The 144,179-nt window shown below is 46.0% G+C and overlaps 1 protein-coding gene across 3 annotated transcripts; it reads left to right on the forward strand.

The window, feature by feature from the left end:
• Positions 1-411: 411 nt before the first annotated feature.
• Positions 412-43,530, forward strand: DSC3 (desmocollin 3). 3 transcript variants are annotated; one of them, XM_054723723.1, is made up of 17 exons: positions 412-484; positions 7,254-7,338; positions 9,756-9,952; positions 12,534-12,653; positions 17,869-18,024; positions 19,248-19,392; positions 19,862-20,028; positions 23,107-23,241; positions 23,630-23,815; positions 27,023-27,279; positions 27,389-27,531; positions 29,007-29,231; positions 31,515-31,739; positions 34,540-34,661; positions 38,632-38,880; positions 41,183-41,225; positions 41,303-41,366. In XM_054723723.1, the coding sequence occupies exons 1-16, from the start codon at positions 419-421 to the stop codon at positions 41,207-41,209; spliced, it is 2,505 nt and encodes an 834-aa protein (XP_054579698.1). In that variant the 5' UTR covers positions 412-418; the 3' UTR covers positions 41,210-41,225; positions 41,303-41,366. The 3 variants fall into 3 exon arrangements, with proteins under 3 accessions (XP_054579698.1, XP_054579696.1, XP_054579697.1); XM_054723721.1 differs by lacking the exon at positions 41,183-41,225 and having other exon boundaries at positions 41,303-43,530; XM_054723722.1 differs by lacking the exons at positions 12,534-12,653; positions 41,183-41,225 and having other exon boundaries at positions 41,303-43,530.
• Positions 43,531-144,179: the final 100,649 nt, after the last annotated feature.

Raw genomic sequence — 144,179 nt, forward strand, 5'->3', positions numbered from 1 at the left:
CGGGAGTCCAGGGAGGACCCGCGCTCCCCGCACCCGGGGGCGCCTGTGGGCAGGGACCCGCGCGGGCTGGGCTCCGCCGGGGAACGGGGAGGCCGGGAGGACCGCCCCGCGCGGGGAGGAGGCGCCCGGCTGCGCCGCGGGCAGAGGGCGTGGCGCGCGGGCCGGGACCCGCCGGTGGGACCGCTTTGCCGGGAGCCGGCGCGGGGGGCGGGGGGCGGGCTCAGGCTCCGCCCGGCGGAGGTAAAACTTGGGAAACGGCGGGGAGGGGCGGCTCGGCGGCTCCGGGCCAATCCCGTCCCGGCGGCGCCCTCGCTCCCAGGCAGACCGGCCCGAGAGGCGGGAGACCGCACACCTACCGCCGCCGCCGCCGCGCTCCGCTCCGCGCCCCGCGCCCCGCTCCGCGCCCGCCCGCCCGCCGATGGCCGCCGCCGGACCCCCGAGCCCCCTGCGCGGGGCGCCCTGCCGGCTGCTGCTGACCCTGGCGGTGAGTGGGGGCGCCCCGAGCCGGGTGGGGAGAGGGTGGGTGCGCGCTGGTCCCGGCCGAGGAGGCGTGGGGGGAGCGCACCCCAAAGACGAGGCGCTGCTGCGCGCCGTGTAGCTCCGTCCTCGGAGGCTGGGGGCGCGCCCAGAGCGGGGCCGGAGGGAGGAGACCCGGCTCTGGAAGGGGGGCCCGGGCGGAACTTGGTGTTGGGCCCGATGGACGGGTCGCGGCTCCGCTCGCTCCCTGCGCTCCGGCCGCCGGGCGGGGCTGGGGTTCGCGCTCCTCCCGGGCCCCGGGCCGGCCGGGTGGTGGGGCGTCTGGGAGGGGGGAGTGGGGAGACTTTGGCCCGGTAGTTCAGGATCCCCCCCGAGTGAGCAAAACGCAGAGCTGAGACGGGCCCAGGGGCTGCCCCTGCCCCGGGGTGCCCTGGAGCGGGCGGCAGTGCGGGGGCGCAGGAGCGATGCCTCTTGGTCCAGGCGTGGGGTTTCCTCTGCAAAACGGGGTGCGGGATTCGTCTCCCCAAAGGTTATTGGCTCATACTGTCCCCCCTACACCCCCTCCCCCCGAGAGAGCCACCCACGGCGGGGCGCGAGGCGGCGGGGCGCTGGGTTGGGCCCGGGGTCCGGTGGGCGGTGGGCGGGGGCGCCGGGATGGCGCCCAGGGGACAGGGTCTGGGTGGGGCGGGGGGCTGGGGAGGTTGGGTGTTACCTGGGCCTCCGCGAGGACTGCCCGAGCCCAGACCCAGCCTGGGGTCTCCTGTGTCCTGGGCCCCGGAACCCTGCGACCCAGGACGAGATCCGCCTGGAGAGGAAGTGGGGACGCTGGGAGGATTTGGGGGACATTCCGCAAAACGTGGGGAGCTCCAGGGAGGCCAGGGGTGCACTGGGACCTGCTGGGAAAGGGAGCTGGAGAGCCATCGAGGCTTCCGGGCCCCACGGATGGGATGGGGCCCCCCCTCCCCAGCCCGCCTGGCTCCCGAGTCCATTGACTTTGGCTGCGGGGACTGTGGCTGCTCCCCTGCCTCCCAGCGGGGAGACGGGGCCCCAGCTTTGCCCGCTCTTTGAAGGAACGAGTTATGAATATTGGGGTGATAGTTATGATTTAGGGCAGTGGTCGGCAAACTCATTAGTCAACGGAGCCAAATATCAACAGTACAGCGATTGAAATTTCTTTGGAGAGCCACATTTTTTAAACTTAAACTATGTAGGTAGGTACATTGTTATTAACGTAATTAGGGTCCTCCTCAGCTGGCCTTTGCTAAACACTCAAGGGGCCAAAGAGCCGCATGTGGCTCTCCAGCTGCAGTTTGCCCACTACTGATCTAAGGTATAGTTGTGGGCAAAGAATCATGCAAACGCGGGCATCGGTCTGCCAGGCCACTGTTCCCACACACGGCCGAGCGACCCACCCCTCTGGACCATGGAGCCTGCGCTCAGCCTGTTCCCTGGGGACACCTGTGCCTCGTGTCCAGCTTTTCTGTGTGAAGCAGCCATGGGGGTCGGTGTCTGCTCTGAGACGGGCCCGGATGAGAGGTTTCTGGTTCCCAAGATTCCTCCCGTTCGCTGGAGGGTAGGGCGCGGCGCAGGGCGCTGCCCCAGTGCAGGGTGGGGGGTATTGGGGTGCGGCCAGGCAAGAAGATGCCTGTACCCCTAGCGATAGCATCAGCTGCAGGATAGGACACCCAGCTGGGCTGGCGCTGAGAATAGTTTCCTAACGTTTAGATGAGACGGGGTAGCCGGAGCTGTTTACAGGGTCATCGTGGAGAGCGCCAAGCGAGTCCTCCCATTTGAAAGCCCCGGTTTACAAACACCTGCGCTCTGCCCAGTTGGGTCAATGAAGACCTCCCTGACCACACCATGTCTGGACTTCCTTTTGACTCCTCCCATCCCCAGCTTTTCAGCCTACTACGTTGGCATCACCCTTGAGAAGCACAGTTTTCATTTTTTAAAAAATATATCTTATTGATTTTTTACAGAGAGGAAGAGAGTTAGAAACATCGATGAGAGAGAAACACCGATCAGCTGCCTCCTGCACACCCTCCTACTGGGGATGTGCCCGCAATCAGGGTACATGCCCTTGACCAGAATCAAACCTGGGACCCTTCAGTCCGCAGGCCGATGCTCTATCCATTGAGCCAAACCGGTTAGGGCCACAGTTTTCATTTTATAGCTACCTTAATGGGGCGCTCACACAATCCCACGTTTGAAGTGAGCTCTTCAAAGCACAACACTGAGGCTTTGAACCTCAGCCTTCCCACTGAGCTGAGCTGTGTCCTGGGCGGAGGAGTCTTTCCATCTGCACTTTCCTCCCGTGTCTGCACCCCTTTACCTCTGTCACCTGCTGCAATTCCCCACGACCCCCTTGTCCTCCACACACAAAGAAAAGAAGAAAAAAGCAGAGGGGGAGATTCCTCACGCAGCAAAAACTGTTAGGGATGGTGAAAACTGATTTGCGTTAGTTCAGTTCCTGAGATGTCTCTACCCAGTTGCAAATACTAAGATTCTTTGAAATATGTGCTTAATATTGTCCACCATATAAAACCTACCTTGGGAATTGCATTGTTATCTATTATCTATTAGAAATAGTGTGTAATGGGACACAGTTAACCCACCTTTTTGCTAAAATGGCTCTTCTTCAAAAGGAAGGAAAAGTGTTGTTTTATAGCATACCATGCTTTTCCCCTGGGACTACATGAATTCTGCCCGAAACCCATGTTGACAAATTGGCATTCTACCTTTTCAGATTTTATAGCGTTAATGAAAGAGAACGTGTAATGTGGCCCCTGTCCCAGACAGACTTTTTTTGTTGTTCTTGACAACAATGGATATAGTCATCTTTTTAAAGTAAAAATGGGTATAATACTTCCTGCTATTTTTTGCCTTTGTGAAAAGAGCTTAAGGCAAGTAAAGGAAGTAAATGGGAACTAGTTTATAGTAAAGCCACGATCTTAAGGAAGTCAGAGTTTTAGTATACATTTAGATCTATATGTTTAGATCGGCGCATTATCCGCTACCTTTTCAAAAGGAGATGGTTGCTGTTCACACTGAGATACAGCTAGATCCTGAATCACCCGAATCACTAATGCCTCTAAGCCCAGGTGCATTTCTGGGCTCTGTTGTAATTCCCTTGGCACTTAGTATTCCATATATGGCACCTGACTTGTGGTTAATCATCCTTCTCATTTAACTGGAATCCCAGCTTAGAGTTTGCTGGAAGGAAATTTAGTAGAATCATCTCAGCCCTGAGAATACACAGGTAAATCTTACAAGTTACCTTTGAGACGATAAGAATCTGAAAGATGATATTTCTACTTTGCAGAAGGTGGTGTACACAGAAAAAAATATGAACTTAAAATTCCACAACTATTCTGCTCAATACGTCTTTATTTTTAAGACAGCCCATACATTTCAGTTACTTAAGCTTCTTTTTAAAAAATATTTTATTGATTTTTTTTTACACAGAGGAAGGGAGAGGGATAGAGAGTTAGAAACATGGATGAGAGAGAAACATCGACCAGCTGCCTCCTGCACACCCCCCACTGGGGATATGCCCACAACCAATGTACACGCCCTTGACCCCTTGACCGGAATTGAACCTGGACCCTTCAGTCCACAGGCCGACGCTCTTTCCACTGAGCCAAACCAGTCAGGGCTACGTAAGCTTCTTTTTCCTTCATTAAAAAGGGTGTTCCTTTAGAAGCCCAGCTTGTACATTCACTGTAAAACTGAAAAGCATGCAAAAGTGGAACAATCTCAAATAGCATCTGTAGTCTTCACTCTCCTTTTGGCATTAGCTTTTTCTACCAGTACTTAATGATTTGTATGATAAGCTTTTTATCATACAATTAATAAAATTGGGCAGTACTGTAATATGAACCAAGGCAATTTATTTTCCAAGACTACAGAAGATAAGACTGTATATTAATCATTTTAAAACATTTAAATTGTTGTATTTTGATTTAAAGTTGTTTGCAACTCTAGGGTATGTAAGTCAGATATTTAAAGTTGTCCTGAAGCGTTCTCCATTAAAAGAGAGATTTTGTAATTCAAAAAGCCAATCCATAATTCACCAATCTTTAAAAAAGTCTTTTTGAATGTTGCAGTTTTTATTGGGCACTCTTTTATATAAAAGTTATTTTAAAAAATATCTTCAAAGGTCATTACTTCATCATTGCTAATCTAATTATACCTTAACATTTTTTTACTTTATTTTCAATAACATATCCAGTCCCCATACATATAGTATCAAATCACTTTTACTTTCAAAAAGCAAGAAATAATTGAAATCTGTATATGAATTTCACCCCTTTACAAATGATATAAGTGAATAATTGCATATTTTGATGAGGTACTATACAACAATGAAAATGAACTACTGCTGTATACTCAGCATGCATAAATTTCACAAACATAGTTTGAGCAAAGAAATCCAGTTGTACACAATAAGCATGTGACTGCATATATTGAAAAGCCAAAAATTGGCAAAATACACCTGTATCTTCTTGAGGGAGGGAAGGAAATGCAGTTGGGGAGAGGCCTTGAAGATAACAGTAATGTTTTATTTCTTAACAATGAAATTGGATGTTCTAGTTTTCATTTTACTATTTAAAAAAGTACCTATTTATGCTATATATAGTCTTCTGTATTTATGTTTTAGAAAGAACATTAAAAAAAATAAACAAGCAATAGAGAGAATGAACAAAGCCAAAAGTTCTTTGAAAATATAAACCTTGCTATGATTGAGCAAGTAAAAAATAGGGAGGCACAAATCAAACAATATTAAGAATAAAAAGGAGGCATACTTATCAAGAGGACAAATGTTTTAAAAATTAGATAATAATATTAATAGATTATTCCAATTAATTTGAAAACAGAGGTGGGCAATTTCTTACAGAATTCAAATAGCCAAAATTGACTCAAGGGGGTATACAAAGTCTAAATAGAACCATTAAAGACCTTGAATTAGGAGCCAAGCACACACCTTCTCTCACATCCATCAGGCCCAGACCTGTGGTAGGTGAATTCTTCCATAATTACTTGGAACAGGTAATTTGTACCTTATATAAGCTATTTCAGAGAACAGAAAAAAGCTAACTCATTTTATGAGGATTGTATGAAGTTGAGAAGTAGTAGCTTGATCTTATTTATGGACATATACTTAAAATACTAAAATAGCAGGAAATGAAACCAATAATGTCTTAAAGATTCTCGTGTCCTATAAGGTTTATCACAGGAGTGGAAAGATGGTTTCGCATTAGGACATCTATTATTGTATTTTAACATAGTAATATATTCAGAGAGAGGAGAACATATATTCATTTCAAAATAAGTGGATAGCTATCTTTATTGTTATAAAAATTCTGAGCAAGCTAGGGATATAAGGGAATAACCCTTCTTAATATAATGAAACCTGATTAACATGAATGAATGTGTGAATGAACGGAAAAGAGAAGTACTCAAAATTAGTGGTGAAATGCTAAAACCATTCTCTTTGAAGTGAGAAACAAACCCATGTGGGTCACTATAACTGCTTTTATTCAGCAATCTACTGAGGTACTTACAAGCACAGTAAGATAAAACTGTAATTGCCATTTTGCCTGCTGTAGGATTAGCTTCACGGGAGATCCAGCGCTATCTGGACAAACTGCTAGAGCTAATAAAAGTAAGCACGTTTTCTGGATGACACAAATCGAAAAGGATTTTGATCAGCTGATCGTGAAAACATTGTGGAAGAGTAGAAGGCTGAATAAACCGAACCAGATGACAGGGATTGAGTCACCGGAACAAATGCCATGCTCATTTTGTTTTTTGGGTCCCTTGCATTTCCATAAGCATTAATGTTGAATTGCTGCAAAATACATAAGTAAATAGATAAAAATAAAATAAAGCTGTTTGGGATTTTGATGGAGATTATATTGCATCTATAGGTGTATTTCGGGACTGTGTCTTCTGATGTATGACGATGACATATCTGCTTTGAAGGCCATTGCTTGCGCTTTCAGGTATTTTTATTGCTAGTGTGCAGGCATGCCATTGACTCGTGTATTTTGGTCTTATGTTCTGCAAACTCGCTCAAGTCATTTATTATTCATATTATTGTGGGGTGGACTTCTTAGGGTTTCCTATGTGCAAGGTCATATCACCTGCAAACAGAGACGAGTTTGCTTCTTTTCCAGTCTGGGTGCCTTTAGTTGGTTTTCTCTGTGGTTCCCCGGCTGGCAGAGCTCCGTGCAGTGCTGAATGGAGCGGTGAGAGTGGGGGTCCGATCGTCCCCCAGGTCGGAGGGAAGCGGCCCTCCGCGGAGCGTGATGGTAGCTGTAGGTTTTCCGTAGACGCCGTTGCTCCGGTTGAGCAAGGTCCCCTCTATTCCTAGTTTGTTCATTATAAATGGGTGTCGAATTTTGTCAGTTGCTTGGTTTACATCTGTTGAGATGATCATGTAGTTTTATTCTGTTTTTTTAAAACATACTTTATTAAGGTAAGATTTACATACACAAAGCTGTACGTGTTTAATGGTACCGCCTGATGAGGTAGATGAGTATAAATCTGTGACATCACCACCACCGTCTGTGCCAACATACCCATTACGTTCACAAGTTTCCTCCCACCCTCATTATTATTATTTAACATTAAGTGTACAGTACAGCATTGTTAACTATAAGCACTGTGCTATATACATCTCTAGAACTTATTTACGTTGCGTAACGAAAACCTTGTTCTTTATTCTGTACCTTATTCATGCAACCTTTTTTTTTTTTTTTTTTCCATTCTAGGTCTTCAGTTTTGCTTGTGAAGCCTGCAAAAAGGTGGTATTTCATACGCCTTCGACACTAGAGGCAGACAAAATGGTGGGCAGAGGTGAGCAGTTTAGAAATGGTGTTTTTAGAACAGACATGTGGTTCGCCTACCCTGGAGAGAGCAGCTTGCCTAACCTGTGCCTAGCGGGATTAGCCTGCATATTTGTAACGAGAGACAGCGCGAGATAGTGTAAATACGTGTTTCTGCTCTGTGTGCCTGCACTGAATTTGAGTTGAGTGCTCAGGTCCCAAGCCCCGTGTCTGTGGTCATTCGGGCTTTGGGGGTCTAACAATTACATGCAGACTTACATGTAGAAAGAGCCCTGGGTCGCTGTGGGACTGCAGCCCCGGAGAAGGGCAGGCAAGGCGCTGGGCGATCGGGCAGGTTATCGATGCCGGGGCTGCCTCCGGGAGCATGGCAAGGGGAGCCACTCCGTTCAGCACCGAACCTAGCCCTTTGCATCCCGAGGAGTTAGGGAGCCTCAGACGTTCCCAGCAGCTGGGAAGCTCGGCCCAGGCCGACGTTCTCTGTGGTACAGGGAGTATTGGAGGAAAGGGTCATGATAGGTTTTTAAAAAAATATATTTTATTGATTTCAGAGAGGAAGGGAGAGCAAGAGAGAGATAGAAACATCAATGATGAGAGAAGCATTGATCAGCTGCCTCCTGTACACCCCACACTGGGGATTGAGCCTGTAACCCAGGCATGTGCCCTGACCAGGAATCGAACTGTGACCTCCTGGTTCATAGATCGATGCTCAACCACTGAGGCATGCCAACCAGGCATGTCATGGTGTCTTAAAAAAAGAGAGATATAGCTCTTTCTAGAGATACCAAGTAGTTTTTCAACAAAGTGTACCATTTCTGGTTATAGTGACTCATTTACTTTTATTAAACTAGAGACCCTGTGCATGAATTCGTGCACCAGTAGGGTCCCTTGGCCTGGCCTGCAGGATCAGGCCAAAACAGGCTCTCTGACATCCCCCAAGGGGTCGGAGAGAGATGTGGGAGGTTGGCCAGCCAGGGAGGGACCGTGGGAGGGCTCCAGGGCATGTCTGGCCCATCTCGCTCAGTCCTGATCGGCTAGACCCCAGCAGCAAGCTAACCTACCAGTCAGAGCAGCTACCGCCTGGTGGTCAGTGCACATCATAGCGAGCGGTTGGGTGACCTTAGCATATCATTAACATATTACGCTTTGATTGGTTGATCAGATGACCGGACACTTAGCATATTAGGCTTTTATTATATAGGATTATATAGGATGTCACTATTATTCCTAAGGGGAGAAAGAAAGGAGCTGCTGTAGAGAGCGGCCAGGGGTATTCCTCTTGGGAAAGAGACCGGAGCTTATTGTTGTGCTAAAAATGTGAAGAGGAGAGAAAGAGCTCACTGCTCCTAAAGACGGGCACGTCCTTCTGACCGTCCACGCCCCGGTTAGGATGAGAGAGAGCAGGATGCCTGGCAGCGTGGATTCTCCGCAGGGTTATCACTTCAGTGAGGAGCAGTGTCCCAGGCTGGTTCTGTGAAGGCAGACAGCTGAAGAATGGGCTGGATTTGATATCTACACTAATAAAAGAGAAAGATGCAAATTGACCATATCTTCGCAACACCCACCAGCCAATCAGGAGTGAGTATGCAAATTAACCCAACAAAGATGGTGGGCTAATTTGCATACGCAGGGGGTGGTGCGGGACACTCCGGGCCTCTGGGCAGTGTGGGAAGGTGGAAAGGTGGCTCTGGGCTGGAGCAAAGGCGGTGCCAGCAGCCAGGGGAAGGAAGGCCCATTCTTGCACGAATCTTTGTGCATCGGCCCTCTAGTTTTGATATAAGTATCCAAACACTTAAAGGGGTCCTTCTGTTTGCTCTCTCTTTATTAGAGGGCAGCGTTCCCAGAGAAAGAAGACCCCCTGTGGCCTTTTGGTGGGGAGTTTTGCAAAACTATGAACACAGAGAGGACTGGGAGCTCTGGGGTTGGGGAGGTGATGGTGGCGGCCAGGGAGAGCGTCACAGAGAAGTGCCCATGGGGAGAATTCGAAGGTATATTTGACTTTTCCTTACTTGGCTGTTTTCCTAACTCATCCCCTGCCTGGCTGTGTAGGTGAAGGCTGTCTAAAGACTCCTCGTCAAGGCAGCGTCTGTTTATTGATTCAGGTGTGTGTGGGCGTGTAGCTCAGCTCTGTCACGACCGCAGGACACACACCTGTTTCATAGGAAGATCCCTTTCATAGCCTTGGAGAAGCACGGGAAGTCATAAAGCCCCTTCCCTCACACACATACACAATCAGGAATGTTTTTAGCTGAAAGAAAATTATCCTGTTAAAAATATACAGGTAAAGGGGCTGCTTACGATGCTTGTTACACGCACGGCCATTGGTCTGTTTCTGCCGCGTGGTTTTGAAGATGACTTGGAAATCACGTGCCACATTTCTTTCTGTTTGCGTGCTTTTCTGCTTTACCACGTGGCCATGTCTACGCGCAGTGAACTTGGGAGAGTGCCTCCGGTCTGCTGACCTCATCCAGTCCAGCGACCCCGACTTCAGGGTTCTCCGTGACGGGTCCGTCTACACGGCCAGTGCCGCTGTGTTAGCAGATGGGAGATCATTCACCATATGGCTCTCCGACACGAAGAAACAGGCCCAGAAGGAGATCACCGTGCTCCTGGAGCCTCAGAAGAAGGTATGGGAATGCACTGATATTTTCAGGCATATCTTTCTTGTCATTTAAATATACATAGTTTTTAAATTGCCAAGAGGACCAAAGGGTACATAGGATATTTTCCTCTCCTTTGCTCTCCTTTCTTCTTCCTCTTCTTCCTCTTCTTCTTCTTCTTCTTCTTCTTCTTCTTCTTCTTCTTCTTCTTCTTTTTTATTAATCTTTTTTTAATTTCTTTATTGATTACGGTGTTACATATGTGTCCTTATTCCCCCATTACTCCCCCTATCCTCTTTCTCATGCCCTCATCCCCCACCCCCCATTGCCTGTGTCCATTGGTTAGGCTTATATGCATGCATACAAGTCCTTTGGTTGATCTCTTCCCCCTTCCCCCACCCTGCCCTACCTTCCCTCTGAGGTTTAATGGTTTGATCCATGTTTCTCTGTCTCTGGATCTATTTTTTTTCATCAGTTTTTTTTGTTCATTATATCCCATAAATGAGTGAGATCATGTGATATTTATCTTTATCTGCCTGGCTTATTTCACTTAGCATAATGCTCTCCAGTTCCATCCATGCTGTTGCAAATGGTAAGAACTCCTTCCTTTTTACCGCAGCGTAGTATTCCATTGTGTAGATCTTCTTTTTAAAAAATATTTTTATTGATTTCAGAGAGGAAACAAGAGGGAAAGAGAATTAGAAACATCAATGATGAGAGAGAATCATTGATTGGCTGCCTCCTGCACACCCCCTGCTGGGGATCAAACCCACAACCCTGGCATGTGCCCTTGACTGGAATCGAACCCGGGACCCTTCAGTCCACAGGCTGACGCTCTATCCACTGAGCCAAACCAGCTAGGGCTGCTCTCCTTTCTTCTTATCTTGTGTCTCCTTCCCCTCCCCCTCCCCCTCTCCCCTTTCCTAGCATTGCTAACACTGGGATTCTGCTTTGTTGAATCTGAATGACCCCTCCTCTGTGAAGACTTCTTCTATTGCTAAAGCCCAAGGAATTACTTTTGTGAGCCGATGGGAATTTGGGTGACCCTCTATTGCAACATTTTGAGTTATTTATTTATTTATTTATTTATGAAGAATATATTTATTAATTTCAGAGAGGAAGGGAGAGGAAGAGAGAGATAGAAACATCAGTGATGAGAGAGAATCATTGAACAACTGCCTCCTGCATACCCCCATTGGGGATCGAGCCTGCAACCCGGGCATGTGCCCTGACTGCCTGACTGAGAATTGAACCGAGACCTCCTGGTTCCTAGGTCGACGCTGAACCACTGAGCAATGCCGGCCGGGCAAAATTCGGTTTTTTATTTGTGCAAACAATTTATCCACGGTTGTTTGAGGGCTTGACTTGACCCACTGTTTGCTGAGAGCCTTGGTAGTGCCTGACCCATCCATCGTCAGTAGCGTGTGTGACGTTAATGCGAGAGGCAGTGGTTCTCAGGGACTGTGAGGCTGGCTCCCAGCACCCACAGTGGTGCTGGCGTTAGAGAGGGTGGGGAGCCTGGAGCATGAGTACGGAGGAAAAGAGGATGTGTGGCCTGGCATTGACCACCGCCAGGGCCTCCCCCACTGCCGTTCTAGAGCGCACGGCCTGAGGAATGGAGTAGTCACAGCCATGATGAAAGGTTTAGACTGGATTACGACGCATGGACGTGAAGTGCATTAGTGATAAAGTTAATTTATATATCTGCTTCGCACTTTAAGAAGTGTTTAATAAAATTACTTAATTAATTCTCAGGAAATAAAAGGTCTTCTTTGCTGCACATGAGATGAGAAGGAAATCACTGTGAAGTCCCGTAGAACTCTTTGCAATGATGGAACTCCCATGGAACTGTCTGCCAGGGCAGCCCCGCAGTAATGGCTACTGAGCAGTGGGCATGTGGCGTGCAACCGAAGGATGGAATACTTCTAATTTACATTTAAATAGTCACATATGGCTACAGCAGGGCAGACGGAGAGTTAAGGCAATGAAGTATATTCTTTTTCCTTGCTCTGGTTCACCTGAGAGTGTGAGGTTTTAGCAGAAACAACAAGTAAGAACAAGTAAGAACTAGGGGAGCCCTAGCTGGTTTGGCTCAGTGGATAGACTGTCGGCCTGTGGACTGAAGGGTCCCAGGTTTGATTCCAGCCAAGGGCACATACCTGGGTTGTGGGCTCGATCTCCAGTAGGGGGCGTGCAGGAGGCAGCCAATCAATGATTCTCTCTCATCATTGATGTTTCTATCCCTCTCCCCTCCTCTCTAAAATATATATTTATTTATTTATTTTTTAAAAGAAGAACTAAGGGGAAAGTGATGCTTCTCCTAACCTGAGTGGTGGATATTTTTTTTTAAAGAAGAACTAAGGGGACAGTGATGCTTCTCCTAACCTGAGCGGTGGTCAGTGTTCAGAAGGTATGCACAAGGAAACTCTCTAGTTTATGAAACCTTTACCATCTGGATACATTCTCTTACCCTCCTAAGGAAAAGGCCTTATTCTCTGGTCTGCATGGAAATTCTTGAGACTGACCCTCCAGGGAGGCGTCAGGTGTACGGGCTGTCCAAAGTGGGTTGGGATGCTTTTGTTTATGAATGTTCTTTCTCTAAATGCAGGTCCTGAGGAAAAGACACGCCAAAGAAAAGGTGCTCCGGCGAGCCAAGCGGCGGTGGGCGCCCATCCCCTGCTCCATGCAGGAGAACTCCCTGGGCCCTTTCCCGCTGTTTCTTCAACAAGTAGGTCTTGCATGCCTTCTCACTGGGCGTGTTTTAATTCCAAAAGTCTGTTTTATTCCAATTCAATAACTCTTTAAACGTTTTATAAAAAACAACAGGTTTGATTGAAGATATTCATAAAGCCATAAAGTGTAATAAAAGTGAGTAAAGTGAGAAAAATAACTAAAACCTACAATAATAAAAGCATAATATGCTAATTAGACTGGACAGCTGAAAGATCTTCTGGATGTCATTTTGGACGTCCTTCCGGATGAAGCTGTGGAGGCGGGGGCCGAGGCAGAAGTGGTTAGGGGCTATCAGGCTGGCAGGCAAGCAGTTAGGGGCGATCAGGCAGGCAGGAGTGTGTTAGGGGCAATCAGGCAGGCAGGCAGAGGCAGTTAGAGGTGATCAGGCAGGCAGGCGAGTGGTTAGGGGCAATCAGGCAGGCAGCAGAGTGGTTAGGGGCGATCAGGCAGGCAGGTGAGCGGTTAGGGGTGATCATGCAGGCAGGCCAGCAGAGTGATTAGGGGTGATCAGGCAGGCAGGCAAGTCGTTAGGGGTGATCAGGCAGGCAGGCAGAGGCAGTTAGGGGCAATCATCAGGCAGTCAGGTGAGTGGTTGGGGGTGATGAGGCAGGCAGGAAAGTGGTTAGGGATGATCAGGCAGGCAGGAAAGTGGTTAGGAGCCAGCTGTTCCAGATTGCTAGAGGGTGCAGGCTGGGCTGAGGGACCTCCCCTTCCCCCCTGCATGAATTTTGTGCCCTGGGCCTCTAGTACTACTAGTAATATGAGAAGGACTCCGTAGTCATTAAATTATCTTTATTAGTTCATTCATTCATTTAGTAATAAGTTAGGGAACACCTGTTATGTCCTATGAAAGACACTGCTCTAGGCACTGAAGCTAGAACTTGATTTTGCCATGGCCCTTGCTCTCACGGAGTTTCTTAGCCCAGTGAGGGAGACGGCAGTGGGCCAAGGATTATAGCACTGAGTGATGAGTGAGAGGTCAGAGATGGGCACGGTGGTCTGAGAATTCAGGGGATAAGCAGTAAGTCCTGAGGTGAAATGGAGTAGAAAACAAGAAAAGTCTTAGACGAGGAGCCATCTGAGCTAGGCCCTGAAGGATGGGAAACGTTGTGCAGGAAATTAAATGGGGAAGAAGAGGAGGCGCAGGGCAGAAGTGAGCATGGCTCCTGGGAAGTGTGATGGCAGTGGAGCAGCGGCCTGAGGCAGAAGAGGCAGGTGGGGGTCAAACCATAATGGAACATGTGTGTTCTGCTGGGAACCCTAACTTTTTCCTAAAAACAAGGGACGTTTTGAAGCGGGGTCAGGTTTCCTCTTCATAAAGATCTTAATGGAAAGAAAACAATGACTGACTAGGGCTAGGCTTGCCTTGTCTCTTTAGCTTTCTATCACTGGTTTTCACCAATGGTGCAACCTGTGTGTGATTTGTTTCCATTTTTAACTTCCCGTCCAGGGTCTCCCATGCTTATTTTTTATTCTTCCCAGTGCTAGACCCTGGTTTCTTCTCTTTGATTGTTGTACTTGAAGCACTGATGAGGCATATTAGGAAACGATTTCTGATTGTTCAAGTTATCCTGTCAGCATTAAATTTAGTCTTTGCATTGCTAAACCAGCCACCCGTTCTCAGTCCCCATTTCCTTGACATTCGTACGTACATTTGACATAGCTGGCCTCGCTCTCCTCCTGAAAAGATTTTCTTCAGTTGGCTTCTGGGACACTATGCAGCTGGTTTTCCATTTCGTCTGTTTTCCTGGTTCTTCCCTGCTCCCCTTCCCACTCTCCCCCGCCCCGACCAGCGCAGTCTCTAAACTGCAGAGAGAGCCAGGGCTCAGTCCAGGGCCCTTGTGTCCTGTTGATGTATACGCCTTCTCTTGGCGATCCCATCCCCTCTCAGAGCTCTCAGTTCTGTGTACACATCGGAGACTGAGACTCCATTTGTCCACCCAGACGGTCTCATGTGAGAAAGCACCGAGGACCAGGCTTCTTTCCTCTTTAGCTTGGTCATCCCTCAGGCTCCAGATGGCTCATGGCTGAGTCCAAATGGAAGAACAACTCTTCCCCCTTCTAGAGCTCAGTCTGGGTCTTGCACATATTATGTTTGTTCACTCGCCATTGACCTCACCTTTTCACGCACACGTGGCCATGCTTAAATGCCAGGGAGACGGAGGAATGGCTTTCTTTAGGGCAGCTTTGTGCTTGGCCATCACTTCTAATAGCGTCTAACAAAGATTTTCTTTTTGAGAATATTATTTTTTAATTAAACTTACTGGAGTGGCATTGTTTAATAAAATTATATAGGTTTCAAAATATACAATTCTATGATACATCACCTGCATATTGCATGGTCTTCCATTTTTTTTATTATTTTCTTTTTAAAAATTTTTAATTGAATTTAATGGGGTGACATTGGTTAATATAATTAAACTAGAGACCCAGTGCACGAAATTCGTGCACGGGGGTGAGGGTCCCTCAGCCCAGCCTGCACCCTCTTCAATCTGCGATCCCTGGAGGGATGTCCGACTTTCCGTTTAGGCCCACTGGGATCAGGCCTAAACAAGCAGTCGGACATCCCTCTCACAATCCAGGACTGCTGGCTCCCAACTGCTCGCCTGCCTGCCTTCCTGATTGCCCCTAACCGCTTCTGCCTGCCAGCCTGATCACCCCCTAACCACTCCCCTGCCAGCCTGATTGATGCCTAACTACTCCCCTGCCAGCCTGATTGATGCCTAACTGCCCTCCCTGCAGGCCTGGTCACCCCTAACTGCCCTCTCCTGCAGGCCTGGTCACCCCTAACTGCCCTCCCCTGTAGGCCTGGTCCCCCCCAACTGCCTTCCCTTGCTGGCCTGGTCACCCTCAACATCCCTCCTCTGCTGGCCTGGTCACCCCTAACTGCCCTCCTCTGCAGGCTTGATTGCCCCCAACTGCCCTCCCCTGCTGGCCTGATCACCCACAAATGCCCTCCCCTGCTGGCCATCTTGTGGTGGCCATCTTGTGTCCATCTGGGGGCAGCCATCTTTGACTACATGGGGGAAGCCATCTTGTGTGTTGGAGTGATGGTCAATCTGCATATTACTCTTTTATTAGATAGGATAGGTTTCAAACGTACAGCTCTATAATACATCATATGCATATTGTATTGTGTGTTCGCTGCCCAAAGTCAAATCTTCTTCCGTTATCATTTATCCCCTCTGTACCCTCCTCTCCCCATCCCCCTTTTCTCTGATAACCCACTATACTGTTGTCTGTGTCTATGAGGTATTTTTTTTCTTCTTTATCCCTTCATCTTTTCACCCAGCCCCCAAGCCCCTTTTTAGCTGTCAGCCTGTTCTCTGTATCCAGGAGTCCGTTTCTGTTGTGTTTGTTAGTTTATCAGATTCTACGTATGAGTGAACTTGTCTTTCTCTGACTGGCCTATTTCACTTAGCGTAATAATCTCCAGGTCCGTCCATGCCACTGCAGAAGGTGAGATTTCCTTCTGTGTTTATGGCTGAGTAGTATTTTATTGTGTACATGTGCCGCAGTGTTGTTTTTCCCCAAAGAGAGGAAGGGAGAGAGGGAGAGAAAGAGAAGCATTGGTTGTTTGCCTCCCATATGCACCCCACAGGGAATCAAACGCGTAACCTGGGTACGTGCCCTGACCGGGGATCAAACTTGACACGTTTGGTGTCCGGGACTATGCTCCAGCCAGCTGAGCCACCGCGGCCGCGGGGACAATGCAGCTTTTTTACCCACTCACCTGCTAAGCAGACATTACGGGACACTAGCCCCCTCCGAGATGCTGTCATCCGCAGCCTCCGTCTTTGCACTGCACATCCACCCCCCTGGCCGATCCTGTTGGCTGTATCTTCAGATTACACCCAGAGTCTAACCACTCGTCACCACCTCTGCTGCTGCTGTGCCAGCCTAGTCAACTGTCACTCTCCCCTGAATTACCGCAGCGACTTCCTAAATCAGTGGTTCTCAACCTTCCTAATGCCGCGACCCTTTAACACAGCTCCTCATGTTGTGGTGACCCCCAACCATAAAATTATTTTCGTTGCTACTTCATAACTGTAATTTTGCTACTGTTATGAATCATAATGTAAATATCTGTGTTTTCCGATGGTCTTAGGCGATCACTGCGACCACTGCTGTAGAGCCTAAGGCCATCGGGAAACACAGATATTTACATTACGATTCATAACAGTAGCAAAATTACAGTTATGAAGAAGCAACGAAAATAATTTGATGGTTGGGGGTCACCACAACATGAGGAATTGTATTAAAGGGTTGTGGCATTAGGAAGGTTGAGAACCGCTGTCCTAAATGGTCTTCCTGTTTCTTCCCCGTGCATCTATCCAAGTCTAGTTTTAACAATTATCAAGTATTATCTTTTATAAATATAAATCGGATTTCATCTCTTCATCTGACGCCAAGAAAAAGGCCCCTAGGACTGCATTCCCCTCTGTCTCCTCCTCCTTCCCCAGCTCCTGCAGCCACAGTGGCCTTGTTGCTGCTCCTCGAACACCCGAGGCACAACCCCACCCTGGCCCCGTTACACTTCCTGTCCCCTCCACCTGCTTATCCTCATAGCTCATTCTTTCCATTTTCGTCCATTCCCCTCCTCAGGGACGTTCCAATTGGCATTCCCTTCTCTATAGATGAGAGTCCCAGGTGGCCTCACTCTTGCCAGGAATCGGTATTACTGTTCTTTTTTCTGTCTTTGCCAGATCACACAATATAAAGTTATGCCCATTGCGTGTAGTTAGATTTCCTTTGGTTTCTGTTTGTGTTGAACATGGTTTTCATTAAATTTGAGCCGTTAAAAAAATCTTTTGCCAAATGCTTTTACTGCTTTGTGTGTTGATGAAGTGACAAGTGATGGTTTTATTAAAGTTGTCTCTTTAAAATAACAATATAGCCCTGACCGGTTTGACTCAGTGGATAGAGCGTCGGCCTGCGGACCGAAGGGTCCCAGGTTCGATTCCAGTCAAGGGCGTGTACCTTGGTTGCAGGCACATCCCCAGTAGGGGGGTGTGCAGGAGGCAGCTGATCGATGTTTCTCTCTCATCGATGTTTCTAACTCTCTATCCCTCTCCCTTCCTCTCTGTAAAGAAATCAATAAAAATATATTAAAAATAAAGCAAAATAACAATATAAACACATAAGCTGAAATTTTAAAACACTAGCATTTAACAGAATTTAACTTTTTACATCTATATTTTTCTTTTCAGGTTCAGTCCGATGCAGCCCAGAACTATACCGTCTTCTATTCAATAAGTGGACGTGGAGTTGACCAAGAACCTTTAAACTTATTTTTCATAGAAAAAGACACTGGAAATCTGTATTGTACTCGGCCGGTGGATCGTGAAGAATATGATGTTTTTGATGTAGGAGTTTGATTGACATACGTGACTTTAAATGTTTAAACTGTGTTTCTTCTGGTATTCTACTCTTTCCTGTCTTCTCGCATTCTCTTCTTAGCGGGCATCTGAAAGTAAAGGAGATAAATGATGCAATATTTTGGAATATTTCTACTTTTTATGTCAACTTCTGTTGTTGACTGAAATGAAGCAAACAGCTTTAATTGTATTTGAATGTCAATTCCAGTAAGTTCCCAGGAGTTGTTTTTGCTCGGGAGATACCGCCCTCTCTCTGGTCGTGGTACGGTTTTCTCTCTCCGGGACATGGCCACGGTCTTTCCTCTTCTGCTCTAAGCGCTTCTCTTGTCTTCCTTCCACTTGTATGCTCTCTGATCATGTCTGAGTACTAGCTACGAAAGCAAAAGTCAGAGACTAAACCCAAACGAGGTTAATAAGCCAGCATGCTGATGTGGATGAGCTTACAGTCACTGGGGAATAACTCAGACAATTTTCAGTGTAATATGGTCAGAGCTGTGGGGTCATATGGTCATCCATGCGGTGCAGGGACTATGATTCCCCATGAAAAAAGAGATGTTCTTCCTAGAAGAAGGAAGAGATCTGGGTGAACAAATGTGACTGATGTCCACCACATGGCATTTCTTAGTTTTGGGTTAGAAAATTATCAACTCAGTGTTGTAATCACATGCTGAATCGGAATACATTCTATTTGGCATTATAATGCCTTTAATTACATATCAACACAGAAACTGGTAAATGGATTTTGTTAGAAAAACTCTTAAAATATGTGATCCGTGAGGTAAAACAGTGAAAGGGCGTGGTAGTGTCAAGATTGGAAACCACTGCTTTATTTGGGAGAAGTAGGGATTTTTCCCATTCCCCTGAGTGTGTCTTCTCAGTACAGCTTTCTGATGATGGAGTGAATACAGACTATACTCCAAGCCTCTTATTCACATTGAACTTCTCAGTCTAATCTACAGGGTTGCCCATGACTTCACTGTACTCTGAAGCTTTATTTGAAGTGCAGACATTTCTACCAAATGCTGGATGGTCTTTACTCTATTTAATGCGTTTCTCCAGTTTGATACTTTGATGAGTAAAAAGCACCGAATAGCAATTAAGTGGTTTATTCTTGAAATTATTTGTAAGGCAGGCGGTGGATAGAGCATAGTGTCTCTCTTGCTAGAACCTTATGCCAGTGGGCCCTGACCTTGCTTCTCCCTGTCTCCCAGCTGATTGCCTATGCGTCCACTGCAGACGGGTACTCAGCCGACTTACCTCTCCCGCTGCCCATCCGAGTGGAGGATGAGAATGACAACCACCCCGTTTTCACGGAGCAAGTTTATAACTTTGAAGTTCCAGAAAGTAGTAGACTGGGTAAGACGATGTTTTGGGGGGAAACTTTTTTGTGAATGTTTTCTTTGGCCATTTGTATTATTGTATATAATAAAAGGGTAATGTGCAAATTGACCAAACAGCGAACAACCGGTCGCTATGACACACACTGGCCACCAGGGGGCAGACGCTCCATGCAGGAACTGTCCCCTGGTGGTCAGTGCGCTCCCACATGTGGAACATCGTGGGAGCCACTAAGCCGGCAGTCAGACATCCCCCAAGGGCTCCCGACTGCAAAAGGACAGAATGTCGTGCACCGGGCCTCTAGTTCTTTTATGAAATGTATGTTCATTTCCTTTGTTCTTTCTTTCCTTTGGTGTTTGCAAGTTTCCTAATTATTTATTAATCTATATAAAAGTGTTCTTTACATATTAAGGATATTAACTTGTCATCTTGCAAATATTTGTCAGGCTGCAAACGAAACACTTCTTTTTTTTTTTTTTTACATCAGGCACTACCGTGGGGGTGGTTTGTGCCACAGACAGAGATGAGCCGGACACGATGCACACGCGCCTCAAGTACAGCATCATGGAGCAGACGCCCCGGTCGCCCGGGCTCTTCGCCGTGCACCCCGCCACGGGCGCCCTCACCCTGGTGGCGCAGTATCTGGACCGAGAGGTAGCTTCCTCGCTCTGTGGGTGTCTTCCTCCCAGGGCTTGAGGCCCCTGTGCTCCCCCACTCACTGAACTTGGCTCTTCCTGGGATGGAGTTCTCATTTTATTATTTTATTTCGGCGTAAGATAATAAGAATTCCTGGCTGTGTTACCTGGTCTGTATATGACTTCTGTTTCTTGAAGCAAGAGAAGCCATAGGGAATAGAAATACAGATCAACTGGTATTTAGAAGGGGTGGGACCAAGTCTATTTCTTAAGAAAGCTATTATTATCAGTATTTTTTTCTTGTGTGTGTCTAGTAGAGTGGTCGGCAAACTCATTAGCCAACAGAGCCAAATATCCACAGTACAACGATTGAAATTTCTTTTGAGAGCCATATTTTTAAAACTTAAACTTCTTCTAATGCCACTTCTTCAAAATAGACTCGCCCAGGCCGTGGTATTTTGTGGAAGAGCCACACTCATAGGGGCCAAAGAGCCGCATGTGGCTTGCGAGCCACAGTTTGCCGACCACTGGTCTAGTGGGTTCTAGCTCCGTAAAGGATTCAGTTATTGGAAAGGACAATTTGCCCATACCCTGATCCCTATCCAGTTAGAGATAAGTGTTTTATTTTTTCTTTTTAAAATTTGATTGTTGAAAGTGTTATGTGCTTTTTATCTAGAAAGGATTAGTTGAGGTAGGGTTTATTAAAAATATGCAACACTATTTGGATAATAGTAATAGCGTATTGTGATATATATAGTACGCTGTATTCAAATGCTTTAAGCATAATTTTATTTGATTTTTATAATTTCCTTGTTTGACTAGACAGGTGTTACATTCAACCTTGTAAGGAGAAATGTGACAGTCGGAAAGATTGGTTGACTTGATTTTGTTAGCCTATATCTAACTAGGCTAACAAAATCATTGTTGACTGAGCTGATTAATCAATTTCATATGTAAAAATAGCTTTATTGGAACACTTAAAATGCTTCCCACTGCAACTAGAATAACATAAATATAAGTATCGATATGACGGAGAGAGAGATTAGAAAGAAGACATCAATGTGATATGACGCCAAAGAAAAAGGGAGGGGTGGTGAGAACTTTTAAAAAGGAATCAGAAGTAGAACAGAGGTTTCATTATTTTTTTTTAATGCATTTGTGGGGCTAGAGATTTTATGCGATAAAGCACATAATGATAATAATAAATGGGAAAGTGTGAAGGGAACAATATGAACATATTTTTGTGTCCGTGTAAAATGTAGAGATGAGGTGGTTATTAAGTGAACACAAGGATTTTTCCTCGTGTTTCAGATTGAAAAGTGAGACTCAGAAAAGATGACTTAAGGATACAAAGTTTATAAGATACAGCTTTGGGGGGTGGGGGAGAGGTAGAGGGGTCAAACCCAGGTCTGCTTGCCTGATTAAAAAAATGATCTAACCGGAGTTTATGGGGAACAACACAGGAAATAAAGAAATGAACAAGAGAGGAAGGAGAAACAGCCTCTCAGCGTCCCGGAGCCTCTGGGTGGAGCGCTTTGGGGTGGGGATGCTGAATAATGTAGAGGGAGATAAGTAAGAGGAACCTGGAGATGAGACGAGGGAAATAGAAAAAGAAGAAAACTTAACACAATCAGTGGCTAAAGAATGGTTAGATAGGAGAGAAAGGCAACCGAGATGGTTGTGTCACAAACTAATGACTCCATTTCACCTTCAACACACCAGCTGTGAAATCCATTCCCAGAAGTCACGGTGATTTCCTAATTGCCAAGTCCGACTTACCTTAAGTCTCTGTCAGTTGTCAATCACTGAAACTCTCATTCCTTGGACTTCTTGTTTTTCTCCTGCTTCTTTGGTCTTTTGTGTTTGGTGTCCTTTGCTTAGTCTTCTTTCCCCTTTGTATCCTCAGCTGTTGAAATGCTATTGCTCCTTATATCCTCAAATCTTCTCATATTCAGCCTCTTCTAGCCATCTGATTCCTGCCATAATTTCAACCACTGTCTACTACACACTGGTGATTCCCAGATTGATCTTTCCCATGAGTATGGGCCCCATTCCAAGATGGCTTCTGGACCTCTCCCCATACATCTCCCAGAGGCATGTAAAATTCAGTATATGCCAAAGAAAAAGCATTGTTTTTGCCCCTCCTTGCGAACTTGCTAGTATTCACTTCCTCAGAGACCTGCCTCTTCTTCTGAATTTTCTGTGTGGGTTGGTGATACCCATGCCTGCCTATCCATCCAAGTAGGACACCTGCGCATCATTGTCAATCCTTCTTTCCCTCTTCACTTGTATACAGAATCGGCTCTAATTCTGACTCCCACCTAACTTCCCTGTCACCTTTATTCTCCGTCCTCACTGCTACGGCCTCAGATTAGGACCACCTGTGTTAGACTGTTTTAGGAGTTCTTTAACTGGTTTCTTGGGCTTCCAGATCAGCTTACTCGAAATTCTGCTCAACCTTCTTCGAGAATAGTCTTTCAAAAACTCAAAATGCTCTTAAATTGTGCTACCTTTGTGACTTTGAGAAAACCTTTCTCTGTCGCCTGCTGTGTAAAGCATGAGTATGTGGTTACAGCGGTCGGCTCCTAGAGGGTCTTTAGGACACTGGGCTTTTTACTTTGAGGAAGATGGGAAGCTACTGGAGGGTTAAAAAAAAAAAAAAGCATAAGTCTAGCCTGGCTGGTGTGGCTCAGTGGTTGAGTGTTGACCTATGAACCAGGAGGTCATGGTTCGATTCCCAGTCAGGACACATGCCTGGATTGCTGGATCAATCCCCAGTAGGGAGCGTGCAGGTGCAGGAGGCAGCCAATCAGTGATTCTCTCTCATCATCTATGTTTCTCTCTCTCCCTCTTCCTTTCTCTCTGAAATCAATTACAATATATTTTAAGGCATAAGTCTAAATTCTTAGTATAACTCTATATTTTAACCTCTGCTTACCTTTTCAGCTTTATCCCTGTCTACCTAATTCTTAGAGTATATGCAAATATGGAAATAAAAGCATGAATACACACAAATAGAAGAGTATACAATTAAAATTTCATGTATTAATCTAAACAAAGTTGTAAAAAACTAATTATATATTTGCTTTGTTTTAAGGTTGTAGACAATTACAAATTGATAATGAAAGTACAAGACATGGATGGTCAGTTTTTTGGATTGGTGGGTACATCGACTTGCTATATAACAGTAGCAGATTCAAATGACAATTCACCTGTTTTCAAACAAAATGCTGTAAGTATATTTCCAAAATCTACCCCTGTCTATTGGCATCTGTTATTTGATCTGAATTAATAAATATTTATCATGCCTTGAAATATATATGCTTATTTTTTGAATAAAATTAAATAGTAGACATATAAATCTATCTTATTAGTTCATAGAATCATTTATATTACTGGCCTCTTGTTAAAGATCTGTAACATTAGTTTTCATTTGTGATGAAATTCTTTTCATTCAAAAGATGTCTTCATGAAACAATACTATTTGAGATTCATAGTTTTGAAATAGTCTAGGGAAAAATGATAAGAACAAGTACTTTCGGAGTAGAAGATATATTTTACTCTTTTTTTGTAAAGGTTTTCTTTATTACAATATTTTTAATGAGTCCTTTCCATTTCAGTATGAAGCATCAGTAGAGGAAAATACATACAACATGGAAATCTTACGACTATCTGTGGAAGATAAGGATTTAGAGAACAGTGCCAATTGGAGAGCCAATTTTACTATTTTAAAGGGCAATGAAAACGGGCATTTCAAAATCAGCACAGACAAAGAAACTAACGAAGGCGTTCTGTGTGTTGTCAAGGTACAGTAGTAATAGATAACGGACAACTTGGCAAGTTAACAAACTTTAATAAACTAATGGTTTAATCAGCTAAGTAGTTTCAGTTGAGGGAATGTAGTCCCTTTGGTCCTACTGTTCCCATCTATTGCCCGCCTTTCTTCTATAATTTATGTGCCAGCTACTAGTCTCCTAACTTATGCTTGAGCATGCTCATGTATAAGGATCTCCATACCTCGATGGGCAGCTTATTCCATATGTAGAGAGCTCCGATTCCCAGAAGTCTTTGCTGTGCCTACATTACTCTCCTCATATCCCACATCTGTGACTTGCGTTTTGTTGCTAACCCTACACCGAACAGGTATCATTCTCTTGCAAAGGCTGTTATGTCCACTGGAGACTTACCTCATCTTACGTCCCCATCCTCTAAGATAAACATCCCCAAGGCCTTTTAACTATTCCTCCCATGAAACAAGTTAGCCTTTTATTATCAGTAAAAAGTACATAATACCTTTGCCTCTGTAGTAGCTATTCAATATAATAATGAAAATGAAAACATTCAGTAAACTATAGGATATTATTAGTACATTTTAAAAATATTAACGTATCTATAATTTTTCATAAAAAGATGACTTTCGTCTTTAAAGGAAAGATAACTTTTCTGGAACCGTCGAGCGTGTGTCGATACAGGATTTAGCTGAGTCCTGGGGGAGCGTCCCATCTCGGTGTTGGCTTGCTTGTTGGTTTCTGTTTCAGCAACAGCAGCCGCGCCTGTGGGCTTGAGTGAGGAAGCTATTGTTCTGGGTCCTTCTCAACAGAGAGGGCCTTTCACTTCAGTACAACACTTTCTAGGGAGTTGTTAGCCTCTCAATGCAGAATTGAGCTATTTTTGAACAATTTATTTCAATTGATGAAACAAAAAGACACCCCATGGTGGAAAGAGAACTCATGCTTTTTTCATTAATCATTGATTTCATCCCAGTAGATTTCTGATCTCGCAGAGTTTTAAGCCACTAAGATAACAGCCGGCTGAAGCCTTGAAAAACGACATAAAAGATTCGGAGGCTTTAGTTAGCAGGTGGCTCTGGCTGGAATAACTGCACCTCCTCCTCCCAGGCAGCAGCTGCTGCCTCAGTTTCCATCTACTTCCCGTTGTCAGCAGGTGCTCTGCCTGTCTGCAGGCTCATCCCAACGCATGTAATTTGTGAGACGGTGTTCATTAGCAACAAATAAACAGATATTAGCTCATTGTCCCTCTTGACTCTCTAGTTTGGGATAGATAAAAATCAAAAGCATTTCACATGCATTTCACAGATGTTAAGATTCCGAAATTCTCTTGACTTCTTAGTGGACTCATGAGGTTAGTTTCTCAGTCTAATACCTAGGAGTGGGGAAAGGTTTAAAACAAAGATATTACTCATCAGTTTTGACTTTGTTCCATGTTCAGCCAGGATTTTTTTTTCTTTCTTATTGAATTTATTAGGGTGACGTTGGTTAATAAAATTATATAGGCTTCACGGGTACAATTCTATAATACATCATCTCTATATTATATTGTATGTTTGTCATCCAAGTCAAGTCTCCTTCCATCCCCCCTTACTCAGCTACCTCCCTCCACCTCCCTTCCCCTCTGGCAATCACTATGCTGTGGACCATGTCTATGAGTTTGTTTTTTTATTAATCTCTTCACCCAGCCCTGCAACCCCCATCCCCTCTGACAGCTGTCAGTCTGTTCTCCATATCTATGAGTCTGTTTCTATTTTGTTACTTTATTTTGTTCATTAGTTTCCACATATGAGTGAAATCATATGGTACTTTTCTTTCTCTGACTTGTCAGCCAGGATTATTTTGATAAATTGAAGAGAATCAAAGAAAAAGTGTTTCAACTTTTTGTGTAGAATAGTGTGTTATGGGTTTTGCTTGATTTGTTATCTGAAAATCAATTATAGTCAGAGGATTGATTTAAAAAATTTTAGAGGCTGGTGAACCAGTTAAGCAGCATAGAGTAGCAGAGCAAGTATAGTGTGGTGATTAAGGAAATGCAGGCCAGACCCCCTGGCTTCAAACTCCAGCTCAGACGAGAGTCTCTGAGCTGTGGGAAAATCAGTTCAACGCCTCTTCTCTACTTTCGTACTCTGAAAAACAGGATAATTATAACAATAGCACCATTAAGCATGTTTTGTTTCTCTTACTCAACTTCGTTTTCACAGTGAGAGTTTCTTGGGATAAACTACAGACAATGCCAAAGTACAATTCTCAAATTGTCAAAACATAATTTTCATAAAAATAGTGAGTGTGGGTGAAAGTTCTGCTTAGCTTTTAATGAAGGAACCAGCAAAAAGACAGCAGATTCCTAAGAGGAAGGGAGACCCAGGATGGGTTTTGAGAAAAGGAGAAGCTGAAAGAAGATTGCTCAGTTATATGCCTGATAGAAATGATATTCATGTTTTAAAACATGTATTTGAAATATCTTTTCTGTCAGAGAGAAAATACGAGTATTGAACCTTTTCAGTTTTGTTTAAGTCTTCACCTAATTTTATAAGGAACGTAAAGTGTCTGGGCCCCAGTCAATAGTAAGTAGTAAGTCAAACAAGGTTCTATTCTTTTTTTTTTAACATTTTAAATTTTATTTTATTGTTTAAAGTATTACAAATAGTAGTACAGGTGTCTCAAGGTTCTATTCTCTAGAGTCAGATGACCGGTACGTTGGTCTGTTAGTGCACTAAAGCAGGGCCATACAACACTGTCATTTATTTTATTTTATTTTATTTTATTTTATTTTATTTTATTTTATTTATTTTATTTTATTTTATTTATTTTATTTTATTTATTTTATTTATTTTATTTTATTTTATTTATTTTATTTTATTTATTTTATTTTATTTTATTTATTTTATTTTATTTTTTATTTTATTATTTTATTTTATTTTATTTTATTTTTTTTGCATTGTCTCCCGGTTCAGAATACTATTTTTAGTGAGAATGAAGCATACAGTTATTTGCAGAATTGCTTTTTCATAACCCTAAAGCACCTGCGGGAACTTTGGGACCACTCTGGCTAAAGGCCGAGTGAACAATTCCTCCCCCTTCAGCCAAGGGCACAAGTCAGTATTGACTGACCTGGCAGCGGGAGAATGTGGGCACTGCTCATGTCGACACAAGTCCCCATGCCGTCTGAGATGCCACAGGTGTTGTCCACTCAGACTGAGACACGTGTGTTCCTTCCTAAAGCCGCTGGATTATGAAGAAAACCAGCAGGTGGTCCTGGAAATTGGGGTGAGCAACGAAGCCCCTTTTACGAGAGACCTGGCGCTCAGGACACCCAGGAACAGAGCCGTGGTCACGGTCCACGTGCGGAACCAGGACGAGGGGCCCGAGTGCAAGCCTGCCGCCCAGTACGTGCGGATTAGAGAGAACTCGGCCGTGGGGTCCAGGATGAATGGCTACAAGGCCTTTGACCCCGAGACCAAGAGCAGCAGCGGGATAAGGTACGAGGACATCGGTAACCGCTGTACTGACATGTATTTGAAGCCACTGAGACAGTCACTCATTCTAATACATTTTAGACTGCTCTTTTAATACGTGTTCTACTAACAGGTACAAAAAACTGCATGATCCTAACGGGTGGATCGCCATTGATGAAATGTCGGGGTCCATCCAAACTTCCAAAATTCTGGACAGGGAGGCCGCCACCCCCAGGAATGGCTTGTACAACGTCACCGTCCTGGCCTTAGACCAAGGTATTTGCTGAAAGAGCCGGAGGGTAGTGCGCCTTTTCTTGTGCAGAATTGCTCCCGTGACAAGTAGACTGAATTCTTGGCAATCCCTTTGAAGACTCTGTTCCAGCTTCCCTTAACCACGGACCGAGGTGAAAGCACTTGGAAACGGGAGCCGTGTCTTGTTGTCGGCGTGTCCCCCGCATGGCGGGCCTTAAGGGCTGACGGACCATGTTAGGGGACAAAGGTGTGACTGAGGTCTAGGACTAATGAGGGGCCCCCCCCCCCCCCAGGCTCTCCTAGATCTCTTCACGTTACTTTAACTGTGCGTGTTTTAAATTTATCTTTCTTGTTGGAAGTATTACAGGTGTCCCGCTTTTTCCCCATTGACCCCTTGACCCCTTTCTCCCTATTCCCATCCTTCCCCAGGCCTCCCCGCACTGTTGTCTGTGCCCATGAACTATGCATGTATGCATGCATATAAGTTCTTTGGTTAATCTCCATTCCCCCACCCCCAACCGCCTTCTCTCTGAGAATCCTCAGTCTGTGGCATGCTTCCCTGTCTCTGGATCTATCTTGTTCCTCGGTTTATCTTGTTCCTTAGATTCCACATGTGCACGAGGTCACGTGATACTTATCCGACTGGCTTATCTCACTTAGCATGCTACTCTCCATGTCCCTCCATGCTGTCTCAAAGGTTAAGAGATCCTTCTTTTTTTTTTTTTTTACAGCTGCATAGTATTCCATTGTATAAATGTAACTTTATGTTGAGACTTTCAATAGCTCAGCTGACTTTTAGGTCAAAATGATTCTTTCTTTGAATTCTGTTTCCTAAAGTAACCCAGAACTTCTCAACCCTGGTTTTATCTTCAAATAATTTGTGACGCTTAAAAAAATATCTCGAGGTATCAACACACCTCAGACCAACTGAACCACAATCCCTGGTTTGGGAGCCTGGACATCATATATTTAAAACATTCTGCCTCGGTGGTTTTAATGTGCTCTGGGATTGGAATATCTTTTGTGTAGTTATGTCACTACTCAGTAACGCCTGCACCAGAAGGGACCCAAGGAAATGGAGTTCAAATTCAGACCTTTATTTTTTTTGTTTGGTAAAAGTTTATTGGCAGTTGTATCTGCTATTATCAACAGTAGTATTCATGATTTGCAGGTTTCATTTACCCATATACTAGAGGCCCGATGCACAAAATTTGTGCGAGAGTAGGCCTTCCTTCCCCCGGCTGCCGGCACCGGCTTCCCTCTGGCACCCGGCACCTGGGACCCGGGCTTCCCTCTGGCCCTGGCTTCATCTGGAAGGACGTCTGGTCTATTAGCATATTACCCTTTTATTATATAGGATGTTCTTATTTATTATTTCTTTTCATAACCAGGAGTTTATTTAAAAACCATCTATCCAATTTAGAATCTACTTGATTTTTTTTCTTAAGAAACTAGAAAAGACGTTAAAAATTACACTAAACCTTTCCCCTTCTTCCTAGATAACAGATCGTGCACTGGAACGCTTGTAGTGAGCATCGAAGATGTGAATGACAATGCGCCAGAAATACGTCAAGATTATGTGACAATTTGCAAGCCGAAGATGGGGTACACTGACATCTCAGCTTTCGACGCTGACGAACCTATCCACGGCGCTCCGTTTTACTTCAGCCTGGCAAACCCGTCTCCAGAAGTCAACAAAATATGGACCCTCTCCAGAGTTAATGGTATTCACTCAAAGACTCACTTAGATGCCCTGGAACAACGGAGAAGGGGTGTACTTGGTTACTCACATGAAACACGTACCATTGATTCTTATTAACATATTTTAAAAGCCTAACAGACTTTACAAATACTGTAGGGGGCCTATGTTATATATTGTACACAAGATGAAAGAAATCATAATTTTCATGGTGGCAAAATTACTTTTACAACGAAGACAAAAATGCTTTGTTAAAATGTCGGGCAGCTTATCACTAACGTGTTGTTGCTGTTTTTAAGCAACTCCAGTGAGGGGAAGGGAGGACGGAAGGGGGGCAGTGTGAATGGGGTTGGAAGCCAGCTCTGGAAGTGAGGAGTCGGCGGTATGGGCCAAGCACTCGGTGGTAGTTTGGAAGGGAACGTGTGGGGTATGGACAGAGGTCTGGTGCTGGAGCCTTAGGCCAGTGTCTGGGACCGGTTTCTGGGGAGCGTGGTCTGTGTTTCAGCCATGACTCATGCCTCTTTGTTGCTGTGTCATGTTCTCTCCTGTAATTGGACTCTCCTGTAGGCTGTTCCCTCATAGAGCACCTACTACCTCCCAGGCCCTGGGATGTGTATAGAGACTAGCAAGGAAGACATGATTCCGCACATCTAAGAAGTCTTTCTGGAAGTAGAAGCTGGGACACTGTGACCTTTCTGCTGCCTTTATTACAGTGCTTTTCATGTGGTACTGTCATCTGTTTACATTTCTCCTCCAATGTATACATGAGTTTCTCAAGGCATCTGCTATCTATTTTTGCATTTCCAGTACCTAGTCCAGGTGCTTAGTAGACTCTAATCGCTTAATAAATGTTTGTTGAATCACTAATTCATTGATATATATGCGTGAAAGCAGGAAAACACTAGGGTGGTAAGGAAATCAGTGCTGCTAGAGTTTAGAAAACTTTAGTTAGTGCTGTGAGAATGGGCGAAAGGAAGGATGGAATCTGGAGTGATGAGCCTATGGACCAGGCCAAGGAGAATGGCCTTTGTGTAGTAGTGACCACAGGTATGCATTGGAGTGTATAAAGGCAACACTGTATCCAGATTTATGTCGTAAACAGGTGACTTGGTGACACTTAGGAGGCAATTTGAAGAGCGCAGAGTTGAGTGGCAAGGAGAGTCCGAGGCTGGTGCACTTGGGGGTGAGTGAGCAGGACCAGGGCTCCGCTGTGGCCTTGAGGGGCAGCGGGATTGAAGGGTCTTACCTCAGGCACAGGATGCTTCTGAGGGGCAACCTGAACCAGCGTGGTGACTCACGTTCCTCTCAAAGCTGCAGTTATGAGGTGCAGCCAACATGCTGCAGTTCCCCCCGATTATCACCGTGCACTTAGGCCCAGCTTAGAAATCACAGACGACTCCCTCTGTGTATTAAGCTTTGTCCGTTCACTTAGTGCGCTGCAAAAACTCAGAAAGGCTGTAATTGCAGTTGAAAATGTGTAGAGCTTTTAGTCAGTTGGTGACCGGGTCATTAATAAGGTATCGAGACTGTTGGGGGAAAGATCACAGTTGATATACATGTGCCGTTGTGACATAGAGAGAGCTGTTTTGGTGATATTGATTAGCTCTGGTATTGAGATTACTTCAAGAGGCAAGGCATGAACCACAAAGGGTCCATCGTGTTTTGAAAAATTTCCTTATATTGGACAGGTAGGTATGAGAAGGTAAATGGATACGAGGATGTGAGCTTAAAACATCCCTTGTTTGTGTCTGTATGTGTTAATGCTTTATGAGTGTCATAAACTGGTACTACAGAAAAACGCTCGAAATGTATGTTAAAAGTCAAGAGGGAAGGGTGGGTGAGGGGGAGTGGGAAGAGATTAACCAAATAACTTGTATGCATATGCATAACGCATGGACACAGATAATAGTGAGGTGAAGGCCGGGGGGAGGGAGGGTGGGGAGAGTCCGGTACAAGGTGGAGGGGATCAATGGAGAAAAAGGGGACATCTGTAATACTGTCAACAGTAAAGATAATTTTAAAAAAGCCAATCTAGCATTATTAGTTTGTAAAAAAGAGAATAAGTAAGGGACTATGAAGTATTGTTGCAATGCTACTGGGTCACTCCAATGCCAAATTCTTTCCTTAAGCTTCTCTCTAAAAAGTTACCATGAGCAACACATACGCGGTAAGGTTAGTGCTTGGAAAAGTTGAAGATAGCCATCCATTTTTCTTTATATTTAAGTGGCAGATAGTTCTTACAAACACGCGTGGTGAAACATGTGCTCAGGGAGGACATGTTCGTTACATTGTAATTCTTTTATTGCAGATACAGCTGCCCGTCTTTCCTATCGGAAGAATGCCGAGGTGAAGGAGTATTACATTCCTGTGACCGTGAAGGACAGAGCAGGGCAGGCTGCCACCAAAACCCTGCGAGTGAACCTGTGTGACTGCACGCACCCCAGCCAGTGTCTGGCCGCGGCACGGAGTGCGGGGGTATCGCTCGGGAAGTGGGCCATCCTGGCCATCCTGCTGGGCGTGGCGTTGCTTTCTTGTAAGTCCTTTTCCTTCCTTAAAATTTAAATATATAGTAAATATCCGAGTGTGGGAGACGGTCCTTAAAAAGTGATCTTGTCCAACCATCCATCAGGTGTGAGTCCCCTTCACAATTCCTTTCGTGTTATTATCTGAGTCCTGATGGGCTGTTTTCTGGGAGAGGAGCAGGATCCATTTTGAGATGAAAGATTTCAATTTTGGATAGAACTCTTTTTTTTTTTTTTTAATATATTTTTTATTGCTTTCAGAGAGGAAGGGAAAGGGAGAGGAGAGATAGAAACATCTATAATGAGAGAGAATCAGTGATTGGCTGCCTCCTGCATGCCCCATACGAGGGATCAAGCCCGTAACTCAGGCATGTGCCCTGATCAGGAATTGAACCGTGGCCTCCTAGATCCTAGATCGATGCCCAACCACTGAGACACACTGGCCTGGAAGAACTCGTTGTTTTTTTTTTTTATGTTAATTTTCGCCTGAGGATATTTTTTCCACACATTTTTAGAGAGAGTGAAAGGGAGGGAGGGAAGGAGAGGAAAGACAAATGTGAGAGAGACACATCGATTTATTGCCTCCTGCACAAGCCCCCACTGGGCCAGGGATCGAACCTGCAACCCGGGTACCTGCCCTTGACCAGGAATCAAACTCAAGACCTTTTGGTGTGTGTGGCTGATGCTCTATCCACTGATCCACACCAGCCAGGGCTTGGACAGAACTCTTGAACCTGCCTCAGATGGTGCTAAGTCTGCCGATGTGTAGTTTTATTTCCTGGTCCCGGTCCTGCCCCTTTTCGGAGTAGGAAACAATCTAAATCTTCGCTGCGTGCAAGGTCACTAACAGCCATTTTCATTCCATGTGCTCTCGCCACTGAGCCACAGATTTGTGGGGGTGTCAGCGGTATCTCTCCGTTGGCACTCTCTTGCCCATTTTGAATTCTGCTACCCTCATCTTCACCAGCTGTGTTCCCCAGGACACCATCTCTCTTCCTCTTGTTCCGTTCCCACCCGAGCCTGCAGTTCAGATGAGCCGATCCTTTGTTCTGTGACAGGGGCTGGGATTCAGAGCAAGACTCTGGGATCGGACTGTCTGGGTTTGCACCCCAGCTCTCTCATTTGCAAGCCATGTCCCCTGGGGCAGGTTACATAACTGCACTTCAGGTTCCTCTCCTGTAAAAGGAGGTGATGATAGTAGCCCCCTTTATGGGGTCGCACTGAGGATTAATTAGTGCATGTGAAGAGCTTACAGCAGTGCACGGTGTACTTCTAATAAGTGTTCATTATTTTTCACCAACTCAACAAAATAAATGTATATCAAACACCAATGATATGCCCAAAACTGTGTCTACATGCGTGGGATTCATAAAAGAACAAAACACGAAAAACAAACAGTGTGGCTCAGTGGTGGAGCGTAGACCTGTGAACCAGAAGGTCTTGGTTTGATTCCTGGTCAGGGCACATTCCCCGGGTTGGGGTTGGGGGCTCGATCCCCTGTGGGAGGTGTGCAGGAGGCAGCCAATCAGTGGTTCTCTCTCATTATTGATGTTTCTCTCTCTCTCTCCCTCTCCCTTCCTCTCTGAAATCAATAAAAAAAAATAGTCTGTCTTGAGACAGCAAACTAATAAATAAATTAAATGCGATGGAGGGAAAAAGAGCAAGATAATGAGGATCTACAGGGCTGTAGAATGTGTGGGGTGAGTGTGAGAGATTGGGGGTAGAGACTGCAATTTCAGTAAATGCTTGGCCAGGCCTAGCTGAAGGTTATTGTTGATGATTTTTGGAAAAGGTAGGTCGGCCCAGTGGGATAGCTGGGAAAGAGCTTTCAGCCAGAGGGGAAAGCCAGTTCCAAGGCGCTGAGGGGAGAGATGCCTGGGGAAGTCAAGGGGTGGCAGGGAGACCAGCGTAGCCAGAGAGCAGTGGGAGAGGGGACGAGGGGAGACATGGAAGCAGGACCGTCACAAGGGGCCAGAGTAGGCAGGGTTAGCAGGCTTTTTCCAGGGCTGGACAGTGTACATTTTACACTTTGCAGGCCATGTGGTTTCAGTTATGACCAATCAAATCTGTAGCAAGAAAACAGCCATAGAAAATATTTAAATGATGGGCATGCTGTGTTCTTTATTTGTGAAACTAAATTTGAATTTTATATAATCTTTACGTCTAATAAACTATTTTGATTTTTTTCAACCATTTAATAATATAAAAACCGTATTCATGGGCCATTCAGAAACATGTGGGGGCTGGGCTGGGGCTGTGGTTTGGCCGTTTGTGGTACAGCGGTGTATAGAACATTGTAAAGAATTGTTATTACTCTTAGTTTTATCCCACATTTCAACCTCCCACAATTACTGTATAGAATGAAAAATTCTGAATAGGAAAATATACATTGGTTTAGTTCAGGTACTTGGAGATAAATCTATTCGGGATAAAAAGTTTTGTCCTTTCCTATAGGCAAACCATCCTTTTGGGAATCAGTAAATCTCTTTAGAGTCTTTGTCTTAAATAAATGTCAGTGACCTTTTAAAAAATGTACTATTGAACTCATGATCCTAAACACTTTAATATGATGGGTAGAATTCAGACTCTTTAAGAGGACTGTCATGAAAATATACATACAATCATGCCAAATTTTAAAACCTAAGCTAAGGCATGGTATGCTCATGTAGAAGGTCAAGGTGATTCAGGGGACACCATGTTTAGTGCCTGTATTTGTATCCTGCGCACCCCAGGTGAGAAGATAAACAAAAGATGGGTATTTTATTCTGTGTACGTTAAACTTTACATATTCCCTTTTGTTCCCACCCTCAGCTGTATTGCTGACTTTAGTATGTGGAGTCGTTGGTGCCAAAAAGAAGAAAGGTTTTCCAGAAGATTTGGCGCAGCAAAATTTAATTATATCAAACACAGAAGCTCCTGGCGATGATAAGGTGGTAAGTAATTTTCTTACGTGAATATTTATCTCCGAGCATCTCTCATAATTTCTTCACTTGTCCTCATGAAGTTAAAGTTATTTTGACATCAAGAAGTTTAGTTATATTTCTCCCTGGGTAAGATTTTGCAGGCATGAGATTTTGCATAATAAGTATATTAGGGCAGTGTTCGAACATTCACGCAGTGGCGTTTACGTCCCTGGTTAGACTGGATGCATAGTTTCCGTTATCTTTCTTCCACTCTCAGGTGTTGTCATTTAAAACTTGTTCTTTGAGGTTGTACATTTATTATAATAACCGTCTATTTGACTGCTCTCTGCAGTGTATATTTCCAGAGATTATTTTTTTTCTTTGACTGTTTTATAATAGGAAAAATCACTTGCTAAAAACTCTGAAGATAAATGAAGAAAATATCAAAGTGTGTGTGTGTGTGTGCATGCGTGCATGTGTGTGTGTGTGTATGTGTGTGTGTGCGCGTGCGCTGGAAGATGGGGTTGGGAGTTGGGTGACAAATCGGGACTGGGCAGGTAAGTCTGGAAGTCACTGACATATTGGAGGAAGTGTGGTCCCTGGGAGAGTAAACTCTGGGGAATCACCTGGCAGTGGGTGGGAGGAACAGAGCAGAGAGAATGTAGAACGGCACTGGACTCAGCGTCCATGTTAGTTTGTTTTCAGTTCTCCTCTCATTCGCTTAGAGAGATGATCGATGAGCATGTATTTATAGTGACAACATTATACTATCTACATTTGAAAATCAGGATTTTTTTTTTGTAATAGAAATGTACTGTAGCAGCAACCTTGGTAAAAAATATAGACTAGCAGTGCCACCAAATGGCTGCTTTTCAGTTCTCTTTTTCCGTCTTTTCCTAAGGCAGTGAGATAGTATGTGTGACTTTTATAGACATAGTTCAGGTTCAGTAAGTCATCTGAACTTGAAAATCTTCCATTTTAGTCAGAGGCTCTGCATATTACCTTTAAAAAGCTAAATGCCTAAGAAGATGGCACACAACAGCCTGATGGTTATGGGAGATCTTGTCATGATCATAACATGGTTTATAGTCAGAACTGACCCACTGAGGTGACTGCTACAACTAAACTTCTCACCTGTGTTGACCTTTTCTCGTTCCCTCGGTATCTCTTTTTTTTGAAACTGGACTTTTGGAAATAAGGGTTTATACTCGATTTCCCTATGATATTACTTCCTGTTCCCTCAGCACTCCGTGGAGGTAAAGATCACCAGTGGTCACGTTTTTACTCGAATTCCATGGTGCTAACTTGATTTGGGCAAGTTCTTACCCTACTTTGTGTTTTTTTCTACTTTGATCAATGGCCTCCTTACCGTACTCCTTTGCATGGCTTGAGTCATGCCTCTTTGGGTCCCTCTATTGGCTATTCCGGATCAATTGTCACAGCTCTAATGCCTTTATTCACCACTTGGAATGGGCTTTATTGTGGTTTTATTCTCAGCCCTCTTATCATTTAGTCTATAGTCTTCTCTGGGTGATGGCATTTATTCCTGGGGCTTCAATTACCACCTGTAGGGGGTAGGGACTCCCCGAATTCCACCTCCAGTTCAGATATCACACCTGAGCTCCAGATCCCCATATTCATGTACGCATCTTGGACGTCCCACAAGTTTACCACGTCCAAAATGGAATGGCTTACACCCATCTCACCCACAGCACTTCCTTCTTCCCTATTTACATGTGAATTGTACCATCAAGCTAGTTGCACAGCAGAGCACTTAGGACTTATTCCTGGCCCTTTGCCGCCTCCTCCATCTAACCACCAGTGAGCTCTCCATGGCATTCATCAACTTCTTTTATCATTAATTTAAAGTATATTTTTCACTGTTGATAGTATTACATATATCTCCCATCCCCTCTCTTTACCCCCTTCCTCCCAGCCCCTACACACACCCCCGGGTCTTCACTACCCTCTTTCCTGGACTTCTTTTAATCACTACTGCTTCTACTCTGGTGTAGTTCCTTATCATTTCCCACCTAGAATAATCCGTTAGCCTTCCTGATCTCCAGGACACTAAACTCGTCTTTCTTATTTGTCTTTCACATTATTGCCCAGAATGATTAAAAAAATATGCTTCTCCCAGTTATGAAAGCCCGTCTTTGAGTCTTCGTACTCTCAGCATCGTCTACATGCTTCAGCCTGGCATGCAGGTCTTCATGCCCGCTGGCCTTTCATAGCCTTCCAGCTTCCTCTCTCTGTCTGAACTCTGTGTGGTAGACATTCTCAACAGGCTGAAGGCGAGAACCCCCAAAGCATCTTTTGCCCTGGAGTCCAGGGCCCGGACCCTCCTGCAGGTGGGGCATTCTTGCTCCCCATTCCCAGTGAGAGTCCTTCAGCTCGGTTTTCCAGGTCTGCCACAGCGAACCTCTCTGGGTTTGCATTTTGATGTTCTTTCTCTGTGCTCCTGTGGCATTCTGTGTTCACCTATCTATCAGAAGAGTCACATTCCTCAAGTCATTATCTATGTTCCGTCTTACTGGAGTAAGAACTTCTCGGAGCCACTGAACGCCATGTTCACCTTTGCATCTCTAGACTGAACACATCATTGGAAAGTGATAGATGTCTGAATGAATGAATAAATGACGGAATGAATGAATAAGAGGTTGAGTAAATGTTCTTTCTCCCTTGCCTTCTTGTGACTTGACTGGGAACCCATGTTCTCCTGAGATGAATGGTCTTATTTTATTTTATTTTATTTTTTATTTTATTTATTTATTTTACGAGAGGCCTGGTGCACAAAATTCGTGCACAGAGGGGGGTTGTCCCTCAGCCCAGCCTGTACCCTCTCCAATATGGGACCCCTCAAGGCCCGGTGGGATCGGGCCTAAACAGGCAGTCGGACATCCCTCTCACAATTCAGGACTGCTGGCTCCCAATTGCTTGCCTGCCTGCCTTCCTGATTGCCCCTAACCGCTTCTGCCTGCCAGCCTGATCACCCCCTAACCACTCTGCTGCCAGCCTGTTTGCTCCCAACTTCCCTCCTCTGCCGGCCTGGTCACCCCTAACTGCCCTCTCCTGCAGGGTTGATCACCTCCAACTGCCCTCCCTTGCAGGCTTGGTCCCTCTCAACTGCCCTCCCTTGCAGGCAGGGTGCCTCCCAACTGCTCTCCCTTGCAGGCCGGGTGCCTCCCAACTGCCCTCTCCTGCTGGCCATCTTGTGGTGGCCATCTTGTGTCCACATGGGGGCAGGATCTTTGACCACATGGAGGCAGCTATATTGTGTGTTGCAGTGATGATCAATCTGCATATTACTCTTTTATTAGATAGGATAGAGGCCTGGTACAGGGGTGGGGGCCAGCTGGTTTGCCCTGAAGGGCGTCCCGGATCAGGTGGGGGTTCCCTTGGGGTGTGGGGCGGCCTGAGCGAGGGGTCTGTGGTGGTTTGCAGGCTGGCCACGCCCCCTGGCAACCCAAGCAGAGGCCCTTGTATCTGGAATTATTTACCTTCTACAATTGAAACTTTGTAGCCTGGAGCAAAGCCAAGCCTGGGGCTCCCTCCGAGGCCGGCAGCCATTTGTGTTGGCGTTATAATTGAAACTTTGTTGCCTTAAGCGGGTGGGCCCGGCCAGGGTGTGCAGAAAGCTTTGCTTCCCCTGTTGCTGGCGGCAACCCTGGCCTGCTCTCTCAAACTCCATTCTGCCGCCATTTGTTTGAATTTGTTTACCTTCTATAATTGAAACTTTGTAGCTTGAGTGGAGGCTTAGGCCTGGCCAGGGCAGGCAGAAAGCTTGGCTTCCTCTGTTACCTAGGCAACCTTGCTCTCTGTGGCTGTAGCCATCTTGGTTTGGGTTAATTTGCATACTCGCTTTGATTGGATGGTGGGCGTGGCTTGTGGGTATGGCTTGTGTGTGTCAGAGGTATGGTCAATTTGCATATTTGTCTATTATTAGATAGGATTATTATTTTTTTATTTAATTTAATTTTGTTTTATTATTTTATTTCAGTGTTCTGCCAATGGGTTTATGACCCAGACAGTCAACAACTCTAACCAAGGCTTCTGTGGCACGATGGGACCAGGGATGAAAAATGGGGGGCTGGAAACCATTGAAATGGTGAAAGGCGGACACCATACCCTGGACTCCTGCCGCGGCCATCACCACACGCTGGACTCCAGGGGAGGACACGTGGACATGGACAACTCCAGATACACGTACTCTGAGTGGCATAGCTTCACGCAGCCCCGCCTGCGCGAGGTGAGCTTCCCTCGGTGACTCCCGCTGCAGTTAAATGTCCAAGAGGAGAACAATAGGAACTTGAAATTAACATGTACACTGAGTGGCCAGATGATGATGATCTCTGAACGCATAATAATCGGGCCACTCAGTGTGTATGTGTATATATATATATATTATTAGAGGCCTGGTGCATGAATTCGTGCATGGGTGGGGTCCGGCCAGCCTGGCCAGGGGGAGGGGACATGGGCAGTTGGCCGGCCTGCCTGCTGGTCGAACTCCTGGTTGAGGGGACAATTTTCATATTAGCCTTTTATTATATAGGATATACACTGAGTGGCCAGATTATTATGCGTTCAGAGATCATCATAATCTGGCCACTCAGTGTAATTTTTAAGAAACCGCTTTCCCATATTCTTCATGGTTTCCTCTTTCCTTCTCACTCTCTGGTTATGTTTTCCTGCTCTTCAATTATGTTACATTATTTAATATAAAAGGGATTTTATTTCATCTCTCATATTCTCTTAATTTCTAAGATCTCATGATCACTGCAGGTTTTTCACATCCCTCCCTTATGTTTCAATTTAGTTTTAGGTGAGTGTTTACCTCATGAGCTCTTTTAATATGAAAGAATATGAAAAAAAAAATCTCATTTCTCACAATCACAAAACTCCCCAAATCAAACCTCCACTTCTCTGTGAAAACCAAGCATCTGTACACAATTCTAGGATCCACGTGGGACAATACGATCGGTCTGAACGATTTTTACTGTACAAAGCACCGTGCAGATGTAATGTGTGTCACTCAGAGGAAAGTAAGGCTGCGAAAGAAAGGAGAGATGACGGAAGGGATTTTCAATCCTGGTGGCACCTCCAAATTCCCGGGGAGCTTTTAAAAAATAACACTTGCCCTGGAAAGATTCTGACTTAATTGGTTTGGCCTTTTTGCCCCCACCCCCACCCCGTCAGAGCTCCTCAGGGGACTCCCATGTGCAGCCCAGGGGGAGAAGCACTGGCTGGGACTGCTTGCTGGTATTGAGCTCTCACATCTTTGAAGAGAGGGTACCACGGCCTTTGAAACACCAACACCGGGCCGGCAAGCCCTTCATCCTTTGACGGAAAGCACATGGGCCACATTCTGTGATGCAGCTGTAGCTTATCATATGTCCACAGCATGTTTTTTTCATGAAATCCAAGCGTTAATCCTATCCCCGTTTCTAGATGGTCAGTTTCATGTACCGTCAGGGTGGGGAGAGGCGAAGCTTAAGAAGCATTCGTGGTGTGACCTCAGGTAATGGATGGGAGGCTGCAGGGTCATGAAGGAAGACGCTTGATTACACAAGACAAGACAGCGAGCTTGGGTTCGAGAGGGAAGCACAGGTGAGGAGGGAGCAGGCGCAGGAGTGGCAGGCCGGCAGACAGGCCAGAGGAGACGGGGAGGGTGGTTGTGGCTGAAAGCTTGGCTCCATCCCCAAGGCCAGGTTTTTGCCAAGTGAGTTACGCTATTTTAAACTTCATTGAAATTTTTTTGTGCATTTCTATTTTGTCATGTTTGGACTATCTTGTAAACTTGATTCTGAAGCCAATGAGGTAATTCTTACCTGCTTTCTTTTTTCTTTTAATGTTGAAAGTATTACATATGTCTCCCCACCCCCCCCCCCCCCCCCCAGTGACCTCCTCTAACCCTACTTTCTAACTGCACATAATACATAGCGATTTTAATTAGCATCTATTGTCTGTTTACTATGTGCTGGGCAGAAGAAGAATATTTTTTATATTTTTGCTTTTTTTTTTTTAATCACCATTTATCCCTCCTATACCCTCTTCCACCTCCACCACCTCCCTTCCCCCCAGCAATCCCCACACTGTTGTCTGTGTCCCTCAGTTCCTTCTCTCTCTCTCTTTTTTTTTTCTTAATCCTTCCACCCTCCCTAACACTCCCTACCCGAGCTCTCTCTGTTTGCATATACTCCGCCTTCGGCATTTAAAATTGACCCCGTGAGATAGTTGCTGTCTATTTTAGCCTGGAGAAGGGAGACAACAATATTTCCTCGCTGGTTGGTGAGGCCAGAGGCAGGACTCCGATCAGGCCTGTCGGGCCACAAGCCCAAGTGCCCAACCACCTGTGTGTGGTCCCCTTCTGCGACTGGCCCGGCCTCAGATATGAACTGGGGGGGTGAGCATTTAATGGCAGTTTAAATGTACTTAAATATAGCATTTATGTACATCGTTTTTTATGCGTATGGGTTATTAGAAATGTGAAATATACTGGCTTTATGGTGTGGCTGTGACCTAGACCAATCATGTGCATTTTTTGTATGTAGGACTCCATTAGAGGACACACTGGTTAAAAATTAAACCTAAAAGGTAAATAAAAATACATTTCATGTTTCTGTGTTGGTGTGTGTAAAGCAGTAATGCAGCCGCTTCGTTTTGCTTTGCAGAAGCTGCACCTGTACAACCAGAACGAAGACCACCTCTCGTCGCCAGATTACGTGCTCAGCTATCACTACGAAGGGCGGGGGTCCCCGGGGGGCTCGGTGGGCTGCTGCAGTGAGAAGCAGGAGGAGGAGGGCCTGGACTTTCTAAATCACTTGGGGGCTAAATTCACCGCATTGGCCGAAACGTGCACGAAGAGATAAATGTGTCAGGGCTGCCATTACGTGGTTTTGTCAGACATTCTGGAGGTTTCCAAAAGGAATACTGTAAAGTTCAATTTCAGTGTCTAAATATTCACATATGACTATAGTATATGAATTTTTCTAAAATTTGAATTATGCTAATTGCCCATTTGTATTTTTCAACAAGTTATTGCGTATCCTTTCTCTCAAGTTCACATGTTAAAAACGATTTTCACTTTCTTGAGAGCTGAGTAAACAGAGACTTGGCAAATCTTACGCTGTAGCATTGGAATTGGAGTCTATAAAGGATCTTCTCTCCTTTACAGAAGTTATCCCAATAAGTATGTTGGGAAAATATTAGGCCGACAATAGCTGAGTGGCATTTGGTTGAATATGGCAGAGCGGCTATCTGTGCTGAAATTCTGTTGTTCCAAATTAGATTTGAGTGGAATAGGACTATTTCAAACACGATGGCAAATTTTGTTGGATTTTTTTTTTTTTTTTTTTTAGCTCTAAAAAGGCAGTAGTACCTAGTCAGTAGCCCCTACAATTTCTAGAATTCTGTTTCCTTCTGGTTAGCAACAGGACAATGAAGAGCAGTCTTATCTATCCGATTGCCCTAGTAAAGGTCTCAAAAATACATAGCCATAACTTTCAACTATTCTAGGGAAGTGTGCACCAAAAATTTGTTATTTTATGCTTTTGGACATGTGTTTTATGGTTTATAAAGGATTATTCTGAGGAATAAGTTTCCTCATTCTCAAGAAACAAGATTATACTCACCATTTAGAGTGTTATTGCCAGTATTGTAATGAATTTAAAATACTAAAAATCTTTCATTGAGATCATAATCCCAAATCTTAACTTTTCTTTCTCTCTGAGATTCAGGACTACTATTGAAAACTTGCCAGTAATGAAAATTATACTGAGAAAATGTTGCTTTTCTTCTCTTGAGCATTGTACTTTTATATTTTCATGTGCAACTTTAGCACATATGGCTCCTATATCCTCTCTATGGTAGTCATTTGAAATCATTATGCTTTGTGGTTAATGCCTTGTAATCTAGAAAAAAAAAAAGACTCCTATCATAGTTATAAGTGGCAATGAGAACTAAACATGCATTTCCATTCACTGCCATTTTCAAATAAAGCGTATTACTCCATTTTAAGGCAGTAGATATTACAAAATGTCAAGAATCAAAAGAATATAGGGCAACTTAACCCCTTGGTGCAATGTGATATCCTTTAAGATGTTTAATGTAACGCTTCCCAGCTTTGTTTATGGGCTGGAGCCCCTGAAGGCCTGCACAGTACTTCAAGACAATGACATTCCAAGCGTCAAGCAGTGAAGACGGAATTCGTGCTAAATCTAATCACACTGCTGTATACTTACTTCAAGTGACAGTTTGAAAGCTGAACTAGAAATATGGGGCAAAAGTAGGTTTATAGTTGCAATGCAAATAAGTACCATAGTAATTAATAAATAATAATACAAGAATAAGCTGTGCATTTCACATACAACTATAAACCTTTATTTACTATCACCAACAGAAGGACATGTTGGAAGAAAAATAATTAAACTTAACCTTAAAAATTTTGCAGCTATGAATTGGGACCTATTTCCTCCCACCCCCCAAAATTCTTCCTTAGACTGTGGGACAGGATTTGCTGAGCGAGCCCATGAAGTGGCAATGTGCTATAGGAATGTCATTTGAACTAACTATACATGTATGTGTGAGTGTATATGGGGACTATCATTTACATGTAGTATTCTTTCCTTATATGTGTAAGTTGGAAATTATGCTGTTTTAGTATAAAAGAAAATATCTTTTTAAAGCTTTCATTTTTCCAGCTCTTAAATTTTTAATGTAAATGTACAGATTGTTTTTTTCTTATTTTTACAAAGAAGCAGTTAACTGTCTGTATAAAACGCAGTGGTGTTTGCTATTAAAATAGTTACTTTTAAAGAAACATGGCAGGTTAAAATAGCAAAAATTGGATTGTGAAGTAATAGTTACAAATATAGGATGTAATAAAACAATGCTAACTTAATTTCTTGTCTGCTGTTTTCAGAGTTTAAGTTATTCATGGTAAATATGTTACAGAATTGTGCTTAAGACTGGCATGGAAAGAGAGATTCTCAGTAATGCCTTTATTGTATTACTGGAGAATATTTTAGAGAATGGGTAATTATCAAATTGTCAATGCTATTAATATACTGTATAGTATGCAATTTGGGGGAGACTATTTGGGGCAAATGATTATATTATCTATATCTATCTATCATCTATCTATCTATCTATCTATCTGTCTGTCTATCTGTCTATATCTAATCTATTTATCATCTATATATCTATCCTTTGATTTTGAGTAAAGAAGGTTCGAGGGCGGTTGTCATTTCAGAGCGCACCAGAAATAAGATGCTGATACAGGATTCTTCTTGGAGGAGCAGTGCAGTCAAGGGGAAGCATGAGGAGTTAAAAACAACAACAAGCGATATTCCAACTTGGTTCTGCCACTTACGGGACATGTGACTTCCGAGCTTAGTTACAACTGAATTATGGTGCCGTGCTCCTCACAGCGAATCTTTCCCCAGATGCGTGTGTGCCTGCGCGTGTGTGAGTGTTTGTGTGTGCGTGCAAGCACACTTCCTGGCAAATGTAGGGCTGACCATGTCAAAAATTTATGAGTTGTATCAATAGCTTTAAATTCTAGTATAATTTGAACTTCAATTTTAGGAACTTTTATTATGATCATTATTTTTTTGTGTAAAGATTTGGCTTCAAGAATGTTAAATTCGTGTGTGTGTGTATGTATGAGTGTGTGTGTGTGAGTTTGTGTGTGTATGTATGAGTGTGTGTGAGTTTGTTTGTGAGTGTGTGTGTGTGTATGTGTGAGCGTGTGTGTGTATGAGTGTGTGTGTGTGAGTTTGTGAGTGTATGTGTATGTGTGAGCGTGTGTGTGTGTGTGTGTGTGTGTGTGTGAGCGTGTGTGTGTGTGTGTGTGTGTGTGTGTGTGTGTGTGTGTGTGTGATAGGAAAACTGGACATCTCAGGTGTCAGCAGAGTGGATTTGGTTAAACTTTGGGTCATGGTGGCTGAGCAGCATGGACTCCAGAGTCAGAGGATTTGAATTTGCATCCAGGCTCTGCCGCTTCCTCGCTGTGGACCTGAGAAAGGCTACTTACCCTCTTTTTCAGTTTCTTCATCTTCAAAAACAAAGTAACAACCCCGACCTCATGGGGTTGTTGGGATGATTAAAGGAGTTAATATATTTAAAGCCTGTGGAATATTTTCTGTACTCAGTAAAAGATTCAGAAGTGGTCATTATGTAGGCAGCAAAATTATGTAGTTCAATATACTACAAGGCAATATCTAATCTCTGGTGATGGAAAAAATAAAATTAAAAATTTTTAAAATCTAATCTCATTTTAGGGAAAAGTTGATGCTTACCTAGGAAAAGGAAGATCCAAACAGATTATTTCCAGACAATGGAATTGTGGTTGATGTACATTTTGTGTTCATTTTCAACAATGAACATTGGCCACATTTAAGTGTTTTAAAGGATTAATCTGAGTCCCAGACAGCTTCTTTATGACTCTTGTTTTAGTTAAAATTGGGGCCCTAATTGTCTTGGCTCAGTGGATAGAGCGTCAGCCCATGGACTGAAGGGTCCCAGGTTTGATTTCGGTCAAGGGCACATACCTAGGTTGCAGGCTCAATCCCTAGTAGGGTGTATGCAGGAAGCAGCTGATTAATGCTTCTCTCTCATCCATGTTTTCAATTCTCTGTCCCACTCCCTTCCTCTCTGTAAAAATCAATAAAATACATTAAAAAAATTACGGTGGACTGCATGGACAGAAAACCCAAGATGGCTGTGACTTAAAAAAATGAGACCCAGATAAAGGCCTCTTTTTTCTGGCAATTTATTTTTGCTTCCATGGATTTGAGTCTCAAAATCTTTTATTTTCCATTTTCTTAAAAAGTGTTTAAAATCCACATACCTTAAAATTTGCTATTGTAATCATTTTAAAGAGTACGATTTAGTGGCAGTCAGTGCATGCAGGATGCTGGGCAGCCATGGCCACTATCTAGTTCCAGAACATTCTCATCCCCTCAAAACGAACCCTTTAAGCAGCCACTCCCCACGTCTCCATTCACTCAGCTCCCTGCAACCACTCATCTATTTTCTCTCCCTGAATTTGCCTATTCTGGACACTTCATAGACATGACATCACGCAGTATGCCCTTATGTGTCTGGTTTATTTCATTGAAATTAAAAACATTTGTGTATCCTTTTATTTTGGAAAGAAATCCTGCAATATCTGAGATCATGCTCAGAATTTCTGAGAAACAAATACGACTATTAGTCATTTACCAAATTCAAAATGAGTATTGTGTGTGTGTGTGTGTGTGTGTGTGTGTGAAAATCAAGTGCAAGAAAGCAAAAATAAATCTGATGATTGTGCCGCACCAGCACAGCCAGGTTTGGTGAGCCTGAGAGGGGGCGGTGAAGGATTAAGAAAAGACAGACAAGAGAAGAAAGTGGGGGCCAGGTGGAACACTGCTCTCTGATGGAGAGACAGCACCACAGCCTGTAAGCCCAGTCTTTATTTTATAGCCAGATTCCATGAGGCAAAGTAAGGACGTGGTTACAACATTCTCGTGGGTTTCCAATCTACTCAATTACATGCACCTGATCAAGCTTTGTTTACTTGCTGCACCACCCGCAGCCTATATCACTTAGCCACGTGGGATCACAGGTTCAGACCATAAGATCAGGCTTACAACCATAGCCTTTGGCTATAATTGTGCTGGGAGGGCTTTGCATGTGGCTTTGCTATGAGAGGACGGTGCCCTCTCATTAGTCCGAGGCTTGAACCTGTCCAAAAGCTGTAGCCGCTCTCCACAGATGATAAGTACAATCAAATATACTAATACATGTTATTCATAAAAGCATCAGATCTTTTTGTCAAAACTTAGAGCTCTAAAAATTGGCCAATTTAAATGGTCTCAAAGAACACTGACAATCTAGATGCTATAATTGGTAAAATTTCATGTAAATAGCCAATTGATCAAACGACTCAATTTTGAATTGCAGAATATAAATAAAAATAGTCTATTAAAATAATTAATAAAATAGAATAGAAAATTGGAAATAATTTAACTTTGCTGTACAAGAATTTGGAAGGTCAAAATGGCTTAATTTTATATGAACTGGAAAATAATTTCTGGACAGAAATTTATCCATCTGGGCATAATTCTAATATCTATACTCACAAATACAGAATAAAATGTCCTAAAGAGTTGAAATTTATGTTGAAAACTTGCTTTGTCCTCTCTGTTGAGTTCTGAACTACCCAACAAATCTCTCTTTTGGACTGTCTTTGTGTCTATCTGCCCTGCACAGCAGCCAGCCTGCTGACTACAGAGCCCATGCCAGTGCAGTCGCTGCTGAAAACACTCATCACATGTCATGTCGGTGCTGCGGCACTTCCTGGTAACACCCCGAACATCTCCAGATGTCCCTGTCTAGACTCTGCATTCACGACTGAGAGGGGCCTGTGCTAAAACACTACCCCCTGCAGGAAAACTAACCAAAGCGTGGTAGCATCGTATCTACTGAGAAACTATAATACATTATATAACATATAATATGCACTTCCCCCCATCTGTGCCTTAATGAGTTTTAAGAGATCCCTGGGCCCCTGAATCTGCTGACTGCCCAACTTGATGCCTGTGGGAAGAAGAAAAGCCACGTGATTCAAATACATGCTTATAATACATAAGAAATTCTGTAACATGTTGTTCTTTCTGACAGCTTAGACTTATTCTGAACCCCCCTCCCATTTAAGCAACTACGTCCTGTGTCCCAGACGCTCTGTAAGTGCGCCACGGAACCCACACCTAGGGCGCCAGTCTCAGGCACCCAGGGGACCCTGGTTAGAGGAGCAGCTGCCCGGGGCCCACCTGTGTGAGTGGGTGACTAGGCATCACGTGTTCCCTGCCCACTGCCCTGGGCTCTCTGTAGTAGGAAGGGAGTCTTACCCGCCACCCAGAAAATGGGAGTGAAGATCAAACCCCAAATAACAGGCTAATTTCCTGCCACCTGGGCTCAATTCGGACTTGAAACAGAAGCTGAGTGAAAGAGGAGGAGCGATGCTTCTGGAGCATACAGGAGTAAATGGGGACTCCCAGCTCCCACGCAAACAAGGAGCTGCAAGCTACCGAACGACAGGCAAGAAACTGCTTGCCTTGTCTGTAAACACCGCACGGATCACCCGTTCGTCCATCGAGGGGCATGCGGGCGTTCCCACCTCCTGGCTTTAGTGAGGAGCGCTGCAGTTAACACGGGAGAACAGACATCTCTTCGAGATTCCAGTTTCGACTCTTTACGATAAGTACTCAGGAGCGAGATTGCTGGGTCCTACAGTAGTTCTGTTTTTACTTTCCTGAGGAACTGCCATGCTATTTTTCAAAAGGGTTGCACCACTCAGCCACACGCAGGAAGAGAAGGAAACCATGTCATAAGCCACAGCATGGCTGAGCCCTGAGGACATTACGCTGAGTGAAACAAGCCAGTCACCCAAGGACAAACACTCTAGGAGGACTCAAAAGAAGCCGAACTCATAGAAACAGAGAGTAGAATGGGGTTGCCGGGGGCTGGGGAAGGAGAAATGGGGAGTCTCATTCACGCAAGATGAGAAATTCTAGAGATCTGCTTGACAGCACTGTGCTATAGGCAGCAACACTCTCCGCACACCCAGCCGTCGGGGGTAGCTCTCCTGCGATGTGTGTTCAGCACACTGGGAACAAGAAAACACGCCTCCTCCGTCCAGGATACACTGGTTGCTGGAATTCTTGGGGAGGGAGGCTGCGTGCGTCTCCAGGTGGGAGAGGCTGGTGCTGGGCCTGTGCCTCAGGCTCCCCGCGTCCCTGGCTGCCTGTCAGGCATCTCAGGACAGTGGGGGACACACCCTGCAGGCCCCCGGCCCCTCCCTGTGCTGGCAGTGCGAGCCGGGCCTGCACAGACACGTGGGCAGCCCGGGAAGCGTGCTGTTGTTACATGACTCCAGAGGCAGAGGCCCTTCTGAAGCCACGCGGAAAACGCTGAATCAACGCTGGCCAGGAGGCCTGCGCCCTCCCGCTCCAGGTGGTCTTTGTCTCCTGGGCACAGCGGCCACAGTGGGAGGAACAGGTGCCCGTGGATCTAACAGCCAGCGAGGTTCACTTACACCAGGGAAAGCTCAGAGAGTAATAGGGTTTTTCTGGATATTTGTTACTCAACTCTCACTTAATTTTTTTATTGATTTTATCGTTTCCTTTTCAAAATTTAGCAAGGTAAACACAGGCTGTGTGATGTCAGCGTGCATACATTTGTTCTGTTGAAAGATAGATTTCGTTTTTACCTTCGTGTTTTACTGCCCGTCTAGAAGCGAGTGGGAGTCTTGGGGTTACATTGCATCACTGGCTACGGCCTCGGGCTGAGACATCGCCATGCGGCTCACGGACAATGCGAGTTTCTACGACATGATGTGACCGGTCCCCAGGTGACGTGCCATTTCACAGATTCCTAAGACATTGACATGTACGGGTTGTTGTTGTTTTTTAATATGTTTGTATTGATTTCAGAGAGGAAGGGAAAGGTAGAGAGAGAGATAGAAGCATCAACGATGAGAGAGAATCAATGATCGGCTGCCTCCTGCACCCCCCTTACTGGGGATTGAGCCCACAACCCAGGCATGTGCCCTTGACCAGAATTGAACCTGGGACCCTTCAGTCCACAGGCCAATGCTCTATCCACTGAGCCAATTCGGCTAGGGCTGGGTTTTATTCTTAATGTGAATCATTGTAGACAAGCTAAAGCAGATCCGGTATAATGATAATAAGGTAATTTGGGGAAATGCAAGAAAATGGCTTTAGAATATCCACCCTAGAAGGAGAGAAAACAAAGTAGAAAAAAAGGTGATGAGAATTTTATTAGAACCAAATTGGCTTAGTCACATTTTCATTCTGTGATTCTAACTTAAGAAAGCTGGTGTATCTGATCCACAATGAGAATGGCGTCTCAGAACTCAATAAGAATAGTCAGTTTAATGTTCAGTTCACTGGATTCTTCAAAAGGAAACCTCACTCACCTCACCTTCCTGATTCATAAAGATTATACAGGGGTGGGCAAAGGGAGATCACAGTTGTAATACAAACAATTAATACAATAATCCTATATAATAAAAGTGTAGTATGCAAACATCCTGAGTTAAACCAGGGGGTGGGACCAGCCGGGGGAAGGGAGGGAGTACCCAGCCAGCATCAGGCAGCTACTAGGGACCCTACCAGTGCACGAATTTCATGCACTGGGCCTCTAGTTAATAAATAATACAAGATTAAACTCTGTGTTTCGTGTACTCACAACTATAAACCTGCTTTTGCCAACCCCATATGTCATTTGAAAGAATTTTTTTGTAATATATGTGTTAATCTAGGACACAAATAATATCCATGATGACAAGTTCAAATATAGAAAATATGTCAACATGCTTTCATAACTTAATTTGTCTTTTTCTTGCTACTCCCTTTCCCCCTTATTCAGTTGGGTCACAAAAATGAAGTAAAATGTAAATTTTATTAGTGAGATTAAAATTAGGTTTCTCTCTTATTCTTCTATGCATGAATTGTGTCCAAGTGTCAAAGAGTTTATGGGTCAGGCACTCAAATTCCTTGGTAAAGGTGGTCAGGTCGGTGGAAAAAGAACCAAGGTGCCTCTCAATCTGTGCGAGGTTGGACATGGAGAATGGGATGTGAACCCAGACAGTACCCTCGGCTCCTGCTCCCTCCCTCTGGGGTAGAATGGGCGCAGGAATAGGAGAGGCTGTTGAGGAAGGCTGTCTTTGGGTGGCCCGAGAGCGTGTGTTAGGTGGGAAAGCCTATATTGAAGCTCTTGTTCTCAGGATGTTGGCTCTCAGGGGCCAGGGGAGAAGGTGGTTGCTGGTTAGGAGGGTCTGGGTTTGGGGAATCTATTGCAAGTGAGGGAGAGGGCACATAAGGGGGTGAAAGTTGGTGGTTTGCTGGATCAAAAGTCGATTCAGAATCAGAAGTGTTAGGGGATGATGTTTTGTGTGAAGGAGAAGGAGCTGATGGGTAGAGCAGGACTGACAGAGGGAAGGTCGGGACCGGAGGGTGAAAAAGGCCTGGATGTAGGGAATCTCTGACCGTTTTCCACTGTGGTGACAGCAGTTACCGAAATCGTGCAATGTGTTCCAATTGAATGTGCCGTTTTCAGGCCAATGAGACTTACCTAGTTTATATTGTGGAGGTGCTTGGGCCTGGTCTCCCCCGTGAGTGTGCAGGGGGAGTGTAGTGTGACCCAGGAGAGGAAGGGTGAGTGACAGACCACAAATCCAAAGGTGACTGTTTAGGGCAGGCATCCCCACTGCTAAACAAATCACCACGAGAAAGTAGGACTTTGTAGAAGTGAGTGAAAGAGAGTGGGCAGAAGACTCGAGACGAGGGGCATTGTGGAATGTCACTCACCTGGAGAAGATTGGCCAGTGTGGGAGGGAAGGTCAGCAATGGAGGAGGAGAGGTTCCTGATCCGGCATCCTCCTTGGCTGGTTTGGGAGGGCCCATAAAGGAGGGAGGCCTAATCGAGGCAATCGAGTCACCTGAGTAGGATTCGAAGGTAAGCCCAGGACGAACTGCCGCTGCCTACTGCTCTCCGAGTAGCAAACTTGGGTGACTCAAGCCAGAGTGATGGCTCCCCTTCCCCGTGTAACCCTCCTGGGTTTCAGCACCAAATGTTAGGGTCACTGAAGGAGGAACGCGCGAGGCCAAAAGTGGTGACTGGTTATAAATTTATTAGGTCACCTGGATACCAGATGGGCTGAGCCCCCAAATGGCACCAGCAGCCATGACAGGGAGGCAGAGGCCTTAAAGGACTCTAGGTGGGCTTTTTGGGTGGGAACTTCTCTGGGCAGGTCTGGATCCTGGGAAAGTCTGGAGGGGAAAGATAATGTTCTTAGTGAGTGGAATGCGGTTTAAGTGAAAGGGAATGTCCATTATGAAGTGGTCTAAAGGTCAGTTCCCAGGGGAGGGGTATCGACTCAATTATTTGATCAGACCAAACAGAAATAGAGCAGAAAAGGGGCATAGAAACTATGGGAGTAAGTGAGCAAGCCGTGTGGATATGGGGGCAAGAGAGGGGAGAGAGTAAAGGAACCCTATAACAAATGCTCTGAGCTAAGATTTTGCTTGGTGTGTTCCATAAAGCCAGTGCAGCCGACCTTGAGTGAAAGAGGGAAGGTGGGAGGAGGTGGAGAGGAGGGTCACAGTGGGAAACCAGACCAAGGAGGTTTCTGTGGCTATAAGAATGGCTTGGGATCTTACTTTGAAAAAGGTAACAGCGTGTTGGAGGGTTTTGGGTAGGTGAGAGACATGAGTTAACACAGTACCTATATTACAGGTGAAATGAGTCATTGCATAGAAAGAGTCTCTTCCTCTTCCTTCTCTTTCTTCTTCATTTATTTTCCCTCTTCTTTCTTCAACTTCTCTTTTTAAAATTTTCTTCCCCTCCTCAGTTTCTTCCTTCCCCTCATTTCTCCTTATCCGTCTTCCATTTTGTCTTATTCTAGTGGATTCCTGATTTGGATCCGAGTTTGCCCCTCAGCTTTGCCACTTGCAGATGCCCTCCTTTGCATGTCAGCATAGACGCCCCCTGGGAGGGATTTTGGAATATCACAAAGGCACAATAAAAGGCACGAACCAGCACGTGTTTCCAGCTGCCAATATCAGCGCTCAGCATCTAGTTCCTCTTCCAACAATGCGAATCTCACGTGTGTTCTAACAAGTCTTCACAGCTGGGAGACGGAGCAGGTTTCAGATCGGTGTTTGCCCTCCAGCCAGCACCATTGCCTCTGAATGCTTGGTCTCCACCCTGAATCAATCCTTTGAAAAACAGAGTCGGCGTGTCCTTTCCAATTTTATCTCTTGACGTTGGCCCTCTATATCCCACAGTCTCGGTTTTCTATTCATCTCTGCACCCACAGCCTTATCCTTTTACATACTGATAAGAAAGGTGAAAGGCATCAATATTTATGCTCCAGGGTCTATTAGATAAATATATAGAATCATCTTCTTCACTGATTAAATTTGACAATTTATTTAGCTTTTATTATAAAACTAGAGGCCCAATGCACGAAATTCATGCAAAGGGCTGGGCCCCCCACTGCCACGGCAGCTGCCTCTGCGGCCGCTGGGGGCCTCTGCCTCCACCCCCGCTGTGGTGGCTTCATCCGGAAGGACGTCTGGAAGGATGTCTGGTCTAATTAGCATATTATGCTTTTATTATTATGGATAAAAATAATCTTCAACATGTTTACTGACGTTCACTATGGATGGACTTAGAGGGTATAGTGCTAAGTGGAATAAGTTAGTCAGAGAGAGAAATGCCACAGGATTTCACTTATATGTGGAATCTAAAGAACAAAATAAACGAACAAACAAAATTGAAACAGACTCATAGAAACAGAGAATGGACTGATGGTTGCCAAAGGGAAGGGGACTGGAAGGATGGGTGAAAAGGGAAAAGGATTAAAAAATACAAATTGGTAGTTACAAAATAGTCACAGGGATATAAAATACAGCATAGGGAATATAGTCAATGCTATTGCAAAAACTACGGTGCCAGATGGATATTGGAAATATTGATGGGAACACTTTGTAAAGTATATGATTATGTAACCACTATGCGGTACACTGGAAACTAATACAAAATAATATTAAACGTACATTGTAATTGAAAAATACAATTTAAAGGAAAAAGAGCGGAGGACACATCCAATTGTTTTACTCCAGAGCTAACTTTACTTTTGAGTTTATTTATGTGTTCAAATAACAAGTTTATTTAGATCATTTCAGGAAGGCATTAAACATTTCTAGTGTATGTACATTGATAATTAATCCATTTCATTTATTCTTAAAGTTTTATCTATTCTGATGTCAGCTGTACCTGAACTCAGAGTTAACGTCCCCTTACCGAATCTCCCTCCTTCTCTGTTTAAAATCAAACGCTTTATTCCGCACACTGTGGAGGCTCAGTGCATTCACGTGGCTGGAGAGCTATTTATAAGTGCTTTCCTCCTCCTGCTGCTGCTGCTACCAGACATGAATCAAATAAATGCACTTGAGATGGTTTCTATGAGAAAATTAATTTATTTCTCAGGCCTGGCCAAACTTATGTGAAAATCTCAGTTTGGGGTTATGGCCTATTTTTCTAAAATTCTATTCACGATTAATAAAGTTAAGATTTAAGGACAGAGATCAGTCTAAGTGGTGCTTTTTCCTGACCTTTTATTATCTATCTAAAATAATACTTGCTGAACATGCAGATATTGTCCACACTCATTTCACACGTCTGTTGATCATATGACTTAATTTTTTCCTTTGTAAAATCAGGGCAGTTCCAGAATCTCTGCATTTTGGGGAATCAATGGGAATTTTTTTTTTCCAAGCAGAATTGTGGATTTTAGTATTTTTGCTCTGGCCCTTGATGCAGAAATAATGGGCAATTATTAGTGGTGCCAAAGGTGTTATTTTATTGGAGGCAGTTTTAATGGGCGGGTCCCTTTCTATTCTTTAATAACAACATCACACAATTTGGCATAATTTCTGCAGTCAAGTGCTCTACCACTGAGCTATAACCTCAATGGCATGATTTTACCAAGCATTTTTTTTTTTTTTTTGGAAGTGGCATACCACACTTGTCAATTTCTTATCAGAGACTTCACTCTGAATGAAGTGGGAGTCCACGGGTGGTTGTCGATCAGAGGAGAGATGATTTACAGACCAGTACCTCCTCATGGGTCGCTCTGAAGATGAGCTGAGCTAGTACCGGTGACGTTCTCATCACGTTGCCTGGTCTGGAGTGAGCATTCAATCAGTGTCGGCATCTGTTTGGTTAGTTAATATTGCCGGTGCTAGAGTCAGAACAGGGTTTGCATTCCCAGTTCCATCGCTTACTAGAACCCCACATGGGATACTGTACGGGTCCTCACGGGGACCCTATGAAAACATACATTGAGGGGCCTACACCAGCGGGTGGTATTTAGAATCCTAACCTTTATCGCTATTTACCATCTTGTCCCTCGTGGCCCAAGGACCTAAACAGAAAAGCTTATGTGACGATTAGTTAACCGCCTGAGGGGCGGGCACAGGGTCAGATGCTCTGCTGTAGGTGAAGGTGTGGCACTGGAGAGTCTCCATGAATGCGGCTCAGGAGGCTTTCCTGTTCGGGAAGGGGGGGTCCCTTGAGCATGACATGGATGAAAGGCTGGCCGAGGAGCTTTCTAGGGGTGCAGAGGCGGCTTAATTACCCCCCCCCCCCCCAGCTGAAGACCCTCTCCTTCTCTCCCGCTTTCGTCATGCTGGTGCATCCATGCTGTGCTTCCCATAACCCTGCATTCCTTGCATGGATGAACTAACCTGGGTCCTCGATGCTTACTGCTAACCCCAGATCCCATATCGTTTTTGAAAACAAGATCTAAAGCTCTGGTATGTTAGAATGAGCTCTCACCCTCAAGGACAGGGCTTTTTTTTTGCTTGTGTTTTAAAAAATATTTTTATTGATTTCAGAAAGGAAGGGAGAGGGAGAGAGAGAGAGAGACAGAAATATCAATGATTCGAGAGAATTGTTTGGCTGCCTCCTGCACGCCCCATACTGGGGACCGAGCCCACAACCCAGGCGTGGGCCCTGACCTTCTGGTTCATAGGTTGATGCTCAACCACTGAGCCACACTGGCTGGGCTCAAGGATGGTGTTTTGACTGGCACTTTCTGAGCTTCCCTCCGATGGCCCTTTCAACTCACCGCTCCTTTCTTCCTTAGAAGGTTTCTGCTCGATTTCAGCGACTCTTAGTGGCCCTTGTGTATATTTTGTTGACGGAGGGTCGTATGTGTGTACTCATTGTCTCTTGCTGTGTGACAAATGACCACAAACGGAGCGCTCAGAACGGCACAGACCTGCTCTCTCCACCCCACGGGGCAGGAGTGTGAGCACAGGTTAGCGAGGTTGTCTGCTGAGGGCCTCACCAGCTTGTCAGCGGGGCAGCGTTCCCAGCGGGAGACTTGAGAGGGAGGAGTCACCTTCAAGGCCTTCCAGGGTGTTGGGGAAATCCATTTCCCTGCAGCTGTAGAACGGGGGGCCTCGATCCTTGATGACGATTGTCATTATAGGTTGCCCTCAGGTCCTCCAGGCCAAGCACGTTCCCAGAGGCCAGGCCAGGTCTCTGCCAGGAGGGCTTCTTCAGGGCGGCGACTTCCTGCCCTCGCTCCCATCGGCTAAGCGGGAGTCTGAGACAGTGTCACCTGATCATGGGCCTGGCATCCTCTCACCTCTGCCATGTTCTGTTGGCTAGAAGCAAGTGACAGGCCCGGCCTGCACTCAGAGGGAGGGATGACACACAGGCATGGACAGAGCACCTCACGAGGTCACCTCTGGTCTGTCTCCCGATTTCACTGAAAATGGAGCCTCGGGCTTCATGTCTATTTTTTTTATTGCTCTCTTATTAATTTCAGAAAGGTAGAAAACCACGGACTTAGACCTTTATGTTTATACTAGACTAGTAGCCCTGTGCACGAATCCATGCACCAGTAGCTTGCTGCCGCCCTCCAGTAGCTCTCTACCTGCTGCCCTGCCCTGCTGTAGCGCCCCCTCTTCCCTGCCCCTCCCCCATAGCTTGCTGCCCTGCCCTGCCCCCTCCTGTAGCTCTCCAATGCCCGCTTGTAGCCTGTAGCTCTCCACCTGCTGCCCTGCCCTCCTGTAGCTCCCTCTGCCCCCCTCATAGCTGCCCTGCCTCCTCTAGTAGCTCTCCGCTGCCCGCTTGTAGCTCGCTGCCCCACCCTCCCGCTGATCCCTGATCCAGTTGTTACTCGGTCAGTTGTTACTCTTCATGGCGTAACGACCATTTGCATATTACATATTTAGTATATAGGATGTCTGTTGATAGAAATTTTATTGATTTATTGAGGGATATTATTTCTTTCAGCCATCTTATACTTTCTCTTTGTTCTTCCCTTGGACACACTGGAAATGCTTAGAATACTTAAGACATTATAGTTTCATTTCATTTTATTTTGATGGGACTTGGCAATATGTTTGTTGTTGTTTTTAAAAGAAATACCTGTTTATTTTCAAAAATACAATTTGAAACATCTAGTGACATTACCTTGATGTTTCAAATCCTTTTTTTTCTGTTTTTGGAGATTTCTAATATTTTTTTATTTTTAGAAACTATACTATGTGGACATAGGGATTGTCTTTGTGAAGGTAATTTTCAAAGTTGTGTGGATTTAATCAACCCAATTAATGTTGTAATTATGAGATATCCTCATAAGGAGGCTTCAAATTTGGTTTTGGCTTTCAATTACCTTTTCAATTAACTAAGAAGTGCTTCATGGATAAAAATTTGTCCAAGTAAGACCCTTGAGAATAACGGGGTCGTTTGAGAGAATAACCAACAAGCACCTTTAAAGGATTATTTTAAGAATTACACAAGGGCAAATATTAGAGAGAGATGAGCTACTGAGCGGTTTTTGACATGCCAAAATGACAATGCTCACACAAGTCAGCGGAGGCTCAGTGTCATGGTAAACTTCCTTGGCATATATTTTGTGAATATCTGTAAATATTCCATTATACTTTATTTTGTTTCTGGTTTTAAAAAAGAAAAGAAAAACTAAAAGGGAATCATCACTCTTCTTTGGTATACGTAAGTATTGCCTCTGCTGTGAACAATGGGGGCAGGGAGGGGGTGTTTGAGGAAAGTTTGTTTTTTGCTTATTGTGCATTGAGGCTGTTCTGCGCCTGAGAAGGAGGGTGTTCCATAACCAGCAGCAACTCCTCACTGGCAGGCAGTCTTCCAAAGGCACTGTCTCGAGGAGCCAGCACCCAGGCAGGACGGGGGCAGGACTATTGCTAGAGAGTTACGGTTCCAGGCTGGGTGGCTAACGGGTCGTAGAAGGGACCGCCGCCTGAAGGTAGAGTGTGGGATTTTCTAACGCGAATACAGGTTTATGCAGAGGTTTGAAAAGTCAGGAGTGATCTGGGAAGAACATAGATCCACGGACAGGAGGGTCACTGCTAGGAATTTGGGTGCATCCAGAGGGGCCAGTTCTGAAGGATATGGGTCTTGCTGCTTATTTGTTTACTAGAGGCCCGATGCACGAAATTCGTGCAAAGGGCTCGGCCTTTGCAGCCCTGGCTTCGTCCGGAAGGCTGTTCAGCTCTCTGGTCTAATTAGAATATTACAGTTTTATTATCATAGATTTAGACTGTGGTACTGATCATGGTTCATGTATAGTTTTCTCTTCTAGGTTATAATTCTCCTTATTTATCCCTCAACATTTAGTACTGTCTTCGTTTTTTTTTAAATATATTTTTTATTGATTTCAGAGAAGGAGAAAGAGGGAGAGAGAGATAGAAACACCAATGATGAGAGAGAATCATTGATTGGCTGCCTCTGCACACCCCACACTGGGAATCGAGCGTACAACCCGGGCGTGTGCCCTGACGGGAATCGAACCTGGAACCCCCCAGTCTGAAGGCTGACGCTTTATCCACGGAGGCAAACCAGCCAGGGCTAGTACCATCTTAGATGCCCTTAGAATGTGTCTGCGAGACCAAGGAGGGAGCTGGTAAAGAAAAGTGGGTTCTCCCTCTCGACAGCATCGTGGCCTTGGCGCTGGTGGGGACACTCGCTGGGGCCGGCAGGGAACAGGCAGAGAAGTGGCTGCTGGGGCACAAATCGGTGGGCATGCGCTCTAGGAAAGGCGGGTCTGAATGGTTGTTTCTTGGTCTAAACTCCAGTAAAATATTTTTTGTGTAATTATTTGTTTAACATTAGTTTTCTCCTCTAGATGCTCCACGAGACAGCGAATAGGTAAATATTGCTTATTATTTATTTCTCCCTACTCGCATAGGACAAGGCACTAAGTGGGTATTTTAAAAGTATTTGTTAAATAAGTAACATTTAACTATTTTTAAAGCTGAAGTAGGCACATGCCATCCCGCGGGGCACTGCCCACAGGTTTAATTTTAGTTGCACTTGCTGATATATAATGACGATGATTTCTTCTGGAAGGCCCTGTGACTAGCACTCACGTGACAGGACTGATACATTTGTAAATGAAATGCCTGTGAACCACCAGGTGGAAACATATACAAGTAGGCGTATAAACATAAGCCAAACAGCTAACCCTCTAAAATAGCAAACTCTTATTCATACTTGGAGGGACTCAGTAAATTTAGAAAACTGATGAAATGAAAACCAAATAGAAGATTTCATGAATAAAATCATGAATAAAATGCTACTCACAAATTATATTTGTAAAATTATATGTTAATCTGAGTTCGGATAATCTACTTTAAAATTCTATTTCTGTATGTAATTATGGCATACCTTTCAGCAAAATGTCCACTCTATTTCAGTCCAAACTGTGATTTAAGAAATGACCACTAGATGGCAACATATATTAAGTTAGATTTCATGATTAGGTCCAAGTTGCCTGCATAGTTTCCACACACAAAAATTCTTGCTTTAGATAAATTGAATTATTTACATAATTTAAGATTATATATATGCAATATACATATCCTATATCATGGAAATGTACACTTGAAACCTATATGATCTTATTGACCAACTAGAGGCCTGGTGCACGAAATTTGTGCACTCGGAGGGGGGGTCCCTCAGCCCGGCCTGCGTCCTCTCACAGTCTGGGAGCCCTCGGGGGATGTCCGACTGCCAGCTTAGGCCCGCTCCCTAAGCCGGCTGTTGGACATCCTTAGCGCTGCTGCAGAGGCGGAAGAGGCTCTGGCCACTGCTGCTGTGCTCGCCAGCTGTGAGCCGGGCTCCTGGCTAAGAAGTGCTCCCCCTGTGGGAGTGCACTGACCACCAGGGGGAAGCTCCTGCGTTGAGCGGGATCGGGCTGAAACCAGCTCTCCGACATCCCCCGAGGGGTCCTGGATTGTGAGAGGGTGCAGGCCAGGCCGAGGAACCCCACCGGTGCACGATCAGGGATGTGGGAGGTTGGCCAGCTGGGGAGGGACCGCAGAAGGGCTCCAGGTTGTGTCCAGCCTGTCTCGCTCAGTCCCGATCGGCCGGACCTCAGCAGCAAGCTAACCGACTGGTCAGAGTGTCTGCCCCCTGGTGGTCAGTGCATGTCATAGTGAGCAGTTGAGCATCCTTAGCATATCATTAGCATATTATGCTTTGATTGGTTGACTGGATGACTGGACACTTAGCATATTAGACTTTTATTATATAGGATGTCATCCCAATAAATTTTTAAAATAGGGAAGGAGAAAAAAAAAGATGTATATGAGAAACTTTAAAAATTGGGTTAAATTTTTGCCTCAAGATTTTTGGAATTTGATAGGACTTTTTCAATGTTGGTTGACAACTGAGTTGGATATTCAGTATTTGTGATGCCAAAATACCAGTTTTGTATGCGACAGGTGTTAAGGATCTTGAAACGTAATCCTAATGTTTAGATTTATCTGTTCTAAGTCAGCATTTCTGAGTGCCGGTTAACAGCAGGGTCTAAAAGCTGAATTTATAAACGGTTCAATGGACTTTTCAGAGATGTAATACGTTAGTGGTTATATCTTCTTTCCAAAAGGAGTGCGTGGAATTCCTGAAATGAAACTCCTTTTCTGTGGCATTTCCCTGGGGAGCAGCCCTCCCCAGCATCTGAGGGTAGACGCTGTCCACGGCGAGAATTTCCAAGCATGGCAAATAATGTCATTGGCAGTGATCGTAGGCATGTGAGAAAACATAAAGTACATGGAAAGTAACAAAATATAGGGTGTGGGGGTACTCATCTAAACTAATTTTTGGAAAGACTGCAATTACTAAACTTTAAAAAGTACCTAAAAATTGTTGGCCAGCTCATCCACTTTGAAGGGAAATTGTACCCCGTTCTGCCAGAAGGTGATAGAAATATTACATGTTCTGCATTAATGAGCCGAAATAACCTGATATGATCAGTCTGGACTCTTACACATTTTTGTTTCCTTTTTAGGAGAGAGGGAAATGGGACCACAAACAGGAAACCAGGGATTGATTTATAAGAAGCAAATCCTGAGACTTTCATGGACAGGTCTTTCCCATTTTCCCGAAGCTCTAATATTTCTCACTGCAAATGAGTGTTCACCCAAATTACACTGACCCTCCAAGATACCACAGCGTGGAAGATAGAGTCTGTTATGGTTTCCACTGGACGGGACTGAGAAATTACTGGGTGAGGTGTTACTGCAACCACACGGTGGAGTAAATACTCCACACATTTCCCCCAGGAATGAATTCGTTACCAGCTCTCTGCATTAGGCACCAGAAACATTCCTCTGATCAAATCTGTTGGGTCATTTTGAATTAAGCGATCTCTTTTGACTCATCGTCCTCTGCTGCCATCTGGTGGTTGCTGGGGAAATAAGTCAAGTGGAGAAATCTAATGTTTACAAAAAACGGTGTGAGCTATTTGCTTCTGCGGAATAATAGAAATAAGGGACTCAAGCAGACACGTGCCTTCTGTCTCCAGGAAGAATTATGGTCGGTGGCGCTCTTTCATTTACTTTCTGTATCTTTCGCCTCTCTGAAATAGGCTGAGCTAAAAGTAGTTGTTGCATAATGTATGAAGGAAAACATTTCCTGAGAGGTCTTCACAGTTCTGAGATATCATTGTCTCTCATTTGAAAATATTTCTGCGGGAGGAGGGAGGTAGGACATCCATTTTCCCCTTAATTTTCTCTTGATCACGAGAAGTCATTCCTTTCTGAACACTTGTCTAAAGTGGGTTTTGAAAAATATCCATCAGATCCTTCCAGTAATGAAAAAGCGATAGTCAAGCAGCAGTGAGCAGGCTGATTTATTCTCGACTGAGACTACTTCAGGTTTTATCTTTTTTTATCTTAATGAAACGCAGTGCTATTATGCAAGTGGTTCTGCCAGTACCTGCAAAATAATCTGCCCTGTAATGGAACGAAGTCTCTTTGAGGCGATGCAATGCAGAAATACTTCCATTTATTCACAGCAGATCACGAGTTAGCTTCTTTTAAAACGGGGAGCTTTTGATCACCTGTTTATACTTTAAAACCACTTACTTGCTCCTTCAGAGTTGTATATAATGAAAAATATTTTAATGTATATTATATTAAAGATTACCCTTAATAATATTAATTATTACAATTGAATTAATTGTCAAACCAATTAAAGTCATTAGTCAGTATATATCAACCAAAAATTTTTTATTAACATTTCTAGCCTATATAATAAAAGCCTAATATGCAAATCGACTGACCAGTGGAACGACTGGCAGAATGACCAGTCGCTATGATGTGCACTAACCACCAGGGGGCAGACGCTCAACACAAGAGCTGTCCCCAGCCCGCAGGCCCCAGGCCAGCCAAGGCGGGTGCCAGTGGGGCCCCATATTGCCCTGCCGGTCGCCCTGCCAGTTGTCCCACAGATCGGCCCTGATTGCCGGCCAGGCCTAGGGACCCTACCCAGGCACAAATTTCATGCACCGGGCCTCTAGTTTTACATAAAGAAAAATGATGAGGTGTAATATGGAGATCAAACTCACAGAGTAGAACCAAAGCGAAAATTAGAATTCTTTATATTGGTTTAGCATTATGTTTAGCTACTCATTCATATAGCTCTTGACATTGCATTTTTTAAAAAACATTAACTTCTGCAAGTTTCTTATTAAATATTTATTTTTGGCCCCTTTATGCTGCAATATTAACAAACCATGGCTTTTCCTAATCACAGGAAAAGGCACGTTGCTAATTTGTTGAAGTTTGGTATCATTTCTACCTTCTAATTACCTACTAAATAAGGATATAATTAATCAGAGATTACTGCGTTGAAAATCTACTTAGGTAAACATTCCTGCTAATAAGCCTTCTATCTTTGTATTGCATGTTGAATTTAGTAAACATATCAAAATGATGTTATCTTATCAATTACTAGAGGCCTGGTGCATGAAATTCATGCATGGGTAGGGTCCCTAGGCCTGGCTGGTGATCAGGGCCAATCTGTGGGGTGACCAGCTGGGTGATCGGGGCCCCCACTTGCACCAGCTTTGGCCTGGCACCACCCGCTCGCCGGCCCCGCCCCCGCCCCCGCTGCCTGTCAGGGCCTGCGGGCTGGGGGCAGCTCCTGCGTTGAGCGTCTGCCCGCTGGTGGTCAGTGCGCATCATAGCGACCGGTCGTTCTGCCGTTCGGTCGATTTGCATATTAGGGTTTTATATAGATAGATAAGTACACTATTACAATCACCATTTGAAATTATACTCAATTTCCTTCTGTAGGAGAGAAAAAAAACTATATGCAAAACAAATCAATATCAAATGAAAAAGGTAAACAACCGCTTGCTAAATAAATACCATAAAGCAATTCTCCCTCAAAGCCTCAGTAATTACTTTGTGGAACAGGCTGTCCTTAATACAACCATTAATTAATTTTTCCAAATGAATTATGCCAGCCAATATTCTTTCCTCATTAATGTTTTGTTATTTCATTAATGAATAACAAAGCAACACGCGTGTCTTTGTCCTGACAGCTGTGTATTGATGCGCTAACCCTGAACTGAACGTGCTTCCGGCGCGTAGTCAGGTTGGGATCCCTCGAGTCCCTTTCCCAGTCAGGGTCCCTTTGGAGCTCCAGCTGCTTCCTGTGGGCGCTCCTCACAGAGAGCAGCTAGGAAGGGGCCCAGCAGCCCCTCCCCCCCATTCCACCACGCATCCCATCAAGTCCTCATCATAGTCCCTTTGATTTTCTAAAGGGGTGACTAGTGCCTCACCTAGAACACGGACCCTAATGATGATGGATGTGATTGAACGCTTAATGCTAAAGAGTGTAGAGTAATGACTATTAGCTGACATGCCCGTTCCTTCTCCGAAGACGAGGACATGCTGGTTTTAGAATTCATGCTCATGTTAGTTCTGTAAGCGTATACACACAGGCAGGTGTGACCGCTTCCTTTTCACAAGACGCATGTATGTCTGAAGAACACGACACTCATCATGCTCTGGCTGTCTACATGGAAACAAAGCGTACTGGTTTCAGAACCTACTTTTCAATGGACGTTGGCGTGTTCAGCTCCAGCCTGAGACAGCGGCAGTTTGAGGGCAGGAGAGGTGTGTGCCAGGCTCCAGGAGAAGGAAAACGAACTCATTAGGAAATTCTTTAAGCAAAAGTTGAGTGCTAAGATGTCTTAGCCAGGAATAGACCTCATGACACACGTCAGGGGCTCCATGGCCGAGCTGGGGTGCTCTCAGCTTCACCTCCTCCCAGCACACACCACATAGTCCGTCTTTCTGAACGACAACCACCAACAAGTGTCCAATCCTGTCGCCTTCCTGTGTGGTCACTGGCCCAGCAGACACCCCTCACTGCCATCACCTCTCCCTCGCTCCCTTTCCCCTTCGGTCCCGGGGGTCTGGACCTCTGTGCGTCTTATCTGCTGGGAACATAAGGTAGTGGGTCAGCACAGCTCCTCGGTCCACGGAGCTGCCTGCAGCACAGCGCTTCCTCTCAGTTCTCTGGCTCTTCAGAAAGAAATACACTTGAGATTTATCGTCAACACAGCTTTGTATTTTCGAGTTTTATGCCCTTGTAACGCAGCGTCCTAAGTTTTTAATATAAGGCACCAGACAAGAGATGGTAGTGTATCAAAGTCAACGTCTCGCTGTGGAAAGAGCAATGAGGGCCTGGAGGTCCCCTTACAAGACCCTGAGCGGTGCAAGTGGGGTGAGCTGACGCCATGAGACCTGCAAGGACGAGCCATCTGGATGGAAAGGGACCGTCTGTGAGCCAACCAGATGTGTCCACGTACGGCCATTTTCAGCATCTAAAGACTGAGTGGATTTTTCTTACGATAATTCGCTTCTGGCTTGCCTGGAGGATTGGAAGATTATTCTACCAACGGTTTGCAGAGCTCTGTTGTTATTTTGACATCTCTCTTGATTGCAAAGAATGAGTAGAAGGCAGTGGTTAGGAGCGGGGCCTGGGAGTCTGACAATACCTGGCTGGAATCTGACCTCACAGATATGCCTGTGTATCCAGGATAACAAAATAGAAAACTTACAACAATACACCGCAATGAAATCCGTGGGAATGTGGTCTCTCCCTTTCTGACTAGGATGACTAAGGGAATGTGGTAACAGCAGTTGGGAGAAAGATCCTAAACTCAGTTTTGAGCATATTGAGGGGAAAGTGTCTGTGCCGAACAGCAGAGACAGACCATGCTCGTTGTAGGGCTCGGACCAGATATCTAGGCGGGAGGCCGGGCTCCAGTCAGCAGCCTCCGCAGAGCTTGAACCATAGGGGTTGATCACAACTCCTGGGTAAAGTGTGGTGTGTGAGCTGTGGCCACACAGAGAATCCGGAGAACAGCAAGAATGGGACACAAAGGAGCCAGTTAAGCACTAAAGAAAGAACGGTAAGATTTTCCAAAATATAGGAGGATAATCAATGAGATATTGCTGCACAAGCCAATGAAAGAAAGAGGAATTCAAGAGAGTGGTCAACTTTGTTAAACTCTGCTGAGCATTCCTGTGAGGTGACTGAAAAGAGGTCCGGGGTCTTTGCCAATAAAGAGCTCACCGTGTATCCTGGTGAAAGTGGCTGCAGAATCCCAGTGAGCGGAGGAGTGAACCAGAGGCAGAGAAGTAGGACAATATTCTTCAGGGATGCCGCTGGCTGTGCAGGGAAGAGGAGAGGCAAATAGGAGATAGATGCAGGATCTAGAAAAGGGCCTTTTGAATTAACTTGTTTGCCCATTAGTTTTCACCATTTCTTTTTCTAAGAGTTGGTTTATTCGCTCTCTAACATGCAAAAAAAAACAACTTTTAATTGACTTTGTCCTGACCCCTTATTTTAGTTTACATTCTGCTTCTAGTTTAAGTCACTAAATAGCTCCTTCATGTTTTTCTGTTACTAATTCCGTTTCAACTAAAGCACAAATTGTCCACCAAGAATCTTTGTGTTTGAACATGGACCTTCTTTCCTCACTCTCTGGTCCCCAGAGTCACTGGGCATGCGCAGTCCCCTCCTCCTAGAAATCACTCCACAACATCTGTTCTCAGCACTTTCTTCCTCTCTCGGGTGCCTAAGGTGGTAATGATTTCCTTACACGGGGCTGTACTTTCTACCCCGAGTGCTATGATCTGTCACTGTCCTTGAATGAACATTAGAATCTATATATATAAAAGCCTAATACGCAAAGTGTCTCCTCAGGAGTTCTACTGACCAGGAGTTCCATCGCTCACTATGACATGCACTGACCACCAGGGGGCAGCGAGGAATGAAGGAAGGCTCCGGCCAGCAGCTGGCAGCCACTAGGAACCCTACCAGTGCATGAATTTCATGCACTGGGCCTCTAGTCAGTTTTAGAAACACAGATACTTGGGTGTTGCCACAGATCATTGGAATCAGAATCGCTGAGGGAGGACCAGGTTCCAGCACGTGACCTGTGTGTGCTGCTGGGGTTGGGAACCGCTGCTTTATAGACACGGGGACTTCTGTTGTTTTTTTCCTGCACAATTTGAAGAACACCAGAACACCGGTTTTAACTGGTGAGCAGGCTTCCTCATGCCTCTGCAGATGAACCTGCTGGTCTTGGGTGTGCTCTTTTTATGATGTCACAAGCACTTACTGAAAGAAGAAAGGACGATCATAGAGAGCTTAGGGCTGAAATCATTCCCGGAAGGAACTATGAATTAAGGTAGAAGATGGAAATGGCGGAAGGATCTAGAAACAACATCTGAAGATCTGAGAGAATGAACGGACGCTTGAAAAGAGATTAGAATCCAACCAGGAGGAGCTGGGAGAGTGACAGTGACATTGCAGTGGGGCAGGGCCCCAGGGCCAGGTGAGCTCCTAGGATTCTGTTTTTCTAATGAAGGACGAGCGCATGGGCAGCGTGGAGTGTCAGGCGGCGTTAGGAGAGCAGGCTCTGCTTCACATGAGTTCCAGGCGGGGCCCTTGCTTTCACCAGGAACTCAGGAAAGAGCCTCCCCAGGCTGGAGCTCAACACGCCAGTGAAGAGAAAGCAACGTTTGCCAAAGCCTTGTTACCCGGCTCTTTCTTTGTTTGTTAATTAAAAGTTTTTTAAAAAATATTTTTTTATTGATTTCAGAGAGGAAGGGAGAGAGAGATAGACACATCAGTGATGAGAGAGAATGATGGATCGGCTGCCTCCTGCACTCCCCACACTGGGGATCGAGCCCACAACCTGGGCATGTGCCCTTGACCGGAATGGAACCTGGGACCCTTCCGTCAGCAGGCCGACGCTCTCTCCACTGAGCCACACCGGCCAGGGCCCGGCTCTGTCTTAATAATTTACCAACAACTGTCCCCGGTTCAGGGCATGTTGATGTGTATGGATTCTGCGTTTGAGATATAGGTGGTTTAAGTGAATTTATATTCAAGCGCCTACTGCCAGCGGTGCCTGCGACCATTGATGAACTTAAAGAGTTTGTTTCTGCTCTGGGAATAGATGAACCATCAGTCGTTTGCTAAGTGATCACTGCAATTTAGACACGGGCATCCGAAATTGCACTGAGTGAGTCCAAATGACCATTTAAAACCACCTAATTTAAATGGCCTTTCACGACTGAACAATTGCTTTGTTCGCAGTAATATAAAAGCCAAAAAAGGATAATCAGCCAGACGAAAAGCTAATTCAGGGCAGAACTAAATGAGTGTATTTTTGCTCACATTGCAATCAATTTCAGTAGTTTTCAGTCTTTTAAAATTATTGAAATAAAAAATGAGAAAATGTTTAAATTCATTTTAAGTTCTAGTAACAGCAATGTTACAATGTATTAAGGATAGATGGTATTAGCTCCTGTAATTAGTCCACATTTATCACAGTAATTATGAACTTGCTATTGTGTTTACTGTTACATTAATTTGATTATAAATGCCAAAAATGGTTTTAGCGAAATACATTTGGTATGAGGCAGTTATATTGAAACTTCATGATTTGTTACAATACTAATTGGTAATCATTATAAAGCAACGTTAATACTCAAAAAGGAACAACTATTAAATCTAAGGTATTCAAATTTATTAGATAGCTAATTGTCGTTTATATTGGCATGGATAATTTAGCTTGAAATTAGTGCTTTGGGGAAAAGATGTTTCTTCTTAGGCTGTTTTGACTCTAGAGAATCATTTCTTGTTTGCGAAGGAAACAATAAATCGCAATAATCTATGATTCTCCTCATCTGATCCGCTCACAGACATTCACTCACTGACTCCCTCCAACTGTGCTGTCCGGCCCCAATGCGACGGTGGCTACCGGATGTGTGGCCAGTCGGAAAGGGGGGAGTTCATCTGGATTTGGAAGACTTCCTGTAACAGAGGGGATATAAGTAGCTTGTCGGTGTTGTTATGTTGGTCACATGTTTAAATGAGAATATGTAGATGTGTTGGTTGTTAGACCCCCAGAGTGAGGGCGATGGGCCAGGTACAGAAACTCCCAGGGCAGAAAGCCCGGATGTGTAGAAAGGAGCAAAACTGGGAAAACCAGCCCTAACCGGTTTGGCTCAGTGGATGGAGTATTGGCCTGCAGACTGAAGGGTCCCAGGTTCGATTCCGGTCAAGGGCATGTGCCTTGGTTGTGAGCCCATCCCCAGTAGGGGGTATGCAGGAGGCAGCTGATAGATGTTTCTCTCTCATCGATGTTTCTAACTCTCTGTCCCTCTCCCTTCCTCTCTGTAAAAAATCAATAAAATATAAAAAAAACAAAACAAAAAACTGGGAAAACCAGAACCGCGCCCCCAACGCAACCTTTCCTCCCCTAGCGTCCCTCTGGTCATGGGTTTGGACCCCTGACCTCTCACGCTCTAAGGATAACATCGAGGCCTCAGCTGTATTTCCGCTCCAGGCCCAGCAAAGCAGCAAAACCTGATGAGTGAGGCCATGCTGCCTCAGGACCAGCTGCCCTGGCTGATGACCCCTGCCCTGGCGCCGACCAATCAGTGGAGAGCATGACCCTGAATGAGCTCACCTGGAGGGCTGGGGAATAGTCTATAAGACCCCCACCCCAGACCTCCCCTGAGATCTCCACCTGCAAGAAAGAGAGAGATGTGCCGGGACAAAGGACCAGTGAGCGCTGTCCCTCCAAGGAGCACGCACCGGCCGTTCCCCCACAGGCACCCACCCCCTCACCTCTCAGGGACCCCATGGGCTTGCAACCAGGGGCGCCAGGGGCAGTGGCAGCTTGACTTGAACTTGTCTAACCACGCTAACCCCTTGAACTTGTCTCCAGGGCTCCCTTTTCTCCGTGTTGGACGTCTCCCACCCCCTTTTCCTTAAATGAGTTCATTGTGATTATTCACTGTCTGAGATGGCCATTCACCTGCCCACGCACCACCGACGTGAACCTGTCATCTGTGTCCTTAAGAATGAGCTGGAAAGGTGGGAGCAGTCAGAACAGCAGGCCCTGAGGGGCAGGTGAGGGTGTGGACGCCCCTCACTGCCTAAGACAGTGGACGGGCCTGAGAAGGTAGTGAAGGGGGGGGGCAGGGGACTGCTTTTTGAAGAGGTCACCTGGCTTCCGAGGGGAATGGCCTCAGGGCGGCGGAGCAGGGTGAGGTCGGTGAAGAGAAGCGGGGGTTCTCGCATGAACCCAGTGGCTTAGGATAGAGGGTTGAGGGCAGAGAGGCCCGGGCGTTGCAGACGGATTCCGGAGGTAGAGCTTGAAGGCAGGATGAAACGCACGGTCCGTAGACGCCGTGTTCTGGAATGGGCCTTGAAGGCCATCGGGGGACAGCTCGGCTTGTTGGACGGGCCGTGCCCACGTTGTCCTCTCCCCGGCCTGTCACCGAGAAGGCTAAAAAGGGCTAATTCCCCTGGAACCCTGATATTCGGGCTAGTGATCTGAATCCAAGCCAGCAAGCTCAGTGTCCATTCCTGATAACCTATAATTAAGTCCCTCTCTCCTTCCCAGATACTGGTCTTGCAGAACCTGTTACTGTGAACAGTGCACTGCCCCGGAGGGAGGGTTATTAACGCTGGCGCCAGGCCAGACCATTAGATATGGCCTGGAGACCCCCAACATCAGATATGGCCTGGAGACCCCCAACACCAGATATGGCCTGGAGACCCCTAACATCAGATATGGCCTGGAGACCCCCAACACCAGATATGGCCTGGAGACCCCCAACACCAGATATGGCCTGGAGACCCCCAACACCAGATATGGCCTGGAGACCCCTAACATCAGATATGGCCTGGAGACCCCCAACATCAGATATGGCCTGGAGACCCCCAACACCAGATATGGCCTGGAGACCCCCAACACCAGATATGGCCTGGAGACCCCCAACACCAGATATGGCCTGGAGACCCCCAACATCAGATATGGCCCGGAGACCCCCAACATCAGATATGGCCCGGAGACCCCCAACATCAGATATGGCCTGGAGACCCCCAACACCAGATATGGCCTGGAGACCCCCAACATCAGATATGGCCTGGAGACCCCCAACATCAGATATGGCCTGGAGACCCCCAACATCAGATATGGCCTGGAGACCCCCAACACCAGATATGACCTGGAGACCCCCAACATCAGATATGGCCTGGAGACCCCCAACATCAGATATGGCCCGGAGACCCCCAACATCAGATATGGCCTGGAGACCCCCAACACCAGATATCACCTGGAGACCCCCAACATCAGATATGGCCTGGAGACCCCCAACATCAGATATGGCCCGGAGACCCCCAACATCAGATATGGCCCGGAGACCCCCAACATCAGATATGGCCCGGAGACCCCCAACATCAGATATGGCCTGGAGACCCCCAACACCAGATATCACCTGGAGACCCCCAACATCAGATATGGCCTGGAGACCCCCAACATCAGATATGGCCTGGAGACCCCCAACACCAGATATGGCCCGGAGACCCCCAACACCAGATATGGCCTGGAGACCCCCAACATCAGATATGGCCTGGAGACCCCCAACACCAGATACGGCCTGGAGACCCCCAACACCCGGGGGCCTTCTTGCAAGGCCCGTGGAAAGGACCGGGAGCATCATCCATGTTTGTGGGACAAGGACCCCAGGGAGGGAGACATAGAGGAAAGCCCCAGGCGTGTTCCCGCCCTCAGATTGGGAAGGCTGCTCCCCGAGTCCGCCGGCTATTAACCAGTGTCCCTCCTTTTCTCAGAAGCGTCCTTGGTTTTCTCTGGTCTGCAGCATCGCGGCCCTCTCTCCCGAGGCAGTGTGTCCGGGCGGATCTCTCTCAAACAGGAGAAGCCCAGGCCGCTGGTTCCAGGGTCACAGACACCTCTCCCGCGGGCCTGGCCCTGCAGCACGGAAACTCCCGGCCCCTCGGCTGCCAGCCCGAGGGCCTGATGTCACAGCGCTTCGTGTGCGATGCCACCCGGCTCCGGGCCCAGCAGGAGGCGGCACTGGTCCAGAGGGCTGGGGCAGGAATCGGGGCCTCCAGGGCTTCTGTGAACCCGACTCCGGAGCCGGAGGGGAGGTGGAGCCTGCCTCCCTGGTGGTCTGCCTGCCACAGGGACAGACTGGGCGCTTTGACCGCCTCAGCCGCGGCTCCACACCCTCCAAGCTCCGGCCACATGGCCCCGGGCCCGGAACCGCAGCGGCGCCCAAAGGAAGCCCCAAAGCCATCAGGTTCCGTCACTAAAGCCCACCGCTCAGCTGGGTGACTTCCCGAGATGTTTGTCTTCGCCGCTGAGACCTTGCACAGTCACAGGCACGTCACACTAACCTCTAAACACATCGGAGGGAAGATGAAAGCAGCCCACATTGGCTGGGGGAGGCCGGTTCAAGTGACGGCTCCGGCGACCTCACAGGAATAAGTGAGTCCATTGCATCGCGTTTCCCGGGTGTGAGCTGCTCGCTGAGAGACAGCGGAACACGAGTGGCCCGATGAGGCTTTGTTCCTGGGAAGGAGTGTTTTGAAAAGGTGTGATCGCAAGTGCCAATTTGATCTGGTTGCTTCCTGCCACGTGGCGAGGTGATGGGTGGACCCTGGTCCCCCACGCCGCTCTCCCAGCCTCGGCTCCACACGTGACCTTCTGAGAGTGGCTCTGGGTCACGTGGGGCCCCTCGGGTGTGGAGGTTTCCTGTGTTCCCCACACGACACCAGAGCAGCCACCTGCGACACCGGGGTCCAGGTTCCATCTGCCCACGGGGAAACCCTCCTGAGTGTCGGGGGGATGTGCTGGCGGAGTTATAATGGGACAGCGGTGGCTCATATTGGTAGCCAGGCCTTGCTAAGAATTAGACACGGTTGGAAGTATTCTACAAATACCTCCTCCTTCTCTTCGGAAACCCTGTGTTTTAATCCCCATTTTTCTGACGGGAGGGCCAGGCCTCGTGGCACACTCCGGACAAGAGGCCGGACAGCTTACTCTCACGGGGTCGGTGTGGACTCAGCCGAAGCTTCCAACCCTCAGCCTCAGCTGTCCTCTCTTCCAGATGATACGTGACTCGCGCTGCGTTAGTCCTGTCGCCAGCAATGCATTCCTCCACCGTGCACATGGAAACAACACACGTTTATTAGCTGGGGGTCTGCCCGTCACAAGCCTGCGCCCCCTGCTTCCGTGCCCCTTCTTTGCGGACTCGACCCTCTGGCCTCCCTCTGATCATGACCTGGTGATTGTATTGGGCCAGCAGGATCATCCGGGAATCTCAAAACCCTTAACTGGATTCAGCACACCTACCAAGGCCCGGAGGCTGGGGAGGTGGCTCTGCTGGGTGGGGAGGAGGGCATTCTTTGCCTCCCACATTCCTGTCCAATTCCTGTTCCTGTCACTAGGGCTATCTTCTCAGATAAAGAAACCACATTTTAGATTGTCTTGGAAAATGGTTACTGACTCTATACGTGGCAGTAAAGTATCTTATTCATAGCGTGATGGAATCCAATGGTATTTTTTTTATGATGACAAGGAGTTCATTTGATCACCTACATTCTTTGTGAATCTGTAGGTTGCAAACTCAGGCCAATGAGAACAGAAAAAGTTTCCACGCGAGACTCCTGCTGGGGGTTACCGTCTTTCACCCCAGCCCCGTTCGCACGGGGCAGGTCCCTCCCAGTCTTCACCAGCCGCAGGGACGGCGCTTTGTGATCGCAGGTGATGATTATATCAACCACTTAACATTTTCCGCACAAAATAGTCCTGGCGTGAAGATGATTCATTTCATTACTAAGTTATAGTTGTTCAGAAAATATTTAAGATAAGAGGGCAAGAAAGAATGAAAACAATGGCTACTCTTCATACGTTTTTGTTTAGAATTAGAACATATTTAGGATATTATGATGACATTTAGGATATTACAAGATATTTATGGAATTGGGAAAAAATATTTAACTTAAGGTTTTCTGTGTGTTTTACCGAATCACAACCTTAATTCAGCCAATATCACTGTTAAAAATGGTCCCAGCTCACTGTTCCATGCCCGGCTCCAAGGGAAAGACTGCTGGGACTGGCTCTGGTCTGTCAACCCTTCACTTCGAAATGGAAGGTCCTGACCTTCATTCTACCCCCCCCCCCCCGCTCCCCCCCTCCCTCCCGGCTCCCCCATATCAGTACACGTAGCTTCCTGTGTGATATATTCTGGGAGGATGATGCCTCTTCTCCCCTTTTTTCCTCTTTGCCTTTTGCTCTTCCTCTTTTCCCTTCTCTGCCTCCCCTGCCCTTCTTCCCTTCCCCCCCTCTCTTTCTTTCTCTTCCTCTCTCTCTCCTTTTTCCATTTCTCTTTCTGTTCATTATAGTGAAGGGTAAAATTTGACACATGAAAATAATTATAACAGACGATTACCACTTTGCTGGGACATGGGGGACATGGTTAGAATTTTTTAGGTCCCCCTACCTAAGTTTAATATAAGATTAATTTTTTGTCTTCCCCTTTTTCTACAGCTGAGGCAGGGACTTGCCAATTCTAATTCTGGGACCAGGCATCTCCCAGGTTAGGAAAACTAAGGGTGAGGAGGGCTTCCCCCGTCTCCCTAATGCATTTCAAAACGAAGGAAGAGACAGCTCTTTGTTTTGCTTTAAAAAAATTATCTTTATGATTGAACATATTGCAGATGTCCCTTTTATTCTCCCATTGACACCCTCCACTCCTCCCCCTAAGCCTTCACTGTGCTGTAGTCTGTGTCCATGGGTTATGTGTATATTTTTACCACATGATCCTATTTAATAAAGAGGTAATATGCAAATTGACCCTCACACCCTCACAAGATGGCTGCCTACAACCAGGCCGGCAGGGGGGTTAGTGAGGGACAAACTAACCAAACGACTGAACAGCAGGCTGCGTGGGGTGACCCTGCTGGCGGGGGGGCGGGGCACTGTGAGGGGCTACCAGGCCAGCAGGGGGGGTGCTGTGAGGGGCTACCAGGCCAGCAGGGGGGGCAGTTGGGGGCGACCAGGCCAGCGGGGGTGGGGGCAGTTTGGGGCGACCAGGCCAGCGGGGGTGGGGGCAGTTTGGGGTGACCAGGCCAGCAGAGAGGGGGCAGTTGGGGGTGACCTGGCTGGCAGCAGGGGGCTGTTAGGGGCGATCAGGCAGACAGGCAGGTGAGCGATTAGGAGCCAGCAGTCCAGGATTGTGAGGGATGTCCAACTGCCGGTTTAGGCCCAGAATTGGGCCTAAACGGGCAGTCGGACATCCCCTGAGAGGTCCCTGATTGGAGAGGGTGCAGGCTGGACTGAGGGGACCCCCCCCTGCACGAATTTTGTGCACTGGGCCTCTAGTGTACAATAAAAGCCTCCAGTACATGGTTCTGAAGTCCTTTTTGGCATCAGAAAACATAAAACTGCTAAAGGAATGACTGAGCCTCTGGCCCCCTGGTCTCTGGAGCTGAGAAGAGGGGTCTACAGAGGGGAGAGGAGAGTGAGAAAGGGTTTGGGGGGTCTCAGAGACCAGCAGAGGATGCTTGAGGGGCCTGGGATCCCCTAAGGATGCACACGAGGCTGCTCTCCAGTTGAGGAGCTCGCCACCAGGACCGTGCGCGCTGCAACCCATGGTTCAGGCCTGCAGCTCAAAGCTTTTCCAAAACCTTCCCTGACCCACCTCACCTGTGCTGCTGAGGAGCAAAATCGAGGTTTTGTCACTGTTATTTTTATTCCTGTTTTTTTTCTCTCCATAGGAAATGAATGTGTTGCCCTGACTTTTGGAAGTTAAGTGCATAGTAAAACGGGATTACCGAAGCATTAAGCTGATTAGAAATTGTTTTTCAAAGGAAAAATGCTTTGTTGGTAAAGGACTTGGAACATGATTTGATCTGTCAGTGAAAACAAAAATGCAACTGCCGTGTTTTCTTCTTTGAGGCCCACAGTACTGATTACTTCCTGGGGTACAGAAATGTGGGCACTGACAATAGAGGCCACTCTCTGCATCCACCCTGTTCCCTAACTTCTGAGTCACCTTGCTGGGCTCTTGCTGAGTCACCTTGCTGGGCTCTTGCTGAGTCACCTTGCTGAGTCACCTTGCTGGGTTACCTTGCTGGGCTCTCGCTAAGTCACCTTGCTGAGTCACCTTGCTGGGCTCTTGCTGAGTCACCTTGCTGGGCTCTTGCTGAGTCACCTTGCTGGGCTCTTGCTGAGTCACCTTGCTGTGCTCTTGCTGAGCCACTTTGTTGGGCTCTCGCTGAATCACCTTGCTGTGTCCTTGCTGAGTCACCTGTTAGGCTCTCGCTAAGTCACCTTGCTGGGCTCTTGCTGAGTCACCTTGCTGTGTCCTTGCTGAGTCATCTTGCTGGGCTCTCACTAAGTCACCTTGCTGGGCTCTTGCTGAGTCACCTTGCTGGGCTACTAGCCTCCTTTTCTCTGAGATGAACTTTTAAAAAGTTTTACTTTCTTTCCAGGAGAAATGAAAATTTGTAATGGGAGCTCAGAGCATTTTGGAATCTAGGGCAAAGTGTGCTTTTTAAAAAACTGTTCAATAAAATGGTAACACTCCATGGTAATTATTTTCATTTCTAAGTTTTATGCTCCACCATAATGAGCACAGTCCTCCCTCAGAACAGTGACTGTGCATTTTCACTGCTGCGTGTTTGCCTTATCATTAGACCGAACCCTTACTGACAACAAGGGCTGACAGTTCGGCATGTGTTACTTAAGAGAAACAAACAAAAATCTGTTTCAATAATTAAAAACCAGCTATCTTTGAGACCCGAAACTCAGATGGTCACACTCACAAATAGACTCTGTAAGGAGTGAATTGTGTCTCCCCTCCCTCCGAGAGATATCTTGCTGTCTTAAATCCCAGAACTTCAGAATGTGACCTTATTTAGAAATAGGGTCATTGAAGATGTAATTGGTTAAGATGAGGTCAAGTGCAGCAGACTGGGCCTCTAACCCAATATTAATGGCGTCCTTATAAGAAGACAGTCACGTGAAGACCAAGATGCACAGGAAGAAGGCCAAGGGTGACAGAGGCCTGGAGCGAAGCATCTACAAACCAAAGACTGCCTGCAACCCCCCTCTGCTCCCTGGATGCTGGGGAGAAGCGGGAGGGCTCCCCACAGGCTCAAGAGAGCACGTCAACACCTTGATTCTGGACTCCAAGCTCCCAGAACTGTGAGACAAGAGCATTCTGTTGTTTCTCGCCATCCCATGTGCAGCATTTTCCTGGGACAGATGGTATGTTGTGGATTTATCCAAGCCAGTTTGGTGGTTCCTTTTTGTTATACTCCCTCCTGCTGGTATTAGTGGCCTTTAATTATGGGAGGTGCGTGATGACTGTCAGATTCCCACACAACCTCGCCAGCTGGCTGCATATAAAAATCAAACACCTTGCAAACTGCAATCTCATATTTAAAAGCATTTATTAGAGCGCAGGCACACATACAACCATTCCTCGTCATTCTTGTAAGCTCCACGAGGCCCCAGCTGTCAGTCACTTCAGGTACAGCAATAAGCATCATCTAGAAAGGGTCACTAGAGGCAAATGCAAGGATAGAGCAGTTCCTTCCAATCTTTTCTAGGTCCTGACACCCTCAGCAGCGGATACAGCTGTGGGGAAAGGACGAGCTCCCCCAACGCTGGAGAGAATTGGCCCATGGACTTGGCCGCCCAAGGCTGTACCCAGGACCTCCAAGGTCAGACTCCTCTGCACATTTATGACTGAGCAGGAGGTTGAACAGAGCTTTAAGGTATAAACATCATAGGCTACTGGGCCAGTTAGATTCTTAGACTACGCTCATGCGGGGCTGAGGGACCTATGATATGTTTCTGGTCCATCCATATATTGTGGACAGAAGTCATTCTAGCAATTAAATATCAGTTCTAAATCTTTTATGCCAATTCAAACTCTTTAAGTGCTTATCTATATATATAAAAGCTTAAGCGACCGAACGACCAAATGACCGGTTGACCGGTCGCTATGACTCACACTGATATTCAGGGGACAGACACTCAATGCATAGGATTGGGCTCCAGGCCTGTGGGATCAGGCCAAAACTGGCTTTTCAACATCTCCCGAGGGGTCCTGGATTGTGAGACGGCCCAGGCCAGGCTGAGGGATCCCCACCAGCGCACGAATCCATGCACCGGGCCTCTAGTGATAAACTAAAGGTAATTAAAGCTTTAGTAGAAGTTGCCTCTGGAATGAGAATTTCTGATATGTGTGTTTAAAAGGCTAACTAACCACTTTGGAGTGGGTAATCCTGATGGAAGAATTGCACTTTTCTATCTAATTGCCCAGAGGGTGGACTACAATACTATCGCACTGTTCATGCTTGAGTTAATAGAGTTAATAGATTCATTTATTCCATACGTACTTATTGAATATTCATTATGTGACACACCATGCTAGAAACTGGAAATACCAGGACACACACAGTATATTCCCTGCCCTTATGTTAGTCAAAGTCCAGTGCTGTCAAATATGGACATTGAATAAGCAATTGCTATGTTCCTGTGTGCCCTTGGGAGGTGGGTGCACAATGCAAACCTGGACTTGGGGCATGTAATAATTCAGGTACAGGCATAGCTCGGAGGTATGTGGGTTCAATTCCAGACCACCGCAATAGAGTGAGTATCACAATAAAATGAGTCACATAAATATTTTGGTTTCCTGGTGTATATAAAAGTTATGCTTATACTACACTGTAGCTCATTAAGTATGTAATAACATCTATATACTAGTATATAAAAGGCTAATTTGCAAAGTGTCCCCTTGGGAGTTCGACCCAGAGACCGGGAGTTTGATTGCTCGATATGATGTGTGCTAACCACCAGGGTGCTGTGTGGAATGAAGGAAGGCCTGGCTGGCAGCTGGCAGCCAGGGAAGGGAGGCCCTGGCCAGCAGCCAGAAGATCCTGACCAGCCCTGATTGCTGGCCAGGCCTAGGGACCCTACCCATGCACAAATTTTGTGCACCGGGCCTCTAGTTATCTATAAAATGTATATATCTTAATTTAAAAATATTACTAAACCAAGTAACCATCATTTGAGCCTTCAGAAAGTTGCAATTCTTCTGCTGTGGAGGGTCTTGCCCTAGTGTTGATTAAAAACACAACATATGTGAAGTGCAATAAAATGATGTGCAATAAAAATGAGATATGCCTGGATATGTCTGTATAGTACCTCAATGCAGATGCATTCTTAGCATCATACACTGGCAATCTTCCCCCAATCTTCCCAATCCTTTTGCAATAAATACTAGTAATCTGGCTCCATGTTTTCTGTTTCTCCTTTGTTTGTTTGTTTGTGTTTTTTTGTTTGGTTGTTTGTTTGTTCATTTTGGTACAAAAGGAAAGAGGTTTATTCAGGTGCCATGGCCTGGGAGAATGGTGAACTCTAGTCTCAAAGACCATCTCCCCTTCCTGCTCAAGCCCACGGTTCTTTTAAAAACAAATTATCTTTACTGTTGAAAGTGTTACAGATGTCCCCTGCCTTCCCCATGGATCCTTTCTGGCCCGCCCCCGCCCCCACCCCAGACCTTCACCACACTATTGTCTGTGTCCATATATGCATGTGAGTTTTGGTTAATCTTTTCCATGTTTTTGATGTTAGTTCTCTTGCAGCTTTGAGCTTCCCCCCTTCTTTTTCTCTCTACATCTGTGCAAACTAAGAAAGCCCATATTTTCTCTCCTTTGGCACTGGTCGAAATCAAACCCCACTAACTCCTGTATGCATGTGGGATCTGTCAGCCTGGCTCTAACTCCTAGCAGCCACAACAAAAACTCCAAGCCAGTATTCTCCTGTTCTCTCAAGCCATGCCAGACTAGCTTGGAATACCTGCCTGCTCACCCATTACATAAGTAATGAACCTTAATTGTACCATCTTGGGGTGCGTGTGTATGTGGCATTATTAATATTCAAACTGAATTTGGGGTGGGTGGGGGTCCATCCTGTGTCTTCAGGGAATCTAAAACACCCTGAAAAAACAGGCCTCAGACCATAAGACCAAGGTTATCCAGATATATTTCATCTACCACAACCAATGATATTTATGACGGCTGTCATAATATTAAATGAGTTTTATCACCACCTAATGGTTTGCTGATTTTTATCGGCTATTTTGCACAACAACTTTATGTGGAAAACATTTTAATATTAGTCATACATCTCTTTCTCTGATTTCTCTGTGGTAGATCCAGCACTATTATTTGCACACAATTTTGTCAGCAATTATGGATCGAAACCATTTGCCAAACTATAAATTAGTGGCAACAGCACAGAGGACAGAACCCACATTGGGCCTGACTCTAAAAGGGCCCAGACTATGGTAGAACCCCCGCTCCTTTAGTGCAGGCAAACCTGTAACTTGCTTCTGGCCAGGAGAATATGGAAACGATAATGGGATGTCATTCCTGTAATTATGTGAGGTGGTCAAGTGCAGGAGTTTACAAATGTGATTAAGGCCCCTAATAAGTTAACTTTAAGTTAATAGACAAGGAGATTAAGTGACTCAATAACATGGCTGAGTGAGACATTCCTTATTAGTATCTCCCCCCTTAAAAAAAAACACACCCACACAATTTGCATCTATCCAAAGATGGATACAAACAGTATCATACTGGCACAACATAGACCAATGGAACAGAAAAGAACCCTTACATATATGCCAACTAATACATGACAAGGGAGCAAGGAACACGCAATGGGAGCGGGGAATCTAACCAATAATGTCGGGGAAACCAGGCCACCGTGTGCTTGGAAATAAAAGGGGACCCTTACTCAGATGCTGGGGAGAGGGGCCTGAGCCTCGACAAGGCCACAGCTCCAGCCAACACTTGGTTTCACCCATTACAGTGACCCCCGAACAGAGAGCCGAGCCAACCTGTTCCGACCCTGGACCGATGGAGATTGTAAGACAAATGCGTTTGTGTTGTTTCAAGCCAGGAAAAGAGAAAGGAAATGATCCGGGTGGGCCTGCCCCGTCGGGGGAGCCCTCCGAGAGGAGATCCGGCCGGTAACGTGGGCAGAGGATTCAGCTGAGCTCTGCCGGACCCACGGAAACCGCGAGGTAATAAACACGCGTTGCTATGGGCAGCTCAGTGTGCGGGTGATTGTTACCGTGCAGAGAATGGACGCACATGTTCACACAGCTCGCTGGCCTGTGAGGAAGGCCTTTGGTAGGGGAAAGGTTATTCAGGGGGTTGTGTACCCACTTTCTCGTCTGCCTTAAGGAGTTCCACAGACGTAGTCGATGGACCCACGTTGATTTCTGCCCTCACATCCCTCAGAGCACAGCCAGGACATGCTCCGTGTGTAAGGATTCATGCGGTTCCACGAGGCCTGCCCAGGACACCCAGGGCCATCGCTAACCTCAAGGTCAGCGGTGGCGATCCCGCCTGCAAAGTCCCTTTGCCATGTCAGGCAACAGATCCGCAGGTTACAGAGATCAGGGCACGGCCATTTATTTAAAATCCGCACCCCAAAATAGGTTTTTATTGATTTTAGAGAGAGAGGGAGGTGCAGAGCGAGAGTGGGAGGGAGAGAGCGAGAGAGTGAGAGAGAGACATGATTGGCTGCCTCCCTAATGCACCCCAACCTGGGACCAAACCCACAGCCTAGGTATGTGCCCTGACCAGAATCAAACCCGCAACCTTTGTGTGTGTGTGTGTGTGTGTGTGTGTGTGTGTGTGTGTGTGTGTGTGTGTACTGGGCAACGCTCCAACCAACGGAGCCACCAGCCAGGCGGGGCCTGGACACGGGAGAAGGGCCTTCATTCCTCCTTCCACCGCACAGCTGGAGGTGGGGACGCTAGTTAGGCAGTTTATGCAGGAATCTTGGCGAGAAATGAGGACGTTTGTAGTGGCAAAAAATAAAAAAAAAAACAAAGCAAAAGAAAGCAAAAGGCTTGAGGCAGAGCTGGCTGGCGGGGAATGTAGGGTAAAGCTGTGCAGGGAGAGAGCAGGGAAGGAGCCGGAGAAGCTGGGATATCCGGTGAGGAGGGAGCGGCAGCGTCACTGATTGACCAGGTCCCAGGATGAGGCGAGGAGGCGGGGGGACATGGGAATACCATCAGCACTTCCCATGCCGGATTTGCTTTCTCGTGGGCTGTCGAGTTATGAGTGTACAGCAGATGCATCTCATGAAGAATCACCTGGAAAGCTGCGGGCTAAGGAAGGAGGGTGGAGCAGGGAGCGAAGTAGAGTCCCGGGCAGCGGGAGGGGAAAGAGACCGCAGAGTCCTGGCCGAGCCCCGGGGACAGTGTGCAGGGACGGTGGGAGGGCAGCTGGGCAGAGCTCTGGGACTGAGGCCACCGATGGGCGATGAGGAAGGAGCAGCCGGAGAGGGCACGGGCTGGGCGAGCTGCAAACAGAGGGGCAACAGCAGGGAGCACAGACGTGAGCCGAAAGCAGGTTCCTCTGGAGTGGTCGCGGGGACAGTGTGCGAGGGACCGGCCAGGTGGGTGACACTCAGACCTGGTGTCAGGGACCGGCCAGGTGGGTGACACTCAGACCTGGTGTCAGGGACCCGCCAGGTGGGTGACACTCAGACCTGGTGTCAGGGACCCGCCAGGTGGGTGACACTCAGACCTGGTGTCAGGGACCGGCCAGGTGGGTGACACTCAGACCTGGTGTCAGGGACCCGCCAGGTGGGTGACACTCAGACCTGGTGTCAGGGACCGGCCGTGTCTCAGGGGGACTGACAGCTGCTGGGAGGAGGGCGTGCGTGGACCGCAGAGGTGTGTGTCTCCTCTCTGTACAGAGTCTCATGTGACTTGGTGATCAGGAGGCAAGTCAGAGGTTTAGTCCCAGGGGCCACTTGGCTTTTGTCCCAGAATTCCAGGACAGGCCGGGGGAGCTGGCGGGCGGACCGCACCGCTGAGCACTCGGAGGGGAGGTGCTGAGCCAGTCCCCCGTCCTCACTGGATGCCCCGAGACGTGTGTTTTTTGGTAAAAATGAAATTCAAATGTTGCTTAAGCGGGAGGAGCAGTGATTTTCTGCCACAAACGGGGCTCATACTTTGAAGAAGTGACATCTGACCGTGTTTGATTTGCATGGAAATGAGCTCCTGGCACAGGCCCCCTGAACCCAACACCTGCTGTCTCGGGGGGGTACCTGCTGTCTCGGGGGACACCTGCTGTCTCGGGGGGGCACCTGCTGTCTCGGGGGGACACCTGCTGTCTCGGGGGGACACCTGCTGTCTCGGGGGGCACCTGCTGTCTCGGGGGGACACCTGCTGTCTCAGGGGGACACCTGCTGTCTCGGGGGGGGGCACCTGCTGTCTCGGGGGGACACCTGCTGTCTCAGGGGGACACCTGCTGTCTCAGGGGGGGCACCTGCTGTCTCGGGGGGCACCTGCTGTCTCGGGGGGATACCTGCTGTCTCGGGGGGCACCTGCTGTCTCGGGGGGATACCTGCTGTCTCGGGGGGCACCTGCTGTCTCGGGGGGACACCTGCTGTCTCGGGGGGCACCTGCTGTCTCGGGGGGGTACCTGCTGTCTCGGGGGACACCTGCTGTCTCGGGGGACACCTGCTGTCTCGGGGGGACACCTGCTGTCTCGGGGGGACACCTGTTGTCTCGGGGGGACACCTGCTGTCTCGGGGGGGACACCTGCTGTCTCGGGGGGGCACCTGCTGTCTTGGGGGCATACCTGCTGTCTCGGGGGGACACCTGCTGTCTTGGGGGGACACCTGCTGTCTCGGGGGGACACCTGCTATCTCGGGGGGGCACCTGCTGTCTTGGGGGGACACCTGCTGTCTTGGGGGGGGACACCTGCTGTCTCGGGGGGGCACCTGCTGTCTCGGGGGGGCACCTGCTGTCTTGGGGGGACACCTGCTGTCTTGGGGGGCACCTGCTGTCTTGGGGGGACACCTGCTGTCTCGGGGACACCTGCTGTCTCTGGGGCCACCTACTGTCTCAGGGACACCTGCTGTCTCGGGGCTGCTCCATGGATGAGGTGGCCACTTGAGGGGGTCCCCTTGCGTTTCCTTCTCCTGCTTCTGAAAGGTCTCAAGTTTAAATTCTAATTTTTCTGAAAATTTTAAAGAAAAGCTACTACCATCCCCGACAAAATGGCAAAAAAAAAAGACTTCATGGAAGACTTTAGTTGGAAGGTGGGAGATGTCCTGGATCTTTCCTTAGAGGCTAACGAGGCGCAGCCTGTGGCTGAGGAGGAGGAACCGGGCTGAAGTCCCGCTCAGTCACTCAGGACGCTGTTCCCTCGGAACACACTCCAGCCTCTTCCCTGAGAGACGCCTGCCGACTGACGTGCACTTGACGGACAGCTGTGAATCACAACCCTGGCATCGGGGCCCAGAGCTGTGACCTCCTTTTGCGACCACCTCGTCACAAGCTGCCGGGGTGGATTTGTCTCGGCCACGCAGGACGGACGGCCCCCGGCCCCGGGAGAACCTTCTGGTTTCAAATCTCTCTTCTAGCAGGAGGGGTGGGCGTTAGCATCTCGCTACAAAACAGCACACGGAGATTACTCGTCAGGTTGTGTAAATTTCGACCTCAGGAGTCTGAAAGGTTTATCATTAGGTAATAATTTTCTCCTTTGGTTTTATTATTTATTTAAAAACACTGATTGTTTATTGAAAGTATTATCTGCATCCTCTTTTATCCCTCATTGACCCCTGCCAGGCCTCCATCCTCCCCAGCCCCCAGCCCCAGGCCTTCGTCCACTATTGTCTGTGTCCAGGGTAATGCATATACGCACACCAGCTCTTTGGTCAATCTCTTCCCACCCACCCACCCTCTTCTGGTTTCAAATCAGCATCATGACCACACTTGTTTACATAGAGTTTGTGCGTGTCTTCAGTTGTTTGAAATGCTTGACATGTAGCCATTCATTTGGTATTTGTCTGAAATGGTAGGCACCGGGTCAGGGACAGGACAGCCCGGCTCCCCTGGGGTGGGCAGCAGCTCAGAGGCGGGTCAGCAGTGGGAGAAGGGCAGGCTTCGGCCTGGTCTCCCGGGAGCGGGGAGGAAACGGGGCAGCTGGCGCCAGGGACCCAGCCCTGACTGTGCTGAGCGGCTGCTGCCGAGGTGGTGGCTCAGAGTGTCATTGTGGTTACAGTCTGGCCGCTGTCCCCCTGCCACGGGGATCTTGGAGTTGGGGCAACAAAGACCCTTTTATCCATCAGACATGAGGATGTACATCTCGGGCGCAAGAGCTACCTGGGGCCTCTGGAAACATCTTGAATTGGATAAACAATGTTAGCTGGTAAGCATAAAGAGAGAATCTAAACAAAGCAAAATAAATAATGTTAATTAAGTGTTCACAAAACATAGTATTACTAGAGGCCCGATGCATGCACATAATTCGTGCAAGGGGCTCAGCCCTCGCAGCCCCTGCTGCCCTGCTGCCCTTCCCCCCACCCCCGACCCACTGGTCGTTCCGAAAGGTCGTTCTGGAAGGTCATTCCAGAAGGTCGTTCCGCCGTCCAGTCTAATTAGCATATTAGCTCTTTATTGTATAGGATTATATAGGGTGTCATCTTCATAATTTGAAAACAACCTGTGAGCTAAATTTTCTCAATGGGCAACAATCACAGACAAATAGGTCAATTATAATGAAGTGATGGGCGCATAGGCAAATAATTTTAAAAGCAAGTTTATAATCCTCCCCACCAAAACCTTTAAAGCCAAGTCAATGTAGTTCATGGGGCATTGGGGTCGGGTGAGTCCTCCCACAGTCAGGGGGCGCTGTGCCTGTGGGAAACCCATCAGGACTGGCTCTTGGCCTCTGGGACACTTGCAATGGAGGTTCAGTTGATAACAAGGATGATGGCTAAGCCACATGTGCACGTTGCACAGACTGATTCACGTCACTCCAGCTAAACCAAAGATTCCGCTGTCATCAGGGATCATTACAACCTAGGTGGTGGAGAGGAGCCTTCTGGGAGCTTCGGAGGCATCTGAGTGGCAGACATCCTGTGCAGTTAATTGACCTCGCAGGAGATGCAATGGCAGCACCCCACAGCACCCACTTGGCTTGTGTTTATTTTTGTTTGTGCTTCTGTCCTGCTTTGCTTTTCTTCTCCCCAGCCCACCGCCATATGCTGCTGGGACCCGGCTGTAATCGTCCCACCCACGGGCGAAGCAGCGAAACAAAGCAAACAGGGGCTTTGCGAGGACCAGTTGGGGCTCTTCGCGAAGAACAGTGCCTGCATTGAACATGACACAGGACAGCTTGGGAGAAGGACAGTGAGACTTTTCCATGTGAACGTGTAGGTTTAGCCACAACTAATCCATGGCTTATACATCTGAGCCTGTATCAAAACCATAGAAATAAATAAAAAGATAAAATGATTCTATCCCCCACAGCTGCACATTAGAAATGCCTGGGTCCTTACAATACCCACTCCCGGCCCCAGCAGGACCAAATAAAGGGGAGATTTTGAGGGTGGACCCCAGCATTGGTGTTTTCATGCCTGCTCCCCGCCCATCCTGCTGCACAGGGAGCGATTCCAATGTATGTGTGCAGCCAGGTTGAAAGTCACTGGATTACACGTCTCTACATGTGAGGTAATAGCAGGGCGGTGTGTGTTCTCTGTAGCTATTCTCTTGTGGAGTGGTTAGTGAAGATTTTCATATCCAAACAACTCAGAATTTAAGCACTTATAAAGTAACATTTCAGTACATTTCTTTTTTTCTTTCTTTCTTTCTTTCTTTCTTTCTTTCTTTCTTTCTTTCTTTCTTTCTTTCTTTCTTTCTTTGTGTGTGTGTGTGCTGATACAAGAGACTCATAGAAGTTGCATAATTGTTCTGACTGACGAGGTCAGAGGAAACCCGTGCATATTGTCAGAGGAGTGATTGGTGTAGTGAGCCAAACTGCGGCTCGCGAGCCACATGCGGCTCTTTGGCCCCTTGAGTGTGGCTCTTCCACAAAATACCACGGCCTGGGCGAGTCTATTTTGAAGAAGTGGCGTTAGAAGAAGTTTCAGTTTAAAAAATTTGGCTCTCAAAAGAAATTTCCATTGTTGTCCTGTTGATATTTGGCTCTGTTGACTAATGAGTTTGCCGACCACTGGGATAGAAGATTTGACCTTAAAATGCAGGCCTAAAGCCTTCTTTAAAATGATTTTTTTGTGGAATTCTATCTCTTAACTCTGAGCTTAAAACTTAAAGTGGTAAGAGGATGTATCTAATTGATAAAACTTTAATTTACATACCTTTGCTTTGGAGTATGCAACTTCTCTAAAAATGAGATATGTCTATAGATCTTGGCCAACATCATGTGCTTGCTAAGGCTGAAATGGGTTATCCGCTTTGTAGGAGAGAAAAGAAACTTACAGGCAAGGAATTTCTCCCACTTGGAGAATGCACACTTGTTTTTTTCCTTTTTGGCCTAAGGGTCCTTGGCATCATCAAGGCATATATTTGATCAAAACCTCTACTATAAAAACCTTTGTTCTAAGCGAGTGCTTTCTAAAAGGAAATGTTTGAAGTGTCTGTATCTTAAATTCAGAAATGAAGACGCTAAACTATTTCAGGTTATCTGTCTGCTCAGTCTAGGAACTGAAAATAAAATAATGAGGGGCACTATGGCTTCTCCGAAGAGTAAAGATGAAAACTGAAAGCAGGATGAGAATGTGGCCAGCATTAGTGTCCTCAAAGGGGCACAAAGAATTGACTAACCCAAGACACAGGAGCGAGTGCTTTGCAACCTTAACAGAAAGTGTCTGCTGATTGGGTGGGGCTGGAAACTAAAACAGGGCCAGCTACATTTCCCAAAAAGTGAAAATGCGAAACCCCTTGTGAGAACATCATTACATTTTCAAGATGGTGAAGGAGAGCCGAGTGAGGCGTTCACGCCTGGGTCCCTGTGTGAGTGCCCAGGCTGCAGGCAGGGCTGGGCAGGGCTGGGCAGGGCGGTGCAGAAGCAGTTGGGTTGAACGGGAGAGTTTCCGTCCTGGCATGAGATAAGCTGTTGGGGAAAGAGAGGTGATTTTGCTGGCCTATGCATTTGTAGGCATTTGGCAGAATTAGCTATTAGCAGTTTCTCTCCTAGATTGCAGATAATTTTTGAGAGTGTGATGGACTAGGGCAGGGACAGAAAGTATTGCTTAAGAGGATGAAGCCGGTATTAATGGGGCTGGGAGAGGAATTGGAACAGATAAAAGACTGAAGCCAGAATAATAAAAGCTAAGGCTATTTCAGTAGTCCAGGAACCAGGCGGAGAAGATGTGAACCAGCGCCCTGTCAGAGGAAACGGAAGTACAGACGCGGTGGGGAAACTGGGACCCTCACCCGGCGCAGCTGTTTTTCCATAAGTGAGGTACCACAGGACTCAGCAGTTCCACTCCCAGGGGTGCCCCAGGGACGCGAGAACACGGGTCTCCAGGTACGAAGTCTTACGCATGAGTGTCCCCAGCAGCACTATTCAGACAGCCGGGAAGTGGAAACCACCCATGTCCATCCCTGCTGAACAACAGAACGGATCGGGGCAGATCCATGCAAGGGAAGGTTGTTCAGCAGGAAGGGGAGGAAGTGCTGCTACCTGCTCCGAGGCAGGCGAGCCTGGGAAACATTCTGCTCAGCGGCAGAGCCTGACACAAAGGCCGCATATTGCATGACTCCATTTACAGGAAATGCCCTGAGCAGGCAAATGCTCGGAGGCAGGAAGTAAACTACTGTTTGCCAGGGGCTGGGAGGAGCAGCCACCGGGAGAGAGTGCTCCAGGGCACGTGGCTTCTTTCTGGGGTGACTTCACTGTGAACGTAGACGACGGTGCTGGCCGCACAATTCTGAATCTTATAGAAACCGCTGAATCATTTACGATAAAAGGGTGACTTTTATGGTATGTGGACTCTTTCTCAATAAACCCTTTATTTCAAAAATAAGTAATTCAAGAGTTACATTGTACACTTTAAATATATGTACTTTATTATATTTCCATTGTATCTCAATAAAACTGTTTTAAAAACCTTTAAAAATGTGTATATAAAAATTCCAAGTAAAAAAAATAAAGTTTTGAAATACAAAATGTTTTAAACTATTTATAAACATTTGTATATGGATATTGAGAGCATTTGGAAAGATACAAAGATTACTATTTAGAATATTCCTCTGTGCCGCTGGAGCTTTGTTTTGTTTGCTAATGTGAAGACCTGCGCGATACGGAGAAATGACAGTGCTTGTGTGATTGTGTGATTGCAGGAAGCAAGGACTGAATGGGACACAGGTGCTGTGAGAACAGCGTGAATGGGCGCTATTAGCAGACGTAGGAGGAGGTTCCTTTAAAATGTTAGATCACGAAGGGAGAGAAGGTTATCTTTCATGCCCATTGATGAATCTCCAGTATCCACCGCAGGGGCAGACAAAAAGTGACCTAAGGGTTGAATCCAGTCTGCCACACTGGGTTTTCCAGGTCCTATGGCTTAGGAATGGTTGACAAAAAGAATAGAAGGAAAAGGAGTAATTCATGACATGAAAATCATACAAAATTAAAATCCCTGCACCCAAAAGTAGCTTTATTACAACACAACCATGCTAGCACTGTTTTTGTGCTGCAGTGGCAAACTTGAATATTTGCAATGAACACAAGGGCCTACAAAGTCTAAAACTACAAGAATAGTTTCAATAGTGCCCTCTTGTGGACATCCTGAGAACAGCACCCTGGTAAGGAAGAAGTTGCTATAGTGCCCTCTTGTGGACATTTGGAGAACTGCAACACCTCCCTTACTAGGGTGCAGTTCTGATGGTGCTGGCTGCACAATTGCCACACCTCCCTGCAGGCCCAGAGCCCTCTAGGTCTCTCAATAAGATTTTTTTTTTTTCCAAACTCCCAGAATTCATTACTAGGATGCTGTTCTCAGAATGTTCACAAGAGGGCACTATTGCCATTGATCCCTTACTAGGGTGCTGTTCTCAGAATGTAAAGTTTGTTGATTTCTGATTTGTTGATTCAAAGGATTATTTGTTGAATGAAGGAATGAAGGGAAGGGTAACACCTTTTGTTTGTGATATAGTTTGAGATTCCAGAGGATCGTTGATCAACAAACACCTATCAGGAATTAAGAGAAGGAGCATTGGTGCATGAGAGAGGGAATTGGGGATAATTCCCATACGACGACAGTAATGAAGTCACTAAGAGAAATAATTAAAAAAAACAAAAAACAACTAGAGAAATGAAGAACTAGAATATGGGGAGTGTACTACCCCATGTAGTGGCAAGCATAAGAGGGAGACAAGAGGTGGAAAAGGACGTGATGATAATGGGAGGATGCTTGACAAAAGCAGCCGCACTGACGCCCAGAGAAGGGAGGGAGTGTTTCGGGATGGTTCGTGTTCTTGGTGTCAGCGCTGCGATTAGGAAGCTGTTAGTGACCCGGACAATGAAGCTGTTTTACAGCAGAGGAGGCAGCTATAATGTGTGAGCGAGAGTACTAGTAAAGTAATTTTACTAAACATTATATTGGCTAAAGCACCGAGCATTTAAAAACCCATTTCAAATGGTGATTACGTGAAAAGCCCTGAATTGGTTGATGCTGCGTCCGTACATGTTGGATCAGCCCCGCACAGACACACAGGACGGCAACGTGTCATTAAGCATACATTGTCCAGTTGATGTCTTCCTCTCTTAGACCAACACATCCAACGCACAACACTTGGCCACTTTTTTTTTTTTCATAATCAGAATGTCAGAATAATTGTGCATGCCTTACTCACTCTTGGAAGAAGATAAATACTTCCATTCAAACGAAAGACATTTTCCCAATTTAATCGTTGCCATTATTTTATCATTTACAATAAATGGTTCGATAAAGATGAAGTCTGGTTTTTGCCATCACGCCGTGGTTTCTTCGGCTGTTTACTGAGCATGTGCTGCAGAAAGTCATTAACTTTCCCCTGAGGTCTTATTGGCATTAGGCGGAGATCTGGACTGATAGCTGTTCATGTGCAACACATCTTGTGTTTTGCCTTTGCCTAGTGAATGAAAGCAAGTCCCGTGGACCGGGAGGCGACATTTAAGTCCGTATTTTACCTCCTGCCGCACCCTCTCCCGCTCACTGAGCCAACCCTCCCCAGCACCCTCTCCCTCTCACTGAGCCAACCCTCCCCAGCACCCTCTCCCTCTCACTGAGCCAACCCTCCCAGCACCCTCTCCCGCTCACTGAGCCAACCCTCCCCAGCACCCTCTTCCTCTCACTGAGCCAACCCTCCCCAGCACCCTCTCCCTCTCACTGAGCCAACCCTCCCCAGCACCCTCTCCCGCTCACTGAGCCAACCCTCCCCAGCACCCTCTCCCGCTCACTGAGCCAACCCTTCCCAGCACCCTCTCCCGCTCACTGAGCCAACCCTCCCCAGCACACGCTCTTCTCTGTCACAGCGACGGGGAGCGCTTAATTGCTCCAAGCGAAGACGATTGCATTTTCACTTTTACTGGCTAATTCCCAGGCCCGCGGTGGATGGCTGGCCCTGGCGTCAAAGCACAGCAGTCACTCTCGCCCAAGTGCTCACATGTGTTCTTTCACTTTTGTCCTTGAATGTACACAGGTGCCAGCATGTTCTGTTACAGTGCTACCGAAGAAAGCTGTGAGGGCCCTGGCCGGTTTGGCTCAGTGGATAGAGCATTGGCCTCTGGATCGAAGGGTCCCAGGTTCGATTCTGGTCAAGGTCAAGGGCACGTACCTTGGTGGCAAGCTCCTCCCTGGGCCATGGGCCTGGTCAGGGCTCGTGCAGGAGGCAACCAATCGAAGATGTTTTTGTCATTCCCTCTCTCTTCCACTCTCTCTGAAAATCAATGGAAAAATATCCTCCAGTGAGCATTAAAAAAAAAAAAAAGATGTAAGAATGGGCATTCTTGAAGGTCTTTTCATTTCTTTTGATTATATTGTATCTTAGCATTTTCATCCGAGACCCATTAGGGGCAGTAGAATACAACAGAAAAGGCCGACTGATAAATACACAATATTTTTTCATAAAACCACTTAGCCCAACGTGATTTGCCAGAAAGATGAATATCTCAGAAATCTGTTTCACTGGGAATCAATAAACGTGTCAAATGCAGTAACTGCAGGAAAGAGAGGAGCACTTAGCAAAGGGAACGCTTCTAAAACGGGAGACACAGACTTCACATTGGCTTGTTACTAACGTGAGGTCCTCTGTTTTTAATATTAATAATGTCAAATTTCATTTTGTTCATGGCTCCCTCTGCTGAGTTCCACAGAGTCCCCGCTCTCCGTTTGGGGTGATATTATTATTTGATTTCTCGAAGAACCCGTTTCACTCGATGGCCCCAAACTGGGACTTGCTGTGGCTCCAGACGCTGCAGTGGCAGGAGCCGGAGAGTGACAGGCCAAGGGAATTCACGTCCTCCGGCCTCTCCCTGCGCTGGGCATGTGTGTTGAGCCCTAGAGCTGGTGGAGGTTGGCTGCTTCTGACAGCTACCGGGCAAAGGGCCGGACACGGTACTTGGAGTTACAGCTGTGGCTCATCCTTGGCCGTGAGTGCTGAAAGGGTTCCCGCCAGAGACCCAGGTTGGGCCATCGCTGCACCTTCCAAGGCCTCAGGCTGGCCCTCGACTGGCTCCTAACCTCGGTCCCTGGGACCCCCAGGCTGTAGAGGCCTGGCAGCTGGGGCCGGATGGCTGATGCTGATCGTGTGGCTCATGCTGAATGCCTGCTCTCTGCCTGGGGTCCAGGCTGTGCCCCTTGACCTCCCGGTTGCTGGGACGGCCCTGCAGCCTAAGCCCTGTGACTGGGTCTCTGTGGCTGAGCGCAGTGTGAACCGGGCCCGAGGCCGGGGAGCTGCCTGGTTGGTTACAGGTGCTGGGAAAGCAGGCTCTGTGCGTGCCACATGGCCACAGAGGGCGGCTGGGCGCTTGTGTCTCTGGCTTGTCCCGTCCTCCGCCTTCTGTGCCTCGTTCCTTTGCTGATTTTCATCCGCATCGTTTCCTGTGATGACCTGTGACCTTGAGGGAAGCAGCTCTTCTGACTCCTGCGGGCCCAGCGCGCCATCAAGCCCTGGGTGGTCTCGGCCCAGCGAGCCGCAGTGGAGTCTCTGGCCCGGAGTCGCCTCCAAGTCCCAGCACCCGGGACAATGTGTGCTATTCTTGTGTTGGAAGCGGAATTGCATCTCTGTGTTGTTTCCTCTCCAGAAAAGTGTCTTTTTCAAAATAGATTTTAATTAGAGTGTGATTGCAAATTGTTGCTTGTTTTTTGGAGATACATATTTTCCTTCTTCTTTATGATGCCGCTTGGAAGAGCCTGGAAGTGGGACTTACAGATTGCAGGAAGGATATGAGTTATGCTCCTCATCTTATTCTGAGGGCGACACCCCGACTCTCTGGCTCTGTGGAGTGCTGATGAGCACATCCGAAGTTCTTAAAGTTAAATAACCCAAACACTGAGAAATGTAAGAGAGGATAGAGCTGTCCTTTTTTATTTTATTTTATTATATTTCATTTTATTTATTTTTTGGTACTATACCCCTGGCATAGATATCAGGCTATTTCCATTGTATGTTATTCACCAAGGTCAAAGGGTAAAGTCCTCAGAGGAGGGTGAAGCATGTGCTCAAAGAAGCTTTCGTCCTGGTGGGAGAGCGAGGCCCCTGGCGGTGAGGCGCCTCGGGGCCACGGGTTTGCCTTATTAGGTCTTCACTCTGGACAGTTGGATGTGCTTGGAACTGTCCTGGGCGCCGGGGAAAGACAGGGTCTGTTGTCACAGTAACACACGTGGGACATGAAATATCGGGGGGACCCCTTTGTAAAGTACATGAGTACTGGCTACTATGCAGACACTAGTATTGGCTAGTGTTGAATGTAAACTGGGATTGAAAAGTAAAATTAAAAAGAAACCAAGATGGCGGCATAGGTGAAACACCTAACCTGCAGCCGGGCACAACAATTTCAAAGGCACAACTAGAGGTCAGAACGGACATCGTCCAGAACCACAGGAGAGCTGGCGGACTGAAACGCCCACAGCTGGGGGGAAGGAGAAGGCCACGGGGACAATCGGGGGAGCCGTAAAAGCCTGAGGTATGGAGAAACTGGCGGAGACACGAGCGCGCGCGCCTGCGGGGAGGATGGAGCCGGAGAGGAGGGGGCGGCTGACGGCCTGGCCGGCGTTCACTGGCAGGAAGGAGATAAAGGCTCCGGAGTGCGCTAAGCGCCGGCTCCGACTGCACTGAGCGCCAGTTCCGGCCGAAACCCTGGGAAGCCAGGCGCAGGCTGGGGGAATGGATCTGGGCTGTGGGGCGCAGGCACAGAGGAGCGGGGGAAGGCAGAGTTCCAGAGGCGCGCACGGGAAGGGGCGCAAAGGACGGACTGTTGCCTGCGCCACTGAACTGCCCTAGCGGGAAGGAGACATAAGCTCAGGACCGTGCTGAACCCCAGTTCCGACTGCACTGAACCCCAGTTCCGGGCGAAACCCTGGGAAGCCAGGCGCACGCTGGGGGAATGAATTTGGGCTGTGGTGGCGGAGGCACAGAGAAGCGGCGGCTCCAGACGCGCGCACTGGAAGGTGCGCAGAGGACGGACTTTTGCCTGCGCCACTGGGTGGCCCTGCTGGGAAGGAGACAGGGACGCCAGACTGCGCTGAGACCCAGTTCCAACTACACTGAAACCCAGTTCCAGGCGAGAATCTGGGAGTCCAGATTCATTAGGGGAGGGACTGGACTGTTTGGCAGTGGGCGAAACTCCAGGGCGCGTTTCTCTCAGAGGTGTTTGCAAGGAATACAGAGGGACACAGACGCAGGAGCCTCATAGGGCGGGGCTGACAGGAAGCCAAGGTTGTAGGCTCCACCCTGTAGCTCCGCCCCAGCCAAGCTGAGCAGAAGCTTTTTCCTGCTGAGTGCCTCAGGTAGTGGCTGACCCGCACTACATTGGAGACCCAGAAACGAGGGCATCTAGTGGTTGGTGTGAGATGACACCAGATTTCAATCACTTGCATAAGGTAGGCATTCTAGAGGCAGACTCAGTGAGCGCCAAGGCATTGCTGCATCAAGACCCGGCCCACAAACATGTCTCCTGCACAGCAACTCTTCCTATATAGACAAAGAGGGTCCTCACGGCCAATTGGCCTGGAGGACAATTCCTCCCAGTGACACCAACAACAATCAAGACTTAACTGTACAAAGGAGGACCAAGATGGAGACATAGGGCGGCAGCCTGATCGTTGCCTACCACAACAATATTGAGACTACGACGGGAGAGCAGAGCAGACACCAGCCAGAAAGACCGGGGGGCTGGCTGAGCAGATGCTCTACAACTAGAATAAAAGAGAGGGGTACGCAGGATGATGCTGATGCCGGTGACCCAAAGTCCACACTTTAAGAACTATGGCTCAGGCGACACAATGGCGGCCTGGAACGTGCTCTGCGCAGTTCCCCCGGCGGTCTCCGGCTGAGGGGACGGCTCCACTCGCTGCTGAGCACGGACAGACGAGCCCCTGGGAGACATGGGGTGGGAGACTCCGTGCTTGCTGACTTCCGAGTCCTTCAAGAATCTCAATGCCCCGAAGTGGCCAGGTGCGCACGCTCAGCGACCGGCCACCGTTGCAGACCCAAGGGCCGACGCAGCGACACCGGACCAGCCCACCGCCATGCACCGGGCACACCGGAGCCTTGCCCAGCCCGCCGCCCAACGAGTTCTGCGGCAGCCGCCCTGGAGCTCTGAGAAAATGACCGAAGGAATTGCTGAGAGGGAATTGACCAACAGGAATTGGGATCAAGAAGACGAAACCCCGCTGAGACCCAAGTCCAGGCGAGCCTGCGAGCCTCTGGGCTCAGATGTGGTCACACGCCTCTGGGTCTAGGTGAGGCCTCACGCCCCTGGGTTTGGGTGAGGCCACGCGCCCCTGGGTCCAGGTGAAGCTGGATTCCGGGTTCGGGTGAGGCCATGTGCCTCTGGGTCCGGGCGAATCTGAACCCTGGGTCCGGGTGAGGCCGTGGGCCCCTGGATCCGGGTAAGGCTGGGTCCCGAGTCCGGGTGAGGCCGTGCGCCCCTGGATCCGGGTGAGACCACGCGACCAGGGGTCTGAGAGAGGTAACGCGCCTCTGGGTCCGGGTGGCTTCGTGCACCTAGGTCCAGGTGAGGCCACGTGCCCCTGGGTCTGAGAGAGGCCACGCACCACTAGGTCCGGGCGAGACCATGTGTCCCTGGATCCGGGTGGGGCCTCGTGCACCTAGGCCCGGGTGGGGCCGCGTGCCCCTGGGTCTGGGGGAGGCCAGGCGTCCCTGGGTCCGGGTGAGACCATGTGTCCCTGGATCCGGGTGAGGCCTCGTGCGCCTAGGCCCGGGTGAGACCACGTGCCCCTGGGTCTGGGGGAGGCCAGGCGTCCCTGGGTCCGGGTGAGACCGTGTGTCCCTGGATCCGGGTGAGGCCTCGTGTGCCTAGGCCCGGGTGAGGCCACGTGCCCCTGGGTCTGGGGGAGGCCAGGCGTCCCTGGGTCCGGGTGAGACCAGGCGTCCCTGGGTCCGGGTGAGACCATGTGTCCCTGGATCTGGGCGAGGCCTCGTGCACCTAGGCCCGGGTGAGGCCACGTGCCCCTGGGTCTGGGAGAGGCCACGCGCCCCTGGGTCCAGGCGAGACCATGTGTCCCTGGATCCAGGTGAGGCCTCGTGCACCTAGGCCCGGGTGAGGCCACGTGCCCCTGGGGCTGGGAGAGGCCAAGCGTCCCTGGGTCCGGGTGAGACCATGTGTCCCTGGATCCGGGTGAGGCCTCATGCACCTAGGCCCGGGTGAGGCCACATGCCCCTGGGTCTGGGAGAGGCCAAGCGTGCCTGGGTCCGGGTGAGACCATGTGTCCCTGGATCTGGGTGAGGCCTCATGCACCTAGGCCCGGGTGAGGTCACGTGCCCCTGGGCCTGGAGGAGGCCAAGCGCGCCTGGGTCCGGGTGAGACCATGTGTCCCTGGATCCGGGTGAGGCCTCGTGCACCTAGGTCCGGGTGAGGCCACGTGCCCCTGGGTCTGGGGGAGGCCAAGCGCACCTGGGTCCGGGTGAGACCATGTGTCCCTGGATCCGGGTGAGGCCTCGTGCACCTAGGTCCAGGTGAGGCCACGTGCCCCTGGGTCTGAGAGAGGCCACGCACCCCTGGGTCCGGGCGAGACCATGTGTCCCTGGATCCGGGTGAGGCCTCGTGCACCTAGGCCCGGGTGAGGCCATGTGCCCCTGGGTCTGGGAGAGGCCAAGTGTCCCTGGGTCCGGGCGAGACCATGTGTCCCTGGATCCGGGTGAGGCCTCGTGCACCTAGGCCCGGGTGAGGCCACGTGCCCCTGGGTCTGGGAGAGGCCAAGCGTCCGTCCCTAGGTCCGGGTGAGACCATGTGTCCCTGGATCCGGGTGAGGCCTCGTGCACCGAGGCCCGGGTGAGGCCACGTGCCCCTGGGTCTGGGAGAGGCCAAGCGTCCCTGGGTCCGGGTGAGACCATGTGTCCCTAGATCCGGGTGAGGCCACGTGCCCCTTAGTCCGGGTGAAGCCGTGCCCCTGGGTCCGGCCGAGACCAAACCAGAGGGAGTCGGACCTCCGTTACCACCATTTGTCCACCATCCAGAGCTGAGGGGTCAGTGCTGACATGTACACATAAGGAACTGGTGGACATTGAAATTGGGTCTCAAAAGAACTGTTGGTCCAGAAAGAAACTCACTACAGACTGATTCATTTGCCTGTCAGCATAACTATTATTGCTTGTCTCACATTCAGTTCTCATAAGTATATATCTAGTGACATATGATCTCGCTCATCTAGGGGAAATGATGAACAACATAGACTGAGGAACAAGAACAGAACCAGAAGCAAGGAGGCATCGATCGGACTATCGGGCCTCAGAGGGAGGATAGGGGAGGGTGGGGGGAGGGGGAGAGTTCAACCAAAGGACTTGTATGCATGCATATGATCCTATCCAACGGTTAAGTTCAACAGGGAGTTGGGGCATGCGTGGGGAGGGGGGGATGGGAATGGGGGGATGAGGACAAATATGTGACACCTTAATCAATAAAGAAATTTAAAAAGAAAAAATAAATAAATAAAGTCATGGAAAGCTGGAAAAAAAAAAAAAAAAAAAAAAAAAAAAAAAAAGAAAAGTAAAATTAAAAAAAAAAAAAGAATGACCTGATGATGGTGCATAAAATGGATTTAAATCAAAAGAAGCAAGAGGTTAACCAGCTGGATGGAAAAGTGATGCAGCAGTTGCATTGTGAGGGGTGAGCCCCGAATATGGCTGATGCTGATGGAATGAAGATGAAGCCACGGACATGAGAGACGGAGGAAGGAAGAGTGTAGGGAGCGGCTAGGGTCCAGCCTCGGGTTCACCTGTGGCAGGGCCACAAACAAGTCGCAGCTGTGAGGGCAGAGCTCTCCTAGCATAATTAAGCCTGACCTTGTAGCCCTCCCCAATTCCTTCCTAAGTAGCTAATGGGCTGTGGGAGGTGCAGCAAGTGCTGCCAAAACAAGAACGTTTGTATACATGTTAATCCACCCTTGTTTTAATCAGACTATAAAATAAAGCATCAGCTTGCAAGCTGGGTCTTCTGTGTCCTCATCCAGGCATGGGAGACCCACCAAGCCCCAGCTGTATTCTCTTGTCTGTCTTTTCTTCAATCCTTCACCGCCCCTCCTCAGGTTCACCCTTGGCCGTGCTGGCACGGTCCAGAAAAGGGAGGGAGGTGCTGTTTCAGGTGACACTTATTTGGGTTTAAATTCTGTCTCTGACACTTAGACTTTATACGAAGCCTTGGACACATTGATATCTCTCCCTCTCTCTTTTTCTCTCTCCTTCTCCCCCTCCCTCCCTTCTTTCCACTCTCTCTAAAAATCAATGGAAAAATATCCTCAGGTGAGGGTTAACAACAACAACAAAATATTTGTTGAATGAATAAATGAACAGTAGATATAATTACACTCACCACTCTCAAGAACGATCATAAATAAAGGGATTTGATGATTGCTTGGGTCACATGGGTGGCAAGTGAAAAGTTCCCTGAGTGAAGAACTGTGGCATTTGCAGTCATGTCCGTCCAGCTGACAGCTCTATGAGCGGCCTAGAGACTTAGTTCAGGACTCTCTAAAGCTAGCTGAGAAGCACACCCAAGGAATTGAGCATGGAACAGTTCCGATCCCTAGGTGAGCCCTTTCCCTGCGGCTCTTCCATCCCATACTGCTGTGAGGCTTCCTGTGAGGCCCCAATGAGAGGGCTTGTGCTGGTGAGAATACGCATGTTAATTAAAAAACGAAGATTTTACTCCCATTCCAACTCTAACACTTATTACCTAAGTGACAGCTGTAAGACAAGCTGTCTGAACTTCGATTTTATTGTTGATAAAAGCATGTCAATATGCTTTACATCACAAGAGGCAAAAGTTTGCTATGAAGATTTGTATTTTATAAAAATAAACATAAAACGCATTATGATTAGCCTGGGAATAATAAAATTATTCTAAGCGGAAGAGATAAATTGCACCAAATGGGTTGTGTTTAAATGAGAAATGAGACATTCAATTTCATTATAAAAAAATCAAATACTAACTTTAAGAATTGGAAGTGGCAAATTGCAATCTTAAGGCATTATTTTATTTTCTTCAGAAGGACTTTCAATCCTGAGATTTAATTAGAATTATTGATTGTCCTGGTTTTCCAAAGTTATAAACAGTCTCTATCATGTGAAGAGTATTAGGCACAATCTAGAAATTATTCAACATCTTCCTGATGCAAATGATTGCTAATGTCTACATGAGGCGTTTTATCATGAAACACGTCCTGGGCGTAATAAGTCAGGGTTTTCTGACAAAATACACATTCCACATCAGTGCACTCTGCAAAGAGTCTGGATTCCATGTGTCAAAGATGTCAGCGTGTCAAGTAATCGTTTAAATAGATTACAACATGCAGTTATTATACGTCAACCATCTATTGATTCCAAGAAGAAAATGGCTTGAGGTTTTTTTAAGTATGCAACACCAAAATTCATTTGCCATGCATTTAACTCCCGATCACTTCTTTGAGCAATTAATGCTGGAAAGAATGTGTGGGCGTGTAAAAGCATATAATTGATAACTTGGGGGGGGGGGAATCTTAGCGATGAATAACATAGGGTTTTTAAAAACATTTATTGCCGAGGTATACGCCATTTAGCCTGCAGCTCACCAAAGCCTGGTTTTAACTTGTGTGTACGTAGGAACTCGCATGCTGGGGTGCGAATGTCACATTGGTGGCGCTCTGGGAAGAGGGGTGTTCCTTCCCGCGATCAGCCTGTGCACGACATTTGAGCACCAGCTCTGGCTGTACACAGGGACTTGGAAGGACTCGGGATTCTGGTCCCGCTGGACCGACCTTGGGGCTGAGAGAGGCTGTGTTTTGGGAGAAGAGGTGACGGGACTTGAGCTGGACCATGGCGCTGGCGTGAGCACCGAAGGGGAGGGGACGCACCAGGTAGGGCCTCTGCCGGGTGAGTCCCACACACTCTGGGAGCTGTCAGCGCTGGACTCCACGGCAGGAGGTGGATGCCCCGGCGGCGAATGCAGAGCTGCCGGCTCAGAGGAAGGGGCCCGGCCTGGGCTCCTGTGAAATGCCTAGCAGCCTCAGGAGAGAAAAAGGAGGCAAAGTCTCAAAAGTGGACTCAACCTCTGGGGTAGCCAAGAGAGTAGGTGCCTGTCCTCCAGAAATCACCAATGCCACCACCTTCAGGTCCAGGACGCAGGACGGCAGGGACAGTGGGCACAGAAGCAGGTCCCGGGTCCTCAATGGGGGCCTGGGCTGAGGACATCGGTCGTATGAGATGCAGGTTCACCCTTTTTATGTAGGTGCTCTCCCCCTGGAGCTATACTGGATATTGAGACGTGGTGATTATATGACACTTCGGGCTCTTCACCTCTAGTGGCTACTCACTGGTTTGACGTTGACATGGCCTTCTGAATGGTATCTTCCTTCACAGTGCAAATTTCATAGCAGGCACCATAGGATTGCTAGCAGACTTATTATCTAACTAGAGGCCCGGTGCACGAAATTCGTGCAGGCAGAGGGGTCCCTCAGCCTGGCCTGCACCCTCTCGCAGTCCGGGAGCCCTCAGGGATGGCTGGCAATCATGGTTGCTTCCCGTCTCATCCCTGGCTTCTGGCTGAGTGGCGCTCCCCTTGTGGGAGCACACTGACCACCAGGGGGCAACCCCTGCATTGAGCATCTTCCCCCTGGTGGTCAGTGCGTGTCACAGCTACCAGTTGTTCCGCCATCGGGCCAAAACCGGCTCTCTGACATCCCCCGAGGGGTTTTGGATTGTGAGAGGGCGCAGGCCAGGCCGAGGGACCCCTCCAGTGCACAATCAGGGCCAGGAAGGAACATGAGAAGTTGGCCAGCCATGGAGGGACCACAGGAGGGTTCCAAGGTGTGTCCAGCCTGTCTCGCTCAGTCCCAATCGGCAGGACCCCAGCAGCAAGCTAACCTACCGGTCAGAGCATCTGCCCCCTGGTGGTCAGTGCACATCATAGTGAGTGGTTGAGCAGCCTTAGCATATCATTAGCATATTATGCTTTGATTGGTTGAAGGGCTGACTGGAGGACCAAACACTTAGCATATTAGGCTTTTATTATATAGGATTTACACAGTTTTCTACAAATATATGTTACACATGTCACAGAATCCCTACTGCTGCATTAAGATAAAAGAGAGAGAAAATAAATATGTTTTATGCTCAGGACACAAACAAGGCCGCCGGGTTTCTGGGGAGACTCTGTAAGCGCGAATCCTGGGGCCTCTGAGCATCCAGTATTTTCAGTGCCACGAGAACCCAGTCCCCCAAGGAGAGGAAGGGCAGGACAAGCGGTATACGAGGCGCTAGAAGGATGAAAAAGATTCGGCAGGAAACGCGGAGAGGAGGGAAGACCCAGCGCACCCTGCACCTGCGGTGAGCCCTCATGCGGAGTCCGGCCCGGAGCAGAGCTGGTCCTCACTCAGGAGGTGTAGGAAGTGACGTGGACGAAGAAGAAAAAGTGTGGCTAAACCACAGCTCGGCGTCTGTTTGTGTCTGGGTTTGCCTGGAACACATGTGCGATGTCCGTGTGAAGAGGAGCAGGGAGCAGGGTCATCTCATGGTGTGACACGCGTGGAGCTGGTCCCGTCTCTGTGGGCTGTTCACCAGCAGCAGGTGCCGGAGATCAGCGCCCGCCCTGCTGGGAGCAGGGGGTGCGTGGGAATATCCTTCCTGTCCCGCACATCTCCATCGTCTCCTCAGAGGCAGCCTCTTGGGGTGGACTCTAAGACAGGCCGTCTTAGTCTTTCCGAGAACCCGGTGCCCAGCTTTTTATTTTTTTTAAACTATTTTTTAAAATATATTTTATTGACTTTTTACAGAGAGGAAGGGAGAGGGATAGAGAGCTAGAAACATCGATGAGAGAGAAACATCGACCAGCTGCCTCCTGCACACCCCCTACCGGGGATGTGCCCGCAGCCAAGGTACATGCCCTTGACCGGAATCGAACCGGGGACCTTTCAGTCTGCAGGCGACGCTCTATCCACTGAGCCAAACCGGTTTCGGCCCGGTGCTCAGCTTTTTAAAAAGACAGTGTTTACATGTCCCGGTGGATTTATATTAGGCATTTGCTGGTTCTAGGAGTTTCTATTTTTCTTTTTAAGCAGAAACTTTTTTCATATTTGTAGTCTCTGATCAAATCAGTAGAGTTCCTGACAAACACCTGAAAATGCTAATGAAAAACACGTGAGAAGAACCAGTGGGGTTGGAATGTGAGTTTTTGCAGCTTTCATTAAAAACCGTTACCTGAGCCTTCAGATAGCTACATAATAGGCCAGAGAATTTCAAAATAAATGGAAAATTATATGTTGAAGTGTGCATGTGCCTACTTCTTATTGAACTTACATATCATCACACGTGTTTGGCATGCATGTTGTGGTTTGTTGCTGACAGTTGTCAGGAAGTGGGCCCTGGAGGTGACAGGTTAGTGCTGGCCCCCCTTTTCCCAGCCAGACCATCTTCGCCACTAAATGCCCCTTTGCTCACTGGCGCAGGGGGGTGATCCCAGTCCCGGCCACAGCGCGGGTCTCGGGGTTCCTGGGAAGCCTCCTGCACCGGGCGTGGCTCTGAGCACCCCCCAGCACTAGTTCTCTGCTGGGACCCCTAACCTCTCTATTTCTAAGCGTGTGTGTGTGTGTGTGTGTGTGTGTGTGTGCGCGCGCGCGACAATCATATGGAGCCACTCAGAAAATGTTCCCATTTGCAATATCATCTTTCAGAAGGTGTTATTTGAAAATTAAAGGGGCAAAACAAATAGCATGGTGAATTAATCACATAGTAGGACATTTCTTGCATTTTCCCATTTCCTTCTGATATGTAATAGATACAATTTGAATTTTACCATGGCGCAAAACCACCGCTGTGGAACTGTACACATTAAAGCTTAAAAGCATCTGGATCCATTTTAAAATGCGGACAGGTTCCTGTGGCTGGGGACTGAGGACCTCGGGAAGCGATACCCTGGGGCTGCCTGTGGGAGATCATGGCAAGCCGTTCAGAGGACAGTCATTCTTCATCGGGGCCAAGCACAGAAGCAGGGGTCCGTGTGGATCCACCACGGTGGATCTCTGTCAGAGGCTTGCGATGTCAAATGCGGAGGAACCCTAATTTAGTTATTATGCAACCCCCTCTTCATTGTCTTTTCGGAGCTTGTCTTCTACCAGCGGCTACTAACAGCTGCGATTATCCTCGTAAGTGCCCAGAGGACAGTCTGAAATGTGCTGAATTTTTACCTACTCAAGCTCAAGTTCTAGGCATGCTACCCTTAAACAAAATACTGCAGCGTGCGGTGGGATTAAGATCTGTAGCTCGGGGCACTGCACAAGTTGCTAAGGAGACGCGGTGGGATACAGGATAACATCTCTAAGAGCAGCTTTTAAAATGAAAGTTGTGCGGAAAGTGTAGAGCAGAAAACAGAGAAGATGGAGATTCTGTTTAGGTCCATTTATTAATGGCCAACGGCACCGGATGTTACCAGCGAGGTTAGACCTCGGTGCCTGAGTTTGGCTAAGAAAGAACGCGGCGTCAATACCTCAAATGCAGGCAAAGGGCTACTTAGAAAGTCAAAGAGGCAGAGGAGTGAGCCAGCGGGGCTGCATGGGCTCAGGAGGCAACAGAAAGGCCCTTGGGACTGAGGGGGGGAAAAAGCAAAAATCCATACCTCCACACCTTGAGGGAAGAAGAGGGGAGGCAGGGGCATGAGAGAGAGAGAGTGAGAGAGAGAGAGTGAGAGAGAGAGAAGAGAGAGAGAGAGAGAGATAAGAGAGAGAGAGAGAGAGAGAGAGAGAGAGAGAGGAGAGAAGAGAGAGAAGAGAGAGAGAGAGAGAGAGAGAGAGAGAGAGAGAGAGAGGTGTGTCATTCTCTTTAAGGGGTTTTATCTGTGTTCCAGAGGTGGAGAGAGAGGTGTATTCTCTTTAAGGGGTTTTATCTGTGTTCCAGAGGTGGAGAGAGAGGTGTATTCTCTTTAAGGGGTTTTATCTGTGTTCCAGAGGTGGAGATTTCCCCAGGAGGACCTCAGTAGGATAGTCATCAGCTTTCCAGGCGTGTCCTTTTAGAGTTGTGGTCTCTTTAAGGGGTTTGATCTGTGTTCCAGAGGTGGAGAGAGAGGTGTATTCTCTTTAAGGGGTTTTATCTGTGTTCCAGAGGTGGAGAGAGAGGTGTGGTCTCTTTAAGGGGTTTTATCTGTGGTCCAGAGGTGGAGAGAGAGTTGTGGTCTCTTTAAGGGGTTTTATCTGTGTTCCAGAGGTGGAGAGAGAGTTGTGGTCTCTTTAAGGGGTTTTATCTGTGTTCCAGAGGTGGAGATTTCCCAGGAGGACCTCAGTAGGATATTCATCAGCTTTCCAGGCGTGTCCTTTGAGAGCTGTGGTCTCTGCCGGTTGGCTGACCCTAGGAGAGGCTGTCCCTGTCTGACTGTTCCCTCTGGTTCCTCTGTCCCTGGCCCTGGCTAGTTCCCTCACAGGCAGCGGGACCATCGCTCTGCTGACTGCCGAGGCCGCTGGCTGCACAGGTCGGAATCCTGTGCTTAGTTCTCCCCTCGCCAGGTTCTGCCCTGACAGCCCTGCCTCCCGGGCTCAGGGGCTGGCCTGGGTCCTGCCTCCGGTACCACAGCCCGACAACGCCTCGCGGCTGAAAGCTGCAGCCAGTGTGAGAATGACCTCGTTTTCTTAGTTCTCTTAGAAAGGACACTTTACTGTTGCCCGATGTCCAGTATTCTGAAAAGCATTGATTTGTATTTTCATTTATTTCCCAGTAAGTTTGGTTTAGATAAGAGGGTAAATCCAATCCTTATCATTTCATCTCAACGGAAGTGAAACTCTCGTCTCTTTGCACATTTTAGTATGATGTTTGCTGCATAAAAAGAATATTTGTAATTTATGTGTAAATGATAAAGAATAGTATAATACTAGTGAATCCACCATGCAACCCAAGAAATCTATTACCAAAGCGTCACAGCTACCCACCTGTACTCCCCTATGTCTTCCCACTCTCACCCCTTGGTATTCCAATGACCTCATTTTTATGTATATTAGTACCTTGATATTTAAAAATAGCTTTACCCAATGCACGTGTGCTTAATCAACAGACTGCTTGTTGGTTTTTTTTTAAGCTGTATAAAAATAAGTATTCTTCCAGTTACTTAGTATTAGATTCTTAAGTTTCAACCACATTTTCAGTGTGATTATCTCTTTTTATAGCTAACTAAAATTCTATTTTATGAATATACAAAGATTTATTTAGTCATTTTCCTACCAGTGTATATTTATGAGGTTTTAGTTTATGTTATTTATGGACATTGATTTTCATGAACATTATTGTCTAACAAAACTCACCCTTTTTTCTTTTCTTTCTTTCTTTTTTTTTTTTTTTGTAAGTAACTTGGTTGTGGTTTCTCCCAAGGGGTGTCTGACTGATGGTAAGACCGTACTGTTGTTATTAACACATTACAATAATGTGTAAAAATAAGTTTTTTAATGTAACTTTTTGCTGAATTTCTAGAATTATCAGATGCAGTTCTCTCCTCTCTGGGAAACATCTTTTTCCTTTTAAGTTTGAATATTTCTCCTGCTTTATCTGTTTTAATTTATTCTTGAGGAAATGTATCTTATGTAAGTAAAATTTCCGCTCGCTGGCCTCCATTATCGGCTTCTTTTCCTCTGTTTTCATCTACTTGTCTTTGTATTTCAGGAAAGCACACGTTCACAGCTCAGATATTTATTTTTTTATTCATTGAATAATCTAACTCATATTTGCTGAGTTCTTAATATGGATTCTTATATCCTCTGAACTTTACAGCCTCTATAGTAGTTTTTAATTTTTAAAAACTTGTTTTGTGTGTTTACTTATTTGATCTCCTGAAGTTTCTTCTCCTTCTGTTAATAAATATTCTGCTTTATCTGGTCGCCTTCTCAGGGAAGCCACGGCTTCTAAGTAGTTTTCTGCCACTGTCTTTTGGATCCCGGACTAAATGCAATTCAAATGACAACTCCCTTTTAAAAAAAAATTTATTTTTCAATTACAGTTGACATTCAATATTATTCTATATTTGTTTCAAGAGCAGAGCAGAGTGGTGATGTTATATGATTTATAAAGCAATGCCCCCCCCAATAATTCAAGTACCCACCTGACACCATACATAGTAATATATCATGTGACAGTTCTTTTTCTGAAATTTTTTATAATATAAAAACCAATTTTATTGGTTTCATGATATATCTATACTAATAGAAGAGAAAGATGCAAATTGACCATACCTCCACAATGCCCACCAGCCAATCAGGAGTGAGTATGCAAATTAACCCAGCAAAATGGCGGGTTAATTTGCATATGCAGGCATGGAGTGAAGACTGAAGGCTCTACCTGAGCGAAGACTGAAGACTGAAGGCTCCGCTGTGGCCAGAGCCAAGCCTGAAGGCTGAAGGCTTGGCTCTGCTGCAGCCCAGGTCCCGGGTGCCGGAAGAAAACTGGTGCCTGCAGCCAAGGGAAGGAAGGCCTATTGCATGAATCTTCATGCAACGGGCCTCTAGTATATATATAGTTTACTTTATTCACTTTCAACTAAGAGGAGTTGGTTCTCACTGATAAGAGGCTGGTTTTATGGCCCACATTCTGACTTCTCTCCACCTTAGGGACAGGAATATTGTATTCTCAGAGAGATGTATGCATGTCAGAATTCTAGATTGTTAGCAGGCGGTCAGCACTCAGCTGGGGGAGTGCTGCTCTGCTATCGTGTTTTTCCTCCGACCTGCATGGCTGGTTCGGTTCCCCTTCTAACAGTGGCCCAGCATGTTTAGGTACCAGGGCTCTTCCTTCTCCCGCCACCATGGACACACTGGTCCTTGGGGCTGGAGTCACAGTCACTTTTGAAACCTCCATTTGCAAATACGTCAAATGCATTTAAATGAATCTAGATAGAATTTATTTCCAATTTTAATGGGATTTTATGAACTTGTTAGTAATGGTAAATGTAATCTCAAGTACATACACCAATTTTCTTGGAAGAACTGCATTCAATATGAAATAATTCAAAACAGCATGGCTATCCAATGAAGAGGTAGTTAAATCAAAGGGTAGTAAGTCAGCGGTATAGGTATTGCTTGTGTGGGTCTGTGGGTCATGAGGCCGCTGGTAAAGGATGGTTCTTTTATTCCATCCTTTACCAGCGGCCTCATGCAGCATGTTCTGTTTCATTAAAGACAGAGCGTTACTTAAGGGAGCGTCTGCTGCTGACGGCTCCTCTGGCATGTTGCAGAGATGACATAAGTAACGGGCTGAGTTATTCCTCAGGGTGTTTCTGAGAAACTAATCTGTGGACGTCCCCATAGCTCATGTTGCTCACTGTTCTCTGATAACTACAAGGTTAGACATTTTCCAAGGCTCAACCAGGAAGAACGCCTCCTATATATTTTGCAGCCATCTAAAGTCTCCAGTCTACTAATCTCCTTCCTCTGCTGTTTTCAGTGTTCTCACGACTTTTTAATGTTATTTTTTCAGCTCCATTTCCCTACATTTTGGTAAGGTTGGTAAATAATGCAGATGCTCTGTCTACCCCCTTCTATGCACCCAAGGTCTGAGATCACATGCATAAGTAGAAAAATAACTCCCCATCTTGGAAAAGAAAAGGCAGATAAACCTGAAGCTATGAAGTATTAAAGTCATTTTTATTTTAGGAGAAAATATTGTTTCACTAAAAGGCTCTAACTCAATGTTTAAAAGGTGCTGTATGTTAAATGGTTTAATATTTCAAAGGAAGTTAGAAGGCCACATAAATAAATGAAAGTGTGAAAAATGTATGGGTTCAGGTGGACTTGGTGACATTGAAATTCCTATGTCCTTCAGCCCAGATGTGAGCGCTAGCTGGATGCTGCCTACGAGTAGTGAGTGGTCCTTGGTGTTCACAGAAGGTAGTCAGGTTCCAGCAACCAGGCATGTTAGCCTCCGAGGCTGAGGCCAGGCCATGGCTATGGTGAGGGCCACAACTGGTAGGCGCGGGAACGAGCAGGGAGAGCACCTCCCCATGCACCACACAGTCTTTGGCTTCCCGTCGGGTTCTCTGTCTTGCATCAGAATCAGAACATCAATGCCACGCCGATGTGCTCCTCAGAGCAACTCAGTTAGAGTAGCATTTGGAGAAAAGGTCCTCCTTCCTGCGCTGAGCTGGTCCTGGGTGTGACGTGTCACAGGGAAGCTGAATCAGGTCAGCCGCACGCACAGGCAGAGAAGATTGTGCTCAGACGGTGGTGACAGGAGAGAGGCTGAACGAAAGTCTGCTGAAACAGAAGGTAGGAAACACTTAAGCCCTGGTGCACACCAGTGACAATGGACTGGAGGAAGTTCGGGGGAATGGGTCAATATGATCATGCTCCTCGGTGCCAATTGTCACTTACAAAATGGCTAGTTGTTTCTTATCCTTCAGAGAATGGAAGGTCAGGGGACTGTCCTTTTTTTAAAAATTTATATTTACTGTTGAAAGTATTACATATGTCCTCCCCCCCACCCCCCCCCTTTTTTTCCCCTATTGACCCCCTCACCCAGCACCTGCCCCTCCCGGGCCTTCATTACACTATTGCCTGTGTCCAGGGGCTATGCATACATGCATAGAAGTTCCCTGGTTAAAATCTTTCCCCCTCCGCCCCGCCCCCCGCCTCGCTCCTGCCTTCCCTCTGAAATTTGTCTTTCTTGATGATTCCATTGCAAACATACGGCTCTCCGGTCCTGAAGAAGCACATTCTGTGGGTGTAAAACTGGCGAGAAGCTGGGGAACTATCTACACCTCAGAGGCACAGAGGAGGTTTATGACGGCAAGCTTTCTATCTAGCGCAAATGCTCTCAGCAGAGGGAGGTCAGTGGTGTAGAGGCTGGAAGAAAGCTACCCAGAGTTTAATCCAGCTGAGGGTCATGTGAGGCCACCTAGGTCAAATGGGAGGATGAGGTAATATTTACATTAATCGTATAAATTTTTTCTGGACAATTTCCTAGAATATTTTAAATGAGCATAGATTATGCTTTTTAAAAAGAAAATTATTAACATTTTATAAGTAAAATTATTATAAAACTAGAGGCCCGTTGCAGGAAGATTCCTGCAAAAGGGCTTCCTGCGGCAGTCTCCGCCACCTCGCCTGCTTCCCTCCCTTCTCTGCTGCCCCACTTGCTTGCTTCTCCGCAGCTTCGCTCCCTTCTGCAGCACTTGGCTTCCTTCTATGCTAGTCTTCGCTCTGCGCCTGGATATGCAAATTAACCGCCATCTTGGTTGTGTTAATTTGCATACTCACTCCTGATTGGCTGGTGTGGCTTGTGGGCGTAGTGGAGGTATGGTCAATTTGCATGTTTCTCTTTTATTAGATAGGATATATACCAATGGTAATAAGATCATCATTGTTGCCATATCTGTAAATAATGAAGAGTAACAGAGTACTTTAGGGAATATTTAGGAAAAAACCCCCCAATATCTTACTATTTTTTAATACTTTCAGAACATACTAGCTCCTCTGGAATGTTCAAATAGTTAACAAAATATAATGATTGAATTCCTGTATAGAGATAACTGATATATAACCAAAGCATTAAAATTAGGTCAAACTTCATTTCTAATTAAAAAAAATATTTTTATTGATTTCAGAGAGGAAAAGGGAGGGAGAGAGAGATAGAAACATCAATGATGAGAGGGAATCATTGATAGGCTGCCTCCTGCACGCCCCACCCAGGGGACTGAGCCTGCAACCAGGAACCAAACGGAGACCTTCTGATTCCTAGGTCAACGCTCAACCACTCAGCCAAGCAGGCCAGGCTCTAGTTTTTAATCAGAATGTCTTACTTAGAAACACTTATGAAAACACTGCAGTGCAGAATGCCTGAGATGTAAAGATAGTTAAATCCATTAGCATACAATCCTGACATTTACGCAAACACCTTTTTATTTTGTTTTGTTTTAATCTTTGCTTTTATTTCATCACAATTTGATAACTATAGTTAGAAAACAAAGTAATTGGATAAAATATTTTGGACCTTTAACTTTGATAATAGCATCTAAGGACCACGTGTTAAATTCATGTCATTGGACTATCCATCTTATTAACATTTAACATTTTACTTTTACATGAAAGTTTCCCTTTATACAACATGATTAAATGTATCTATACATTTAACAAGTGCTCTCACATCAGATGAGGAGATGCCATTTAAGTCCAGTCAACCCAGATTGCCTTCTAAATATCTTCAGTAGTTTCCGTTTTCACTCCGTACAACTTCTCAGGGCAGAGAAGCAAGAGCAGGCTGGGGACGCTCCCGGCAGCTGGGGGAGGCGAGTGCCGCCTTGCTGGACTGGTGCGCCTGCTCCCGCCATCTCTGATTCTCACAGCCTTGTTTTCACACTGCTTCCTCCAGGGACTTTCCACCGCAGGGTGACCGTCACGTCCGGAGGGCCTCTGTATCATTTCGTTGGGGTGGTGCCACTTCTGAGGCGTGTTCTCCAGGAGAGCGTTTGGCCAGCTGGAGGCCTGGCGAAGTGGGCTTGGGCAGGGGTTCCCATGGGGTGGCCCTTTTACATAGGACACAGTAAACATGCCTACGCTTTGCCGCGTGAGCACTGCCTTCTTGGTCATTCTGGCTTCCCATTTCCAGGATACAAAGTCTTTGGAAGGTATTTAAGAATCTTTTCTGCCACTCTGCATCCTACGATATGTCTTCTTTGTTGGAGAAACTTGCAGATTCTAGGCAAATGTCAACGGTTAAGTTAGCTTTTACTATTACTTATTCTTTTAATTGGATTGCCTTTTGTTTTAATTTTTAGTAACTCTTGACTCACCTACTTCTAATCAATCTTGTCCTCTTTCTCTAGTTGGATTCTGGTCCTTTTCCTGACTAGTATATGATCATAAACTCAGTAATTAATGTATTGCTGCTCTAATCGAGTGGTAGCATTTGCCATTATAACGTAATAACACGATTAGCCCTATTAAAATGGTAAAATAGTTTGCCTTTTCAAATCGACTTCCCGGACAGGGCTCATTGCCTCTTATACCAATGGATCACGGGCCGAGCGTTGGACATTTCTTTTCCTGTCATCTCAGGGACGCAAACAGTTCCAAAAGCTGGGGAGCGTTTTCCTATAGCCTGCGAAGCAAACTGTTCTGTGCAAACACTTCGTTTGTATCGATGTTGCTCTGAGTCTCTTTCTTCTTTCCTATGCCTTTTAAAAAACATGCATAGCCCCTTATGGTCCCTTATTTTGTCCCTTTGTAACTCGCCACTAATTGGCCTGGAGCACAAACCTGGATCATATTTTAATCAAATGATTGCATTTTTAATAAACGTGTATGTCCTATATGATTTACTTTAATTAGAATGTTTCTCTTTTCTTTACAAACACAAATTCAAACAGTGACAAAGCCCAAATGAGGGAGGGGCTTCTTTATGTGGTTCACAATCGATCCCTCCCCCACCCCCCATGCACCAGGCGATCCATTCCTTAGTCCCCAAAGCCCTCCCTTTACTCTTGGTTCATTGGTGACGGGTAAACCTCTGTGTCCATCTGATTGCCAAGAAGCGACGGGTGTGCCTAGGAAGTGGCGCTTCAAAACACTGGGAGTCGTAGAATCCAACACTCACTTCCGCATGGGCAGGTGACTGCGGATGGACAGTCATGGAGCCTGACACTTCGGTGACATTATTACATGTTCTGGGGAAAAAGACAGCACACAACTCTAATTCTCCGTTCATTTTAGGGAACTCTTCGTCAGGTGACTTCATAAGCAATTTTCTGTAATAGCCATTAAATTGACTTAGACAGGCCGCTCTGAGCGAATTGACACAATTAATATGACTTTATTAACACAGCCAAAATGTTTGCCTTTCAGGAAATCTGACAGAACCCGCGCCCAGCGGTCCTTGGCCGCTGGCACAGCAGAGCCGCGTCTCCCGGCGTGTCCCCTGCCACGTCCCCGTCGGTGTGGGTCCAAGGAGTTTCCATCGCAGGCAGGTGTCATAGGCTGGGGGTCTGAGCGACCTTGGGCAAATGACCTTGACAATCAATAACTTCTGTGGAGTGCCCGATTTGTTCAGAGCCCTGGGCACAATGGATGGTCACAAAAAACAAAACAAAACACAACACCAGGAAGCAAATGGTGCATTTGTGCCTCGTGGGGGCTGGTAGTCATGGCAAGGAGTGGTCGCCCACTGGGCCCAGCAGTGAGAGAGCAGGAGTCACGCACGGCACCTGTCTAAGCTGCACAAAGACTGCAGGCAGGCTCCAGGGAAGGAACAGGCTGCCACTGGATAAAGGCAGCGATATGTACCCACTCCGAAGAAGCACTCTGACTCACCACTTCTGTGGCATCTCAGTCCTTTGTGATTTGTAATTCTGTCCCTCTTCAGTTTAATTCAGCCAACATTTTAAAATATATGCTGCCATGTGTAATATGCCTTGTTGGGTCTCATTGCTGCCATAATGGTGAATAGAGTTTTAGCTTTATGTTCAAATAATTATTATCCTTTCTTTCCCCATTTATCTGTGTCCCTGTCTCCATCTCTCTTTGTCTTTCTACATACACACACTGCTACACACACACATGTATATATATATATATATATACACAAACACACACATAGGCACACACATAGATAATATGGCCGTTGATGAGAACAAAAAGAAGATGATGATAGTATAGAGGAAGGAGAAGTTATGGATAAGAGATTTAAGTTCTCTGATAAAAGAAATAAATGTATATTGTGAATATGTATGTTGTTTAGAAAACCCCCTCATATCAATGTGAATTACAATGGGGCAGATATAATCATCCTATGTAATAAAAGGGTAATATGCAAATTGACTGAACAGTGGAATGACCAGTTGCTATGACACGCACTGACCACCAGGGGGCAGACACTCAAGGCAGGAGCTGACCTTTGTGGTCAGTATGCTCCCACAGGGGGTGTGCTGCTCAGCCAGAAGCCGGGCTCATGGCTGGCGAATGCAGAGGCTGTGACAGGAGCCTCTCCCACCTCCCTGGCAGCGTTAAGGATGTCCGACTGCGGGGAGTGGGCCTAAGCAGTCAGTCGGACATCCTCCAAGGGCTCCCGGACTGCTAAAGGGAGCAGGCCGGGCTGAGGGGATCGCTCCTCCCCCGAGTGCACGAATGTCATGCACCGGGCCTCTAGTACATTTATAAGCAATAAATGATCAGCAGAATAATGAATCAGAAGCTGGTCTATTGAAAGCAGAAGAGCACATGGGTATCTAAACGATGGGTAACAAAGGGGAGTGGGCTGTGGACAACGGGCGAGTGAGAGAAGGTCTGCAGGAGCTGCTCTGCCAGGCTGGCTCGGAGTGGTGCCAGGCTTCATGTGTCTTCTGGAACGCGATTCTTCTAACAACCCTACCACCTAGCAATGAGATTCCGATTTTGTAGGTAAAGAAACTGCTTTGAGTGATTTGCTTGGCCAGAAACACCTCGGAGATAACAAAGAAGCTTTAATGAGTGAGAAGTTATGGTGCTACTTACAGCATCCAGTGGGCAAAGAATTTATTTACATAGATTCCTGGAGGAAAAGGGGAAAAGCAACTGGGTGGTGATGCTAATTGCCACGGATTAAGCTGGATGCGGAGTGTAACATGAGTGTTAGGCAAAGACATTCTAGGAAGAAGGTCTTTGGAGGAAGAGAGTGAAAATCATCTGAAGAGACGTGGCTGTTTTCTATTCTCCTCTGAGCTCTCTGTACAAATTCTCAGCTCTCTCTCCCACTACGGCCAAGTAGCATTGTCGTCTGGCAAATGGTCGGCCTAATGATATGGTCCATGATCAAAGGATTATGAAAACTATTGGGGAGAACTCAGGGGTCAGTCCTGTGCTACTAACAGTGGGAATAGTCAAGGGGTCTTCCTTCATCCCGGAAATAGGGGAATTGTCCCCGATTCGCACAAGAGAGCAAGCCGAATGCTTCCTCTTTCCATATTCCCAGATGTCATTTCATCCCGGCTCAGTGCAGGCCCTAGCTCAGCCGTATTTCTTTGAACTCTTGTGTGACTCGCCTGGGCCAAAAATGGTGTCTCTAGGAGTTATTTTCAATGACACTAATAGCAAAATAAAACAGATTGCAGAACGGCCTCATCCTCAGCCTGATTTATTTGACAAAAAGCTCCAGATCCAACTCTTCTGATGTAGAGCAGTTGTAAAATTTCAAGAATTTAGTGTGATTTGGAAAAGTGGCTAACATTCAGAACTCTCAATTATCTATACAGCTCCGTGGAAATAGTCAAATTCTTCAATTGTTGCTATTTGCCCAGCAATTTTAACGCCAGCGGACAGAATTCTGGCCAGGATGTGCATAAGCGGTCATAGAAAACAGGTGTCAACCCCAAAGCGGTCCTCATTTCCAGGATTGGTAAGAGAAAGGAGTTTGTAGCAATCTGAACACACTTGGCTAAATTTTATGTCTTCACTTAGGTCATCTTTCAAGAGTACAAGTTTCCTTGATACTTTAAGACTCTCCGAGAATCTGGGATTAGACTACAAATTACTTTATTCCCCCAGAGGCTTGAGGAATTCACTGTCAGAACGCTCTCCCCATGCGCTCTGTGAGCTCTCTGGCTTGTCCAGGCACAGAGTTTCCCACTTCTTCACGGCTGGGGAGAAGCCAAGCGGATGGAAGGTGAGTCCAATCGCTCTCACATTTAGGAACGTGACTTCTGAGAGATGCATTGACAACAGGACGTTGGCCTGTTACGTCCCCTGCTCTATCCTCAGAGCTTGGAACTCTGCTCAGCACGGAGAGGCGGTCTGCACATGCTAGCACTTGCTGATAATAAAGTGAACACGTCACAGGGAGCGGTTCAGGTGGCCTCACCCAACAGCTCCTGAGGCATTGACGTCACTGCAGACTTGGAGGGCGGCATAGAGATGCAGTCTTTTTTTTTTTTTATTAATATATTTTATTGATTTTTTACAGAGAGGAAGAGAGAGGGATAGAGAGTTAGAAACATCGATGAGAGAGAAACATCGATCAGCTGCCTCTTGCACACCCCCTACTGGGGATGTGCCCGCAACCAAGGTGCATGCCCTTGACCGGAATCGAACCTGGGACCCTTGAGTCCACAGGCCGACGCTCTATCCACTGAGCCAAACCGGTTTTGGCAAGAGATGCAGTCTTAACGACACAACCCGACAGAATGTTAAACTGTGTGTCCGCAGGAAGAAATAAAATGGTTTTCTGAGTTTTACTAGTCATTTGTGTTAATATAAGATAAACTATTTTGAACTATTATCCTCTAGAAAATCTCTGAACGTGAAAAAAATAATTTAAATTTCGCAGTCCTCCCAGAGGGCAAAAGTTGGTCTAGTGCTGGGAATACCCAAAAGGGAGATTTTTGACTTGAGAAAGCTAGAGCTCCTAATCAATTAGAAAATAATAATAATGATAAAAAAAGATGGAACTAAGATGGATTTCACCTTGGAGCCTGTTCCCAATGAAAATTCTAAGATTTCTTTCATTAGAACATTTCCTGATGTTCTGATTCTTCTCCTGGCTCCTTGGATCACGATTTCTCTTACAGCTTGTATTTACCCCAAACACAACTCAGTGATGTGTACACTGGCCCTTGTCCCTGCGAGCTCCCGGGACAGGAGTCTGGTGTGGCACACACTCGCCCGGTGCTCCCCACGGAACCAGCACCTGCAGTCCCCCGAGCGCCTCCTCATTGCCAGGCGGCTGGACAGGCTGTGAGAGAACCGTGTGAGTGGCAGCAACGGGCTGTAGGTGCCTCGGTTCCATCACCCGATGTGACCCTGACATCAACCACGTGGCCTGCGGAGTGGACTGGGGTCAGGGCTGAGGCCTGTGGAGTCCCCCCCCCCCGCAGAGCACCCGCCCGGTAAGTGATCACCTGCCAGCTTTCCGCTCTCAGCCCCGAAGAAGGCTCTGCTTCTCTGAGCGAAGCGGGCCTCCCAGACGCTGGGGTCGACCAGGTCACAGGGAGCCTTTGGAAATCAGTTTTTCTCTCTGAGCCTTTCTTAGGCATTGGGGAGTAATCTATTTTTTTTTCTTTCATTGTGGATGTTTGGCTGGAGGAAAAATCATAGATGCAGCATACATGAAAATAGGCATTTTGACTCAAAATGCCAAAGAATGCCAAGAGTTGTCACGGCTAAATGCGGTCCCCTCTTTTAGTTCCTGGAATTAGATCCAGCTCTGATTTAGCTCGCCGTGAGTGAAGGAACGTACTGTTTATAATCTGTTACTCACTCTCTCTTTGTGTTTTTGTTAATTGCTAAGCAACATAAAGCGATGTAAGTCTGACTTAGTAAATGCTTTAAGGATACTTTTTTAAAAAAAATATATTTTATTGATTTTTTTACAGAGAGGAAGAGAGAGGGACAGAGAGTTAGAAACATCGATGAAAGAGAAACATCGATCAGCTGCCTCCTGCACACTCCCTACTGGGGATGTGCCCGCAACCAAGGTCCATGCCCTTGACCAGAATCGAACCCGGGACCTTTCAGTCCGCAGGCCGACGCTCTATCCACTGAGCCAAACCGGTTTCGGCAACTTTAAGGATACTTCATAAAAATACATGCTGTTTTCCTTTTCTTTCCGACCCACATTCATTTTGTATTACCTGTAGAGTCTACTGGCTTTTGGTTCTAGTAATGGCTATGAAAGCACCCGTCTGCGAGGAAATGGGGAGAGCACAGCCCGCCCATCTGCCGCCCGGTTCGGTGCTGGCGGAGATTCTGTTTACCGCCTTACCCTCTTTTGTGGTGACCCCGGGGCCTCCCTGGCAGCGTGCAGGAACTCTTGACCAGTCTTCATACACTGGTCATGTATGTCATCATGCTAACGATTGGGGAGGACCAGCACTGGCCGGAGTGGGTCTGCGTCAGCACCTGGGAAGCCTCTGCTCACTCACAGTCACTGGCGTGGCCTCCCGACCCACCACCGTGCAAGGAGCTGCGAGGATCTTCCGGGCTCTGAGCTCCCCTGCATTTCCCTCAAAAAAGAAAAAAATTGAGCTCCCGTTTATTTCAAACCACTCGACTCGACTTTCCTCATAATCTCATTGTAAGTGAATAATCCCTTATTTATCTTTTCAAATGATTCACATCTGCGTTTGGTTGAGACCCTTCTTCATGACAAAGAAACATTTCCTAGCAGATGTTCCGAACAAAAACCACGAATTCTTTGAAATGTATGACACCAGGAGGATATTCCAAAGTGGCGGCTCAGGTATTTGAGCAAATACCCAAAGAAGAAACATGAGAAGCACTTTTAATACTCAATTACTTGGTTTACAGAAGGTTGGAACAGTAGGAAGGAATGTATCCTATATAATAAAAGGAACCACGGAACGACTTATATATCCTATATAATCAACGGAACCACGGAACGACTGGTCACTATGATGTGCACTGACCACCAGGGGGCAGACACTCAATGCAGCAGCTATTCTCAGCCCGCAGGCCCCAGGCCAGCCAAGGTGGGTGAGAGCAGGGCCCCTGATTGCCCCACCAGTCACCCTGCAGAGGGAATCGACTGGCAGCTGCGGGGGGGGGGGGGGGGGTGGGGGTGGGGCTGGGGAGCAGGTGACATCAGGCCAGCCAAGGCAGGTGCTAGTGGGGGCTCCCCTGGTCACTCCACGGATTGGCCCTGATCACCAGCCAGGCCTAGGGACCCTACCCATACACGAAATTTGTGCACTGGGCCTCTAGTGTAATATAAAAAAAAAAAATTGGCTTGTGTCCTTTTAAGGATTTAGAAAAGCACTGGCCTGCATGGCTCAGTGGTTGAGCATTGACCTATCAACCAGGAGGTCACAGTTCGACTCCCTGTCAGGGCACATGCTTGGGTTGTGGGCTTGATCCCCAGTGTGGAGCATGCAGGAGGCAGCCAATCAATGATTCTCTCTCATCATTGATGTTTCTATCTTTCTCTCCCTCTCCCTTCCTCTCTGAAATCAATAAAAATATATATAAAAAAAGAACTTAGAAAGGAACAGTTGAATTTTCTTTAACATTATTAAATTCTAATAATTTCTTATTAAGTTGAAATTTTGCCTGCCACATTAATATATAATTTTTAATGAGTGGGTACTCATTCACAGCTAATACTTGAGTAGACTGGTGCTGTTCTAAAGAGAAGTCTTACTATTTTTTTGTTGTTGAAATTAATGCAAATAGGGAAAATAGTAGGATGAATTTAGAATTATTTAATGTTGGTATAAAGCTGTATTTTTGCTATACAAACAAAAATGATTATTACTAATAGCAAAAGCTAATAACCTAGGTATAAAAAGTTAAATTATCAAATTTGATAGGGAGTGATTTTAATCAGACCCACAATATTATTTTTATTTATTAAAAGGATAGTAGCAAAAACTCTTATCTATTGTTCTTTGGTTATAAAGCTGCCATATTGCTGCTGAGCGGATCATCCAGGGTGAAGGTAACATGCTTATTTCTAAGATCGTTGCTTAATGATACCATTGCCTTATTTGGCTGTTACAAAACTGGGGAAAGTAAGTGTGTGAACTCTGTCTGCTCAGAGCCAGGACCCCAAAGACTAAGAACACCGAAGTCAGTTCTGGATAAATCCTTATACCAGGGAAATGGGTGTTAGAAAAGCGGGCCTATGGCACCTACCTCCTAAAACTCAAAATGAATCCAGATGCTAGTTGATACGCTCTATATAAAAACCTGTTTTTATTGTTGGCACTCCCGCAGATGTCTACTTAATAACATCATCAAGGTCGATCATTTAGCCAAAACTCAATGGGGAGTTATGTCATTCTCCAGGGAATGTTGGTCGACTCTACAGGCAACATAGGTGTTTTTCAGGGGAAAATTTCACTTCTGCTTGAAGAATCCATCTTAAATGAACTCATAACTTTCTTTTTCTTTTTTTAAAAAAATATATTTTATTGATTATTTTACAGAGAGGAAGGGAGAGGAACAGAGTTAGAAACATCAATGAGAGAGAAACATTGATTAGCTGCCTCCTGAACACCCCCTACTGGGGATGTGCCTGCAACCAAGGTACATGCCCTTGACCGGAATCGAACCTGGGACCCTTCAGTCTGCAGGCCGACGCTCTACCCACTGAGCCAAACTGGTTAGGGCAAACTCATAACTTTCTATAATAGTTTGAGTAAGTATGCAATTCCAGAAGGATGCTAAATAATTTGAGGTCCTTTGAGAAATATAAAATATCAATGACACATATCCCTTTCTCCATTTCCCCCCCTCAGAATTGAGCCCTTCTGAATTCACACCCGGATTTTACAATCTCACCAGTGGGAATGGATGGGCTTAAAATAAAAATGATAACGTGTTGCATTCTGTCTCTCTCTCTCCTTCTCTCCCCACCCCATCCTCTCTCCCTCCCCTCCCTTCTTCCTCTCTCTCCAATACTGAGCCTCTCTGTTCCCTGCAGACCCTCCCTCCGTATGGCTGCCCCCTGCCCATGTTGGCTGCCACCCCCTCTCAGACGTCTTACTCAGGATGCTCCTCAAAGGAATCCACCTAAAGGACCTTCTGGAAAGTCATCTCCATTAGCACTGGGGATGCTCTGCAGGCAGCCTTCTCAGCCATGGACGAGCTTCCCGCAGTTCCAACGCTGACCGTGGCGCGTGGTGCGTCTGGAGGGGAAGCCCGCTCCTCCGGGTGGTGCTCTCACAGAGGCGGCCTGCCCGGGTTCCAGTGGGTCAGTGTGCGTGCCATGGCTTCCTCAGCTCTGACCGTTCCCTTGCTCTTCAGAAGGATGCTCCAGGAGGCAGGGATGCTGAGGACACAGGCCATAGCAGGGAGAGCCCTGCTATGGTTGGCTTAGGGCAGGGGTCCTCAAACTTTTTAAACAGGGGCCAGTTCACTGTCCCTCAGACCGTTGGAGGGCCGGACTATAGTTTTAAAAAACAACTATGAACAAATTCCTATGCACACTGCTAAGTCAGCTGCTAAGCAGGACAGGCAGCAGCGGCAAAAACACCCGGTGGGCCGGATAAATGTCCTCGGCGGGCCGCATGTGGCCCGCGGGCTGTAGTTTGAGGACCCCTGGCTTAGGGCATGGCTGGTTTCAGGTCCCAGTGCCCGGCCTCCCTGCCCTGAGGGTGAGTTCTTCTGAGAGGCCTCCTGAGGCACCTCCGGGAGGAACCAGCCCCTGCTGCATAGACCTCCCTGCTGCATAGACCTCCCTGCTGCATAGACCTCCCTGCTGCATAGACCTCCCTGCTGCATAGACCTCACTGCTGCGGCCCCTCCACACTCGGCCTGCATTGCTATTCATGGCATCACCCAGGCGTTGTCTGCATTTAGGAGCAAATGGACTTTTGCTCTGTAATTGCTCGGGGCATCAGCTGTCTCGCTCTCTGAGCTGGAGTGCAGAAAGGGCGGGTGTGTTGCCCAGAGCCTTCTGTCGTACAAGTCTAGGCACCGAGGGGTGTGGTTTTATTTACCATCTAGACCTCTCGACTAGGATGTCTCCTGTGCTGTAACATTCAGATGAAGGCGACTCCAAGATTCGAGCTACGGGTTTCTAAACCATCCCCGTTGTACCGAACCAGAACGCACACTTCCTTTCTGCGAACCCCATGAAGTGGGAGAATTTCTGTGGGAAGAAAAGATAAAAGCATATCCCGGATGGAGCTGTGAGCTTCTCCCCACGTGCTAGTCTCGGTGGAACTGTTTAGCCTGTCTGTCCTAAATGTGCTTTGTAAGAGTCCTTAAAAATGGCTTGGCCTTCACTGAAGTGCAGGTCAGGAGGAAAGGGACTCAGAGCAGGTGCCCAGGCCCCCAGGTAGGCAGGCGGCCACGTGCCCAAGCAGCCACCTGCCCGGGATGGACGGCGCTGCGGACAGCAGGTGGCGCTGTTGGTCAGGAACAAGCCTTCGCCCTGGGCTTCCTGTCAAACTCACCATCAAGTCATCACAGTCATTCTTCACGGAAAAGAATAAAATCCCAGGCAACTGGACCTTCTGCCGGCATGGCACGTCAGTGACTTCTCTGCTTCAAGTCGGCCTGAAGGATGTGGTGACTGTCTCTTTCTCACTCTTTTATGTAAATCTTGGAAGCTGTGTGAAAAGCAAGTTAAAAAATATAGTGTATGTTTCCCTGTTATCCGCAGTGACAGAAGACATTGGGGGCCGGATGGCGCCCTGGTTGCAAGCAGAAGCCACACACTGGACACTAACACGATGCTGTTGCTTTCGGATCTCAGTGTTTTCCCAACACAAGTTATTGAAGAACATTTCCTGACTCTGGGTGGATCCCCGGGGAAACACTTCTTGGGCCTGGTACTCCAGCAGCTCAGGTGCCCTATACGTCCCCAAAGTGTGGCATCTCCTCCGAGGCCCCTGGCCGGGTTCGAGGAGGGATGAGGGTGTCCGGAGCAGGCCCAGGCCCGGGCCCTCGGGACGACAGGGAAGGGCAGGAAAGCAAGGAGTCAGATCACCGCCATCTCCTGCACCATCCTGCAAACAGGTCCATGTTGCTAACCCTCACCCTAACACTAACCCTCACCCTAACCTATATTGTTTGATAGTTTAGATAAGGGTTGGCGCTAAAAGTCAAATCCAGGGAACCATGAGCTGGCAAAGTCCAGGCAGCAAGAGCAGCAGGAGAGCAGGGCGGTGTTGTATAGAGTCACTGAGAGAGAGGCCCAGATGCCTGCTACTAACCTATCAGTGAACATCAACGTGGAAGAATTGTGTTTAGCCTGGGAAAATTAACCCTAACTCTCACCCTCACCCTCATCCTAACCCTCACCCTCACCCTCACCCTAACCCTCACCCTCATCCTAACCCTCACCCTCACCCTCACCCTCACCCTAACCTTCACCCTCACCCTCACCCTCATCCTAACCCTCACCCTCACCCTAACCCTCATCCTCACCCTCATCCTAACCCTCACCCTCACCCTAACCCTCACCCTCACCCTCACCCTCACCCTCATCCTAATACTAACCCTAACTCTAACCCTCATCCTAACACTAACCCCAACCCTAACCCTCATCCTAACACTAACCCTAACCCTCACACTCATCCTAACACTAACCCTAACCCTAACCCTCATCCTAAACCTCACTCTAACCTTCACCCTCACCCTCACCCTCATCCTAACCCTCACCCTCACCCTCAACCTCACCCTCATCTTAACCCTAATACTAACCCTTACCCTCACCCTCACCCTCATCTTCTCACCCTTACCCTAATCCTCACCCTCACCCTCATCCTCACCCTAACCTTCACCCTCACCCTTATCCTAACCCTAACCTAACCCCAACCCTATTTGTTTAGTGTTAATTCTGTGTATGTTTTGTGATAGATGGTGACATCTTTTGGAGGAGAGCTGAGACAATCAGATAATCTTAATGAGCAATAATTATAAACTCGAGTCTTTCCCCTGAACTTGAGAATAGGTATTCTCCTTTTACAAAAATCCCCCATATTTCTTCATGGGTTGTAGGGGATTTGTATCTCAATCTGGTGGGAATAGCCAGCATAGAGACCTGCGGTTCGAAACAGACTCTGACACCAGATTGCCGGTCTTTTAAATCAGGCCTCGCCATTTGCTGGTTTCTTTCCTATGCCTCAGTTTCTCGTTTGTGAACAACGAAAGTACCAGCGCCCTAGCCAGTTTGGCTCAGTGGATAGAGCGTCGGTCTATGGACTGAAGGGTCCCAGGTTCAATTCTGGTCAAGGGCACATGCCCGGGTTTGCAGGCTCGATCCCCAGTTGGGGGCATGCAGAAGGCAGCTGACCCATGATTCTCTCTCATCATTGATGTTTCTATCTCTCTCTCCCTCTCCCTTCCTCTCTGAAATCAATAAAAATATATTTAAAAAAAGGGTGACTCATGGGGTTGTAGATAGCCAATCAGCTTACCTAGGGGAAGCATGATGAAGACGACCTGCTCATAGTAAGTGTGCAGAGCTTGCTACTACTGTTCCTGTTTCCTCGGGAGGGCTGTGAACGATGCACACCGCGGACGCTGTACCAGCAAGGATGCTTTCATTCCGATGGTGCCCACCCTGTAGGCCAGGACAGGCCCTTTGGGGAACATGCCCTGGACTTCCGTCGTCACAGGTGTCAGGAGGGATGAGAATGTCAGTGATGGGAACAGTCTCCCACTTAACAACAGGCACAGTCAGCCTGTGTACCTGACCAGGTCTGACAGGGACCTTCCAAGCAGGAATATTGTTAGAAAGAAAATAATAGGTGTTTGGTTATACTGGGATCTTCATACACCTACGTGGACGTGCATATGCGATCTTAAACATTAAGACAAAAACGAAGACAAGGCATGTGTTTGGAGATACTCTGAATAGTGAAGATCCTTCTCAGTGAGTTGTTGAATCCGATACTTTCCCCACAGAATTCCATGGGGTAACTGTTTTTTCCAAATAGTGTCTCCAAAGAGGATCCTCTTAGGTTTATGTACTTGGCTTTTGTCTATTTCTGACACCATTTTTTGGTGCATTTGTATTTGAGGTAGGCTTTGTTTTTTTTCTTTAGTGATTTAAAAAGTATAATTCCTTCAAATACTTCCCAATTTTAGAAATTTTATTTTTATAGGATAGGAAGAAAGTATGTTTATGCTAGATTATATCATTTAAGGGAACAAGGAGCTCTACAGAGGAGAATATTTGTATATGCTATCTATTGATAATCTCAGACTTGATTTATGTGACTCCTCAAGTCCTCTGGGTGGGGCAACTTGCCTGGACTATGTGTTGCCATGATCCTCTCCTCTGTTTCTTATCTTGAGGAGAAGAGCATTGCTATGGACTAATTGCATCTCCAGCTTTATCGCCATCGCTGTGTGTGAGCAAAGCCTGAATGTAGTTCACCTCTGTGTGCATAAAATTTAGCAAGCTGTCGATAGCAGGTACTCAATTGTGTTTATTGAATGAATGAATGAAAGAAATGAGTGTTAAAAGGTGATCGTGTGTGTGTGTGTGTGTGTGAGAGAGAGAGAGAGAGAGAGAGAGAGAGAGAGAGAGAACTGGCATTGGAGGCTAAAGATTGTCACGTGGGCCCCAAAGGAAAGGTGGACGTACACTGGCTTGTCTGATTTGCCTCAAGAATTTCATCAAGGGATGTGGGTCCGAAACCCGCTGCTGGTTTCTGGAGCTTCAGTAAGTGTGGAGGAGCTGTGGGGATTCAGTTTTTCTGAGGAAAGCACCGATGCTTGGCACTTGTTGAGAGCTAGGAGAACAATTAGCTCAAGGCAGCTCACAGACTCAACACTAGAACATAGCACATTCTTTTCAAGCATATCTTTGGGGGAAAAATTGTGTTGTGTTTTTTTTTGGACAGTTATTGCCATAAAAGCAGGTGCAAAGTGAAAATGTTTGGTTGATCTGGTTCCAAAATTTCAGAGGTTGTGCAGTGCCCACCAGCAACACACATCTCTTCAGGAAAAAAAAAAATCAGTTATTTAAGAAGGAAATAAAACATTTGTCCTTCAATTTATGTGTGGATATCATTTCAAATGTCTACTAAGTTGTTAGCACATAAATACTTAAGTTTTTTACAACGTACTAAATGGAACCACTAGGCATTTCTTTCGGCCTCAAGATACTGTTGAGAAATCACAGAAACACTAAGGGCGTTGTGGGCTGAGAAAGTCTGGCGACCTCTGCTCTGGGTAATAAACAGGAAACTAGAAATAGGGCCTGCTCTTGGAAGAGCTCGTGTTTTGAAGGTGGGATGCTGCCAGTGTTATGGTTTGATTTCTGACTATTGATCTGCAATTGAAGGTCAGGACAGATAATTAAATAGAGACCTCCAATTCAAGTCTAGGTGAAAATTTTAATTGTATTATTGTTTACTAGAGTTATTGCTACATGAGATTTGGTTTTATTTCTTCACAGACCATAAAGTCTTCCCAATGAAATATTTTAAAATCACCAACGGATCAAATAGTACAGAACCTCGGAGCATGACAGGAAAGTTAAAGTAATTTCTAAACTTTTCTTTAAAAATATAGGTCAATGCTTCATTTTATCCTTCTTTTTACTACTGCTGCCAAATTCAAAGTAATGATTAGCAGTATTGTTTTACTGAGTCTTATCTGTAGTTGATGTTAGCCTTTTGTAAGCCCTACATCAAATCAAATAAATAAATAAATATAGAAGTATCCCGTGGTATTACGATTTTGGGCAGCAGTCAGCACTGAGCTTTTGTTTTTTCTTAGTTTATACAACTAATTAACAATCTAACTTGACAACAGATTTTTCCCCCCACCCGTATCTCATTTTAAGGAAAGATCATAATTCAAGAGACTTTGGGAAAAGTGTAATTCCAGATTTCAGATTCCTATTTTAATAAAAATGCTATTTAGTAACCTCAATTTTAACAGAAGCTATCAGCTGCCTCTCTAAAAGCACCATCAACATGTAGCAAATGACTTCGATATTTGCTGCTTGCTTATAGACATAGGAAATATTTGCAGGGCCTGCATATTAATCTTGTGATTTTCTCTACTTGAAAAGAAACAGCATATGCAGGAGTCCATCTGAAGGCAGGATTTTCCCTTGATGAATATCTCATCTCTTTTCTCTAGCACCGCCAAGTACTTTTGTTCTTTATTTGCCACGGATGCTTATGATAAAAAATTAAATTACTGTTCATCCTTTCAATATGGTCTCCTCAGAGGATCTCTGCGGAAGAACAAACATTTAAAAGAGGATGCAGAAGGTTTAGTTTTATACACAGCCCTGCTCTATTATTCATTGCAATGCATTTTTAATGTTCGTGGAAGAAAAGGGAAATATATGTTAATTTCTAAGGCGAGACAGGCGGTGATTGAGAGAATGATAGATTCAGAGGCTGGAGACGTGTGCGTGATAATAAAATAAATCCTCTCTCTTCCAAATCCTGAATTTCTTTTTCGGTATGTGGGAAGAAAATTTACTAGGGTTTCTGGGTGAAAAATCTCAAGACATAAACTCCAATGGCTAATGTGCCTCAGACTCTTCATATTTTCAGTTGAGAAAAAGTTCACCAGAGCAAGATTATTAGAAACAAAAACAACACAAACAAAACAGAACAGAAAAGGAAGCTCTGGCTGTCAATATAACTGATAGGATTTTGCTATTTCCTTTATGAGATTCCAGCTCACAGCCCACCAATTTATTCTACATTTCTCAACAAAATTTGCTCCCTTGTTGTTCACACATAAGCCAATTATTTTTCCTAAATAGGTGAAAAGATTTATGCGAGCAATCTTTTAACTCTTCAAACCTGATACTGTTTTTACAAGAACAGAGAATGAATACCGTGTCTTATTTTGTCTATGAATTGCCAAGGCTAATGGTTTTCTTTGTATCCTATTCCCTTGGAATTCAACCATTTATCTTCAATCCAAAAGAATTACAGCATCTGGTGAGGAATCGATTTACAAACTTCTCACAATGTGAGAGAACAGATTACAATTTATGGGCCCTTTTCTTCCAGCTCCCATAAGAGTCTGCTCCTGATAAAGGGATGGGCAATGTTGTTTGATGTAAACAAAAGATAGTAAAAGCACAGGAGTTCTAGCGATTTTCTCAGATCCTCCAACACCACGTTCAATCTGTTGTCACCAGAAAACACACATTTTGCATTTAGGGAGAATGGGTGTGTGAACAAAACAACAAAAACCCTGTTGTGTGGAGAATTGTCTGTTCTTTGTTGTCTGCCAAAGACCAAGTAGTAATTCCGTCAGTGGTTAAAGAAAAGGACAGGGTGTTTTCCATTCTCTTTTGTTGAGGATAGACGAGCAAAAAGGGGGAAGGCTATCTATTTAGAAAAACATATATGGAGTATGAACGGTGTTTCCAAAATATTTAATTTTATAACCTCAGAACCAAAAGCAATATGCTCTAGCCCTGGCCGGGTTGGCTCAGTGGATATAGAGCATCAGCCTGTGGACCGAAGGGTCCCCGGTTTGATTCTGGTCAAGGGCATGTACCTCAGTTGCAGGCTTCTCTCCATCCTGGGCCCTGGTCAGGGCATCTTCAGGAGGAAACCAGTCGATGTGTTTTTCTCACATCAATATTTCTCTCTGTCTTTCCCTCTCTTACACTCTCTCTAAAAATCAATGGAAAAGTATCCTCGGTGAGGATTTAAAAAAACGAACCCCCCGCCCCCATATGCTCTATTATATAACTCTTAATCTCAATGTAAAGCATCTTATAGAATTCACATTTTTCATGTAATCACTCCATGTTAACACTTCTTTTTCTCAGTTCTTTCCTATATATTAATGTAAAACTGGAAATACCTACTGTTTAGGGAAAATATAAATTTATTTCAGCGCCCTAACAATATATGCCTACTCTTAGAGCATCACCTCGCTGATTGTATTCTAGACATGTAGTGGTCTTATTTTTACTTTCCCCATTTCATAATGACTATCACCATAGCAACGAGGCAGATTTTACCAAAATGAAAAGACATTCATTATATGTGGCTACCTACAATGAATCATGATAAACAAGATACACACCAATACTGAGTAAATGATCATGAAATTCAAATTATCAGTCACAATCAAAGACTAACAAAACCAATCACCCCAAAACATGTTGTTTTGTCTCATTCATTTGCACTTCTTCATTTTCTTCTGTTCTATTGCCAAGGCACCTTGATACTTTATTAGTTTAAATTACAGAAACCTGGGATTCTAGGAGCAAAGTTTCTATTAAAAAAACATTGCTCCTGTTTTCTAAATCGGCACAAATTAGATTGGATAGGGAGGTGTGCTTTCTATAGAAGAGAAGTAGTTAATGTGCCGGAGGCCGCTGGCATTTACTTAAGTGCGGTCCCTCTGTCTGCGTCTCCCAGGGCGATGTTTATGAGCATGAGATATGTGTGCTGGAAGGCAGGGTGGTGTCTTGTCCCGGACACTCGGGAACCTGCCATTTTCTCGTGACCTTCCCTACAATCTGAAGGCATTGACTTAAAATCCTGATGCTCATTGTTCTTACCTTTAAGATGGAGTTTCTTCAACAAGTAATTCAAGGAATTGTGTATATCTTTAAGCACGATGTCTGACACGTGAACATTGCCCCAAAAGGTTAACTGTGATAATGATGGTGCCAATGGAATAATAATACTCTCCCTATCAGCGGATCTGCTCCTTCCCCACCTCAAACTATATTTATTCGTACTACCCGGCGGAGTGAAAGTCAAATTTCTGAAAACTGTCCTTTCAAGTACGTTTATCCAATTAACTACAAAAAATAGATCTATCTTGCTTTGCCACGCATGGTATGTAGCCATATAACCTTGCTTCAGTGTCGCCATCTAATAACATTTCAAATTTCTAACCTACTTACCTTGGAAAAATATTCGCATGTGAAAAATTAACTGATCTTTTTTTGCCTATAAAACTTATTTGTTATTTGCAATGACAAAACATTACTTTGAAATGATCAACAATACTTTTTGAAAAAAATTTTTTTTCTACAGCTCTACCGGCTTCTGGGCAGACATTGGTATCCTTCTTCCTTAGCATAACCGGGGCCCATAAGTTTCAGACCAGAAAGAAGTGGGCACGCTGGCTGTTCCTTATGTTTACTGATCATGAGCCTTTCATGGTTATTTCATCCAACCTAAGATCTGTCAGAGTACAGTCACTTCTAGAACATTCCTTCTGGAAACATAAGTCAGAAGGATACAAAGACCAGACCTTGGGGCCAAATCTGAGCTCTGTGCTAATTCTTCTCAAAGGGCCTGACCCTTTGAAATGGTAATTATGTGATGTGATGTATATGTTAGCTAACACTATGGTGCAGCACATTGTACACAATGTTATCTATAGTAATAAAAGCATAATATGCTAATTAGTTCTGACATCATTCCAGATGACCTTCCAGACGAAGCCAGGGTGAGAGGGAAGCCCAGGTCCCGGGTGCCAGAGGGAAGCTGGTGCCGGCAGACAGGGGAAGGAAGGCCTACCCTTGCATGAATTTCGTGCATCTGGCCTCTAGCATATCAATAATAGCTAACTGCAGCTAAAAAAAAGTATCCACTATTGTGCACACATTATGTATTGGACATAGTACTGGACACTTTAAAGGCAACCTTTATCTAATTGCTGCACCATCTGAGTCTAGATATTATTACTTTTGAAGCTCAAAGAGGGTAAATGACGTATTGACAGCGAGGGGTGACACAGAACCCAGGTTTCATGGACTCCATGTCACCTTCCTCAGCCCTGCAATGCTTGCTGCTTCAGAGTAAGTAGGATCTCAACCCGTGAGCAATCGTGGGAGGTGGGGGGCAATTTATTTACTTTTCTTTTTTGTTACCAGATAATACTAGACACCTTTTGGGAAGAGATGTATCTTCATGTATAAACACTTTTGTATGCATTTTTAGGGTAGATGGGGCCCGGGAATCATGAATACTGACAGATACCAAATCATCATAAGTAGGGGAAAGCAGCTATACATGGTGGGGCAAAAATCCTATATAACAAAAGCTAATATGCTAAGTGTCTGGTCATTGGTTGTCCATTCAACCAATCAAAGTGTAATATGCTAATGATATGCTAAGGCCGCTCAACCACTTGCTATGATGTGCTCTGACCACTAAGGGGGCAGACGTTCTAACCGATAGGTTAGCTTGCTGCTGGGGTTGGCCAAACAGGGTTGAGTGAGATGGGCCAGACATGCCCTGGAGCCCTCCCACCATCCCTCCCCGGCTGGCCAACCTCCTGATTCCCTTTCTGGCCTCAATCATGCACTGGTGGGGTCCTTCAGCCTGGCCTGTGCCCTCTCGCAATCCAGGACCCCACAGGGGAGAGCTGGTTTTAGCCCAATCCTGCAGGCCAGGCTGAGGGACCCCACTGGTGCACAAATTCATGCACCGGGCCTCTAGTAGGTTTATAGTGGCTCATATGGAAAAATCATACAATAATCCTACCTAATAATAGACAAATATGCAAATTGACCATACCTTCGCTATGCTCACGATTGGCCAGGAGGTGCGGGGGGGGGGGGGGCGAGACTCGGGGTGGCCGGGGTAGCTGATTGGGCCGACGGGACGCTGAGCTCAGCATCTGCGCCATGGCTGTGCTGCGGCACAGAAGGGGCCTCTGGGGCAGTGAGCTGACATACCGCCACGCGGACCATCAAAAGCGGGGGAGCTGAGTGCCTGTCCGCTCAGGCAGCAGGCCTTTCAGAAGCCTCCGCCACGTTGGAGGCTTCTGAAAGGCCTGGTGCACCAGCAATCAAAAGGAAAGCGTGGGAGCTGGGTGCCTGTCCACTCAGGCAGCAGGCCTTTCAGAAGCCTCCGCGGCGCCGGAGGCTTCTGAAAGGCCTGGTGCACCAGCAGACAGGCACCCAGCTCCCCCGTGATCGAAAGCGAAAGCGTGTAGGGGACCCTACACGTGCATGATTCAATCATGCACTGGGCCTCTAGTTTAAAAAATAATAAAAGAATAAACTGTGTTTCGAGTCCTCAAAGCTGTAAATCTACTTTTGCCCCACCCTGTATCTGAGATAAAGGGAGGGACTAGGAAGTTGTAGTTTTCGCTCCCAAAAGGAATGAGCAGACAGGAATGAGGGATAAAGAAAAAGATGAGAGGAAAAGGAGGAACTGGCACAATGAAGAGAAGCTGGAATGTTGGAGGTTCATAAACTTTGGGGGCCGGGTGACTAGGCTAACGGACAATTAAAAATAATGCCGATTGATGTTCATTTGACGGTTGTTTGTGTTGCTGTGACATAAGCCACTCCTCCATCTCCCCTGCGGATTTCACTTTGCTTATGAATTCGTTTCCGAGTGCATCTGGGGGCATCTCAAAGATTCCTCTGGGCTTCACTTCTGGAGAGGCCTGGTGAAGCCCGATGACGTGCGAAGGAGCAGAGGCGGGAGGGCCGAGTGGACGGAGGAAAGGCGTATCTGAGACACTCGCAGATTTTGATGTGCGTCACTAGGACCCAGCATTTAAAAACACCGATTAAGTGCAGCTACTTTCTGAAGTGCTGACATCTGCGTGACAGTTTACAGCACCGAGTGACTCTTCAAGGGCAGGGTCAGAGCGAGGGCTCCTTCGCACACCTTTGCTGCTTAGATGTTGGCGGGTGGCAGAGACGGGTCAATTCTGCTTTTCTGGAGTGTGACAGCTCTCAGAGGTGAGCTGCAGGCAGAAGCCCCTGACCATGCTGCAAGTGATCATGACTATTGAAGCGCCCACCGCCCCTGGTTGCCTGTGAAGCGTGTTCTGAACTCGGGGTCATCCCCGTGGTTGACCTTCCTCACTCTTGCTCTGCTCCTGCCCATCGGAGACGCGCTGCTGCCGAAGGAGCCAGCCTCCGGCACCCCGGCCCCGGCCCCGTGACCTCAGGGGTGAGAGCTGCATTGATGAGAAGGGCTCTTTGATCAGCTCCATTTCACAAAACCGCACAACGGCTCTCTGTGGGGGGGCCGGCTACCCCCATGTGGCAGATAACAGAAACAGATTTCCAGAGTTTGTATAATGAAGGATAAAAAAAAACTGATGTGGGCCGAGCCAGCAGGAAACAGCAAAGCCCAACAGCAACAAGGAAAGCAGACTGTCTCGCGCCTGGCAGGTTCCTTGTGCTCATTCATCACTATTGGTGGGGTCAAAGTTCATGCTCTTATCTCTCTTATCTGCTGCTTCAATGCCGCTGTTCAGCAATATTTTGAGTCAACTTCCCGGAGTCCCTGTTTTGTTTTGTGTTTTTTCTGTTTCAAAAGCTACACTTTCCTCAAGCTTTAATCTCACTTCTGCTCCTCTCACACCTAGCAGAGGTCCCTGGGTAATACTTTGCTAAGAAAATGGAAGAAAACAAGAAAAAGAAAATCAGTCTTTTTCCTTTTCACAAAACTTCTATATAACAACATCCTCACGTCTCCATCCAAATCTATAATCATCTTTTCTCCTTCCTTCCTTCCTTTTGTCTCCAAGGAACACTACATCTGTGATCTAAGAGGCGCGAATCTGTTCACCTGTCCTCTGGATCTCATTCTGTTTACTTTCACAGCGCCTGCTCGATCGTTTCTATCCTCGTTTCTATCATCAACCCCTACACATCCTCCAGCACCAGGACTTTTCTCTATGCCTATAAACATTTTCAGATCCATTTCTCCAAACCAAACCAAGCCAAACTCAAACAATACCAAAGTCATCTGCACGACACCTAGAACCCGGTTACTGCCCCGTATCTCACAGCGACACCCCGTTGCTCTTTATCCTTTCCTGAACACATTTCTTAAAATAATCATAACGTTTCATGCCTACACGTTCTCACCTCAATTCCATCCATGCACACCCCAGGATCTGACCTTTGCCTGCAACCATCTACCGAACTCCACTTTCACAGTCCAACAGGGCCTTCCTGTAGGTAGTACACAGTCAACACACAGCCTTCCAGGAACATCAAATGATTGTTCAGGCTTAGTCATGGCAGGGAGCCTGGGAATTGTTGCTGGATAAGTAATATAGACCTTTCATTGCGAAGAGCCTTGCATTTGGTTAATATTTTAGACTATTTTCTGAAAGAACTGGGAATGCATGGAGGGATTTTTAACACATGGTTTATGACATAAGAAACAGCTCTGTGAAAAATATATGAACACAGACAACACTGTAGAGTTATCAGTTCAGAAATTATTGCAGTCATGCAGACAAGGAAATGATGATTTTGAACAAAAACAATAGCAGTGAGAAGTTAGGGGAAAAAAAAGAATTGGTACGAAGTATTGATTTAATTTTCAAATTTTCTATTATGTAAAATGTCAAACATATATAAAGGCAGAGAGAATGAGATAACACAGGAAGTGCGATGCCTTGAGCTTTGTTCTTCTTTCTCACGACTCCTATCCTGGCTGCCACTACCCTAGGTCTGACAACCATCATTTCTTTTTGTGTTTTCGCACCAATCTTTCAACTGGTCTTCTGCTTCAAATTTTGCCCTCCCACTAAATCCATTCTACAATCAGTAGGCAGAGCCGTTTATAAAAACTTAACTGGCATAGATACCCAGAGCTGAAAACATTCCAGCGCCTTTTGTTGCACTTAGAATAAATCCAAGTGCTTCCGCAGAGCCTATGGATCCGTCCTTCAGGCTGGGACTCATGCTTAGCTGTCTCTCCTGACCTTATCACCCACAAATTTCCCTCCCATCCTCTCTGCTCCAGGCACCTTGGCCTTTCTTGCCCCCCAGAGTGCCAATCTAATTCTTCTGGGACATTTCTCCTTGATTATCCTTCTGCCAAGATATTCCTCCCTCAGGCCTTCGCCTATCTCTTATTTTATTCGAGTCTTATGTGAAATGCAATTTTTCACTATTGCATAGCTTGACACCTAATCTAAATTAGTACCTCCTGTCAGTAATATTTTTTTAATCACCCGGTTTTATTTTTTTATTTTTGTTCTCAGTTCATACTACTATCTGCAGTTCTCCAGACCTGATATTTCCGAGCTATCTCTGAATGATCTGCCTTACCTGCCACATCCAATTAATTCCCAAGCCCTTCAAATTTTCCCTTGGAACATCATTCACATCAATTTGTCCTTCTTATTTCCATTGCAAAATACATATTCCAGGCTCTTTTTTCCATCTGGAGTCCACCCGTTTCTTTGTTTCCTAATGGGTCTCCTTATCTCTAGTTTTTCTTCATTCTGACCCATTTCATTTATAGTCAAGATCAATCTTTTTAAAAGTGGCCTATAATTTTGACACTTCCCACCTCAATGTTCTTTTATGATTCAAAATTGCCTAAGGAATAATGTCTCAAATTCTCCCTCGGGAACTTACGTGTTCTGTAAGTCCAATTCCTCTTTACTTCTCTAACTTTATCTTTTCTCATTAATTTTTATTCTATCCAAACCAGAGAGAAGTTTTAATTCCTTACTTTTCTCTTATTTGGTTAAATTGATGTGAAATAGGAAAAAAGTATTTTTAATGGAACTACTAATTCTATCCCTTTCTTCATAATATTTTCCCTAAAAATTTTTAATTTTCTTAAGTTAACTTGTATTTTCATTGGGGATGCATTTTGTGGATAATATTTTAAATGGAGACATTGTTTTTGTGTCTAACCAAGGACTGCTTCTATATCCCAACTCCAACACGAAGGAAATAATTTTTATCTTTTATATGTACATGGCAATTCATCATATTTAAAAAAAATAAAATGTGATACAAATGCATTATTTCTGCTAGGATGATGGCACTGAATGTTTTTGTACTTCATAGTATTTAAAGACAATTTGCTATCTGATTTATACCTCAAAAATTAAAAAAAAATATTTTAAAAGTAATTTGTTTTTGGATTTAAGAAAGTGTTAGTAGTCATTTGATAGAGTAACTGTATACATCTATCAAAACAATATAATATTATGGACACAGTATTTTAAAATTATATTCTATACCTTATGAAACACCTCAACAATAAGCATAAAATGTAGATAACATTTTCTTTCTCTTCCCACTTGGTCTACATGAACACCGGGATAGGTAGAGACTGTGTGAGGATTTGATGATAAAGACAGAACTAGAAGCCACAATCTTTAACTTCTGTTCCAGAACTGTTTGAGCAGTTCAGCATTTTACATTTTTTTTGATATTTCATGAAATTAAAATTAATTTTTTGAGTGTTATGAGAAAAATTAAATTCTAGTTCTATTTGATATCTTACTTTTTATTTCTTAGAAAAATATTAAAATCAGTTTGTCTTCACTTCAATAAATATAAAAGTAGAAGATTTTGAGATGAATCCAAAAATGAGAAAAAACAAAGAAACAAGCATGGAGTATTTTTTCCTCTGTGTACTGGGCCTTAAAGAAAATGAGGCCACCTTTCCCATGTCTCTACCATCTTTGTTACCCAATCCAACCCACATCTTCAGGTTCGGCATCGGAATAGCGACTAATTGGGTACAAATTTGAGGGGTTTGAGAGGGCTGCTACATGGAAACATCTTCATTGGCCCATCTAAAATGTCCACCACCAGAGTTCTTTCTAGGGAAGGCATTCTTTCCAGTCAGTAACACTGAAACATACATTATCTAAGAAAGAGTTCCTGCACTAGTTTCCATTTCAGTTGTACAAGGAGGCTGTTGGGTTTGCTTACTGGATAACCGGATAACCAAATGTCACAAACAAACAAAAAGAGCAGGTGAGTTTCCATGGTGATAGAAGTTAATAACGGTCTGCGCACTTACATTTTTTTCCCGTTATGCTCCTGCAGTCTAGGCCGGAAACAGTCATTCCTCAGCACTTTCTCCTCCACATTCTCCTGCTGCTCAGATCTCTCTGAACTGTTCTCTCTGGCAGAGGAGAAATAAAATAGGACCTCATTGCTATGCCATTTTCAAGCATTCAGGTTGTAGTTTTGACATAATGAAGTGGCTTTCCAACAAAAGAGACTGGCATAATTTGGAAACCCAAGCAGCTTTACGTTGAAATATCTAATAACCGCTCAAAATTTCACCTTGAATCTGTTCTGTGACATCTGTGCAATGGGGATCTGCAGATGGATGATAAATGTGTCTTTGCCCTCTTGTGGGCTGTTACTTGACCAATGAGTAAACTTCTAATGAATGTTAATTTTATCTGGATTCCCTCAGTTAGGATATCTATTCAATGCATGCAATGCTATATTATTAAGATTGCACATTACACATGGTTTCTTCATCCGCGCTCTATAAACAGCGGACTGATAAATAGAAAAACAGTGGCAAAGGTTTACATTGGTCACAGATGCTTTTTCAAGACTACTTGATATTGTTTCCATACAATCTTACCCTCAGACAAAATTATCTTAAAATGTGGAGGTATGACCATCTCACCACAGTTCTGTTTCTTACTTTTGTCCTCTATAATTTATAAAGAAATATCCCTTTAGTATTTAAGTGTTTTCAATTATGCTCTTACATGTGACAAAAGCAATTAAATAGCCTAAAATAATTTGGTACCACTGGTCCCCATTTGTTTCACTCCACAGAGACAACTATTTTCTTAAAATATATTTTTATTGACTTCAGAGAGAGCAAGGGAGAGGGAGAGAGAGATAGAAACATCCATGATGAGAGAGAACCGTAGATCAGCCACCTCCTGCACACCCCACACTTGGGGATGGAGCCCGCAACCTGGGCCTGTGCCCTGACCGGGAATTGAGCCGTGACCTCCTGGTTCATAGGACCATGCTCAACCGCTGAGCCATGCCGGCTGGGCCAACTATTTTTAATTATGTATACTTTTCACTTTCTATTGAAACACAGCCTCTAGGAGCTCTCAGACGCTGTGGAAGAAGGCCGGCAGCCCTGGGACTAAAACACTCAAGAGCTCCAGAGACCACGTGTTGTGTCAGCACTTGGTATAAACAGGCCCGGCTGACGACAGCTGCCAGCCCAGCCAGGGCATGTTGACCGAAGCTGTCTTCCACGCCAGACTCGTTCATCCATCTGAGACCCACGGGCTTAGGGAACATAAGTAGCCAAATACCACCGCGTGACCTCAGTTGACACTGTGTGGATCTAAAGAACCACCTAGCTGAGCCCTGATAAGATTCTTGACTCAGTCTTGTTTAAGATGGCGAGGTTTGGGGGTAGTTTTGATCCAATATATAAGCTGAAAACAGATAAAAATGTTTTTATCTATTAAAAGTTTAAAGTTATGTAATTTGCTTCCTCCTTCCTTCCTTCCTTCCTTCCTTCCTTCCTTCCTTCCTTCCTTCCTTCCTTCCTTCCTCCCTCCCTCCCTCCCTCCCTTCCTTCCTTCCTTCCTTCCTTCCTTCCTTCCTTCCTTCCTTCCTTCCTTCCTTCCTTCCTTCCTTTTCTCTCTTTCCCCTTTTTTACTACTAAATAGCCAGTAGGTGTCGAAAAGAAAGAAAAGGTTTTTTTTCTTTCCCAGGAGAACAGTGATCAAAAAGCTTCTCATTTGAGAGGTGAAAATGGGACTTCTGATTTTTGGGGTATGAATTACATCAGACAGTGATGTTTTTAGTATTGCAATTTTAATCAAATTATCTAACTTGTTTGGTCCTAGTCCTTTAGGGTTAATAAAATAAACCCTGCCTATTACACAGGTTAAATATAGATTCAAATGAATTTACATGCATATATATATATTTTTTTTTTTTCATATCAGACATTATAATTTTTTGTACACAAATTTAGGGTATCATTATGATTCCATTTCTAAATTTGCATATATAAAGTATGCATCATGAATACATTAGTGATTAAAAATTGATTCCTACCATGACCCCCACCTATTTGTGTGTGTGGAACTATACAATGAATCCATGTAAAATAATGCTATTTACATTGGAAGATTTAGAATTATAGCTAAGAAAAGACTAATTGCAAATAAGAAATAAAACATTCACATAAAGTTTGGTGAAAACCTGGGAATTCAAGTGAGTAAGCCTCTTGTGGTCAAAAGTAACGTGTAAGTACCACAATGAGGAGGGCGGTGGGGAGATGTTAGGATGGACTTTATGGCTCTGAAGATGTGATTCACATTTCGGCTTTGGCACTCACTAGCTCTTATATCTGAGACTCATATTCATACCTTCTAAAAAGCATACAGATAACTTGTTTTGTGCATAATTTATTAACTAATTTGGAGAATAATCCCTAAATATGTCAATGGTATCTGCAGAAAAATCTATGATCTGACAAAATGAGTGTCTTGGAAGGTTATACTTTTTGCATGGGCATGTCCAGAAGGTGTCCATTATACTAGTAAATGTGTCATTCCTTTATATCCACACTAGAGGCCTGGTGCACAAGAGTTGTGCCCTGTGTGTGTGTGTGGGGGGTTTTCCCTCAGCCCAGCCTGTGCCCTCTCGCAGCTTGGGACCCCTCAGGGCCTAAGCTGGCAGGTGGACATCCCTCTCACAGTCCAAGGCTCTCACAATCTGGGACCCCTCGCTCCTTAACACCCGCCTGCAGTGGAGGCGGGAGAGGCTCCCACCACCACCGTTGTGCTCGCCAGCTGTCAGCCCGGCTTCTGGCTGAGCGGTGCTCCCCCTGTGGGAACGCACTGACCACCAGGGGAAGCTCCTGCATTGAACGTCTGCCCCCTGGTGGTCAGTGTGCATCATAGAGACCGGTCATTCTGCCGTTTGGTCAATTTGCATATTAGCCATTTATGATATAGGATCATACGTTGTTCCCTGCACTCCTCCAGCTGTGAATGAATGGGAAAAGGTAGAGCTGCAGGGCCACCTTCCTGGAGGCTCCAAATTGGCTTGAAAAGGAATGTAAAATGACGTACATTGAAGGTTGTTTCCCTGCAATTAAAATTTAATAACGTTAGAGCTGTTCATGTAATTACTTTCTGACATTTTATAAAAACACACACAATGGTTCACTTCCTTATTCTCAGGAGAAGATAGTGGCCACCACTGCTGTTGGCTGGGAAGAGGCACTGTTGGGGCATTCTCTCCCCGCTTATCATTATAAAGCAACGCTCCCGCAAACGTCCTTCTGCAGTGGTGAGAGCGATGCCCGATTTCTTTGCCTTCCGTGCTTTGCAACTCAGAAACCTAATTTGAAATGAGGCAGTTTTTCACTGTAAAACTTTCCCAGGTCCCTGTAATGATTTAAGCCCATCAATATTTCCTGCTTAGTCTCTAGCCTACAGCAGAGTTGTGGAAAACATGATGATTTTCCTCTAGACGTTCAATTTGAGCTGTAGTGCATATAATTAAAAAAAAAACACACACACACAAAAAGACCCACCAAACGTTTTCAATCTTATTTCCATTAACCAGGCCCTGGCAGTGGGAATGTTAGCCACACATCCTTCCTAGCAAGGCTGCACTCCAGGTGAGGCCCTGCTTTGCCAGGTCTTCGTACCTCAGACTGTGAGAGGGCGTGCACAGCCTCCTAGGTGCTTGTCAGAAATGGAGATCCCAGCATCCTGTACACAGGATTCGAGTTGACTCAGCCTGGGCTGGAGGCCAAGGAGGCTCACATTTTGAACGTGTCCCCAGGAGGGTCTTATGGAAACACGCAGTAATTCACACAGTAAAGATGAGGCCCACAACGGTTTCCTATCCATGTAAGGTGCGCTCACAGACGGAATGAAGTAGAAATAGAAATAATCCTCTGACTAGTTTGTTTTTGGGAAAATCCCCAGTGTGCAGGCATATCTTCATGGAGGACTATATGACTCGGATTATTATAAAATTGAAACTCTCACAACCTCATATTTCCCCCTCAGTGGCAGCACCAAGGGATAAGGAGCTTACACAGAAACCAGTTCAGTCATTGTTCACATTTTAGTGGTTTTACCATATGCCCACAGATGATTAGGAACCTCTCCCGTCAAAAGGAGCAGCCGGACCCCTCCCTTCTCCTGCACGTGGCCGTACTTAGTGATACTCTGAAGAAATAGAATATTTACAGCGGCATAGTATTCCATTGTGTAGATGTACCACAGTTTTTAATCCACTCATCTGCTGATGGGCAGTTAGGCTGTTTCCAAATCTTAGCTATGGTAAATTGTGCTGCTATGAACATAAGGGGTGCATATATCCTTTCTGATTGGTGCTTCTGGTTTCTTGGGATATAGTCCTAGAAGTGGGATCACTGGGTCAAATAGGAGTTCTATTTTTAATTTTTTGAGGAAACTCCATACTGTTTTCCAAACAATCTGCATTCCCACCAGCAGTGCACGAGGGTTCCTTTTTCTCCACATCCTCGCCAGCACTTGTCCTTTGTTGATTTGTTGATGGTAGCCATTCTGACAGGTGTGAGATGGTATCTCATTGTTGTTTTGATTTGCATCTCTCGGATGATTAGTGACTCTGAGCATGTTTTCATATGTCTTCTGTATGTCCTCTTTTGAAAAGTGTCTATTTAGATCCTTTGACCATTTGGAGAGCATTATGCTAAGCGAAATAAGCCAGTCGGAGAAGGATAAATATCACATGATCTCACTCATATGTGGATATAAGGATCAACATAATTTGATGAACAAGAATAGATCAATCTAGAGAAAAATGGCAGGGGAGGGGGTTAGAGAGCAACTAAAGGACTTGTATGCATGCATATTAGCATAAACAATGGACACAGACACTGGGGTGGTGGGGGCTTGCTCGGGGTGGGAAAGGCTGGGGGGCGGTCAATTGGGGAAAAAGGAGACATATGTAAAACTTTAGACAATAAAAAAATAAAAATTAAAAAAAGAAATAGAATATTGTGAGAGTGACTGCGATTTGTGAGGCCAGGCCACAAAAGACGCTGGGCTTCTCTCCTGAGCCCTCCTCACCACGCATTCTGCGGGGAGCTGGCTGCCGTGACAGGGGCACGGGGAGGCCCAGAGGAGGCCTGGGTGGGGAGTCCAGGTCTCAGCACCAATCTATCAGTCATGTGGGTTCCTTCAAAGCAGATCCTCAACCTCTAGATGAGCCTTTATTATTTTTTAAAAATATTTTTTTATTTATTTCAGAGAGGAAGGGAGAGGGAGATAGAGATAGAAACATCAATGATGAGAGAGAATCATTGCTTGGCTGCCTCCTGCACGTCCCCCCCCTGCCCCCTCCAACCCCCCTCCCTAACCCCTGCCACTGGGGATTGAGACTGCAACCCAGGTATGTGCCTTGACTGGAATTGAACCTGGGACCTCCTGGGTCATAGGTCGATGCTCAACCCCTGAGCCCCTCCAGCCAGGCTAGATGAGCCTTTAGATGAGTCCAGCCCTGGCTGATATCTTGGCTACAACTTCCTAAGAGACACTGAGTCAGGACTGCCCGCGAAGCCATCCTCCACGATCTGGCACACAGAGACTGTAAAAGCTGTTCACGTTCATTGTCTTTTAGGGCAGGAACATTAGGATATGCAGCAATAAATAACCAGAAAACACACTCAGGGAGTGGTTATATTTCATCCTAATATCTTGACTACTCCATTTTACGAAGAAACGATTGAAAACATTTTCATATCCAGTAAGTTCAATAATTCGTGCTGAAGATTAAAGGTAGTGCATAGGTGTGTTTTATATATCTTGCATTCACCATAATATTTTTGCTATCCCCACAACAAAATTGCTAAGCTTCTTTCTAAATGCTACATTTTTGAAAAGGACAGTTTAATCATTATATTACTCAATAAGCTGAGGGGAGAAAAGAGATGTTTTTGCTGTGTGTCATCTATTCTTGCTTTCAACAAATGTTTATTGACACCTACTATGTGTCAGTCAGTCTCCTAGGACCTTGGTATACATCAATCAACAAAAGACACAAAAATCCCTGTTCTACGGAGCTTTCAGTGTTAGTTATTTATCATTTATTAAAGAAATATGTATGAGGACACGCTATGTATATGGATGTAGAAATAAGTATATGGCACAGGCCCTGCCTTCACTTAGCTATCATGAACTTTCCACATAAGTAATCTTTTATGAACTCAACATTCTTCAAATTTAAACCTTTAAACAACTTTGTGTCAATTAAAATGCAATGACAAAACAAATTAAGATAATAATTTTGTCTCTCTCCCATCTCTGGCCATTCATACACACGCAGCAAGAACGTTTGAGTTCTTCTGATTAGTCTGTCTGTCAGCCTGCCACATTTTATGTCAACTCTGTTCATTAGGGACATTCATCCCAGGAGGCTCTACCTTTTTGCTTCACTTAGTGAAGAGCGATAATGTCCCAAGCACGTGAGATTTTCTGCATACCTGCTCCTTGACATACCCGCACTCTGACGATAAGAAGGAAGACAAGATACTCATTTTGTCTAAGCTGAGAGTGATACTGTCTACTATTTTCATAGCATTTATGTTAAAACTGTGTTCCTGGATTTATCAGTGATCTATAAAAGTATATTTTAAACATGAAATGTTGAGTGCAGATTTATGTATTTAAACCTTATTTTAAATGAGGTCAACTTTACACTGGAAATGTAATTAGTAATAACTCTTAGCAATAACAGCCTTTCATAGACTTCAAACAAAAAAGTTAAAGCTCTTTATAGACCAGTAGTTAATTGAGTTCAGATTCATCAGTTTACAGATAAGAAGCCATGGTCAAAGTTAACTATTGGGGAAAAAGCAACAGAAACCCCAGCCAGGGACTCTCAGCCCACAGTCTTTTTCATCTCGCTGAGGTTTCATCTCATTATTACGAATAGAAAGAAACAGTCATTCCACAGATTTTTCATCTTGTAGAAAGTAACTTCCAACTTTAATATCTTACATTCTTAATCATTTGTTAGGCCAATGTGAATTTATTCCTTAGTTTATTTTTTATTTTGAAATGGACTGCATAGGCACAAACATGGTCCCTGGTCCACCCACGCCACGTCTGCCAGGACAACAGCCACTTCTGCTGATTTCAGTTTCTCGCACGTTCAACTGAGACTTTCTGAAGCAACGAGAATCAAGAATCCTTCGGCAAAGCTCCCGTTCTGAGAAGGAAAACGACGACTGGCTACAGCCTAATTAGAATTCTAAATGAAGGGCTGCAAAATTCGTAATCACTAGGATCCTCTCTGCGTAGTTGATCTCATTTTCGGTAACATTGAAAGTCAAACACTGTGCTCCACAAAAGCAAATACGTTCATTCTCCCCCGCACAGAACTCAGCCTCCGCCTCTCACCCTGGCCTCCTGTCCCTCACTGACTCACGTTGGCCCACTGCTTTCCACAAGCCATCACATTATCCTCTCAGTGAATCCATGTTTTATAAGTCATCCTACCATGATGATGTCTCTGACTATTGACAATAAGATCATGAGGTTTATTGTACAAACTAGGTCACTTTTAAGAGTAAAAAAGACGCTAGTAATAACTACACTAGGAAAAGGCAAAATTCTCAACTGTCCCTGGCAAACCAAGATAAAAGTTCTAACTATAGTCCCAATCATTCCATAAGCCACTGAGCGTCATGGTCACATTGAAATAAATACAGATATATCAGGCATACTCTCCCTCCTTCCCCCTCCCACATCACTCTACCTATGAGTCAATGTGACCTTGATTTTGCTTAATATCAAAGGAAAGCATCATTTTGATATTGAAATGTATGACTACCCCCATTCTCCCAAGGATGAACTTTCAGTTTGTTCTTTGGTGACCATTGGATATTGGCCATGTTACCTTTTGCTTATGCTTCTCACAGCACCATCTATTCATAAGGGAGAGGGTTTGGAGGAATGGAGGATTTGTGTAGACTTCTAGGTAAAGGTGATATATTTTGTGTGATGCTAGGGCAGTGGTCGGCAAACTCATTAGCCAACAGAGCCAAATATCAACAGTACAACGATGGAAATTTCTTTTGAGAGCCAAATTTTTTAAACTTAAACTATATAGGTAGATACATTGTTATTAACTTAATTAGGGTACTCCTCAGCTGGCCTTTGCTAAAAACTCAAGGGGCCAAAGAGCCGCATGTGGCTCGTGAGCCGTGGTTTGCCGACCACTGTGCTAGGGAATGGGGACAATAAGATAAGACTGACCAACAGGAAAAGCACATCACGTTCTGTGGATCTATGTAAGCAAGTTGTTAGGACCAGAACAGTCAGCTGAGGGGCAGGAGAGAAAGCTGTGGGCTGTTCCACATGACTGTGCAGCCACAGTTCAGATTCCAGGAGACCGGGCAGGAACACCCATTGGGAGCTGGTGCAAGCCTTCCTGTTCTTACGGCAGGATGTATGCAAGGAACGTTTAAACCACAGCTCTTCATGCTTGGAAGAAGTCACCTGTGGCTTGCTGGCATGCACCCTGGTGAACTAATTCAGCAATGATTACAGCGTTTAGCACGGACGGTCTCTAACCCTGTAACTAGCAAGTTTACCTGCGATTTTCTAAATTTAGAATTGATTTGACCATATGTGCCTGTGTGTTATTAAAAATGTAAGCATTTATCTAATATTTGGGGCTTTCGATTGGATAAATTGCTTATCTTACATCCAAAAATGCTGTGCAGTCATAAAATGGATTGCTTGATGATTACCCATCAATACAAATGGACAGATTTCTTTCACTGTTTTTAAAATTCTTTAAAAAGTTTTTATTTTGTCTAACAATGGATTAAAAAACGAGAAAGAAAAGAGTTGGACTTACAGTTTTTGTTGTTAGTTAATGTATCAATAAAGCAAGTTCTTTTTAATTCATTTGCTCTCTCCTTTTTTTCAAACATGATATCTATCTCTAGTGGAATAGATGATTTAAAACCTGAACCAATCAAACCAAATGGTCTAGTAATTGGGGCTAACGAGGGAGTTTGGAGAGATTGTTTAGATGTCTCGATTCATTTTCTAACTTTTTAATTTATATTAATTTTTACTTGTTATAATTTGTTGAAAGTTTCTTCTGTTCCATCAATGACTCTTATCCAACTAGAAATTTCTAGTCTGAATATTAGATCACTTCTGAATGCCATATGTCTCAGAATGTATATGAAAATGTAAATGTGTTTATCCATGTATACATATATGCACATACATATGTATATACACATGCATATATGTATATACACACATGCATATGCACACATACATGTAATATGTATTATCTATATAATTGTGACAACTTCTTGTATTAGTTTTATAAACTGTATATCCCTAGAGGTCAGCAACTGCATTATTTTCTCTTTCCTTTGTGTCCCTGATATGTCTTTAATAATCATGGCCATATGACAGGTGTTCAAGCAACAGTTGGTCAGTAAAAAAGCACTTTGCTTGTAAGAAATGCAGTCAGAGTTTGACTACCATAAAAAATAAATGTGGTACAAAGTTTCTTTTCATCACCTTGAATAATATCCAATACGAAGGAAATCAGCAATGTCTTACTGTATCAGGGCTGGTGCTATATACAGTTAAAT

The sequence above is a fragment of the Eptesicus fuscus genome, chromosome 12, assembly GCF_027574615.1.
Source record: "Eptesicus fuscus isolate TK198812 chromosome 12, DD_ASM_mEF_20220401, whole genome shotgun sequence".
Classification (NCBI taxonomy): domain Eukaryota; kingdom Metazoa; phylum Chordata; class Mammalia; order Chiroptera; family Vespertilionidae; genus Eptesicus; species Eptesicus fuscus.

Excerpts from the sequence above, each read along its gene's own strand:
- DSC3 (XM_054723721.1), top strand. The coding sequence starts at position 419 with ATGGCCGCCGCCGGACCCCCGAGCCCCCTGCGCGGGGCGCCCTGCCGG. Across the intron at positions 31,740-34,539 it reads GGGCGTGGCGTTGCTTTCTT|CTGTATTGCTGACTTTAGTA; the intron begins GTAAGTCCTTTT and ends TCCCACCCTCAG. Across the intron at positions 34,662-38,631 it reads CTCCTGGCGATGATAAGGTG|TGTTCTGCCAATGGGTTTAT; the intron begins GTAAGTAATTTT and ends ATTTTATTTCAG.